Below are 144,179 nucleotides of genomic sequence, written 5' to 3'. Positions count from 1 at the left end.
TCTCGATTATGCAGTATCTAGCACTTTCACACACACCATAGGAATGGATAAAATTGATTTAAAAATCAATATTAGTGCTAGCAGAACTAACAAGTGACTTGTTTTTACCCATATGAACCTTATTCATGGGATCTCCAATCACAAAGGTTGGGTTTCCATCACTTGTTTGTTTGCAAGTGGCTTAAGTCCCATTCCCCTCGATGTTTCTAAAACATTTTTCTCCCTAGGGGTTTTGTCAGAGGATCCGCCAGATTCCGTTCTGACTTGACATAGTCAATAGAAATTGTTCCACTCTTTAACAACTGTTTCACCAAATTGTGTCTCAATTGTATATGTCTATTCTTTCCATTATAGCTTTTATTTTTAGCTATAGCTATTGACGATTGGCAATCACAATGCATTGATACAGATGGGGTTGGTTTCATTCCTAAAGGAATGTTTGCTAAGAAGTTTTTCAACCACTCAGCTTCACTACCAGCCATTTCTAGAGCAACAAACTCAGATTCCATTGTTGATCTTGCAATAATAGTTTGCCTGACTGATCTCCATGTAACTGCACCACCCCCAAGTGTAAATACATAACCACTAGTGGATTTTGTCTCATCTGAATTAGAGATCCAGTTAGCATCACTGTACCCTTCTAGCACAGCGGGGAATCCACTATATTCAATGGCATAATCCATTGTACCTCTCAAGTATTTCATGAGTCTCGCAAGTGTTTCCCAATGATCCTGACTAGGACATTGAGTGTATCTACTCAATCTACCTACTGCATAAGCAATATCTGGTCTAGAAAAGCTCATTAAATGCAATAAGCTCCCCATTATCTGGGCATACTGAGTTTGAGAAATAGATTCTCCTCTGTTCTTCTTTAATTTAGAGTTAGCATCATAAGGGGTTCTCACTGACTTAAAGTCATAGTAACCAAACTTCTTTAGAAGTTTCTCAGTGTATTTTTCTTGGGATAGTAATATACTATCTTCCTTCCTTATGATTTTAACTCCTAGAATCACACTTGCTTCACCCATGTCTTTCATCTCAAACTTAGATTCAAGAATCAATTTTGTTTTAAAAACTATATCATTGCATGTACCAAAAATTAGCATGTCATCCACATACAAACATATAATGACATATTCACCATTTTCAGATCTAGAATACACTCATTTATCAACATCATTGGTAGAAAAACCTTCACAAAGTAAAACATTATCAAGTTTTTCATGCCATTGTTTTGGTGCTTGTTTCAAACCATACAAAGATTTTAAAAGTTTGCATACTTTTTCCTTTTGACCTGGGACTACACAACCTTCAGGTTGAGTCATATAAATTTCCTCTTCTAATTCACCATTCAGAAAGGCTGTTTTAACATCCATTTGGTGAATTACTAACTTATGGATAGATGCTAAGGCTAGCAATACACGGATAGAGGAAATCCTAGTAACAGGTGCAAAAGTATCAAAGTAATCTATGTTATGTTTTTGAGTAAACCCTTTAGCTACTAATCTTGCCTTATATTTCTCTATGGATCCATCAGTATGGTACTTCTTCTTAAAGATCCACTTACAACCAATGGGTTTTGCTCCTTTAGGCAGATCTACTAAGGTCCACGTATTATTTTTCTTAATTGAATCAAGCTCAATTTTAATGGCCTTATCCCAATGTTTAGCATCAGGAGCACTAATAGCTTCTACAAAACTTATTGGATCATTCTCAACTAGATAAGTATAAAAGTCATCTCCAAAAGATGTTTCCTTTCTCTGTCTTTTACTTCTTCTAATATCCTCACTCAAGGTATCACTAGCACTATCTAAAGGTTGTTCAGATGTACCACTACTCTTTAGAGGAAAGATGTGTTCAAAGAACTCAGCGTTTTTCGTCTCTACTATAGTGTTACGTTCAATTATATCACTGTTAAGAACTAGAAACCTATAGGCAGCACTATGTTCTGCATATCCTAAGAACATACAATCAGATGTTTAGAGCCTATTTTCCTTTCCTTAGGATCAGGTAACATTACTTTAGCTAAACACCCCCACACTCTTAGGTATTTCAAATTAGGTTGATAACCTTTCCACAACTCATAGGGTGTTTTACCAGTTTTCCTATGTGGTATCCTATTTTGCAAAAAACACGCAGTAAGCAGAGATTCACCCCATAAATTATCAGGAGCATCAGAACTAATAAGCATGGCATTCATCATTTCTTTAAGAGTCCTATTTTTCCTTTCAGCTACTCCATTAGACTCAGGTGAATATGGTGGGGTTACTTCATGAATAATACCTTCTTTTACACAATAGTCATTAAATAAAACATATTCACCACCTCTATCTGATCTAATTCTCTTAATTTTCTTATTAAGTTGATTTTCTACTTCCGCTTTATAAGTTAAAAACATGTCAAAAGCTTCATCCTTATGTTTAATTAAATACACTTTGGTGTATCTAGAAAAATCATCTATAAAGGTTACAAAATAATTTTTACCACCTCTAGACATGGTTTGTTTTAAATCAGCAAGGTCGGTATGAATTAAACCAAGAATTTTAGTTTGACGTTCTACAGAGTGACATGTTTTCTTCGTTATTTTAGATTCTACGCATACATCACATTTACTACTTTGTTTGTCATGCATGTTGATTAATCCTAGTCGTTGCAATTTTATAACATACGAAGAATTCACATGTCCTAATCTAGCATGCCATATATCATACAAGTCAACAATATAAGCAGAAGATTTAGATTCATTCATAATTTCATAAATGTTTAATACAAAAAGGCCTTGATCACAATATCCCTTCCCACAAAAACATTGTTTTTTGTCATAACAATCTTGTCAGATTCAAATGACACTTTAACCCCAACTTTGCTTAGTAATGCCACAGAGACCAAATTAACTCTAATTGATGGCACATGTAGCACATCATTCAAAGTTAGAGTTTTACCAGATGTGAGCTTTAGAAGAACTTTTCCTTTTCCTAGGACAAAAGTTGTCCTGGAGTCACCGAGATATACTTGTTCTTCTCCATCCCCCACACTTGTGTAGGAGGTGAACACATTTCTGTTTGCACAGATGTGTCTGGTAGCCCCAGAGTCTACCACCCATTTGCTCACATTTGTCACAAGGTTTACTTGTGAAATGACTGCCACAATAGTATCTTCCCCTTCGGCTAGATTTGCCTTAGGAGGATAGTCGTTTTTAGCCCTATGTCTGCACTGAGGTGCATGATGGCCTGGCTTTCCACAGACAAAGCAATTACCTTTTTTCTTGAAAGTGGGGTTAGTTCCACTGGGACGAGAGAATTTGTTATTAGGTTTCTTTTTGTGATCAAATTTTTTCTCGTACCTTTTTGGAGCTGGTTTGTCTTCTATCACGTTTGCTTTGGCAGACAAAGCTTTGGCCTTTGCAGCAGCGCACTCCTTCCTGTTTGTGTCTTCAATGATGATGTGGGTGATCAAATCTGATAGAGACATCTGTTTCTGTCTGTGCTTCAGTTGTTGTTTGTAATCCGTCCAAGACTGCGGAAGCTTTTCGATCAAGAGTTCGGACACGAATTCATCTGGCAATTTTATGCTTTCAGTTTTGATATCTTCAATCAGCTTGTGATATTCGTTTATTTGGATTTTGATGTCTTTGCCTTCGATCATCTCCCAGCGGTAGTAGTTTGCAATTACGAACCTTTGTCTGACGATGTCTTCGGCAGTATATTTGAGGATAAGAGAATCCCAAATGTCTTTCGCATTCTTATAAGAAGCATAAACATCAAACAGATTGTTAGATAACACACTCAGTAAAGTGTGACGGCATACCTTATTTGCATGGATCCAGTCGTCAACTTGTTTCGCAGCCGTGGTTGAGTCGGGTTTGGCAGTTGTAAGTGCATGAGCAACTCCGTACATGTCCAATAGGGTGGACACGCGTTCTTGCCAACGTCGGAAGTTCTGACCGGTGAAGACTTCAATTTTGGAGACGTCCGGAAAAGGTTTCGCAAAAATGGTTTGTGTTGCGGAAGCAACATTTGATGTTCCCGTAGCGGTGTTGTTGTTGTTGTTCGGATTTTCAGCCATAAGTCCTTACGATTGTAGTAAATTAGGCTTTAAAACGAACAAAAAGATTTCCCTGAGGCGTGAGTAATCACTGTCCGTAAGGACTTATCCGCGGTGTATTGCGTAAGTCCCCCAGGATACAACAGGAACTCCCCGGTAATTTCCGAGGATCAGAACTAGCAAGTTTCTCTTTAAAAGAGTAAACCAAATAGAACCCAAAAATATTATGATATTAAAATAAAGAGGAGAGAGAAAGTGAAAAGTGGAAATTGGGGAAAGAAGAAGGTGGTGAGCGGAGGAAGAAGATGAAGTAGTGAGAGTTGCGTTTTCTGAAGAGTGGAACCCTTGTTTATATAGGGAAACAGGTAACAGCCCCAAACGGCCACTACCCACGTTCCAGTAGCCATTGGTGGCGCGATTTCAGGTTCCAACGGCACCACTTCTTCAACCTCCGAAAATCCAGCAAAGCAGGGGCGGAACGACTTCTCCACTGCAGCAACGATTCCGAAAGACCAGGTGAAGCAGAACGTGCACTTGCAACGGTAACATTTCAGTTTTGGATTTCGCAACAAAAATCTCAATGCGTTTGATTTTAGGGTTTTCTCGCATGCCCTGTTTTTATTTGCAATACCGGAGCTTCGTTTTACAACACTTTATTCATGTGTCAAGACTCTTTTCCCAGCATCTTCACTATTAAGACGATTCTAAGATGCTTCGAACTTGTTTCTGGTCTGAAAATAAACTTCAATAAATCAAAGTTGGCAGGAGTAAGTGTCGATAGGTATTCCCTGAAAACCTATGCGAAAACTTTAAATTGCAATACCTTGTGGATCCCTTTTAAGTACTTGGGACTAGAAGTAGGAGGTAACCCAAGGAAGAAACAACTTTGGGAGCCTATTGTTTTTTTTTTATCGACAAAAAACAAATAAAATAATATGAGATATTTCAGGATACCTCAACCCTTATACAGGTAAGTGACTGAGATACTCATCTTCAAACAACCTGGCAACAATTGGATAACCAACAGGACAAACTCAGTAGACTGGACCTACCTATCTCCTAGATACTTTGATTGGCCCATTTTGTACCTATTCAACCTCATTCGTGCCCCACATTTTGAAAATCTCTTCCATTCCCATCTTCTAACACTTTTTCTCTTGTAAACACACAACATCTGCCTATTCTTTCTAAATCAATTCACGTAGATACTTCTTTTTATTGTGTTAGAATATATGGCCTTAAACGAGAGGGGAGTGAATTGTTTAAGAGAGGTTTTTGAAAACTTTTCGAGATTTAACAAAATTCTTTGTGGGAATCCAGAACAAGAATCAAGTTAGCCAAGAATATAAGCAATGAAACAGCAAAGCAAAAGAAAAACAATCGGTTGTTTCTTCGAAACAATCGATTGTTTACACCAGTAAAGCTTAAAACAGAATTTAAATGAGTTTAGAGTAAGAGAGAGATACACCAACAATTTACTCTTAAGCCAAGAGCTATCCTTAGAAAATCATTGGGTAATCCACTAAGTAATCAAACCAGATTACAACACACAAACCACCAAAGTAGTGACCTTGAACCCTTCAAGAAACACACTCTCTTTGACAAACACACCAAGAGTATTGATCTTAACAACCTCAAGAGCACACAACACTCCTTGGCAACACAACACCAGAAATACAGTAGGTTGAGAAGGGATTACACTTGTTCACAGTACAAACTGAAATTAATACAACTGCAATCCTATTTCACTCTCTTTGAAAAAACCAAAGATGTGAATGTTCAAATCGTAGAATCAACTTCTTCACAACTACAAAACTCGAATTTGTTTCTTTTTTTTTGTTTGAAAACATAAACAAACCATTTATATTTTCCAAAGATTGGTCAAAGCAACTAATGAAGGAGCGTATTCGTTGAAAATCATTTAAGGCACATTCAACAACCAAAACAGAATTCTGTTAGGATTTTCAAAGAAACAATCGGTTAAAACCACGAAACAACCGATTGTTTGGTTTGACAGTTAAGTCAACCAAACTAAAACAGTTTTCAACCTTTTCAAAACTCCTAAGAGTAAAACAACACGTTGTTTTTCACTTAGTTGGAAAAACACTTTATCTTCTAAAAGGTTTTAAATGACATCAGTTTTAGATTCAACAAAGAAGTGGATCACATTCTATTCTACCCAGATCCCTCCCAAAACACAGCAGCAACACCAGCCTTGCATCAAACATCTTGGATTTGGATTCTTCAAAGCACTTGATCACTCTTGATCAACATATTGTCCCCCCCTACGCCTCTTATATTCATACTAAAGATCTTCATCATCGGAAAAGTTGTTCTCCACCCTGCTTGTGCTTCCCCTCTTAAAAGCTAAATTATCTCTTAATTCCATAGCATGTAACCGGCCTATAACGATGTCCTTTTCTCCCGAAAAAGAGAAACCCAACTCCTTTCCAATAGTCTAGATTCTCAGAGCCTCAGAATGCTCGTTATTCAACTAGAACAATCTATTATAGTTATCAATCGCACTGTCAGATAAGCAATTGGTAAAACTTTGAATGTCTAACCTTGCACCTCGTTGTTCAGATGGAAAATTCTTTAGTTGAAGGACCACTGATGATGATCTCCTCCTCAACACAACTGAACTGAGCGATCCTCCACCTCCAGCGTCGCCTGCGCCACCGTTTGCCCCCTCCGCCATGCTCCCTGGGCTTGAAAACGTCGTTGCTTCAACGCCCTAGCCCTTGACCACGTGGTGATCATGGGCGTTTCTTCCACAACTACTGGTGGGGACTCCGCGCTGGACCCTCCTTTCCTCCTCTTCTTCGACGAGCCAACGTTGTCCAACTCCTTATGAGTTCGATATTTGTCCTTAGGGACAAATTATTAATTCTGACTTAGTACACTTGTTGTAAAAGATTCATCAAGTTTTTGGTGTCAAGCTTGAGGGTATGGGGAATTTGTAGGTTAATTTCTTCAACCATCTCATTTGCCAAAGCAAGATTCTGATGGAAAATTTTTAGACGATGACCATTAACTTTAAATGTCTTGTTGACCTCTATATTTCCACAACACCATGAGGATGGATACGAGTAACAAGAAAAGATCCAATCCAAAGTGAACGAAGCTTTTCATGCATGAGTTTCGGTCTAGAATTAAACATTAATACTTTCTAACCTACAACAAACTTTCTTAATAAAGAAATGATCATGAAAATGTTTAGTCTTTTCTTTATAAAACTTAGAGTTTTTGTAGGCCTTTAGATGAATCTCATTCAATTCTTGTGGCTGAAGTTTTCTTTGTTCTTCTACTTGGTCATAATCATCCAAGTTACATGCTTTGGTTGCCAATATGTCCTATGTTCAATCTCTAGAGGCAGGTGACATGCCTTACCAAAGACAACTCTAAAGGGAGACATCCCAAAAGGTGGTTTGTAAATAGTCCTATGAGCCTAAAGAGCGTCATCTAGACAATGACTCTAATCTTTCCTATTAAGCTTTACCAATTTCTCCAAAAAAAAATTGTTTCTTTGTTGGAGATTTCAGCCTACCCATTGATTTGGAGATTTTTTTTTGTCCACAAAGAATAAAGTAAATTAAAGGGACATTTAGGTGTCTCAACCTTGTACAAAATTACCAAATATATAGCCTAAGGAGCATGTAACAGAAAAAGAAAAGTACAAGCTAGATAAAGTTGCATGTTAAGACCCTATATAACCATCTAACACAGCCTAAGCTTCTAAACTGGACTTGGAAAAAACAACAACAGATCAAACCTCAAAAAACAGATGAATCCCAAACACTCTTTCTCAACATATCATCATAATATTCAACCCCATATCTCCAAAACATGCTGATAAGATGAATTGCAATCTGTTATGTGCACGAACACTTGCTTGCTCCAACAAAACATGCTCACCAAATGCTCACCAACAATGCTCTTGATATAACCATAGATCTTGTCATACAAGACAAATTCTTCTATTTCTTTAGTGACAACATCCGATCTAGGCCTAAGACCCAAATTTGCCCTTGCTTTTCCTAGCTCCAGAAGTACTTCATGATCCTCCATCCAGCCCACCAAACCCATTTTACTGCCCAATTCTGCTAAATGATGATCTCTCCCTGCCTCAAGAAACCGCACAAGACCAGCACCTATAGAATTGGCCACTTCCCCTGCACAAAAGCATTCTACCACCACGCATCTACACCAAACCTCTTCTAGCCTTCTACTGCAAATAACCCTGCTATAAACCTGCTTCAGCTGCTACTGACCCTGGTATACTCAAAATTGCTCCAAACATCCCTACCCATTGATCTGGGGATGGTAAGATCTGGAAACTCTATATGTCACTCTCATACTTCTTGAGTAGAGTGAGTAGAGTGTCTATAGACCGATTACATAATAAGTTACCTAATCACTGTTGATTTTGGCTTAATCCCAAGTCCCACATCGGTGGGTTCATTGTTTGGGAAGGAAGTTTGAGGGTTATAAATTAAACTCTCCTCCTTCACTGTTATATATCCCAATTTGTAATATCTTCTCTCACAATAATAAAAGTGAGATGTTTTTGCTGTTCTCGGAGATTAGGCTAAACAGGCCGAACTCCGTTAACAATTTTCGGGTGTGTTTTTTCCTCTTTATCTCTTTTATTATTCTGCTTTATTTATTCAATATTATTTGTCGGGTAGCTCTGTTAGGGTATTGATTTAGTGGGAAAATTACCCGTTTTTCCCAACAAGTGGTATCAAGAGCCGAAGGTTCGCCTTGGGTTGTTTGAAATTATTTGTAATATTGAATATTATATTTTGAGTTTGTAATGGCAAATCAAGAAGAAGAAGCGAAGAATGTATCCAGAGTGTCGGGCTCCTCGTCATCATGGTCGAGGTTCCCGGTGTCCACTTTGAAATTGGCGGTGGAAATATTTGATGGCACTGGACATTTTGGCATGTGGCAAGGAGAGGTCTTGGACTCTCTTTTTCAACAGGGTCTTGATATTGCTAGTGAAGGAGAGAAACCAAAAGAGGTAGAGGAGAAAGACTAGAGTATCATCAACCGGTTAGCATGCGGAACTATTCGATCCTGCCTATCCAGAGAGCAAAAGTACGCTGTAAAAAACGAGACTTCTGCACACAAACTGTGGAAGGCATTGGAGGACAAGTTTCTGAAGAAGAGTGGTCAGAACAAGCTCCTGATGAAGAAAAGGTTGTTCCGATTTGACTACCAACAAGGTACTACTATGAATGCACACATCACTATGTTTAATCAATTAGTAGCAGACCTGTTGAATTTAGATGTGAAGTTTGAGGATGAGGATTTGGCTTTGATGTTGTTATCATCTCTTCCTGATGAATTTGAACATTTGGAGACTACGCTCCTTCACGGGAAGGAGAATGTGCCGTTAGATGCTGTTTGTTCTGCTTTATATAGTCATGAATTGAGAAAGCAGGATAAGATGAAAACCAAATCAACGACATCAGAAGAAGCATTGGTGGCAAGAGGTCGTCAGCAAAGCCAAACAAAGGAAAGAAGAGGGATGTCTAAGTCTAAAGGTCGAGCAGTTGCCAAAGATGAGTGTGCTTTCTGTCATGAGAAAGGACACTGGAAGAAAGACTGTCCAAAACTGCAGAAGAAAGAGAAGGCTCCACAAGATACAAATGTTGCAGAATGCAAAAGTGATGTGGAATCAGATATCTCTTTAATTGTCTCGCTTTCAGCATCACCGTATCCAGATGAGTAGATATTGGATTCAGGTTGTACCTATCATATGTGTCCCATTCGGGATTGGTTCTTTGAATTTCAAGAACTTGATGGCGGGGTTGTTTACATGGGTAATGATAATCCATGTACGACAACTGGGATAGGTTCAATCAAGCTGCGGAATCATGATGGATCCACCAGAATTTTGCGAGATGTACGGTACATGCCAAAGTTGAAGAAGAATCTCATCTCATTGGGGGCTTTAGAATCTAAAGGCCTAGTCGTGACGATGCGAGATGGAATTCTTAAAGTAACTTCAGGAGCACTGGTGATGTTGAAAGGCGTGAGGAAGAACAATTTGTATTACTATCAAGGTAGTACAGTGGTGGGGACAGTAGCGGTAGCAACTTCTAGCTCTAAGAAGGATGCTGAGGCAACGAAGTTGTGGCATATGAGGTTGGGACATGCTGGAGAGAAATCCTTGCAAATTCTTACCAAGCAGGGATTGTTGAAAGGTACGAAGGCTTGCAAACTTGAATTTTGTGAGCATTGTGTTCTGGGAAAACAACGAAGAGTGAAGTTTGGCACTGCAATTCACAATACCAAGGGTATTCTGGATTATGTGCATTCAGATGTGTGGGGACCTGCCAAGACTCCGTCAATCGGAGGTAGGCATTATTTTTTGTGGATGATTTTTCCAGGAGAGTTTGGGTGTTTACTATGAAGAACAAAAATGATGTGCTTGAAATTTTCCTTAAGTGGAAAGCTAAAGTTGAAAACCAGACAAGATTAAGGTTCTCCGAACAGACAATGGAGGAGAATACAAGAGTGATCCGTTCCTGAAGGTATGCCAAGATTGTGGCATAGTTCGGCACTTCACTGTTAGAAAAACACCACAGCAGAATGGGGTGTCAGAGCGTATAAACAAGACACTTGTGGAGAAAGTTCGTTGTATGTTGTCTAATGCTGAGTTAGGCAGAGAGTTTTGGGCTGAGGCTGTGACATACGCTCAACATCTTGTCAATCGTTTGCCATCATCTGCTATAGATGGCAAAACCCCGTTAGAGGTATGGTTTGGAAAACCTGCAACTAATTATGATTCTTTGCATGTTTTTGGTTCTATTGCATATTATCATGTGATTGAATCAAAGTTGGATCCACGGGCAAAGAAGGCTCTTTTCATGGGCTTTAGTCCTGGAGTGAAGGGATACCGTTTGTGGTGTCTAGAGGCAAAGAAGACGATTATCAGCAGGGATGTTACCTTTGATGAATCTGCCATGTTAAAGAAGGTAAATCCAGAAGGAGCTGATAGTACTCCGCAACAGGTGGAGTGTGCCCGGAAGCAGGTGGAGTTTGAGCCGACAGTGGTGATCCCAACACGAAATACCACAAGTGACTCTCCTATGGTAGAAGAAGAGCCAGATGAGGAAGAGGTTCCTACCCAAGAATCTCAACAACAATCAGCGCCAATTGCAGTTAGAAGACAGAGACGAGATATTCAGAAGCCTGCTCGTTTCATGGATATGGTTGCCTATGCACTTCCAGTTATTGATGACATTCCATCCACTTACCCAGAAGCCATTCTGAGTTCAGAGAGTGGTAATTGGGCAGGTGCGATGGAAGAGGAGATGCAGTCTTTGAAGAAGAACAAGATGTGGAAGTTGGCACAATTACCAAAAGGTAAGAAGGCAATTGGGTGCAAATGGGTATTTGCAAACAAAGAATAATTTTCTAATAAAGAAGATGTTCGCTACAAGGCAAGGTGGTTACAAGGGCCAAGTTTGAACGTTGTTTAGACTTGGTTAATATTTTGCACATTTGAAGTTGGCGCCCGGAGGTGCAAATTTGAAGCACTGTAAAGTTTGTTTTTGTTATGTTTTGAGAAGATTTGTTTAGGTGGGACTTGAAATTAAGCCAAGGTGGAGATTTGTTGATTTTGGCTTAATCCCAAGTCCCACATCGGTGGGTTCATTGTTTGGGAAGGAGGTTTGAGGGTTATAAATTAAACTCTCCTCCTTCACTGTTATATATCCCAATTTGTAATATCTTCTCTCATAATAATAAAAGTGAGCTGTTTTTGCTGTGCTCGGAGATTAGGCTAAACAGGCCGAACTCCGTTAACAATTTTCGGGTGTGTTTTTTCCTCTTTATCTCTTTTATTATTCCGCTTTATTTATTCAATATTATTTATTGGGTAACTCTGTTAGGATTTTGTTTTAGTGGGAAAATTACCCGTTTTTCCCAACAATCACTAACAATGGCTTGAGGTACTCCAAATCAACAAAAGATGAACATTATTAGTCCTTGTGGCTAGCTTCCACCCACTTGGAGACATAGTAATATATTAATTGTTGTTGGATTAAATAGAGTTAATTGTTGCTTGTTAGTTAGCTTAACTGCAAAATCATATAAATAGGAATTGAAATTATAAAACATAGCATAGAAAATATTTTTAACATTCAATCTTCCTTCCATAATATATGTGCGGATCCAATATTGGTTTTCCGTTTCAATAATATTCGTGTGTCGTTTTCACACCTAGATCTTTCTTTTGCTTTTCTTCTCTCGTTCCCTCTTTTTTCTTTCTGTTGCCTAAAAATACTTTAGACTCTCACGTTATACAATCATTTCTATCATTACACGATCGCCTTTGTCTCTTAGACGTTTGTGCTATATGTTCAGCAAAATTAGGGTGTTAACGATTTTTACTATGGTAATGATTCCGGCAACAAAAACAACTCCAAGAACCACCTAAACAAATGATTTCCAAACACCTTATTCGGAAGAAGATATCTCTGTCCACCACCGCAAACAACACTGCCAAGAATTGAAGACACGATGATGGTGCTGACAGAGCATAACACAATGAAGACGAGCAATGTCACGGGATTGCACAACAGAGAGATAGAAGAGAAATTTAAATGTTAAGAAAATTAATTAGATTCAAAATTTCAAATCTGTGAGTCTTCAAATATTAAAAAAGTACATGTAACGAGTTGTCTAGGACTCTATTCCCTTATGTATGGGACGTGTCACTTTTTTTTTTATAGAGACGTAATAAAGGTGTCACTGCAGTTCTTCAAATTGTGTATCATTTTCTTCTATATTATCTTTTTTTTTTTTTTTGCGTGAGAGAAATGACACGCAAATGTATGCTGAGTGACTGATTCTCTTTTCCTTCTTCAATTACTTTAGAGTACGTTTAAGTAATCTTTTATAAAGAAAACAAATCTATAAATAAAAAACAACTTATAAAATTTAATTTTAAAAGACTAATATAATAACACTTCTATATAAATATAAAAACTAGTGTATATAAAATCCATATCAAAATAGTATTATTTATTTTTAAAATATTTTTTAACCACACTCATCAGAGATGCGGTAATTGTATTAAACTTTCCCACACAATTATATAGATTATTCAAACACGAGAAAACTTGTACACATGGCGACACTTAAAGAGAAACTCAATTGGAATTTCCACAATGAAGCACGCAAAGTTCTTCCAGGAACCATTATTAATTACGGACCAAAATTAAATTTCCTAGAGTTTGAACATAAAAAAAAAGTCCTATACGTGTGTTTCGAACAGTAGAAAGTCTGTGGTCAACGTCAACACCCCTTGTTCTCCGTTTGCAGACACACGGTAACAAACAACCTTGCATTTTGTAAGTTGCAAATGTTGTTTCCTCAGTTTTTCATACACAAATCCTCTATTTAAACACCTTATATTCTTCCAATTCTTTCATCCCAAAAACTACTCAATATCATTAGACACTGTTATTTATTTTCATATGCGTATATTAATTACATAGTTGTGTGCAGTTAAGTTACGTACGTGTTCTAAAACTCAGATATGGAGGCAAAACAACACAAACTCACCTTGGAAATTACACTTATGTCGGGAGAAAATATAAGTGTAGATCGAAATTCAATAGCGGAGAAGGCATACGTTGTTGTTCGTGCCGAGTCTCTGAACTGCTGTACGACTAAAATGGTGAATGGAGATGATGGAATGCATGCATGGAATGAAAAAATGTTGTTAGAGGTTCCTTCATATGCAAGGTCTGTTACCTTTGAGGTCCAAAGCAAGAAATTCAAAGGAGTTCGCCCTGTTGGGGTAGCAAGGATTGCTCTTTCAGATTTACTTATCGACAAAAACGATAATGTTTTGTCCGAAAGTGTGTCTCAAATGTTTTGTTACGGTTTGAGGAATTGGGAAGGTCGACGTAATGGGATTATTCATTTCTCAGTAAGGGTGATGAATAACTTGTCTTCAGAAACAAAACAAGAGAAAGACATAAAGATGATGAAGTTTAGAGAAATTGAGAATGGAGTTATAGGGTTTCATGTCAATCATAAGAAACCAAGAAATGTTGTCATTGGCATTCCTTGTTAAGGTTTTTTTCTTATGGAGGTAGAGTTCTCCTTCAATTCCCCTCACCCTTTCTCTTTTCTTTGAGTTTATGTTCAAAAGAAGAATGGTTATTGAAATTAAATATCTTGTTTGATTGTAACTTATATAGAATATCAGTCTCTACTATAAAATAGCATATTTCTCTTCCCTAATTTTGTTTAAGTATTCAAATATTATACTTTTCTCATATCTTATTTTGATGGCATGTTCAAAGTTTTGATAGGACTATGGTGAATTTGACCAAATAAAAATTTCAAAATATTTAAGATAAGCTTGAATTAACGCCACTTATCCATAAAACAAACTAACCTTAATAAGTTAGAGCGTCTGATAAAAAAAAAGTTAAAGCGTAGGATGGAAAAAAAATACGTACATTTATAATTAAAACATAATTTAGCATGCATATGTTGAATATTATATGAATATATATATATATATATATCATATTATGGGTGGTGGCCTGATAAACCCAACAAATACTAGAGGGTCTAGGGTCTAGAGGGTCTAGGGTCTAGAGGGTCTAGGGTCTAGAGGGTCTAGGGACTAGAGGGTCTAGGGACTAGAGGGTCTAGGGTCTAGAGGGCCTAGGGACTAGAGGGTCTAGGGCCTAGAGGGTCTAGGGACTAGAGGGTCTAGGATCAGAGGGTCAAGGATCTAGAAGGTCTAGGATCTATAGGGTCTTGGGTATAGAGGGTCTAGGGTATAGAGGGTCTAGGGACTAGAGGGTCTAGGTTCTAGAGGGTCTAGGTTCTAGAGGGTCTAGGATCTAGAGGGTCTAGGATCTAGAGGGTCTAGGGCCTAGAGGGTCTAGGGCCTAGAGGCTCTAGGGCCTAGAGGGTCTAGGGACTAGAGGGTCTAGGGACTAGAGGGTCTAGGATCTAGAGGGTCTAGGGTCTAGAGGGTCTAGGGTCTAGAGGGTCTAGGGTCTACGGGGTCTAGCGGGTCTAGGGGGTCTAGGGTCTACGGGGTCTAGAGGGTCTAGGGAATAGATGGTCTAGGGATTAGAGGGTCTAGGGTCTAGAGGGTCTAGGGTCTACGGGGTCTAGGGTCTACGGGGTCTAGGGTCTACGGGGTCTAGAGGGTCTAGGGGGTCTAGAGGGTCAAGCATCTAGAGGGTCTAGGGTCTAGAGGGTCTAGGGACTAGAGGGTCTAGAGGGCCTAGGGACTAGAGGGTCTAGGGACTAGAGGGTCTAGAGTCTAGAGGGTCTAGGGTCTACGGGGTCTACGGGGTCTAGGGTCTACAGGGTCTACAGGGTCTAGGGTCCAGGGTCTAGGATCTAGAGGGTCTAGGGACTAGAGGGTCTAGGGTCTAGAGGGTCTAGGATCTAAAGGGTCTAGAGGGTCTAGGATCTAGAGGTCTAGGGACTAGAGGGTCTAGGGACAAGATGGTCTAGGGTCTAGAGGGTCTAGAGGGTCTAGGGACTAGAGGGTCTAGGGTCTAGAGGGTCTGGGATCTAGAGGGTCTAGGGACTAGAGGGTCTAGGGACTAGAGGGTCTAGGGACTAGAGGGTCTAGGGTCTAGGGACTAGAGGGTCTAGGGACTAGAGGGTCTAGGGTCTAGAGGATCTAGGGTCTAGAGGATCTAGGGTCTAGAGGGTCTAGGGACTAGAGGGTCTAGGGTCTAGAGGGTCTAGGGACTAGAGGGTCTAGGGTCTAGAGGGTCTAGGATCTAGAGGGTCTAGGGACTAGATGGTCTAGGGTCTAGAGGGTCTAGGGTATAGAGGGTTTAGGGTCTAGAGGGTCTAGGGTCTACGGGGTCTAGGGTCTACGGGGTCTAGGGTCTACATGGTCTAGAGGGTCCAGGGTCCAGGGTCGAGGATTTAGAGGGTCTAGGGACTAGAGGGTCTAGGGTCTAGGGCCCAGAGGGTCTAGGATCTAGAGGGTCTAGAGGGTCTATAGGGTCTAGGGTCTAGAGGGTCTAGGGACTAGAGGGTCTAGGATCTAGAGGGTCTAGGGACTAGAGGGTCTAGGATCTAGAGGGTCTAGAGGGTTTAGGATCTAGAGGGTCTAGGGTCTAGGGTCTAGGGTCTAGGGACTAGAGGGTCTAGGGTCTAGGGACTAGAGGGTCTAGGGTCTAGAGGGTCTAGGGTCTAGAGGGTCTCGGGACTAGGGGGTCTAGGGTCTAGAGGGTCTAGGATCTAGAGGGTCTAGGGTCTAGAGGGTCTACGGTCTAGAGGGTCTAGGGTCTAGAGGATCTAGAGGGTCTAGGGACTAGAGGGTCTAGGGACTAGAGGGTCTAGGGACTGGAGGGTCTAGGGACTAGAGGGTCTAGGGTCTAGGGTGTCTAGGGACTAGAGGGTCTAGGGTCTAGAGTGTCTAGGATCTAGAGGGTTTAGGGACTAGAGGGTCTAGGGTCTAGAGGGTCTAGGGTCTAGGGTCTACGGGGTCTAGGGTCTACAGGGTCTATAGGGTCTAGGGTCCAGGGTCTAGGGTCCAGGGTCCAGGATTTAGAGGGTCTAGGGTCTAGGGACTAGAGGGTCTAGAGGGTCTAGAGGGTCTAGGGTCTAGAGGGTCTAGGGACTAGAGGGTCTAGGGTCTAGGGACTAGAGGGTCTAGGGACTAGAGGGTCTAGGGTCTAGAGGGTCTAGGAACTAGAGGGTCTAGGGTCTAGAGGGTCTAGGATCTAGAGGGTCTAGAGGGTCTAGGGACTAGAGGGTCTAGGGTCTAGAGGGTCTACGGTCTAGAGGGTCTAGGGACTAGAGTGTCTAGGGTCTAGAGGGTCTAGGGACTAGAGGGTCTAGGGTCTAGAGGGTCTAGGGACTAGAGGGTCTAGGGTCTAGAGGGTCTAGGGTCTAGAGGGTCTCGGGACTAGGGGGTCTAGGGTCTAGAGGGTCTAGGATCTAGAGGGTCTAGGGTCTAGAGGGTCTACGGTCTAGAGGGTCTAGGGTCTAGAGGATCTAGAGGGTCTAGGGACTAGAGGGTCTAGGGACTAGAGGGTCTAGGGACTGGAGGGTCTAGGGACTAGAGGGTCTAGGGTCTAGGGTGTCTAGGGACTAGAGGGTCTAGGGTCTAGAGTGTCTAGGATCTAGAGGGTTTAGGGACTAGAGGGTCTAGGGTCTAGAGGGTCTAGGGTCTAGGGTCTACGGGGTCTAGGGTCTACAGGGTCTATAGGGTCTAGGGTCCAGGGTCTAGGGTCCAGGGTCCAGGATTTAGAGGGTCTAGGGTCTAGGGACTAGAGGGTCTAGAGGGTCTAGAGGGTCTAGGGTCTAGAGGGTCTAGGGACTAGAGGGTCTAGGGTCTAGGGACTAGAGGGTCTAGGGACTAGAGGGTCTAGGGTCTAGAGGGTCTAGGAACTAGAGGGTCTAGGGTCTAGAGGGTCTAGGATCTAGAGGGTCTAGAGGGTCTAGGGACTAGAGGGTCTAGGGCCTAGAGGGTCTACGGTCTAGAGGGTCTAGGGACTAGAGTGTCTAGGGTCTAGAGGGTCTAGGGACTAGAGGGTCTAGGGTCTAGAGGGTCTAGGGACTAGAGGGTCTAGGGACTAGAGGGTCTAGGGCCTAGAGGGTCTAGGTACTAGAGGGTCTAGGTACTAGAGGGTCTAGGGACTAGAGGGTCTAGGGACTTGAGGGTCTAGAGTCTAGAGGGTCTAGGGTCTACGGGGTCTAGGGTCTACAGAGTCTAGAGGGTCTAGGGTCCAGGGTCTAGGATCTAGAGGGTCTAGGGACTAGAGGGTCTAGGGTCTAGGGCCTAGAGGGTCTAGGAACTAGAGGGTCTAGGGTCTAGAGGGTCTAGGATCTAGAGGGTCTAGGGACTAGAGGGTAGGGTCTAGAGGGTCTACGGTCTAGAGGGTCTAGGGACTAGAGGGTCTAGGGTCTAGAGGGTCTAGGGACTAGAGGGTCTAGGGTCCAGAGGGTCTAGGGACTAGAGGGTCTAGGGCCTAGAGGGTCTAGGGCCTAGAGGGTCTAGGGCCTAGAGGGTCTAGGTACTAGAGGGTCTAGGTACTAGAGGGTCTAGGGACTAGAGGGTCTAGGGACTTGAGGGTCTAGAGTCTAGAGGGTCTAGGGTCTACAGAGTCTAGAGGGTCTAGGGTCCAGGGTTTAGGATCTAGAGGGTCTAGGGACTAGAGGGTCTAGGGTCTAGGGTCTAGGGTCTAGAGGGTCTAGGGTCTAGAGGGTCTAGGGACTAGAGGGTCTAGGGACTAGAGGGTCTACGATCTAGAGGGTCTAGGGACTAGAGGGTCTAGGATTTAGAGGGTCTAGGATCTACACGGTCTAGGGTCTAGGGTCTAAAGGGTCTAGGGACTGGGTCAAGGGACTAGAGGGTCTAGGGTCTAGAGGGTCTAGGGTCTAGAGGGTCTAGGATCTAGAGGGTCTAGGATCTAGAGGGTCTAGGGACTAGAGGGTCTAGGTACTAGAGGGTCTAGGTACTAATTTATGCAATTTCATTTTGGGTCTTTATTGCGCTGAAAAAAATTCACACAAGCACTTTCGTATGTTGTTTGCACCCAGGCAAGGAGGCACGTCCATAAACGAATCACAGATAGAAGATACGGGGAAAAAAAGCAAGGTAGTTTTCTTTTCGAAAAACTGGTTTTGTTCACTCTCGGTCTAGGACTTATTACGCCTTTCTCCTTGGGTATTTTGGACTGCAATTTTTTTCAGACATTCGTCACTGTGTCTATTGAGTTTTGGCTGAGGTTTGAGCCCCAGATTCGTCCCACAAGATTGGCAATAAATTTTTTATTCGTCACTAGCAGGGCTGAAAGGAAAGTTCATTTGTGTGTGAAACTGTTTGATTTTTTTGGTGGGTGAATACTCATCCGTTTGACCTCAAATTTGTCGCGTTTTGTCCCAAATTTAGTGGAGATTCTTGGGTGGAATTTCAGGAAAAAAAATATTATGGGAAAAGTTTTCAGAAATTTTGTGCAAACCAATGCTATCCTCTACCGAAACTTGTGAAATTCCGACCTAATTTCTGCAATTTAATTCTGGTTCCGTATTGCGCTGCAAAAAATTCACACAAGCACTTTCGTATGTTGTTTGCACCCAGGCAAGGAGGCACGTCCATAAACGAATCACTAAAAGAAGATACGGGGAAGAAAAGCCTGGACGTTTTCTTTTCGGAAAATCGGTTTTGTTCACTCTCGGTCTGGGACTTACTACGCCTTACTCCTTGGGTATTTTGGACTGAAATTTTTACCAGACATTTGTCACTGTGTCTATTGAGTTTTGGCTGAGGTTTGAGCCCCAGATTCGTCCCACAAGATTGGTAATAAGTTTTTTATTCATCACTGCCAGGGCTGAAAGATAAGTTCGTTTTTGTGTGAAACTGTTCGATTTTTTTCGTCGGTGAATACTCATCAGTTTGACCTGAAATTTGTCGCGTTTTGTCCCAAATTCAGTGGAGATTCTTGGGTGGAATTTCAGGAAAAAACTATTCCGGGAGAATTTTTCAGAAATTTTGTGCAAACCAAGGCTATCCTCTACCGAAACTTGTGAAATTTCGGCCTAATTTCTGCAATTTCATTCTGGGTCCATATTGTGCTGAAAAAAATTCACACAAGCATTTTCGTATGTTGTTTACACCCAGGCAAGGAGGCACGTCCATAAACGAATCACTAAAAGAAGATACGGGGAAGAAAAGCCAAGACGTTTTCTTTTCGGAAAATCGGTTTTGTTCACTCTCGGTCTGGGACTTATTACGCCTTACTCCTTGGGTATTTTGGCCTAAACTTTTTACCAGACATTCGTCACTGTGTCTATTGAGTTTTGGCTGAGGTTTGAGCCCCAGATTCGTCCCACAAGATTGGCAATAAATTTTTTATTCGTCACTGCCAGAGCTGAAAGATAGGTTCGTTTGTGTGTGAAACTGTTTGATTTTTTTCGTGTGTGAATACTCATCCATTTGACCTGAAATTTGTCGTGTTTTGTCCCAAATTCAGTGGAGATTCTTGGGTGGAATTTCAGGAAAAAACTATTCTGGGAGAATTTTTCAGAAATTTTTTGCAAACCAAGGCTATCCTCTACCGAAACTTGTGAAATTTCGGCCTAATTTGTGCAATTTCATTCTGGGTCCGTATTGCGCTGAAAAAAATTCACACAAGCACTTTCGTATGTTGTTTGCACCCAGGCAAGGAGGCATGTCCATAAACAAATCACTAAAAGAAGATACGGGGAAGAAAAGCCTGGACGTTTTCTTTTCGGAAAATCGGTTTTGTTCACTCTCGGTCTGGGACTTACTACACCTTACTCCTTGGGTATTTTGGACTGAAATTTTTACCAGACATTCGTCACTGTGTCTATTGAGTTTTGGCTGAGGTTTGAGCCCCAGATTCGTCCCACAAGATTGGCAATAAATTTTTTATTCGTCACTGCCAGGGCTGAAAGATAGGTTCCTTTTTGTGTGAAACTGTTTGATTTTTTTCGTGTGTGAATACTCGTCCGTTTGACCTGAAACTTGTCACGTTTTGCCCCAAATTCAGTGGAGATTCTTGGGTGGAATTTCAGGAAAAACCTATTCCAAGAGAATTTTTCAGAAATTTTGTGCAAACCAATGCTATCCTCTACCGAAACATATGAAATTTAAGCCTAATTTCTTCAATTTCATTCTGGGTCCGTATTGCGCTGAAAAAAATTCACACAAGCACTTTCGTATGTTGTTTGCACCCAGGCAAGGAGGCACGTCCATAAACTAATCACTAAAAGAAGATACGGGAAAGAAAAGCCTGGACGTTTTCTTTTCGGAAAATCGGTTTTGTTCACTCTCGGTCTGGGACTTACTACGCCTTACTCTATGGGTATTTTGGACTGAAATTTTTACCAGACATTCGTCACAGTGTCTATTGAGTTTTGGCTGAGGTTTGAGCCCCAGATTCGTCCCACAAGATTGGCAATAAATTTTTTATTCGTCACGGCCAAGGCTGATAGAAAGGTTCGTTTGTGTGTGAAACTGTTTGATTTTTTTCGTGTGTGAATACTCATCCGTTTGACCTGAAATTTTTCGCGTTTTGTCCCAAATTCAGTGGAGATTCTTGGGTGGAATTTCAGTAAAAAACTATTCTGGGAGAATTTTTTAGAAATTTTGTGCAAACCAAGGCTATCCTCTACCGAAACTTGTGAAATTTCTGCAATTTCATTCTGAGTCCGTATTGCGCTGAAAAAAATTCACGCGAGCACTTTCGTATGTTGTTCGCACCCAGGCAAGGAGGCACGTCCATAAACGAATCACAAAAAGAAGATACGGGGAAGAAAAGCCTGGACGTTTTCTTTTCGGAAAATCGGTTTTGTTCACTCTCGGTCTGGGACTTACTACGCCTTAGTCCTTGGGTATTTTGCACTGAAATTTTTATCAGACATTTGTCGCTGTGTCTATTGAGTTTTGGCTGAGGTTTGAGCCCCAGATTGGTCCCACAAGATTGGCAATAAATTTTTTATTCGTCACTGCCAGGGCTGAAAGGAAGGTTCGTTTGTGTGTGAAACTGTTTGATTTTTTTCGTGGGTGAATACTCATCCGTTTGACATGCAATTTGTCGCGTTTTGTCCCAAATTCAGTGGAGATTCTTGGGTGGAATTTCAGGAAAAACTATTCTGGGAGAATTTTTTCAGAAATTTTGTGCAAACCAAGGCTATCCTCTACCGAAACTTGTGAAATTTCGGTCTAATTTCTGCAATTTAATTCTGGGTCCGTATTGCGCTGAAAAAAACTTCACACAATCACTTTCTTATGTTGTTTGCACCCAGGCAAGGAGGCACGTCCATAAACGAATCACAAAAAGAAGATACGGGGAAGAAAAGCCAGGACGTTTTCTTTTCGGAAAATCGGTTTTGTTCACTCTCTGTCTAGGACTTACTACGCCTTACTCCTTAGGTATTTTAGACTGAAATTTTTATCAGACATTCGTCACTGTGTCTATTGAGTTTTGGCTGAGGTTTGAGCCCCATATTCGTCCCACAAGATTGGCAATAAAGTTTTTATTCGTCACTGGCAGGGCTGAAAGGAAGGTTCGTTTGTGTGTGAAAGTGTTTAATTTTTTTCGTGTGTGAATACTCATCCGTTTGACCTGAAATTTGTCGCGTTTTGTCCCAAATTCAGTGGAGATTCTTGGGTGGAATTTCAGGAAAAAATATTTCTGGAGAATTTTTCAGAAATTTTGGGCAAATCAAGGCTATCCTATACCGAAACTTGTGAAATTCAAACCTAATTTCTGCAATTTCATTCTAGGTCCGTATTGCGCTGAAAAAAATTCACACAATCACTTTCCTATGTTGTTTGCACCCATGCAAGGAGGCACGTCCATAAACGAATCACTAAAAGAAGATACGAGGAACAAAAGCCTGGACGTTTTATTTTCGGAAAATCGGTTTTGTTCACTCTCGATCTGGGACTTACTACGCCTTACTCCTTGGGTATTTTGGACTGCAATTTTTATCAGACATTCATCACTGTGTCTATTGAGTTTTGGCTGAGGTTTGAGCCCCTGATTCGTCCCACAAGATTGGCAATAAATTTTTTATTCGTCACTGGCAGGGCTGAAAGATAGGTTCGTTTGTGTGTGAAACAGTTTGATTTTTTTCGTGTGTGAATACTCATTCGTTTGACCTGAAATTTGTCACGTTTTGTCCGAAATTCAGTGGAGATTCTTGGGTGAAATTTCAGGAAAAAACTATTCCAAGAGAATTTTTCAGAAATTTTGTGCAAACCAAGGCTATCCTCTACTGAAACTTGTGATATTTCGGCCTAATTTCTGCAATTTCATTCTGGGTCCGTATTGCGCGGAAAAAAATTCACACAAGTACTTTCGTATGTTGTTTGCACCCAGGCAAGGAGGCACGTCCATAAACGAATCACTAAAAGAAGATACGGGGAAGAAAAGCATGGACGTTTTCTTTTCGAAAAATCGGTTTTGTTCACTCTCGGTCTGGGACTTACTACGCCTTACTCCTTGGGTATTTTTGACTGAAATTTTTACCAGACATTCGTCACTGTATATATTGAGTTTTGGCTGAGGTTTGAGCTCCATATTCGTCCCACAAGATTGGCAATAAATTTTTTATTCGTCACTGCCAGGGCTGCAAGATAGGTTCGTTTGTGTGTGAAACTGTTTGATTTTTTTCGTCTGTGAATACTCATCCGTTTAACCTGAAATTTTTCGCGTTTTGTCCCAAATTCAGTGGAGATTCTTGGGTAGAATTTCAGGAAAAAACTATTCCGGGAGAATTTTTCAGAAATTTTGTGCAAACCAAGGCTATCCTCTACCGAAACTTGTGAAATTTCGGCCTAATTTCTGCAATTTCATACTGGGTCCGTATTGCGCTGAAAAAAATTCACACAAGCATTTTCCTACGTTGTTTGCACCCAGGCAAGTAGCCACGTCCATAAACAAATCACAAAAAGATGATACGGGGAACAAAAGCCAGGACGTTTTCTTTTCGGAAAATCGATTTTTTTCACTCTCGGTCTGGGACTTATTACACCTTACTCCTTGGGTATTTTGGTCTAAAATTTTTACCAGACATTCGTCACTGTGTCTATTGAGTTTTGGCTGAGGTTTGAGCCCCAGATTCGTCCCACAAGATTGGCAATAAATTTTTTATTCGTCACTGCCAGAGCTGAAAGATAGGTTCGTTTGTGTGTGAAACTGTTTGATTTTTTTCGTGTGTGAATACTCATCCGTTTGACCTTAATTTTGTCGCGTTTTGTCCCAAATTCAGTGGAGATTCTTGGGTGGAATTTCTTGAAAAAACTATTCCGGGAGAATTTTTCAGAAATTTTGTGCAAACCAAGGCTATCCTCTACCGAAACTTATGAAATTTCGGCCTAATTTCTGCAATTTCATTCTGGGTCCGTATTGCGCTGAAAAAATGCACATAAGCATTTTCGTATGTTGTTTGCACCCAGGCAAGGAGGCACGTCCATAAACAAATCACAAAAAGATGATACGGAGAACAAAAGCCAGGACGTTTTCTTTTCGGAAAATCAGTTTTGTTCACTCTCGGTCTGGGACTTATTACTCCTTACTCCTTGGGTATTTTGGTCTAAAAATTTTACCAGACATTCGTCACTGTGTCTATTGAGTTTTGGCTGAGGTTTGAGCCACAGATTCGTCCCACAATATTGGCAATAAATTTTTTATTCGTCACTGCCAGGGCTGAAAGATAGGTTCGTTTTTGTGTGAAACTGTTTGATTTTTATCATGGGTGAATACTCATCCGTTTGACTTGAAATTTGTCGCGTTTTGTCCCAAATGCAGTGGAGATTCTTGGGTGGAATTTCAGGAAAAACTATTCCGGGAGAATTTTTCATAAATTTTGTGCAAACCAAGGCTATCCTCTACCGAAACTTGTGAAATTTCAGCCTAATTTCTGCAATTTCATTCTGGGTCCGTATTGCGCTGAAAAAAATTCACACCAGCACTTTCGTATGATGTTTGCACCTAGGCAAGGAGGCACGTCCATAAACGAATCACTAAAAGAAGATACGGGGAAGAAAAGCCTGGACGTTTTCTTTTCGGAAAATCGGTTTTGTTCACTCTCGGTCTGGGACTTACTACGCCTTACTCCTTGGGTATTCTGGACTGAAATTTTTACCAGACATTCGTCACTGTGTCTATTGAGTTTTGGCTGAGGTTTGAGCTCCAGATTCGTCCCACAAGATTGGCAATAAATTTTTTATTCGTCACTGCCAGGGCTGATAGGAAGGTTCGTTTTTGTGTGAAACTGTTTGATTTTTTTCGTGGGTGAATACTCATCCGTTTGACCTAAAATTTGTCGCGTTTTGTCCCAAATTCAGTGGAGATTGATGGGTGGTATAGGATAGGATCGAAATGGCTCTAATACCATGTTACAAAGTGGACTTTAAACATAACTCAACCCCATAAAACCGGCTCAATGAGTTGAGGATTTCACCCACTTGTATACAATGAATTTTCTTTATCTCTAGTCGATGTGGGATCTCCAACATGTTGTATGGTTAGAACATGTTTTAAAAAATATACTTTTTAAAATAAAATTAACTAAGTTTTAAGTTTCATAAATTAGAGTGTTTTTAATTAATTTTTTATTTAAAAATTGTTTTATTGAATATCTAAAAAATATTCAATTGAGTTTTTTTTTAAATTTTTTCTATTAACGAGACTGAGGTAACTATTATTTTGCCTTGTCATCTAATCATTTGTTTTCATGTGAAAAAAAAATACTTATTTAAATTTTAAGTTAAAATGTAAGTATTATTTCAATTATGTTCTTATTAAACATTTTTATTCTATTGAATTTAAAAAAAAATATTTTTTAATTAAATTGACACCTATTGATATGATATAATTTGATTTTGCAATTTCAAGCAGAATATAAACTTGAACAATACAAAAAATAAAGATATAAAATCATAATTATCTTTATTAAATATTATTATTTAGTGTCACATGGTTGATTTGATTCTTTTATATTTAATTTTGTAAAATAAAACTGTATCTCTTTCTACAAATAACTAGGATTCCAAATTTTTTTTCTTTTGATCGTCCAAATTTATATTATTACAATTTAAACTACAAAATCAAATTATCACAAATGATAAATACTCAATTAAAAAATAAAAAAATTATATATTTACTATAACTAAAATTTAACAGAAAATTAATTAAAAATATTCAAACAAAAATTATAAAAGACTTAAAACTTAATTAAATTAATTTTCTTATTTTTCATGTAGAAAAGTGTAAACAATCATACAAAATAAACGTAAAACGTCAGAAACTTGATTGAAATATGTAAATCCTCAGTCAAACAAAATTTTAATAAATTAAAAAATACAAATTTATAAGACGTGTAAAATTAAGTCTAAAATTATCATATATAATTTTCTTAAAGTCAAACTCCTCGAAAAAATTCTTAGGGAAGACCAAAATGTGAGACAAACAATATATTTGGGTGATTGGAGCGAGTCCTGAAGATAAATTTATTAATTTTTTTGAATTTTTATCGATTTTTTTTTTTAATGATATGAATAATTTTTTTCATTAGCATTAAATAAATAAAATTAAATGAGATAGTGTTCCAACTTTTATAAAAAAAAAGTTATAAAGTGTAGTATCTGTTAATTTCAAAGTTTCTTGGTAAATTATGAAAGTTTTCAAAAAAAACACTACTTGATCAGTTAATTTGCACCAAAGAAGAATAAAATATATAAGAAAACTAGGCATATCTTTTAAAACATGCCACAATTAAGTATCTTCCTCCCTGCATACTATTGAAACTGTAAAAGGATGATATGAATAATACTTCCAGTGAGAGAATTCATTTAAAAAAGAAAAGCATCTTATTCATCCTTCTCTCTCTCTCTTTGTGCTGATCAAAATCTGATCCTAAAGTGTGTAACCGTCACACAAGTGTCAAACATGCGACTTGGGTTTTGAATGACTCATCCGAGATCCTGATTTCTAGGTAATTGAATGGTTTCGACCTAAAAGTTTCTTGGTAAATTATGAGTAATTGTCCTGTACTAATTCATTTCTGTTTGACATATGATGAACTAGTTTACTAGTTTATGAACTATTCTTTTCCTCCAAACTAAGCTAAAAAGTCTCGTACACGACAGAACAAAATAAACTCTCACCTAATGTTCATTGAAATTAATGTTTTATTTAATTAGCTTTATTAGTGGATCCAATGTATGAAACAAATAACGGCTCTCTGAGGTTGCCACATAATTTGTTCGTAGTTACTTAGCTCTTTAATTTGCAAATACGTTCCCAGTGGTTTTTGACGTGAGTGAAGTTTTCTAACACGTAAAGCAAGTTTTGAGCTGAATATTATATGTTCTGCAGTGTCCTTTGGAGTTCCTTATAATTCGTATTGAAAAGTCCGTGGTCAACGTCAACACCCCTTGTTCTCCGTTTGCAGACACACCACACGGTAACAAACAGCCTTGCACTTTGTAAGTTGCAAATGTTGTTTCCTCAGTTTTTCATACACAAATCCTCTATTTAAACACCTTATATTCTTCCAATTCTTTCATCCCAAACACTACTCAATATCATTACACACTGTTAGTTATTTTCATATACGTATATTAATTACATAGTTGTGTGCAGTTAAGTCACGTACGTGCTCTAAAACTCAGATATGGCGGCAAAACAACACAAACTCACCTTGGAGATTACACTTATGTCGGGAGAAAATATAAGTGTAGATCGAAATTCAATAGCGGAGAAGGCATATGTTGTTGTTCGTGCCGAGTCTCTGAACTGTTGCACGACTAAAATGGTGAATGGAGATGATGGAATGCATGCATGGAATGAAAAAATATTGTTAGAGGTTCCTTCATATGCAAGGTCTGTTACCTTTGAGGTCCAAAGCAAGAAATTCAAAGGAGTTCGCCCTGTTGGGGTAGCAAGGATTGCTCTTTCAGATTTACTTATCGACAAAAACGATAATGTTTTGTCCGAAAGTGTGTCTCAAATGTTTTGTTACGGTTTGAGGAATTGGGAAGGTCGACGTAATGGGATTATTCATTTCTCAGTAAGGGTGATGAATAACTTGTCTTCAGAAACAAAACAAGAGAAAGACATAAAGATGATGAAATTTAGAGAAATTGAGAATGGAGTTATAGGGTTTCATGTCAATCCTAGGAAACCAAGAAATGTTGTCATTGGCATTCCTTGTTAAGGTTTTTTCTTATGGAGGTAGAGTTCTCCTTCAATTCCCCTCACCCTTTCTCTTTTCTTTGAGTTTATGTTCAAAAGAAGAATGGTTATTGAAATTAAATATCTTGTTTGATTGTAACTTATCTATGAATATCAGTCTCTACTATAAAATAGCTTATTTCTCTTCCCTAATTTTGCTAAAGTATTCAAATATTATACTTTTCTCATCTCTTATTTTGATGGCATGTACAAAGTTTTGATAGGACTATGGTGAATTTGACCTAATAATAATTTCAAAATATTTAAAATAAGATTGGATTAACACCACTTATCCATAAAACAAACTAACCTTATTAAGTTAAAGCGTCTGATAAAAAAATAGTTAAAGCGTAGGATGGAAAAAAATATACGTACATTTATAATTAAAACATATTTTATATCATGCAAATGTTGAGATACTTATGAATATAAATATAATACCACAATAGAGTTGTTGATCAAGATTCTGAACTACTAAGAATAATTTATTTAAAAACAATAAATATTAATAACAAATAATATATGAGTATGTATAATTTTTATACAAATAGATTTGATAGTAAGGATGTAAAAAATATGATTCAATATATTTAGTTGTAATTTAAAAAAAAATAGCACTTGCAACCATCAATCCTCATTTTCACTCTCATCATATATAAAAAATATTAATTATTAAGAAGTTGTATTGTTAAAATATGTTTTAAAAATATACTTTTTAGAATTAAGGTTAATTAAGTTTTAAGTTTCATAAATTAGAATATTTTTAATTAACTTTCTATTAAAAAAATTTATTGAATATCTAAAAAAGTTATATTTTTCAATTGACTATTTTTTTTTTAATTTTTCTATCATGCATTGTCATCTAGTTATGTGTTTTCATATGGAAAATAGAAAAATGACTTAATTAAATATTAAATTTCTCATAAATTTAAGTAGTATTTCAATTGATTTCTCTTTAAATATTTTTATTCTATTGAGTCTTTAAATTTTTATATTTTTTAATTGAATTCTCACATAGATATGATAGTTTGATTTTACCATTTCAAGCAATACAAACTTGACATTACAAAAAATAAATATATAAAATCATAATTATCTTTATTAAATATTATTATTTAGTGTCACATGGTTGATTTGATTCTTTCATATTTAATTTGTAAAATAAAACTATATCTCTTTCTAGAAATAACTAGGATTCCAAAATTTTATTTCTTTTTATCGTCCAAATTTATAATATTACAATTTAAACTACAAACTCAAACTATCCTCAATTAAAAAATAAAAATTGTATACATTTACTATAACTAAAATTTTATACATTTCCTGATTTCTATGTAATTGAATGGTTTCGACGTAAAAGTTTCTTGGTAAATTATGAGTAATTGTCCTGTAATAATTCATTTCTATTTGACATATGATGAACTAGTTGACTAGTTTATGAACAATTCTTTTCCTCCGAACTAAGCTAAAAAGTCTCGTACACGACAGAACAAAATAAAATTAATGTTTTATTTAATTTGTGGATCCAATGTATGAAACAAATAAAGGCTCTCTGTTGTTGCCACATAATTTGTTCGTAGTTACTTAGCTCTTTAATTTGCAAATACGTTGCTAGTGGTTTTTGACGTGAGTGAAGTTTTCTAACACGTAAAGCAAGTTTTGAGCTGAATATTATATGTTCTGCAGTTTCCTATGGAATTCCTTATCATTCGTATTGATTTCTCAGGTTGGTGTACCACACTTGCCTTATTTATTCATCTATGACTATATAAAAAAAATTGTATAAAATATGTGGAAGTTTTTTTTAATTAATTTACATCTAAACATATGATCCTAGATAATTTTTTATTGCTGATAAAAAAAATGGAATATCTTAATAAATTATTTCAGTTTGCTCTTTATTGCTTGACTTTTACCGTTTCATGGTGAAGTTCATTGGGAAGATTTCTAGAAGCTTATGGTAATATCATTAATTAGCAAACCTCGTTTTTTCGTGTTCACATATAGCGTAATCTTGCGTGTGATAATTTTGAAATAACAAAAGTTATAAAAAGTTGTATTAGAGGATGAAAGTATCAAAATACATCCTCATTACTATTATCCAAAGATAAACAATTCACAAGGAATAAAACACTATACGTCAATAACCTTGTAGGATAAGTGGCTACTATTGATTCGAAGATTAAATAAGTTGCTTATAATTATTATTTTTATCAGCACTTGTCAACGGTTATTGATGAGATATATATAATCAACTTTCTTTGGGAAAAATCTTGATTGAAAGCGTCATGGTTGGAACCATTCATGAAGTAAAAAAGGGATGTGCAGAGCTGTATGTTGTATGTGTTAAGTGTGTTTGTTTATGTGTTTGTATCATGTTTGTGAATGTGTGTAATCTTTAATCTTGGTTGTTGTTTTTTGATTTGATAGATTTCTTGTTCAGTGGTACTATGGATATTAGTATATTATAAAATTGTTGATACAATTTATATATTATATGTTATTTGACTACAAAATAATGGGCACATCAACCATCACAAATTACTAATGTTAGAGGGAAGAAGTTAAGAAAAAAGAATTAAAAAATAAGGAAAAGCTATAAAGGAACGAAAAATAAGAAAACAAATTGAGAATATCATTATTAACTTAAATATATATATATATATATATATATATATATATATATATCACATTCTTACAGAGAACAAATTTTTAATCATATACTATTAAGAAAATATTAATTATCAAATTATACAAGAGAATAAGAAATATCTCTTTTTCTTATCATTTTTTATATATAATTTTCTTATATCATAGTCTGATACTCGTACAAGACTTCACTGTCGAGCAAATTCAGCAATTGGCAAATGATATTTACTCGCTCAACAAAAGTGACATTTTTGTTAGCTCTGCAGGTAAAAGTGACATTTTTGTTAGCTCTGCAGGTAAAAGTGTTACGTTTGTTAGCTCTGCATGTTTGTTTGCTCATAACTCGTCTATTAATTATGCTTTTACGAAACCATGGATTTTGGATAGCGGAACAACCAATCACGGTAAATCCTCACAATTTTTCACACACACTTCATCATCATTTATTCCAAATGTTAATCTGTCTATCGGCTCAACTGCGCTCATCTCATCTACAGATACAATTAAATTCATTGACAAAATCACTCTCAAAGATGTTATTTGTGTTCCTTCTTTTAATTTAAATCTCATGTTCATTACTAAGATAATCAGTTCACGAAATTGTTGTGTCGTTTTTACTCCACATGTCCACATGGTTGCGTTTGCAGGACTTGACTACGGGGAGATGATTGACTCGGTAAACAATACGCAGACTTATACTACATTTTCCCTCTTCCAAACCACGTATCTCAAATTTCGACCGACCCTGATTTATGGCACAAGCACTTCGAACATCCTTCTCCGGCATGTCTACAACTTGCATCTTCCTTACTACCTATCAGTAAAAATCTCATTCTCATTCATAATAATTGTAGTATTTGTCCCAAATCTAAAGAGACAAGGCTACCATTTCCTTTAAGCACAATAAAATCTCATTCTCTATTTAATCTATTGCATTGTGACATTTGGGGTCCTGGTAAAATCCCAACTGTAAAACTTTTTTTGTCGATGACTATACTAGATGTACTTGGTTATTTCTTATGAATAACAAGTCTGAAACCCAACATCTCTTAGAATCATTCATTATTTTTGCACATAATCAACTTCAGACATCTATTAAAACCATCCGCGTTGGATTGAAATTTATTTCTATGTATAATTTTTTTCTCAAAAAAGTATTGAATGTCAACACACTTGTGTCACTCCTCAACAAAATGGAGTAGTAGAACGCAAATAGCACGAGCTCTCCTATTTCAGTCCCATTTACCATTAGAATTTTGGGGAATGCGTTTTAACCACCACATATATCATTAATAGCTTGCCAACACCTTTACTAAAAAAATATTTGAGATCACCCACCTTCACTTTCTCACTTAAAATCTTGTTGGTTGCCTTGTTTCACCTGAACAAAAAAATTGATTCACGCGCTCGACAGTGCATCTTCCTTGGTTATCCTCTCAATAAAAAAGCATACAAATTATTTGATATAGATGCAGACACTTTTTTTACAAGTTGAGATGTCATCTTCCATGAAAGTGTTTTTCCATTCTGCCAACAGTCCTAGATGCAATCCTTACCTCCATTACAAGGTATTTTATTTTATCCACTATTAACATTGACTTACCCATACCTGTCCAAAGATCAACCTTTTTCTTCTACTTGTCACAATGCACTTGAACCTCCAGCAAACCAACATTTTTCTCCTACTTGTCATAATGTACCTGAACCTCAACAAACCAACATTCTTCTCCTACTTGTCACAATGCACCTGAAGCTCCAGCTTCTTCTCCCACGCCAGTTGTTACAAAAGAATAGGAAAATCAATTTTGGATGTTTAAATAATGTTCAAAGACTTTTTTTTTCTAAAAACGACAAAAAAAACTAAGGAAAGAAGAACAATGAAAATAAATTTAGAAGAAAGGTTCAAAAATCTTTTAAGATGCATTTATTATTAAATTAATTTTTTATTATATATGATACTTTACGATCAAATGAATGACCGTGTAAAAGTATTTTAAAGCATGTATTCATATAAACATATCACCAAAAGAGAAAAGATAGAGGCTGAAATTGCTGGATTCCACCATGGGATAACCTTATTTCCCATTATTTTATGAACTAATTTTTAATTTTTAAAATTAAGTTAGACTTAAATTAAAAATCTAAGTTGGTATTAAAGTAGTATTATTATCAAATTATTTTTTATATTATTTATACATAAGTTTAATAATAAGAAAATGGAATCAATCATCTCTTTACAAACTAGATTTTGGCGATGAGTTTTTTCTCAATAATTATTATTAAAAATAATATATTTTACTAATATATTTTTTCCTCAAATAAAAAAAGAAAACTTATACATACTCATAATATATTGATAAAAATTGTCATGAAATGCATTAGAAAAAAAAAACGTGTTTCCTGGTTTCGGTTGTCCGAAAATTACTACTCAATAAACAACATTAATTGTTTTGTTATTTCAGATCAGATACGAGGAAACTTGTTCCCAAAGGTTGATGCAATCTCCAAGGAAAACACCATAAATACCCAATCATACCAACCAAACAGCGTATAGATAACGTATTCTATGGAGTAATCCTTCAATATATAGTCAAAGTCAAAAAGTCCACACGTTATAGAAAAACACATAAATCCCAAACAAGTAAATAATTTTCCACCAAATTTCTATAAAATATACAAAAGTAGTGTAATTTTCATTTAAATTTATGAAAATGAACAAAAAAAATTCAAAATTGTTAATGTAGCACAATTTTGATTAGAATTCTAATTTTAAAGTGAAGTAGTGTTTGACCTTTTAGTATATTTTGATTAAAGCATAAGTCGTACACCTAAATTACAATTCTTTTGTTTATGGTTCGATTTAAATTTTATGATTGTTACATAAATAAGCTTTCACATCCTTCAGACATGGGTTTGAAAATCAAGTAGATGAATTGGTAAAATAATGAGTTTATTCCATAAAGAAGAAAAAAAAGTTTATTCTTTAATTAGAAGACATTGATGATAAATGGAAATGGTCGATTGGATGGAGAAATGGAGTTGCCTCTCTTGATTGGTTCCTAAAATGGGGCAAACTTTTTTTTTATTCGACGATAAATATAAGGAGAAGATTTCAATAAAATACTCTTATACAATTAAAAAGTTATCTTCATTAAAATATTTAGTAGCAAAACTTTGATAACAACTCTGATACATTTACATACATATATAGAGAAAATAAATATTTTAACAACCTTTTAACAACTTTCATATTTGAATTCATATTTTTATTTTAATTAAATGAATTAAAACAAATAAAATTTTAATTTTTCAACAGCAGAAATAATTTTTTTTTTATAATTATTGAAATTTTATATTTTTTTAAAAAAATATTTGCCTTATGCAGGTTGGCCCGCGGGCTTTTTATGCGAGGCAGACCAATGAAATGATCTCACACTCCATGCGCGGGCGGCAACCCGACTCGCATTTTGCACTCCAAACGCAATGTGGGCCTATGCGGAACGGGTCAGCCCGCACTGCCACCCCTAAGAATATGCGGACTGATTTTTCTAGCTCACCTCGCATAAGGATTGACCTACGGACGTACGGGCTAGCCTGCATAAGAAATACTTTTCTTAAAAATTATTAAAAAAATAATTTTAAATAAATTTTTTGAATAAATTTAATTTTTGTTTTATTTAAATGCATTAGATAAATGGTCTCACAATATTATTCTCATGACACATGCGTAATAAGATGTGAGTAAAAATTTTGAAATGTGAAATGAGACTGCATTAAGAAAATATGGAGGTGCTGATAGAAATTTTTAAATTTTAAGTTATGCGTGTCAGCGCGCCCCGTGGGCTGCGTGTTATGCGGGGCGGACCTAAGCGGGTCAACAGGTTGGAATAGGCAATCTGTCCGTGCCCGTTTTGCCATCCTTATTGGATATCTCACATCGACTTGAGATAAGGATAATTTATAGTATGTGGGGGTAATCATCACCTTACAAGTCAAATTATGAGGTTAAGTTAGGCTAAAACTCACTTCTTAATATGTGGTATTAGATTTTATCATTACAATATTTATTGAGTCTATCGTGTCACCCACTATCAGACAACTATCAAACCATTCTTAAATATATAGTTCACACGTAAGAGATGTTCATGCCTCGGCGTAAATGAGTGTGTTAGAGATCCTATATTAACTAAGGATAAGGACAATTTAAAGTATATAAGTAAGGACAATTTCCACCTTACATGTTAGAGATCTCATATCAACTAAAGATAAGGTCAATTCATAGTATATAATTGGAAGCAAACCTCATCTTAAAAGTCAGTTTCGTAAGGTTGAGTTAGGCTTAAACTCCACTTCTTAAGATGGTATCAAAGTCATTTACTCTATCTTAACAAGAGTTTGTTGGGTATATCGTACATCCTGCTATCGAGCCACTATCAAAACACCCATAAATTTAAAGTCCTACGCGCAAGTTGACAATTTCGACGTGTGGGAGTGTGTTGGAAATCACACTTCCAAATCCTAATACTACTAAAATTGTTATGAGTGAGGAATTAACCTAAACTTATTTGATGAATTATAATATTTGTTATTTATTTGTTTATTTTGTTGGTGAGGTGTGCCTACGTCCAAAAACAAAAATTCCTTGAATATTGGTGAAGAAGTTGTGAAAAGTGAGGTTGAATATAGTAATATATTGTGACAAAATGTTCACATTATTTTGTGGAAATTTCGTATTGTACGTCAACCTCCATGTTTTAGTCAAATAAAATGTTGATTTTAGACTGCACGCTTCATGTAAACTTTAAGATTCAAAACAATAAAGTCTTATGAAGCGGGTGGCATATGTATTAATTTAGAAGGAGAAGGAAATTTATTGAATTATTAATTTAAACTAAAAAATTTAAAAGACGATAAAAAAAGTATAGTAAGTCAATTATTTTCAGGACAGCAATTCTTATGTTTTATTCTTCTTTTTCTTTTAAAATCTTCTAGTTCTCTTTGAAATTTTCAAACCTATAATACGCACTACAAGAAAAAAAGTTTTAGTGGAGGTTATTTAGCGGAGGTTAACATAACCTTAGGAATTGATTTAATTAATGGAGGTTTTTTTCTAAAACTTCAACAAAATAACGGAGGTTTTTTTCTAAAACCTCAACAAAATAACGGAGGTTTTTTAACCTTATTTAAATTCCAAAGGTTTATTCTAAAACCTCGGCAAAATGACGGAGGTTTTTTTAACCTTCATTAATTTCCAAAGGTTTATTTTAAAATCTCCATAAAATAACTGAGGTTTTTTTAACCTTCGTTAATTTCCATAGGTTTATTTCAAAACCTCTGCAAAATAACAGAGGTTTTTTAACCTTAGTTAATTTTCAAAGGTTTACTTTAAAACCTCTACAAAATAATTGAGGTTTTTTAACTTTTGTTAAGTTTCATTAATTTATTTTAAAATCTCATCAAAATAATGGAGTTTTTTAAATTTTCATTAAGTTTGAAATGTTTATTGTAAAACATCAATAAAATATTTTAAATTTTCTCAAATTTCAATGAATAAATATAATTAAATTTTTTAAAAAAAAATAATTTAAAAAATAATTTTAATATATTTGATAACTAAATTCTTAAAGTTTTTGAAAGTGTAAGTTTAAACATATAAATTTTTAAAAAAATATTCTTAATTTTAAATATTTATTTAATTAAAATTAATTAATTTTTATTTATTTTATATAAATATTTTTAATAAAAAAAGAAAAATTATCTTTTTTTAAACTTTTCCAAAGATGTATTTTCAAACCTCGGGAAAATACTCACACTTTTTCTAACTTTTGACTAAAAAGTTCATTATTGTTCTCCTCTTCCACAGTAGAGCTATTCTCCTCTTCCATGGTAGAACTACTTCTCATCCTCTACCATAGAGCTTCTCTTCCTCCACCACGGACCTGATTCTCCTCCTCCACCACGAACCTGATTCTCCTCCTCCACCACGAACCTGTTAGCTATTTTAGTTTGTTAGCTATTTTTAATAAGTCAATAAACAGTCCTAACATATAGGACTGACTAGGTCCAAGTAGTTGCTTATTTTACGCTTCATTTGTTACCATTTCAGTTTGTACAGGCCTATAAAGCCATGCTTCTATTATTGAATAAATCATGTATTCTCTTCATAGCTTTCTCTGTGCTTTCATATATTTAGATTAACAATTGGTATCAGAGCCATTTCGAGCCTATCCTAGCGAGTGTTTGTGTTGGGCCTATCGTGCCACCCGCTATCGGACCGCTATCGGACCACCCAAAATATATAGTCCCACGCACGAGTTGGCAGTCTCGGCGTGAGGGGGGTGTGTTGGAGATCCCACATCGACTAGAGATTAGAGCCTTTCATTGTATATAAGTGGGTGCAAACCTCAACCCTATGAGCCGGTTTTATGGGGTTGAGTTAGGCTTAAAGTCCACTTCGTAATATGGTATCAGAGCTCCGCAAGGGGCCTGACCAAAAGTGAGTGAAGAGCCTGATCAAAAGTGAGTGAAGAGAGCATCTAGCTTCAGAGTACAACCTCATGACTACCTCAGAAAAATTTGTTCAACCAGCCATTCCACGGTTTGACGGGCACTATGATTTCTGGTCTATGACTATGGAAAATTTTCTACACAGCAAGGAACTGTGGCAGCTTGTGGAAGATGGAATACCTACGCTTGGTACTACACCCACTGAGGCACAACGGCGGACCGCATCCGAGGCACAACTAAAAGATCTAAAGGTGAAAAATTTCTTGTTTCAAGCTATTGATCGAGAAATTCTTGAAACCATATTGGACAAAAGCAAGTCACAGGCAATCTGGAAATCTATGCAGCAGAAGTATCAAGGTTCGACAAGGGTTAAACGCGCTCAACTCCAAGCTCTTCGACGTGAGTTTGTGCTACTAGCAATGAAGGATGGGGAAAAGGTTGATAGCTACCTCGGACGTACACTCAGTATCGTTAACAAAATGAAATCCAATGGTGAAGTAATGGATTCCAGCACAGTGGTTAGCAAGATACTCAGATCTTTAACTGCAAACTTTAACTATGTCGTGTGTTCTATTGAGGAGTCCAATGACCTGAACCACCTGAGTCTTGATGAACTCCATGGCAGTCTACTTGTTCATGAACAACGCATGCAGAATTCTCAAACCGAGGAACAAGTTCTGAAAGTCACGTATGATGATAGCACATGAAAAAATCGTGGTCGTGGTCGCGGCTATCGTGGACGTGGAAGAGGAGGTCGTGGAAGACAGTATTTCAACAAGGCACTCATTGAATGTTTTCAATGCCATAAGTTGGGCCATTTTAAATCCGAATGCCCTGCTATTACAAAACAAGCTCATTATACAACGTTTGAAGAGGTACCCGAAGGTGAAGATGAGATTCTGTTGGTAGCATATGAAGAAGATACCCACCCGATCCAAATGGAGAATTGGTTCCTTGATTCTGGGTGCAGTAATCATATGACGGGAAATAAGCTCTGGTTTACAGAAATACATGAAGAAGGACTCCACAAGACTGTCAAACTTGGTAACGATACTACACTGGAGGTAGCTGCCAAAGGTAACATTCGGGTTCAGATTAATAATACTGCTCATGTTATTTCATATGTTTATTACGTTCCGAAACTCAAAACAAATCTTTTAAGTTTAGGACAACTTCAAGAAAAAGGACTTACCGTTCTAATTCAACATGGGGTCTGCAAATTATAACATCCGGACCGTGGCCTGGTGTTTCATACTACCATGCAAGGGAACCGCATGTTCTATTTATCAGCAACGATGTGTTCTCAAAATTCTCAGTGTTTCCAAGCAGAAGATATCTCTGAAAAAGACACACAACTATGGCATAGACGATTTGGTCATCTCAATTTCAGAGGACTCAATACACTTGCACAGAAGCAACTGGTGATTGGGCTACCCTCATTGAAAACTTCCACAACTATATGCACCACATGTCTGGTTGGCAAACAACACCGTGAAACCATACCCAAGCTAAGCTCTTGGCGTGCATCAACTAAGTTACAGCTAGTCCATGCTGATGTCTGTGGTCCTATCTCACCTATCTCCAATAGCCGAAAAAGGTATATACTGAGTTTTGTTGATGATTATTCCCGTAAGACATGGGTTTATTTTTTACATGAGAAATCTGAAGCCTTCACAACATTCAAGAATTTCAAAACATGTGTTGAAAAGGAAGTTGGAACTTCTATTATTTGCTTGAGAACTGATAGAGGAGGAGAATTCACATCCAAGGAGTTTACCGATTTTTGTATTCATCATGGTATCTCCAGGCAACTGACAGCAGCTTACACTCCTCAACAGAATGAAATTTCAGAGCGCAAGAACCGTACTATCATGAATGCAGTCCGAGCAGTGCTTCATGAAAAACAAGTCCCCAAATCCTTTTGGCCTGAAGCAGTGAGATGGTGTGTTCATGTTCAAAACCGCAGTCCAACTACTGCAGTAAGTCATGGCACTCCAGAAGAGGTATGGAGTGGAGTAAAGCCTCGTGTTGATTACTTTCGAATATTTGGATGTATTGCACATGTTCATATTCCAGATCAAAGAAGACGCAAGTTAGATGACAAGAGTCACACATGTGTTCTCTTGGGAGTGAGTGATGAAACTAAAGCTTACAAGCTTTTTGATCCAATGACAAAGACGGTCATTGTGAGCAGAGATGTCATATTTGAAGAAGACAAAGGGTGGAATTGGCACGCGAGTGAAGCCGAGAGCTCACGTTCTACACCTGATTTAAAAAGCCAAAGTGAAGAAGAAGGGAACGACAACACTGTTGTTCACGAAGCAGCTAGAGGTAGCAACCTTGACTCAGAACCGCAGGAACCAGTTTCTGATCCTGCATCTTACCCTATTGAAGGGAGGGTCTCAAGAATTCGAAGACAACCTGCATGGCTGGCAGATTATGAAACCAATCTACTTGCAGAAGAAGACAACTTGCTAGCAATGCTAACAACAAGCCATGACGATCCGCAAACTTTTGAGGAAGCTAATAAGAGTCAGAAATGGAAGGAGGCCATGGACATGGAGATGAAAGCCATAGAAAGAAACAATACGTGGGAACTTGTTGACCCACCTGAAGATGTGATACCCATAGGTGTAAAATGGGTCTTCAAAACCAAACTCAATGAAAGAGGACACGTAGAGAAGTATAAAGCCCGCTTAGTTGCAAAAGGGTATGCTCAGAAATATGGAATCAACTACACTGAAGTTTTTGCTCCAGTTGCTAGACTTGACACAGTGAGAGTGTTGCTAGCAGTAGCTGCTCATCATGCATGGGACGTGTTTCAGCTTGATGTAAAAAGTGCCTTCTTGCATGGTGAAATTCAAGAAAATATCTATGTTCATCAACCTGCTGGGTTTCTCAAAGAAGGTAGAGAAGGCCAAGTATACAAGCTAAAGAAAGCTCTCTACGGGCTCAAACAAGCTCCACGAGCCTGGTACAGTAAGATTGAAGCTTATTTTGCCAGAGAACAGTTTGCACGATGCACCAGTGAACACACCTTGTTCACAAAACAGGTTAGAGGCGATATTTTAATAGTAAGCTTGTATGTGGATGATCTCATCTTTACTGGGAGTTGCAGAGCTATATGCGAAGAATTTAAACACTCAATGCAGTTGGAGTTTGACATGACTGATCTTGGCAAAATGAGACACTTCCTGGGCATAGAAGTCATACAAAATGAAGCTGGTATTTTTATCTGCCAAAGAAGATATGCACGTGAGATTCTAGCTCGGTTTGATATGTTACATAGCAACTCTGTGCGAAATCCCATGGTTCCAGGAACTGCTTTATCTAAGGATGATGAAGGAATTCCTGTAGACGCTACAAGGTTTAAACAAGCAATTGGCAGCCTCATGTACTTGACAGTCACACGTCCAGACTTAATGTTTTGTGTCAGTTTAATTAGTAGATATATGGCCAACCCCAAAGAGTCCCATTGGGCAGCAACAAAACGTGTTCTCAGGTATCTACAAGGCATTATTGAACATGGTCTCTTCTATCAAAAGGGACAGCAGAAAATAAGCTTTTCTGCCTATAGTGACAGCAACTATGCAGGAGACTCAGATGATAGGAGAAACACTACTGGATTAGTATTTATGTTTGGAACTGCTGCTGTATCTTGGGCTTCAAAAAAACAGCCTGTGGTAAGCTTATCAACCACTGAAGCTGAATACATTGTTGCAGCATATTGTGCATGCCAATGTATTTGGGTCAAACGAATTATAGAGCATCTTGGAATAGAAGCAAACGGAGCTACAAAAATTTTCTGTGATAATAGTTCTACCATACAATTGTCCAAGAATTCAGTTTTTCATGGCAGGAATAAGCATATAGCAGTAAGATTCCATTTTCTCAGAGACTTAGTTAATGATCAAACTATCACACTGAAATACTGCAATACAAATGAGCAAGTGGCTGACATTATGACGAAAGCTTTAAAGATTGAACAATTTGAAAAACTGAGACGTTTGCTTGGAGTATTTGTAGTTCATGAGATAAGCTCAAGAGCTTAAGGGAGGGATTGTTAGCTATTTTAGTTTGTTAGCTATTTTTAATAAGTCAATAAACAGTCCTAACTTATAGGACTGACTAGGTCTAAGTAGTTGCTTATTTTACGCTTCATTTGTTACCATTTCAGTTTGTACAGGCCTATAAAGCCATGCTTCTATTATTGAATAAATCATGTATTCTCTTCATAGCTTTCTTTGTGCTTTCATATATTTAAATTAACAGAACCTGCTTCTGCTACTCCACCAAGGACCTGCTTCTGCTGCTCCACCACGGTAATTGGTTTCTTCTTCCTTTTCTCAGTACATATTTGATAAGTGTCTAATTTCAGTAATATTTCATATTAAAATATAGGCACTTATGAGGATTTATTGCTAATTTACATATAAAATAATCCCTAATTTATGAATTTATACCTTCTTACATTTTTTATGATCTTTATTTGAATAAGAGTATTTTATTCCCAAATTTGGTGTTAATTGCAGATTTCTAAGGAAGATTGGAGATTTGGATTAAAGATGAATGATTTGAGCTAAAAAGATAAAGATAGAAGGTCCCAGAATGGAAAAAGATGCAAAGAAAGATTGGGCCTTTTTTATGTGTTTTATCATTTAGCCCATTAGCGCAACACAATAAACAATCTAACCCTAGAAAACTAGGATAAATAGAGGGCTAGAGGCTCAACCTTAGGGTGCCAGATTGAGAGGAAAACACCATAGAGTGAGTTGTAACCCAATTGGGAGAATGGAAAGTGATAGAAGTATGCGTGGCTAATTCTACCCTTTGGGATTGAGAGTAATATGCTCAAACTCTTATGTATTGAGGTGATATTTTATATATTAATATTCAGTTCTTGATTGATTATTGGTATTGTTGTTTTACTTTTAATTTTCCGTGACAAATTGAGAATCTTAAATCTGACCGGGAGGTATTTTTAGGGTTTAGACCTAAACAACAATACTTAACATATTTGAGTGCTAGGAATAGACTTGAAATGTTAATTGCTATTAAACGTCTGAGCTTCGTTCTAAGTTGTTCTTATAATTATGCGAGGGATCGATAGTTAGGGGACATTCTTAAGGATTTTATATGCGAGGAATCGATATAAATGATTTTTATACGGGCATCAATTTCAATCAAAGAACTTAATATTGACATGCTAATCAAAATACTTGAGAGTGAGAGAGATGAAACTAATCCTTATTTTTCCACTTGAAACAACTAATTCTTTGTTTGTTTTCTTATTGATCAGTGCCAACACAATTAATTCAAAACTCTTTTAATTGTTCTGTTTTTATATTTAGCGATTATTGTACTCGATAATTCACTGTTCCTTGTGGGATCGATATCCGTCCTTAGGGACAATTATTACTTTTGACAAACGCGGTGCACTTGCCGTAAAAAGTCATCAATATTCTCTCTCTCACGCCCCTATACGCTCCACCACCATTGTTCTCTCCGGCGAACGCAACACCACCGTCATCACCATCGATTTTGCTCTTTTTTTCAGTTTCCATTGTCAACACAAGTATCCTTTCTCTGTTTCCATTGTCAATTTCTTCAGTTGACATTGATTTTAAAAAACATTAGGGTTGGGTGTGCCTCAAGGAGCGTGTGGACCAATTGATTAGCCACGCACTGTCATTTGTGGTGCTGTCATCCACATGCTACCTTCTTGTTGTTAGAACCACTTGGCAAAACCTTTGTCTTACTTGCCGGACTCTTTTGTCTTCATTTCTAACCTCATTTTATTGTTCCAATGTACCTTTGTGTTGGAACACATGCTCTCACATGCTCTCTCATGATTTTAGGGTTTCTTTTCTCTGTTTTTTGGTTTGTGCAAGGATCCCTGGATGATGTAGTTCTGGTGATGCTGAAGCATGGAAGGGGACTTTGTTCTCAGACACTCATATAAACTAGACGAACTCCTAAAGAATTTACTCTAAAATAAATTTTATTTACAAATTAAAACTGGTATATTTTTAAGTGAAAGATTTAAAAGTACATTGATTTTATTAAATGCAAAAGTTGAAAGTAAGAAAATTAAATACAGATTGATGGTGAAAAAGATCACCCTGGTGTGCCAAAGACACATTAGTGATTTTGAATGGTTTTTGTTTGGATGTTGATTTGTGCATAATGCAAGTTGTATGCTCTTTCATTTGTTTCAGTGACTTTGGATTTGATCCTCTTGGTCTTGGTGAAGTACCAGAGAATCTTGAGAGGTTCAAAGAGTCAGAACTCATTCACTGCAGATGGGCCATGCTTGTTGTGTGTCTCTTTTGAAATAAGAGTTTTGCTTTCTCTTTTGTAAGATTCTAGCATAAACATGCATTTAGTCCTTTATAAGTGTTCATTATCCTAAATGTTTTACAAGTAGTTCACTCAAGTGACAGTGTATATAACTAAATGAAATACATGTTTATTTAATTACAATATATGCATAATAATAAGTTTGTGGATTCTTATAATTACTTATTAAAAATTGGATTTTAAGTTTAAAAATTGTAGGCTTAGAAATAACACATTTATCTATTAGGAGTGTGCATCAGAAATTCTTATGAACATTTTTATTCTTTTCTGTTATCCCAATATTTAGAAGAAGAAAACAGAACTTTAGTATGCTGAAATCTCTTATATTTTGGGAGTTCGTATAGTTTATATAAGTGTATTTTTCTTCAATTATTTTGTATTTTTCTCTATTTTGTCTCAGGAGCGTGAGCCCACCATTGTGTTGTATGTTGAACTGTTAGGAAACCAGAAAAAAATTTCACAAGAAATTGAAAGACAGCACAGAATAGTACACAATTTCCAGAGCATGTATCTTCTCAGAGAAAATTCTCTGTCCATCTTAAGGCTCTATACAATTTACAATTCCCCCTTTTACCTATTACTTCCCTTCTTTTATGATATTCCAACCCCCTGAATATTCCTTCTAACTGACATCACAAACTGACAGTTTTTTAATAACAAACATAACCAACTGAGAGCTCATCCTACACGTCTAGCAGACTCTTCGTTTGCCTTACTCTCATTTCTCCTAGTGTAAACCTTCTACATCTTGGGCCTATCTGTGTCCTGCCAAATAACCGGCACATCACCTGAGTCATGGGCTGTATCAGAACCGTGTTTAATTCTGTCTATTTACTGTTCTCTGTTTGTTGTGCACCTGGTTATAACAACATATAAAATCTGGTTGTTTATTCTAAAAATGCTGAAGATATAGATTGTCTATCATCGCTATTACTTTCGCAAAACTGAATTCATATTTTGCAGATTGTTTCCTAACTGGTACTATTAGCAACCAATCATATCATACATTCTTATTTTTCTTTCCTAAGTGGACTCATGCTGTACTGAAACAAGACCTAATGTTGATGACAGAAAGCATGGCATTTCATACCTCGTTTTCAAACTTTTTTCTGTCTTTCTGCTTGCTATTTGTTTCTACATGCATTTGAAGTTCCGACCAGATTTTCATATTTTTCAGATTTTACTTTGCTATCACTGCAACTATTAGTTTCCCTGTGTTGTTTGATACATCTTTCTTTTGTTCTTGATTTTACCTGACTTCCCCTTTTAGTTACTAACTAACTTTTTGTTTTTATCAGTGGAATTATATAAAATCAAGGCAAGTAATTTAAAGATTACTATCATACACATATTTGACTTTTAGAAAGAATATTTTAATAATCTATATCTTAAATGTATTTTAAAAATAACAGTCTTGTAATTTGAGATTTGAACTTTCTCAATCTTACATAATTAACTTGTAACGCAAGATTTACAGCTCATTTACATATTCTATTTAGACATATCATTAGTCAACAACCATGGGATGAACTACCATTCTTGAGGCTACAATTAAGACAACTTTAGAGACCACAACTAAGATGAGCTAGGAGTGACTTTTAATTAAGGTGGGTTTCCAACATAAAGTTATAACTTGATAAATTTTTCCTAAAAGACAAGTGGGTGTATGTTACTAAATCCTGTAAGGATTTCCGAATATACACCGTCTTAAATTTTTAGAAAGAATATTTTAGCTAGTTTCATCTTGGGTATATTTCTGGAAAATTGAAGTTATAACTTAAAAGTACTTCTGAAAAGCAAGTTGGTATACAATAGCATATCCTAATTATTTATGGTGTTATTGTTATATAACCAAATTGTGTTTTTAACATTTAAAGAATTTGTTGGTTCTTTATAAATAGAGATTCACATAAAACGAGACTGGTTTGTTGACTGAAGTAGCAGTAACTATAGTTTACGGTTGAATAATGAACTGCTTGGTACATATAATCTTATTCCTATTTTATTTATATACTGAACAATTTATGAATTTGATTTGTTTGTTATATATTTTTCTCAAGCAGCTTGTGAACAATTTATGAATCAAATCAAGTATATTTGATTTGATTTGTATGTGAAATTATTTTTGCAGGAAGAAATTTATACAAAAATACAAAGTCATGCAACTTTAAACCCCACCCTCTTAACAAAATCAAGTACAAAACCTATCATCTGAACTCTGGGTCCTATGTGTAGACTTGTGCTGAGCCAGCTAGCTAACTTGGGTAGTCCCATCATATATGTAACCTCTTTTTTTTTTTTCTTTTTTTTCAGCAAAGCTAGTTTAAATTGTTAAAGATTCTTTGTCCAGGTGATAGAATCATTCTTGGATCAAGTTGTTTTCTTTCTACAAAGCTCCTCCATTTAGGACCAAAATGGTTTGTAATGATTAAGGTGACATTTAAATATTTTTAAACTAGAAAAATAATTAAATCTATTATTAAGTAACACTTGAACATTCAACACCCAATATCGATAAGATGTTCTTTTATGGCTGGTCCACTACAACTACACTACTCACAGAGAATCATATTCACTCCACAAATCACGTGAACTTCATATTCACTCCACAAATTTCAAATAATAATGAAAATTTTCATTTTTATTAAATAATAATAAGAAGAATATTGAATATGAATTTTCTCATAAACCTTATATTTTACGGAGGTTTTAAAATTCATGGTATTTTACGGAGGTTCTAAAACCTGTGGTATTTTACGAAGGTTTTGAAACCTGTGGTATTTTACGGAGGTTTTGAAACCCATGGTATTTTACGGAGGTTTTGAAACCCATGGTATTTTACGGAGGTTCTTAAACTCATGGTATTTAACAAGAGTTTTGAAAGGCTTTTCCTGAGGTTTAAAAAAACCCTAGAGAATACATTCCCCAGAGATGGTTTAGCGGGGGAAACTACAACCTTGGGTAAATGACTTAATGGAGGTTTTAACCCTAGATAATGTAAAAATAAACCCTCATTAAAACCATTTTTTCTTGTAGTGACGTTTAATTTTGTTTGAAATTTTCAAATTTTTCTTTTATCAAAAACTTGTATCCTACGATTTAGGATTAATATGAAAATCTAAAGATTCTATTATAAAATATAAACTAAAATATGTTGTCAATAAAAACATAGGTGGAAATTCATCTCTAACTATTTTATTTTGATTTTTTTCAAAATTTGATGAAATAGTTAAAAATAGAAAATAGCAGTAGATAAAATACAAAACAAAACAGAAATATAATTTATGGTCCGTTTGTTTTCGTAAACAAATTTGCAAAGACCGACACAAGCAAAAGATGACATAAAAAAACACAATAATCAATAAATAAAAAATAGTTAAAAATAAAAAATGAGATCAATTTTCTACGATTATCTTTGTTCACATAATTGCAAAGATTTAAAAAGAATAAGATCAATCGATTATTACGAATCTCATAATCGATTATATAATAAAATAATAGATATAATTAATTATGTAAATACATAGTCGATTATATATAAATATGTTATTATATATATATATATATATATATATATATATATATATATATATATATATTATTGTACCGATCAGTTCTCGGGCGTCGTTTGACCACTAGAGATGATGGGACCACGTGAGTTGGGTCTCACGAGCGGCGTGGGCCGATGTCTCGCAAAACACGTGCGCCAAGGTATCGAAGAGTGGTCAGACATCGACCACCAGGATGTGCTGTGTTGATGTGTCCTCGGTCGCGTAGAGAGGTCGGACATCGGTGACTCGAACAGCAGAGCTGGGACACGAGAGGGGATCCCAAACCACCCACCAGTTATCAGTTAGAGAGAAGCCTATGTCATGAGAGTCCATGTGTGTGGTATGGATGACGCGTTCAAGCGTGACACGAGTAAAGAACCACTGGAAAAGATACGACCTGTAAGGGTCACGTTCCAGTGGTGAAGTTGCACGCATGGCACGTGAGCAGCTAGGGCACTCCCAGGACGGGTGACCCCGGAGATCAGGTGCACGAGTTGACACCCAGGTGGTCATCCCGTCAGAGGTTACACTCTAGTTAGGGAGTCTTACGCGCTAGGTTGCCCTAAGAGTGGGTAATAGCGGTGCTAGGGCACACCCTCATAAATCCTAATTTGGGTAGCGTAAACAGTGGAAACCCTATACTATATAAAGGGTAGTAATAAACCTAACAAGGTACGTTATTCACTTGTGCAGCTTCACACACACAGTTTACACAGAGCTTTACGCTTAATAGTTTTGGTGTTTCCTGACCCTAAGATTGACTTGAGCGTCGGAGAGCAAACGGCCTCTAGGGCGCCCTTTGTCTTTGTGATTTCAGGTCTTAGATCGAAAGAAAAGCACGAACGAAGGCACAGAGAATCGGGCGTGGGAGTATCATGAGACGTACGAAGGCAATCGAGTCAACCGGCAGGAATAATTATATTTTTATATGATTAATTTTTATTATTAATTTATTAATATTTATGTTTTTATAATGAAATAAATATAATTAATAAAATAGTATAATAAAATATAAATTATTATTAAAATAATAATATATTAATGAAAATAAATAATAATAATAAATTTAAAAAATAATTATAATGTAAGATAATTATAAACATTAAATAACATAAATAAAACTAAAAATAGTAATCACACTAATAAAATTAAAATCTTAAATAATAATAATAATAAAATTATAATTTATTATTTAATTGAAATTAATTTATAATATCATTTTATAAATTTATTAAATCAATCAAATCACTTCCAAACTTTTCACTCACTTTCTACTCTTTTTCTTCTAATTTAAAGAATCTCACTTTTCACTCTCTTTCCCTTCCTTCTCTTTTGGGCTATTGGCTTCACTTCTCAGCATGTAGACAACTTATGGGAAATGACATCAAGATCAATTCCCAGTATATTGGTAGCCTTCCATGCAAACAAAATCTTATTTCTCCTTAATGTCGCAATCAACCCATTTACCAATTCTTCGGGCATGCTTCCTCCAACATTGTACACTACTTCTTGTCCTCCCCGAGCTGGATAGATGTTGTTTCTTCTCTCAACTCCATTCTTTCTTCATCATTTATTCTTGGATCTAAATCCACAATTGCCACCACGTTTCTTCTCTCATCCCTCCTTCTTCGTACTCTTGGTTCTTGAACCATCTTCAAACCTGTCACATAACATTCTCATGCAACTCTTTGATCAACATATATAGTCGATATCTCCCCCTTATCCGTTGGAAATTTCATAGCCAAGTGTGGTGTCGACACTATGGCTTCAATGAGGATCTTCCCAACAAAGCTATACAAAGTACATGCATCAACCATCAAGTATTTGATCTTAATTGCTTTTGTTGCACTGCCTCTTCCAAATATTGTTTGTAAATTAATATACCCATTTGTATCAACTCTTTCACCCAAGAACCTGATTATTTGTTCTTGTTATGGTATCATATCTTCTTCCCTCGGATTCAACTTGCGAAAATTTTCCCAAAACAAAATATCAAAAAAACTTCTCTGGTCCACCAGAGTCTTCATAACAGCATACTCTGTTATCTCTACCATTATCACCATCAGATCATCTTGTTTAGGATCAATATCTTGAAAATCCTCATCAGTAAAAAACATTGGTGGCATACTTCTCTTCTTGAAGGCATTATTTACAGTTCTAGCATTCCTTAAATGTTTATTTCTTGCAGATGAAGATACTCCTCCTCCAACAAAACCTCCAGAAACAGTATTAATAAAACCTCAAACACGTCTTCTTAAACTTCGCTCACAGCTTCTCCTCTGTTGAGGATTGTGATAACTTCTCTCGTCTCGTCTCTCCACCCTTCATTCTCTTCTTTCGTCCCTCCTTTCAACCTTCTTGTCGTCCCTCCTTTCGAATTGTTCTTCTCTTCTACCAACATACCCCTACCTCTCGGCTCTGGACTTTGTCTATTCCTTATTGCTCCATCTCTTATAAAGCGTCTCAATTGTGCAGCTTGAACCAACTCTTCAATTCGATCTTTTAAAGCTACACATGCTTTTGTATGGTGGCCATGTTTTTTATGATATGGACAATGTTTACTTTGATCAACTCTCTCTAGCGTTCTTGCTTTCTTGGTCGTGGAATTATCTCTATAGCCATTCTTTCTTGTAATATTCGTGTTTTGTTGGTGCTCAATGGTGTATACTATGGAAATTTTTGTCCACAAGGTTCTTCTCATGCCCTTCTATATTGATGTTCTCCTTCCTTCTCATTCGGCTTCTTTTCAATTCCTCCATCCACCCTCACTTGATTTTCAAAATCCCTCAACTCCTCCATTTGCATAAACTTTGTTGTACGTTTCCTCAACTCATAAAGATTTGTTCCCAGTTTTTTGCAGTTATTGTCGGCAAGGGCCCCCGACCTTCATATGATGCATAGTAATCTCCGAACTTAGATTACGAATACTTAGCGCCACCTTTCCAAAGCGCTCCATGAATAGCCTCAATGATTCTCCCTTTTTCTACCTTATATTTACCAAAGCAATTGATGTTAAATGATGTGGTCGGCTTGTGGCAAGCTCCAAACTTTTGAACTAGTGTATCAAAGCAGTTAATAGATAATGGCGGTAACCGAGTAAACCAACTTAAGGCTGCTCCTTTCAAGGTTGTTGGAAACACTCGGCACAAAATGACATCATTCCATGTATACAAACTTATCTGTGTTGTATAAACTGTTATATGCTCATTAGGATCCGTACTTCGATCATATTTTTCCATGGTTACATTCTTCCAACTTTTAGGTAGTGGAGTTTCTATAATGACTTCAGAAAATGATGTATTCTTATAGACGTCCTGACAAACATGCCAGAGGTTTCTGTTAATTTTCTTCTTGTAACTTCACAACTTTCTTCATTATATGTACTCTGATGGATATGTGCTCTTGGTTGAACAGTTTCAAATGATATGTTTAAAACTATTTCTTCATTTAACTTTCTCCTAATATACGCATCCTCCACTCTCAACATGCTCTACTCCTCTTCATTACTCTTCTTTAGCGTTACAAACTCTTCTTGCAATTGCATTAACATAGCCATCAACATGACATTCTAATTATCTCCTTGTTCCCTTGGTTGATCTCCTCTTCTACTCGTCATTCCTCACCTTTTTTAGCTAACTTGCTTCTTGGCTCCGTGGTGGGTGCCAAAATGTTCTTACAAGGCCTTAAAACAATTAACTTCGTCTCCTCTGGACTTCTCGGCTTCACAATCTATTGACTCGGGCTTGGGCTTTCGACTACACTGTCCACTGATTTGGGATTGGGCTTGGATGTAGGTTATGGATTCTCACTTGTTGGACTGGATCAACTTGGACTGGATCAACTTGGACTCTCGCCTTCTGGACTCAAGGTCACTTCTCGAACAGGTGTGTACCTGCAAAGAGCTCTAATAACAAAATCATAATCAATTTTGATTGATTATCAGATAAAATTCACTTTGTTTAACTCTTGAGTTGATCACCTATTTATAGTACTCACTTATTGGACTTTAGACCCAATTAGGTTTTTACTCTTCGTATCTTACATTTATTAAATATATTGTACATATTTGGACCCATTTAATGGATTTTACTACAGTATTTTATTATTTTATTATTTAATTATTTATTTATTGTTGGTCTTTCAACCTTTCGGTCATTCAACCTAGATAGGACCCAGATAGGACAGTAATATTATAATAAATTCAATTACTAGAGTAAAATTGGGAACAAATTAAATAACATAATATTCATACTTTTTCATTGAAATTCATAAAGCACAATGTCAATCCTCGAGGTACATATTGCAATGGCAAAATTGAATTGTAGTACACCCACTCTGACTCATATTTGGGAATTTGCAGAAGTCTAGATGCTTTGATATACAAGGCTTTCTTACATCCAGAACGATCTAGAACTCTGCCAAACTTCTTTGCTCTGGATAGTCATCACTAAAGTAGAGTGGCATCGCACTTTTTGGCAACCAAAGTGAATAGTGTAGCTTAAAAACACGAACACAACTTACTCAGAAAGTTGGAAGACTAAACAGACTGTCTTAACAAAACAAAGAGTTAAAAACTGAGTTTAACTCATATGTATTTACAATTTCTGGTCAGTAATAACACCTAACAGCTAACAGTCAGTGCTTCCGTATGTATCTACCTGTTTACCTCTTTCTGTTCCAAAACTTATAATAAAGCTTCTTCTTAAAGTTCAAGTTATATTGAATATCAATTTTACACCTCTACCCAACTACAACCAGGAATTTTCTCCAACCCTTTCTGTTTCATGGCTACCCTAATGTTATTGGCATCCTTCCAAGAAGCACAGGTGGAAAAAACATTAGCAGTGAGCACATAGTTAGCTCCCAACTCAGACTCCAGTTTAGACAGAAAATCAACATCCAAGCTAGGAACCCACCCGTGATTCCTGCAAGCCGCCAAAAAACTCCTCAAGATAACATCATTGGGTTCCATAGGCATGCCCTTGATGATATCATAAGCCTCTTGAATCAAGCCAGATCTTCCTAGCAAGTCAACCATGCATCCATAGTGCTCAACACTCGGTTTTATGCCATACATTCTCACCATCCGATCAAAATACCTTCTCGCCTCACAAACGAGTCCCATGTGGCTGCAGGCCGAGAGAATCACAGCAAAAGCCAAACTATCCGGTTCCAGCCCCATATCCTCCATATGGTTAAACAAAGAGATAACATCTTTTTGTCGCCCATGATCCGCAAGAACCGACATCATGACAGTGCAAGACTGCAAATTCTTGTCACCCATTGAATTGAAGACGACAACAGCCTCGTCAATTCTTCCACACTTAGCATACATGTCAAACAAAGCTGTTCCCAATGCAACATTCATTTCCAAGTGACTCCTTATAACGTAGGAATGAATGGACTCGCCAGCACTGACATCAAGCATTTTAGTACAAGCAGAAAGCAAGCTCACCAAAGTGACAGAGTTTGGTTTTTCATTCGTTAGCCCCATCTGATGAAAGACACGAAAAGCATCCAAGGGGGAGTTGCAAGCAACGTAAGCAGCAATCATGGAGCTCCAGGTCACAACATCTTTATCAGTAATTTCTTCAAACACCTTGCGCGCGGACCTTAGAGCATGGCAATCAGCATACATGTTCAAAAGGGCATTGCCCACATAGCGATCGGAGCGGAATCCAGTCTTGAAGATGAGAGAATGGAGGGTCCCACCGAGGGGGATGCAGGAAGAGCGAGCGCATGCTTTGAGGAGAAAAGGGTAGGTGAAGCAGTCCGGGTTAAGGGGAGAGGTTTGGAGGAGGCGGAAGAGAGAGAAGGAGTAGTGAGGGTTGGGGGTGGAGGCGAAGGCTCTGATGAGGGTGTTCCAGGCGAAGAGGGGTGGGAGGGTGGGGAGGGAGTGGAAGAAAGTGGTGGCAAAAGGGAGGGAGATGGTGGAGGCTGATAAGAGGAGTTGGGAGATGAAAAAAGGGTGGTGGTTGAGGGAGGTTTTGAGGAAGAGGGAGTGGAGTTGGAGGAGATGAGAAAGGGTTTTGGATCGGTGGATGAGGGTAATGGCGCCCTCAGATACCCGCACTCTCATCTGTTTCAGATTCCTACACCACCACTTTCAACATTGCACCACTTTCACCATTGCAATCTAAGGCTCTGTTACTTTGAAGCAATGGATTTGCAGATATGGATATATGTGAAGGAAAACATAAAAAGCATAATAATTGAAGAATTGTGACTGTCATATTTCTCCATATAATTCAAAAGATACAAAAAAAAAAACGTTTAAAATCAATTAAAATGAGAACAGATAAATATAATATAATATTCACTATATAATTGATTATGTGGTGAATATTATATTATATCTATAAATATTATATATTACATTTTCTTATCATAAATAAATATTGTTAATTATATAATATAATTTAATAAAAAATATATAAATTTTCTTATTGTTATTATCGTTAAAATAATAATAAAATTAAAAAATAATAATAAGATAATTATAAATATAAAATAACATAAATAATAAAGAACAATAATAAAATTAAAAATAGTAATAATAATAAAATTTAAAAAAAAATAGTAATAAAATTATATTTTATTATTTAATTGAAATTAATTTATATATTGTTTCTGATTCTCTTATGACTGAAGAGCTTATGTTAATTCTTGTAATTTAAATTTCTATTTTTGATAAATATCATGAGACATTAAATTACATGCAAATGAAGTTATGTTGACGTGAGTATAATATTGTTTTCTAAAAATAATATGTGAAAGTTTTTAATCAATTTGATATATCTTGGGGATAAAATAAAAAAAGGGAGGTGCATTAATTATAAAATTCTAAATTAAGAGAAAAAATCCATGAGGCAACGAGAATTTTGTGGAAGTAGAGAGTATAAGGGCTTCCTATTTTATATAGGGAAATATTTCCCAAAAATAGATTTTTTCTCACAAGAGCTTTTTTTCTCCCCTAATTTAGAAGTTAATAACTAATGCACATCCTTTTTCCTTTCTATCCCCACAATATACCAAACTGAATTGCAAACTTTCTCATATTATTCTCAAAAAACAACATCATACTCCCTTTAGGAGGTATCATTTTGATGCAATTCAATGTCGCATGGCGTTTGTTAACCATGGAAACACAAATAGAAGAGATCAAGACCGCACACTCATTGAGAATCCCCAGAAGCTCTTCCATCAAAAGAGAATCAGAAATCTTTGACAATTTACAATACACAAGCCTGAAGGACATAATTTGTAACTCACCATCAAGTTTGTATGAGGGAAATGACTTCGATTCAACCATTGCTATCAGAAACGAGTTGGTCAAACGTGCAGCTTCGGTTTATCTGCAATCTACAGCGTTGTTGGTGACCAGAAATCAAAACTGTTTTGTCTCTTTCTGGGAAAGGCTCAAGAACAAGACACGATTGAGGCTTTCAGCTCCAAACCCATTCAGGGCTTGTCTTTGGCCAATTTGTCAATTTCTCAATCAGGTGGTGGGCAATATTTGTTCGTTTTCGTGACATGAAATAAGTATTTTAGGTCAATATCATCCTCCTTTTAAGCTTTCATCTATATAATATAACTTCTTTCCTTTTTGTAATTTGTATATAAATATATATATATATCTAGCACACTTGTGAGACATATTCAAGCTTTTTAGTTGTAATTTCTCTTTCTTTTCACCTAGATTGCTTTAAAGCTAAATTTTTTACCAGCAAATTCATGTCTATTTTTCTTCTTTACAAAGAACGAGGAACTAAATTAAAAAATAAATATATTTATTCCTTGCATGTCTTTCATAACTATTGAAACCTTCACGTTTCCACTATCTCCGACCATTTCTCCACCATCGCTCGCCATGTTTCCACCGTTGTGCACCACCGCATCTCCACAAATTGCAGAAAAAAAGAAAGTATAAAAGAGGAACACGAAGGTTGAGTTATTTTACTTTTACATGTTTTAGGAGTGTCCTTCTTTCGAGCATAGTAATATTACATTATATTGCATAATGAAACTTCACACACGTTCTTGCTCTTACTTTTAGGCATACTATTATTATATTACCCCTTTTTTCACATTTAACTTCACACACCTTCATCTTCTTCTAAGTATATTATTATTTTTTTAATTTTTTTTATAAACTTCACACTTTTAATCACAGTAGATACCTTTTTATGAAAAATATTATTATTATTACTATTATTATTATTATATTGTGTTTGATTTCTTTTAAGTATATTATATTGTATTTTTTTCTTTAGTTTTAATCACATTGTTTTATTTGAAACACGAACATGAAATTGTGTTCCTATCTTTTAATTTGAATCAGCTTTTTTAACGCAAATTAAACCCTTACTTAAGTCACAATATTAAAAAGATAAATTAAACTCCAATTTAGAAAAATAATAATTAAATCTTAATAATAATCACAAAACTCTATCTTTTATATTAATATTAAAAATAATATATTAAATTTTGAATAGCATAATAAGTTAATATTATTTAAAAAATATGTAATATTTTATACTATAAATATTTTTTATTTGAGGCAATTTTAGTTTCTTTATGTTATAGAAAAATAAAATGAATATAACTAATCAAACTATAGAGCAAGAAAATAAAATAAACCTCTTCGCAAATATGTTTCAAATTTAAGAAAAGCTTTCATCGGTGGAAATAATATGATCAAGTTTGTGTGATTTTCTATTCAATTGATCTTATAGTAAAAGCTTATTTTTTTAAAATCTATTAGAGGAAGAGTTAAAATTTGTGTTAGATAAAAAGTTCAACAAATCAATTGTTTGATTTTGATTGTGTTTAAACAACAAAGTATAAAACATTATTTTATAAGTATTAGGTCTCGTTAGATGCAAGTGTCTTATTTAGCCTGATATGTGTAAACATACTTCTCTTCGTCTGATATGCTTTTGCTTGAAGAGATGCAAACATGTATACTTCATCTAATAAGTTTTTGCTTGAATAGACAAAAAGCATATTTAGACTGGCATACGCAAATCTTAAACATTTCATGGTAGGAAAATTCTAACATCCATAATTTCGTTTAAGTGTTAAAAATGACTAAGTATAAAGCATTGTCATACTTCTTTTATAAGAATATAATATACATTATGCAACAAATTATGTAAGACGCAAGTGTTTTGTCTAACAAACGATATAACACTATGTTTGATAAGCATATGATATGTTCAAACAATGCACTTGAAATTAAGTTAACCTTGTACCACACAAACACACACACATATATATGCATGTATGCTCATTATATGTTGTAGGGGATGTCTCTTACTTTCGTCTACCAAGAAAATATGTTCAAACACAAGTCACATTAATGATTTTTTTGGATGAAGAGCTAAAGTTATTTGTCTTCAACAACTCTTTGACGCTAGCATTATGATCTTTAAAAATACTATATGCTTTGTACAACTATATTTAAACAAAATGAAGTAAAGACGCATTATCCAAAAAGCGATAAGTACATCCAAGTATTGGGTTGTTACATAAAAAATGAAAAGAGCAATTAATGTTGCATGGAGTGTTCATTTCAAACAAGCTCATATCAAATGCAAGAAAAATATTCAAGTAAATTGAAACTTCCCAACAACCAAAAAAGGATTTGCAACGGTTATAAACTCCAATTCCTATTTAAAGTCATTCACCAAAAAAAAAAAAAAAAGAGTACGTTACATAGTGCTAAAACACCATCCATATTTTGTGTGCTCCTAAAAGCTTCATAGAGAACATTATTGTTAGAATGTGTGACCAAAACAAGAGGAGGTGAATTGTTTTCACAAGATTTCGCAAAGATTAGAAGTAGAGTGAGAAGTTCTGATAAATTTGATTTTCCGTTCAATTGGATAAAATTTGTTCTCAAAACAACTAATTTTTATACCAGAAAACAAGGAAGAAATTGCAAAGCAATGTATAAGAGTAGGGAGAGTAGGGAAAGAGAGATTCACACACAAAGGTTTATATTGGTTCACTCTTAACCAAGAACTACATCCAGTCCTCATCTAACCATTGAGAATTCACTATGCAATCAAAACTAGATTACAAAACACACTAAGAATATTGATCTTGAACCCCTCAAGAACACAACACTTCTTAGCCAAAACCACACCAAGAATGTTGATCTTCAACCCCTCAAGAACACACAACACTCTTGATAAAAAAAACACAGTGTACAAAAACCCTTTCTGAAAGTGACTTCCACACAATTACAGTATTCAAAGAAGGAAATAGAATACACTTGAGATTTTCAAAGCAGTAGAACAAAGAATAGAAAACCATGATCCTAGTTCACACACAAGCAATGATCCAAAAGCTCTTGATCTTCTCTTGAAAACGTTTTTAATAAACTTTCTTTCTTGTTCTTTTCAAATGATCACAAATCAGTCTTTATATATACTCAAAGAAGTGGTTGGAACTGTTAGATCATTAATAAAAAGCAGTTAGAAACATTTAAAAATAGTTTCGAATTTATAACAAAATTCTGTTAGAAAACAACTTATTGATTTATTTTTCTATTAAGGATTTCACATAAAAACAACCAGTTGTTTTAACGAAATAGCTGATTGTTTTTGCCTTACAAAAAAAAAACAAAAGAAAGAAAAGCTTTTTCAAAACCTTTGAAAAACACTATGTACCGATCAACCAGTTGTTTCGACAAATCAACTGGATAAAAAAACTAGTTGTAGTCACAAGACCTTGAACAACGACTTTTCAACTAATTGAAAGCTCGAAACAACTGACTAAAAATTCACAGCTTTTGAGAAAACACTTCCTTTAAAAGAGTAAAGAGTTAAGTGAGCTTGAATCAATATTAGATGTCAATTGACAATTCAAAAACTACTAACATCACACACAAACACAACAATAGATTTTTCAAGTCTTCAAAGCAGATTTGAAAGCATCAAAGCACCTTGTTCAATAATATCCTTCTATTTGATGAAGACAAATTCCTAGTTGTTTGTGTTGTAGACTTTAAACTTAAGAGATCCTGCAAAACATAAAATATACCATGCAATCTACACATTGCAAGTATAGAAGGATAGCCAAACAAATTTATAAACCAATTTCATAGTTTCTGCATAGCCAACCATTGTAGCAGAAAACCAGAAACTTTAAAATTGTTTTAAAGTGCAGAGTGCAGCAGCAAAATTTTAAAGCTTACAATCAAAGCAAACTAGATAAATTATCCCTCTATTTGTCTTCACAAATAGACAAAGAGAAGTCCAAATTCCTTTCATAAAAACAAAAAAACTGGAAAATGCATTATGCTTTTGTTCATACCTTTACAAAGAGAATCCCAATAGATTCAACCAAAAGAATATTTTGAGATGTTCATTTGGTCATATGAGACACTTACATAAGTTGATAAGTGGAGGCACACATAGTTTCTTTATTCTTGAAGTTTTTTCCCTTGAGCAGTCATTCTTCGAACCCAAGGTGATTCTTGGCTGCCAAGGATCCCTGCAAGAAAAGGTTAAGAAGCAAGATTTGGTCTCCTTATGAATGTGTGGATCCAATGATATTAGTAGGAATCCATTTTAAAAGACCTTTAGGAACAACAAACCTTCTTACTCGACAGAATTTAGCCGAATTTAGGAAGATCTCCTAAAGTGACTCAAGAACAAGTAGAGTGTTAACTTTGTTAGCATTTAATTACTCATTCAAAAGTGAAAAATACATGGAGAAAAGGGTCTTATTTATAGTTAGAGAGGCAGACCAAGGAGGAAAGAATCAATAGAAAAATTTAAATTTGAATTCCTTTTATTCTAAGCACATGAAGTGGATTAAGTGACACTTGTCCACTCATGCATTCCACATTTGAGCATACACTCTAAAGCAAGAAGTATGGATGCACTTCTAACCCTAACTTGGACATCTTAGGGTTTCTCTTGGGCTTGTGTGAGCCCAATTGAACCCTAATAAGACTTCTCTAAACTTAATCTAACCTTACTCTACTCAAGGCCCATATATAAGTCCAAAAAACCTACACTACTTGGCCCAAATACAAGGCCCAAATGTCCTACATTACTTGGCTCAATACAAGGTCCAACATATCCTACCTACAAATTATTACATGCTAAGGTTTGATCCATGATGATAATAGTTTAGGCCTATTGATGTTAATCGAGGTCCAATCTTTTTGAGTCCTTCGAACCATAACCCTAGTTGTTGTCTTCTGGATTAGAGCTCTTCATTCATCTACTTTGTGTGTTATCATACCCTAGAATTGACCTCTTCAAAGATGATCTTTGGTCCAATAAGGATGACAATGTTGTACCTCACACACCTGTGGAAGATCTTGCATTTCTTCTAGCACGTTTTTTCTAAATCCTACATAAAATCCTTTTTCATGCTTTTGTTAATTTTGTATCTATTTGTTCATCTCCAATTCTTCTTTTCTCCTTTTTCTCAACCAAAATCACCACACCTATCAACATATACATCCTCAAACCAAAACTTTCATCCATCCGAAAGAAGAAAAACACATAAATGGTGGTGACATTGTGTTCTTTGGAAGATTGGTTGGGGCCAATGGAGTCTATCTTGGAATAAAGGTAGGATTTTTGTGGGTTTAGGTTATTGTGGTTGGCTTGATTTTTTTTGTGAACCGCTTTGTCGGTTTCTTTTGATTTTGTTTTGGTGGAGTTAGTAATTTTTCTTTTCTTGTGATGAACCTATAGAGAAACATTCACAAACACAATGGATGCCACCATAATGAACATGTATGCCACCCAAATGGGTTTGGGTAATTACCCCAACTACCTTTATTCGACACCACCACAACATTGAAGACCTTTTTCCTGCCATTTGAGTACAACTCTCTCCTTCAAAAACTCGTTGTCTTGGAATCCGACAACAACATTCTCCCACAACAACTTTGTTTTTGTTCCCAAAAAATGTTCCAGAGATTCCATCTACGACAATGATTTCTATTTCGATTCCTACCCTCAAAAGAAAACTAATTCTTTCTCCTTCATCTATTGTATAGTTTTGTAAAAAAAATTGGATAATGAGTGAACACAACTGTGAAGACATAAAAATATTGTAATATAATTCAAAATTTGGCTCAAAATTTGAAATGTGAATCAATGTGAGGTGCAAATGTTGTTTTTTTTTCATCCGCAGAGTCTTCAACAACATTATGTTAAACACCGTTCCAAAAAGCACAAACTCCTATAGATATTGTGAAATAAAAATCAACTTTAAATATCAGTTTTACACTATTTTGGCAACCTCAAAAGAACCTATGGTTTGAGACAAAGACACCATGTTTAGGTCTGCTAAGAAAAAATTTAAATTTCAAGTCGATTCTGCAAAAGGTATATCTTACCTTTACAAAAAGAAAAGGAAGAAAAGGTGCACACACTTGGTGGTTTGCTCCATGAGTGACTTGTCCTTCTCATAATGTGCCACATGTCGTTTCCACAATGAGTCATATCGTGTTTTTCTTTTATACTTCTAGTAAATTTTGTTTTTATTTTTTTTTCCTGGAAATTTCCAATGTTGATACGTGACAAAAGTTTCCCTAAACTCCATTTGTATTATTTATAGATATATTAAAAAAAATAATAAAAAATGCTATTTTATTTTCTCTAAAAGTGATATCTCTATTTTTTTTATTTATCCATATATTTTGATCATCAAAGCTGGAAGATTTTAAGTTGAAACAACTTCTTTAAATATGAAAATATTATTTTTTGTTGTTGAAATCTTTGAAAGAATGATCCAATTAAGTTATGATATATACTAATATATTCATAAAATTTGAGAAAACAATTATACTACTAAATTATAATATAGAATCAATCTTCATTGAACGGTACAAGAAAAATTGAAAAAGAATGCTTATGTGTGGTAAAATAGGTCAGTTTGATCCATTTTGGTCCTATATTGATATGCCAAAAGTGGGACAGAGTGGTTTGTCCCATCAAGGTTATACAAAATAAAATTTGTAACTCGTCTCGCCATAGAGTGGGTTGGTGAGATGTCCCGACACATTTTAATTTTTTTTTTGAATTTTTTGTTTGTTTTGGATCTATTTATTTGGTTGTAGTCATTAATATAACTTTTGGACATAAAAATACGAGAAAAAACAATAAAATTGAATCAGACTTTAATATTCTAATCAAAGAAGATTTAATGCCTAACAAAACAAAATAAATATCAACAACATTTCAATGAATCAAATGATGTATACAAAAATTAATGTAACTAAAGTTTTATATAAAATATTGACTACGACTAATTTTAATTAAAAAAACATGTGTTAAAAATAAAGAAAGATGAATAGACGAGCTGTCTCGATCTGTTTTTGATTGGGTTAGCGAGTTAAGTAGACCAAGTCAATAAGATTCTTTTGAACCCTGACTTTTATATAATAATTATGCTATTAATTCATAATAAATTAAGTATTAATTATAATTATTATTTTTTAATATTATTACTATTTTTTTAAACGATAAATATGTTTTTATAAAAGCTTATATTATTTATAAGAAATATAACTAGTCAAATCGACACGTGTGTGGCTGTACATAATTTTTTTTTGTACTTATAACTTGACTAAAATCATGTATGATAATAATAATCAATATAAAACTAAGAATTTACAAAATAAAAGTATTTTGAATATAAAGGAAGCGCATACATTGTCGAGGAGGAAATATACTAGAAGAACGTTACAATTCATAAATATATTAAAAGAAAAGAAACTAAATTGTATAACCAGAAACCGGAATATCTAATTAGGGTTCTGAGGCTGAGAACCCTGGATTGCTCGAAGTGTTGTGCTACGTTCCTCTCTCTGGCGTTAGGGTTTCGAGTGCTCTTGTTCTCTCTAGAAGCAGGTATATTCAAAATCTTCGGTTTCACACATCCACCTTATATGCCACTCCTTCTGCATCGTGTCGCACTGGTAGCGTTTTCAAGATTTTAATTTATCAATCTATTCCTTTGGTTGCAGTCAAAGTATGGCTTTATTTGATCAAGATGCAGATTTGTTATAATTTTTCAAAATTATTTTAAATATACATTTTAATTGATATTTGCGTTGCAGTTGATGTTTGACATCTTTATTGGAATTTCTTTTTCCAAATTTTGCCGAATAATTGTTGTGCGTTTTGGTCGCACTTTCGGTGATATATTGACCTTGTCGAATTTGAAAGCAGTTTCAATTTGGCTGTAATAATATTTCGTTGTGACAAGTAATAGGTTTGCAAGTAAGTGGGTTTGTGCAAGTAAGTGGGTTTGTGTCAAAATCTTCGGTTTCACACATCCACCTTATATGCCACTCCTTCTGCATCGTGTCGCACTGGTAGCGTTTTCAAGATTTTAATTTATCAATCTATTCCTTTGGTTGCAGTCAAAGTATGGCTTTATTTGATCAAGATGCAGATTTGTTATAATTTTTCAAAATTATTTTAAATATACATTTTAATTGATATTTGCGTTGCAGTTGATGTTTGACATCTTTATTGGAATTTCTTTTTCCAAATTTTGCCGAATAATTGTTGTGCGTTTTGGTCGCACTTTCGGTGATATATTGACCTTGTCGAATTTGAAAGCAGTTTCAATTTGGCTGTAATAATATTTCGTTGTGACAAGTAATAGGTTTGCAAGTAAGTGGGTTTGTGGAGGTGTCATATTATTGCTTTAATTTAACTTTTTTTTTACGAGAAGGGGAATAAGGGAGGGATGATTGTCAGATACTAACAAACGGATGTATATTTTGCACTGGTTATTTATGTATTCAATTAAAATTTTGTATTGGTTTCAGGTGTTTTGTGATATTTTGTGAAATGGGTGAGACTGGAAAACGATATTATTCACAGAGAGACTATGATGGGGACAGGAAAAATCAAAAGAGACGTGTGAATGACAGAGATGACAGGGGTAATGATGAATTGATTGTCTATAGGATACTCTGCCCTGATGAAGTTATTGGGAGTGTTATTGGGAAGAACGGGAAAGTGATAAATTCAATTAGGCAAGAAACCAGAGCAAAAGTCAAGGTCGTGGATCCATTTCCTGGTGCCAAGGACCGGGTTATAACGATCTACTGCTATGTTAAGGAGAAGGAAGAAGTTGAGATTAACGATGAGTTCACTTCTAAAGAACCATTATGTGCTGCTCAAGATGCTCTTCTCAAGGTTCATGTTGCCATTGTCAATTCCATTACAGCTCTTGGAGATCCTGAGAAGAAACGGAAGGATAGAGATGAATGTCAAATTCTTGTTCCATCAAGCCAGTCTGCAAATATCATTGGTAAGGCAGGGGCTACCATTAAAAAGCTGAGAAGTAAAACAAGGGCAAATATCAAGGTTACTGCCAAGGATACAGCAGACCCGTTACACTCATGTGCTATGGATTTTGATAATTTTCTCTCGGTTAGTATATTCAATATTATGAAACTTACCTTTGAATGATTTCTTGCTTAGGTTCATAAAATCATTTCACTGAATGCTAGCATCTAATCCTCCACCCAATGGCACTTGCCAATTCTAATGTTTTATTTCACTAATTAATGGAATGGTTGGCATAGAAGTCTTTTTACAGCTTATCTTTCGGAATTGTAAACATTTACAATGATCATGTTTCTGATTGGGTACTATGCATTTTGGTTTTCTAATACTACTCTCGATATGTCATATGCAATGTGCAATTTCATATGAATGTCTAACACTTGTAACATTTATGACAACCATTTTTCATGGTAGTCTAATAGCAAAACTAGTGACAAGACAACTTTGTCAATAGTCACTTAATAACAAATTTACAACACTTTTGTTTTGAAGTGTTTTGCTTGGTTTTTAGGAACTTCCAGTTGTTATACTAGATTCCATCCTGAATACTTCTTAGAATATATTGTCTGCTTGTTCTTGAGAGATATCCTTTGTCTAAAAGAGGTGAAGGAATGATCTATGACTCTTTAGACTGTGATCTGTAAGTAAATTTGATACCCCAAACCGGTGTATTAGACAGAGAAGGTTAAAGTTTGCATCTCTTTTTTTGTTCCTAAAATCTTCTAATCTTTTGACAGTTAGCATAGTTATTGTTATAGAAATAAGGAGCTGATTCTATACAATCAAGAATATTGTTATAATTATGGAAATAAGGAGTTGGTCCTATATAATCAAGAATATCTAGATTATATGTGCATTATTAGAAACTTTATATTATTCCTGTATCATATCTTTGGATATCAAATCTCCTCTACTTATTGTTCTGATTCCTTTTTTTTTCAATATGAATAAAGCACTTGTGCTGTCTCAGAAACACATGGCTTTAGCTCAATGTTTCTCTTTTTCCTAGAGTTTAACATGGTACTGGAGTCTTTTTCAAAACTGTGTTGGCACAGTAGACCCACTGTCTGGAAGATTTTTTTTTGCAAACCTTTCTCCCAAGCTCGCTTTCACTGTTTCAGTGTCATCTTTTTTTTATTTTTAATTTTTCATCCAGTTTCCCCAAAAAAAAAGTGTCTTCCAATACTACATAAACCTCTAGAACAAATTCTGTCATATTTTCTAACCATATTATTAGTATTGAGAAGATGGACTAGTCTAACTATTCCACTTGGGCTTCTGAAATCGAGTTATGGTTTAGTAGGTTGTGCTACAAAACCTATCTCACGACCATTGCTGAATCTGTTCCTGGATAACATTGTGAACAATAGATAAAGAGTGATGCTCAACTTTTTAGTGTTATTAAATCCAGTATTCACAACTCACTCAAACCCGTTTTCTGTCCCCATAAGACATGTGCATCAATTTGCTATATTGTCGTTGTGGAGCAGCACAACTGCTAGCTGCTACAGGAATTCACAACATTGTGGTTTTGTGTCACATCAATAGTGGTCAAAACTGCAGTGACAGATGAAATGTGGCAATAGTGACCAGACTGTGGAGGATAATACTGTTATTCCTTGTCTTTACCTTTGCACTTCAGTACATTAGCCAATCCCTGATAGCCCATACATATTATGGCCATGCTTAGCTCATTTTTGCCTGACCCACTGCTTTTCCAGCCAAGCCCATTCATAAACAAGCTCACCAATTTGTAGCTTCCTGTCCAACACCTTTCTTTCTCTATTTCTATCTTTTTTCTTGTGTTTTCTTTCCTTTAGTCATTTTATCTTCTATAGTAGATTATGCCCTGTTTTTAAATAAATCCTTCTTGTGTCTTGTCTCCCTGTGATTTTAAATATAGTAGATTGTGTTTTTTTATGCTAGTCAAGAATCCAATGATACAAAATAAGAAATAAACTAAAACTCAACTGTGTGCTGATCCATGTTAAAAAAGAATTGTGAATGATAGTAATGGTGGATGAAGCTTAAGTTACTGATGAAAAATTTATGATAAATATTTCAATGACCTCTGTCATTGAAGGATAACCTTTATATCAGGGAGCTTTCCCTAAGGTATATACCCTATTCATTAACAATGAGGAAAATAATGAAAAAGAAGATTTCCTGTAATTTAAGAAGAATCCAATTTATTTCTTTGTTAATCTACCGTTGGAGAACTTCATCATACCCATATTCTGTTATGTATTAATGTATTGTGGAAATTCAATATTACTTTGGGTAGCTAATGGATGCACCTTGTGCACCTATTTTTGGTGGACCATCAGAAGAAGCCAACCGAATGTATAGTTGTGGAATGAATAACCAATGTGATGCTGGAGTCCTTGATTTTACTTAATAATTGTACATCAAATTAGATGATTATATCAATTTGAATGTAAATTACTTTTATTTTTCGTCTAGTTTGTTAGAAAAATTTGTAATTTCTGTATGCTTTATGATATTTTATCATACTTTTACTCGACTTTTTTTTTCATTCAACAAGACAATTTTTTTTGTAGTAAACTACCTTATTATGTTGTTGGTTTCTCTGTGAGTAGATCAGTGGTGAATCAGAAGCAGTTAAAAGAGCACTATTTGCAGTTTCCTCTATTATGTACAAGTTTGGTCCAAAGGAGGACATCTCTCTTGACACAACTGTACCAGAAGCCCCACCTAGTATTCTTATTCCCTCTGATGTTCCAATTTATCCTCCTGGTGGACTATATCCACCTTCAGACCCTATTGTCACACCTAGAGCAGTTCCTCCAATTATGGGTGCAACTAATGTTCAAGATCTGCATGGTTATGCTGATGCTGCCAATACGTGGCCTCTATACTCTTCTGCCCTTCCAGTTGTTTCTGGCTCTGGTGCTTCGCTGTCTGAGGAGTTGATTGTTAGAATTTTGTGCCCTTCTGACAAGATTGGGCGTGTCATTGGGAAGGGAGGTAGTACAATTAAAAGTATGAGGCAGGCTAGCGGTGCTCATATTGAGGTTGATGACTCCAAGGCTAATTATGACGAGTGTTTAATCATTATAAGTACAACAGAGGTACACTATCTTGCCTTGATACATTTTTTTTCTGTAACATAAATTTACTTTTCCAATTGAGGTTGATGACTCCAAGGCTAATTATGACGAGTGTTTAATCATTATAACTACAACATAGGTTCACTATCTTACCTTGATACATTTTTTCCTGTAACATAAATTTACTTTTCCGGTAATTGTTGGAGGTATTACATTTGATGGAGTTCATAATGTATATAATCAAAATGTTCAATGAAAGTGAGTTTTTGTATAGCTTAGATATTTTGATTCTGGAAATATTAATCAAAATGCTAGAGTGCTTTGGATTGAAAAATAAGCAAAGAATGCATGTTGCTGTTCAACTGGGGAAACATTGACATTTGCTATTTAAGAAGGAATTTTAATTTGAGTTATTGATGGAGTGCATAATGTATATAATCAAAATGTTCAATAAAAGTGAGTTTTTGTATAGCTTAGATATTTTGATTCTGGAAATATTAATCAAAATGCTAGAGTGCTTTGGATTGAAAAACTTTTTCTGAGTGAAAAATAAGCAAAGAATGCATGTTGCTGTTCAACTGGGGAAACATTGACATTTACTATTTAAGAAGGAATTTTAATTTGAGTTATTTATATATATATATATATATATATATATACATATCCTAATTTTATACAAGACTAAAAAGTGGAAAAATCAATTAAACTTTCATATTAAATAATTTTCATTTCATACTCTGAAGTTTCCATCTAGGATTATATTATATGTTTAATGTACAGCCAGTTGAGGTGTACAAGTAAATAATTTAGGTATCCTAATTTTTGTTTGAATGAAATATTTTCTAGTTGTTGAATTTCAATTAAACTCTAGGGAAAGGAGAAACATGAGTTTCCAGGACGGTATATTACTTTATTTCTTTTGAGAAAAAGGAATCAATACAATAAATAGGAGACATTTGTTATCCTTTAATAACAAATGTATGATATGTGAATAAATAAAAAAATTCCTAATATTAATATTAATTATAGATATTTTTTATTATATGATCAACACCTTATTTCTATATTTCTAGCAATTTTCCTGATTATATAGGATCTGCTTCTTATTTATATAATTATAGCAGTATTTGTTCTCTCGTTTTCTATTCTTTGCATATAATTATCCTTTTCCATATCATAGTGCCTATATATATGTTCTTACATTTGTATTATAAAATGGAAAATGATCATGCGGCTATGTATTTTGTAGTCACCAAGTGATCTAAAGTCAATGGCAGTTGAAGCTGTTCTGCTGATGCAAGGGAAAATAAATGATGAAGATGATACCACTGTTTCAATGCGCCTTCTAGTTCCATCAAAGGTGATAGGTTGTATTATTGGTAAAAGTGGCTCAATCATAAATGAAATTCGGAAGAGAACTAGGGCTGATGTTCGAATCTCTAAAGGTGATAAACCAAAATGTGCTGATGTGAATGACGAACTTGTTGAGGTTTGACTTTTTCACTTGTTTTAAAATTATATTTATTTGGCATTATTTGGCATGAAAGATTTTTATGGGTGTGTTTGTACAAGTTTTCAATTGTCGTTTGAACTCCAACCTTTTCAAATTTCCTACATCTCTTTTTCTAGTGCAGTGTGAAATGGATGTTCAAAACATTGAAACAAACATACACTTTATGTGATGTATGATTCTTTAACAACAAAAATCATTGTAGAGAAAAAAAATAAAAATTGAAATGTATATGACCACTGGCAAATGCAGCATTTTTTTAATTTTAATAAAAGCTCATTAATAACATTGATAGCACTTTTTTCATATTTTTTTCCTTTGATGTTTTTTGGGGATTTAGGTGGGTGGCTCTGTTGATTGTGTAAGAGATGCACTGATCCAGATTGTATTAAGACTCAGAGATGATGTGTTGAGAGAAAGGGATACTAGCCATAATCCTTCTATTGGTATGGGTGCTGAATCCTTGTACTCAGGTAGTACGGGTTTTTCATTGCCATCTGTGCTTCCTTCAGTTCCTCCTGTTGCTGCTCCATTGGTTTATGATCAGAGGGCTGAAAGTGGAGCTGGCCTGGGCATGCTTTCTTCAAGCAGCCTTTATGGATATGGATCTTTGTCGGTATGTCACATTTTTTAAGGCCATATTGTCATAATATATTGTGATAATTTTTGCAGGAATGTCATGATTTAGTTTTAGTTTCTCTTTTTCTTATACAAAATGCTAATAAAAAGCTTTCAATCTTTCTTTTCTTTTATCTTTTTGTTATGTATCCATTCCAGTTTTAGTTTCAAAATGTGTCTCTAATACTTTTTCTTTGGTTTAATTATATGCAATAGATGGGAGAAAATGGCTACAGCTCTATATCCTCGTATGCCAACAAGCTATATGGAGGGTTAGTGTACATTTATATAACAATTTGTGAATACTTGCCAACTGATTTAGTGTTGTTTTGGATTGGAATTTGCAGAATTGATTTTGGTAAATCTGGGTCTGTAGTGTTGGGAAACATTTCCAATGCAATGTAAATGCAACTCTCACTCACTGAAACCATGGTTTGAGAATGAGATGATTCCATTAGACACTCCCTAACTTGATATTTGTTTAGCATATGGAATTGAGAATGAAAAGTTGTATTTGTACCCTCTAAAAATTTAATTGTGGGTTTGGACCTAATCAATATGCACTTAACCTCCTATATTGCTTTTCTCAACTATATTAAATTGGTTGAACTTATGTTTTTGTGCTCTTATTGTGCACAGTTTACCTCCCCCATCAACTCTGGATATGTTGATTCCTGCCAATGCTGTCGGTAAAGTACTGGGTAAAGGAGGGGCAAATATAGCCAATATCAGGAAGGTTGGTTTACACATTCTGAATTTATTATTTTTTATGTTATTGCAGGGGTTATTAATTTTTTATTTTGAAATTTATCTTAAAGTTAATTCGGGGTTTGGTTCTTGCTGCTATGTCTCTCACTGTGCTTTCCAGTTGTGATGAACTGTGTTAATAAAAATTCCGTGTAATGTTGGAGTGAGTAAAGTGGTTCAATTAGAAGATATCCAATCAGTGGGATGATTCGAATCATTTTGCTGAACATTTGGTTGTTGATTGGTCCATGTAATTTCTTGATTGCTCACTTGCATTTGTTCTATTTACTTCAGTTACTTGTTGGAAGTAAGAGACATCTAATGTTTTTTCACATAAACTGATTTGTCTTGAGCGCAAATAATTTGAGATGAAACTAATTAGAAAAATAAGTAGGTTAAGGGCTTAACTAGTTTCAGTTTTTCACTGCTCCCATATATAATTTTGTCAGATGTCATATAATGGAGTCATTCCATTCAACTTAATTTATGAGATATTTTCTTTTGATTGTGCTTTTTTATCTACGAGTATACAAAAAAAGTTATATATATATACTTGATCTGTTTGATGTTAATGACTAGATTAGTTGGCGTAACCAAAGTATATTCAACTCTGTTTGTGATTCAATGGCAATTTGTTCATTCTCCCATAAATTAATGCAAATTTTGCTTCATTTGATACCTATATAATGCTTTCTTTTGCATCAGATTTCGGGAGCAACAGTTGAGATATCGGACTCTAAATATGGCCGTGGTGATCGTATTGCTCTTATATCTGGCACACCTGAACAAAAACGTGCTGCTGAAAACTTGATCCAGGCGTTTATAATGGCAATCTGAATTATTGAAGTTCTTTCTTGGGGTATTGAAGGTGAAAAGTTTATTTCTTGAAGTATCTCCTTGTTCCTGTCCTTAGTTATGTTAGGTTGGTTCTGGAGAGACAATGTTCTCTAGGTTTGTTCAGCTTGACTCCTGCTTCTCCCCCAACAGTGGCTAACAAGTTCGTGCTGGAGGATCCATTGCTGGGTTTTGTATGTAGGAATTATAGTTCCTTTCCTTTTTTTCCTCTTAATCTGCTCTCATCTGGGTTTTATCGTAGAAATCTAGGATCACTCTGTCCTTTCATGATGTTTGTCTTGGACTAGTGTGAAGTCATCGCTATCTCCATAAATTATTCATTATTCAGTGGAACCATAAAGCGGTGTTTATTATGTTTCTGATGGCTCACACCATCTTGTTCTCCTTTTCTGAAAATATCTTCCCTATTGGTGCAAAATGAGATGCTGACTCTCTAGCTATCCGTGCTTTCTCGTATCCTTGGTTACCCAAGTAATTTATCCAGAAGGGGGGAAGTTGCTTCATGAACTCCAATAATTTCAGAAAACCCTGGACCACTTTCTTCCCCCTAATTCTAATTCCATATCTTGTAATTCTGTCATGCATGAGGACATTTACAGCTAGATATAACCGTCTTACTTCACACCATACATGATTCATTATATATGTACAGAAATGCTAGAAGCCAAATTTTGTGGTTAAAAACAATCATTAAGACTCAAGATAAATAGAAATTAGGAAGATACGGCTTGTTCCTCCTTCTCATAAAGAAAACATAAGACATCAAAGAACAATGAAAAGCATCGTGAGCTTGAGATGGTTTAATTGACTCCTGGCACTGTTTTGATCCTACAATCATCACTGAATGTGAAAGATTTCTAGCAACACTAGTCATACATGTTATCTGAATCCTCTGGATTTTATTTCAAAACTTTTACATTCTGTTCGTTTTTATTCTGCCTTGTGATGGACCCCTTCAAGAAAATATTTACTAAAAATTGTCTGCAGAGATATTTGATCCCCTGCACTGGAGGCAAAGTTTGCTCATATGGAGCTCAGTTTGTCAGTTGTGACATCTAATAGTTGCTGCCTGTCAGATTTTAATGTAGTAAACCCTCTCTTCCAATATGATGCAGAGTTGTTTCATTCAGTCTAAATTCTGCGAGGGTGATTAATCCCATTCTGACTTATTTGGTTTCCTGCTTACAGCATATGATATATAGTATTCCAACACAATTTGATTTTTTAGTTAAGGTGACTTGGGTAAAATCCTGCTCTAAAATTTGTGGTTTCATCCGACCCAAGTAAAATTTAATTTGTGGACAAATCTGTTATGTCTAATTTATAGTATGCAACAAGATTGGATAATATATTTCAGAATCATTCCTTATTTCATCCGTACTGTGCCATCTTGTGTGACCTTGTCTCGTCCAGATTACTTGTGGCCTCATTTCAACATCAGCGTGCTCAAAGTACGACGAACCTCTTTCTAGGATATGCAATTAATTAACTTGATAATGTCAAACCTTAGCGTTTCCTCCAAATTTGAAGTTCAAACTCTCGTCGCTACAATCATCTCCGCATAATTATGCTCGTTAATTTTTTCAATCGTTAAAAGGATATACTATACATGTGAACTAATTCTCCCGTTTTTCTTGCTAGCTGTAATTTTCCGAACAGTTAGATCTCATTCTTATCCTGTACGAACACTTTCTATTCTTTTTCCGCACAAGCTTTGAACTATTCCGCTAGTTTCTTATCAATAAAGATGCCTGGTTTAATCTGAGTTGGGTAAATTTCATGTGCACTCAGACATTTTATCTTGGAGGTATAGTTTGACATTATGATTTATTGGTGGCCAGTACGTTTTGGAAGGTAGTATTAGAAATCTACTTGTTAATTGTGTTGAATTAATACTTGTTAATTATGATTACTCTGTTTATAAAGCTGCTGATATGGTGCACCTTTAGTAGCTTAAGCAAATGTCCATTATATATACGCAGCATAGCTTTACCACATTTGTTTCAAATGTCCATTCTTGTATATAGTTTGATTAGTTGGATTTCACTCACTAAATAGTAAATGTTAAACGCAACAATCCTTTTGATTTTTACTTTTATATTATTCCAAATCGTTTCTAATAAATTAAACTGGACGTTTCCTCACATTCTTTTACATAGTTTGTTACATTGACTTTCGAATTAACCAAAAATCAAATTGAAATCTTTGCATTCTATATTTTTTGCAATATTCCATGAAATTTAGCATGTTATTTATGTTGTCACTGCGTATTGCTTGAAAAGTAATTATTATCATATTACAATGTTAATTCTTTGAATATTTGAACTGGTGGCGTTTGTGCGACTATAATTTGTTGCAATTTTCTTTTCTTTCAAAATTGAGATTATTCTACCACGAGTTTCCTAAACCCTTCGTGGCTGTTATTACTCATCGTGATGAAGCGGCCACCCTGCTGCGTTAACAAATTCGAGTTTAAACATTAACAAGAGATATTAGTCTGTGAAGGATAAACATGGAAGTTAAATGGTGTGGGTGTCAGGGATAAAAGGCGTTTGCAACTGGCGAAATTTGCAGTGGGAAATGCTTTGCATAGCATTCTGGAATTGAGTTTTTGGTAATTAATTTTGAATGTTTTAAATATCTGTGAAATTGCTTAAAAATTAAATTCCTACAAGTCAGTACTATAATATTAATAACAACATTTATCAGTGTATATGTTTTATATTTTATATTTTATATTTTATTTTATTTTTAATTATATTTTAAAATTAAAAAAATAAAATAAAATATCTAAATACTAGAAATAGCCGTAGATAAAGTTCAACAATCTAATAATATGCTAAGAATAATTTATATCTTTCAAAAGCACTATATTATAAATTAATTTTTTAATAATTATCTGAGTTATTTATAATTGTATAGTGCCGGACTGTAGAATTCCAACTTAGGAAGCAACTGCAGGTTGTCAGGTGTGTGACTTAGGTACGTATACGCAACCTGAGCCATGGAGATTGAGCTATACAATTAAAAAACGAATACAGTAGAAAGATAGTTGATGATTTATTTTTGCTTATCTGTTTAATAAAATAAGTAGGGTGTTTTATATTTGTTTATCTAATTTTAAAAGTGGTTTTTTTATTATGGACGATGGCTACATTTTCTGTTGGAGTTAAAAGTTTCTCTATGAAGAAGAAAGGTAATTATATATTAAAGCATTAACAAAACTGAGCAGCATGTGGGCAAAGGCTCGATCACCCTGCAAGCAAACCGATTCCAAGGATTGTCCTTGAGGTGATATAATTTGGGTGGTTATCAATGAAATTGCAGGAATATTTGTATATACAATAAATTGTGGGAGTAAAAAAACCAAAGGAAAGTACTGTTACATATAATTAACCTCGGGCCAGTGTATTCTGGTACATATAATTCCTGAAGAAAGATTGTTGATATTTACCCCATAAGCTAGAAGAAAAGTGAAAGAGGCAGAATTATTTTTCCATCTCGTGGAAGAAACCTTGAAAACACATTGTAAAAAAACCCAATGATAAATTGTGACAAGCCATGAACTCGCTAGGGACACGCTCATCCATACCCAATCTATATACAAGCAGATCAACAACTCTTATCCCAAACAATCTTGAGTGAGCCAGTATTACCACACTACATGTACTTATGATCACCTTATTTTTTGGATCAGGAAACCCAAAAAAATCCTCTCAACTTTCGAGCTTAGATATTAGGCAAATTCTGCCTGCACCCTATCAATTCTACCATGCACCCAATCGGAAATGATAAAAATGTCCCTTCAAAATGAAAAAAATTAACCTTAAATAAAAGAATGTTGTAAATAAAAATTACTTTTAGAATCTTTTATTTGAAAAGATTTCGGATTTCAATCTCTGGAACGTATTTTTGAATTTTGGAAATTTTTATTCGGAATGCAGTTTCAATTTTGTATTCCGAATTTTTTTGTTTGGAATGTATTTTTTAGTTTTGAATTAAATTTATTATTCTAGATTTTCAAATTCGGAATATGGGTAATTTTGGAAATTTAAAAAAATGATAGGGTATAGGTTAGAATTGATATGGTGTAGGAAGAAATTGTTTAGATATTAATCTCAAAAAATTGGATGCGGTCTGATGAAAAATGTTTGATGACACATTCATGGAAATCACGTTGCAATGGTTCAGTTGAGTTCTTAGAGTAATTACATATTTTTTTCATACTCTCTCTTAGATGTTTGTGGAACAATCCACAATTAACAAAGTGAATCTTTCAAGAATCACTATCATTTTTTGTGTTAAGCAATAAAAGAAGAAGACAATATCAGAGTGTGTGTTCATCATTCAAATGAGGAGATGTTTGTGGAGGCCTTTCTTAAAGGACTTTGAGCCAACCTTTTTAATGAATCACTCATTTAGAAGAATGGCAGTTCGATGACCAAAATCAAAAGTAGGGACTCATCCCACATCGAGCTTGAAGAAGTAATAAGATGCAAAAAGGTCAAAAGAAAAATGACTTTTTAACTACAAAAGCATAAGGAGGGCAACCACGAGTTAAGGTCGAAAAGAGAAGATAACCATCGGTTGGGGAGAACGAGGGTGGGGTTCACTACGACTTTCCTACCTTTTTTTCTTAAGTTAAGGATTAGAGGGAGTCACCTTAGCATCATTAGTCACAACTATAACTTTGTTCGACCTTCCACTTATGCATGCATCATGAGCATTTTTCAACGTCTTCATTTTCTTGAAGTTGCGATTCATCTCTTTATGAGATATAACATACATAAAACTTTGAGTCAATGTCAACAAGTAGTGCAAATATAAGTTACAAAAGGGATATACGGATATAGGCTTTCACATTCATGACTTGGTATTCAAGTTATAGGAGAATAGTCGTGTCAAAAATAGTTTCCAATTTTTCACAACTCTCATGCTCAGTTGCATTCAAATCTTTCGATTTCTAGCACTTTGAACGTGAGAGTTTTGGGTTTAGAGGGGAAAGTCCTTTAACATATTACGATTGTTAGGGAAAGTTCAGATCTTTATGAAATAACCTTTGAAACATTTATAGAGTGATTGAAAGAGGGAAAAAAGACCCACCTACTTATACTGTTTAATGACGTCCATAATTGTTAGGATGATTTTTTAAACTTGAAAAAGTAAAAGAATATATTGGGTGTTGGTATAATACTGAAGTGTGTACACAATGTGCTAAATGCTTGGAAAAATGCTCAACTATTTGGATGAAATTCCACGGGGACAACATTCATCACAATTAGCATATCTTTCTAAAAAAAGAATAAAGGCAACCTAAAGCCCAATTTTATGAAGATAATGTCATGAAAAAGAAAAATTTGCCTTCAGTCTCATCACCCTCATTCTTACAAATGGGTTTATCCGATTCACTAGCCTAAATCCTTACATCTTTCTCATCAGTCTTACTAAGGACTTGGAGTTTCTGAAGAGTTTTAAGCTTTTTTATATAGGTATAACTAGAGGTTTTCCTCAATAACTTCATTTTAGTCCATGGATATGACATATCATAACCCATGAGAACACTAAAGTGATATCTTAAACCTAGAAAAACAAAATAAAAAAGAAAAAACTTTTTACAAAATAATATACCAAACCTATAAAAACACTAGCGATAGTTAGAAAGGTAATATCTCAATGCCATCAAAATAAAACAGTATAAGTAGGTGGGGGCTCATTAGCGTCGCAGCTAGAGAAGACATTGACGGAGGCTTGGTCGCTAGAGCAAGAGCCACAACGATGGGAGGAGATGCCGCCGGCGACGATGCGGGGATTACGGCCTTAGGGAACGCCACCACTTGACACGTCAGATTTCTCAATTCCACCTCCCTCTGTCACATAAGCAACACTTGACGCCATAAGATGCGACTTAACATAAATGACCAATTTGTATACATTTTAAAAACACATAGGGACCAAATTGATTTTTTTAGAAACTACTGTACTAAATTGAATATTGATCCTAAATGTAGGGACGAATAAGGTAATTATATCTACCAGTAAAATTCATCCATTTCTTGGACGACGTATACAACGCTATCAACTCCCGAGTATGTAACTTGTTTGGGAGCTGATCAAGAACACAAAAAATCTCTTTATCTCGCAGAGTCATTGAAGACCTTGGTCAGGAAACAATTTTTGTTTGAGTTTTGGTCCAATGAAAAGGAAACTGTGTTCTCCTTTCGTCATCATAAAAATAAGGTCAGCCGTCCGGCTCCACAAAAATTTTGAAATATTTTTTTTTGAAGTTTTTATACGACATGGTATAAGATGCAAATCAGATACTCCCTTGTCGACTTCACAAGGATAGCCAACTCATGGGAGTACTCGGACGAGAGTTATAATAGAATAAAAACGATTGAGGGATGGGAAATGATGTGAAAACATCACACAAAACCCTAAAGGCTTGCAAGGCCACCCACGAGTTAGGATGCAACTGGGTTGGCGTCACATTAAGGATCTGAAGGACCCCCATGGTAAAGTCATCGAAGGGAAGGGTAACATGTAAGTCAGTAAAAAATGTGTTATAGACAAAAAAAGAAGTCACGGGGTGCGCCTTCCTGACCATTGCACACTTAATCGGTGTAACCGCAAATATCGACCAACAACACGTTTGTGGGTGAATCCAATTGTAAAAAGGATACTTCAGACAAAAATTTTGTCATTTGGACGCCTGAAACAGTTAGCGATATCCAAGACACGTTGATCGACCCACTTGTAGCTCAGACCGTCTGACCTAGGGTGGGCCGAGTGGTCCGAGCAACTCGTGTTTCCCACACTGCCATATGCGGTGCGGGTAGGCTCAGATCACTCAACATTTACTATATTTACAGAAGAGTCGGTGGAAGAAGACATTACTAACCTTGATGAATACAAAAACACAGCTAGTAAACTCGACACTCGGATCACACTAAGTAAACATTGTCACAATATTGAAGGCATAAACCCTACTTCGCTCAAATGAGGTCCTTTTTATAGGAAACCAAAGAGGAGATAGAGTACGCTCGGATCCGTTAGATCCATATTCTTTCAAGGGCTTTTGTCATTCAGCATATGAAACAACACGAAATCTTAACCGTTAGATCTCTTTGATTAAATAGTGGTCACCAAATGACGACTTTATTTTAAAAAGCAAACGTCACATCTTTGCTAAGCATTTAATGCTTCAAGCTGTCACATCCCACCTCGAGAACTCCAATGGTTATTTTTGACTCTTTAGAAATTAATTTCTTCGAGCCTGGGGGCAAATGTATCGGTCGGTAGTGGACGAGCAAGTCTTGACCTTGGTGACCGACCGACCGAGTCAGAGAACATCTTAAGGGACGCAGTAAATGATAGTTATACTGGTATTGAATGAATCATAATATCCCAAAATATACGGGAAATATCTCTGCCAAACCAGTTGAAACCGATTAACTGAAAGATGCACATCCCTATTAATAAGTGATTGTGGTACATGTCAATTAATAACTAATGTTCGACCCATCACGACTAGGACGCATAAACCAATGTTATAAACAAAACCATCTGTGGAGGAATATGGTACGTTTTTTCCATTAACCAGAATACACCCTTAACAAGAATACTTATTTGAGTATCGAAATACCTTTTACAGGTCATCCAACTTCCACCGAGCATAACTTAAGCATTTAAAGGAGTATTGAAGGAGCTAATTGATTTTGTACGTCCATTTACAAATATTATCTATACTCCTTTGCCTATAAAGACACAATATATAATATTCATTATCTATGATTTAGGTGTAGGGCTAAAAGATAAATTTCTTGCAATATTTTTAATTGATGAAAACTAAAAATAAATAAATAAAAGTAAAGCGTAGTCACAATTGATGGTGGAGTATTATTTATATAAAGCGAATCAAGGTGGTGTATTATTTATTTCAGTGAAACAAATAAAATATTCCAAGATAAGGATGTGATGTGACTAATCCATACGTGGGAATTCGAAACTCTCTCTCTGTTTGTCTTCCAAAGTTGGGCGAAAGCGACATCTTTCTCTTTCCATCTTTGTTTTCTCAAAATGAAAATACTCTTTGCTTTTTTATTTATACCAATTAAAAAATATTTTCTTTTATTCACTTTTTATTTATTTTTCATAATATATTATTACCTTTTCTTATTATATTCTTTGTTCATATAATAATTTTAAAATAACTTTTACATGGATTTATTATGTTGAAATGAAAATGAATAAATTAATATTTACAACTATTTCATCATGATAAAACATATTATATTTTTTTATTATTTTTCTTGTTGAATCCATGATGTACATTGATGCTTTAAATGTTCTTTTCAAATATGTTAATATGAATTTGGTTGCTACGTCTTCTTTCGTTAATAAAGTTGTTAAGTTTTGGTGTTTGTCAGTCCCAACCCTTGTACAAATTTTCTTGGTTAATGATAAGTTTATTTCTGTAAATTGCCTTTTGCACGATGAACGTTTTAGGTTTGCAGGTGTTTATAGTGCTAACAAATACTTGGTTAGACGACTATTATGGAGGAATCTTAGTTTTCTCACAGGGTCTTGGTGTATTTTGGGTGATTTTAATGTTATTCTCTCGACTGACAATTGCAAAGGGGGTTTCTCCTAATTAGGTTTCTTGTACTGAATTTCTTGATTGGATTAATAATAATGATCTTACTTGTATGTCTTTCTCTAGACCTAGTTATACTTGGTGTAATGAAAGGATAGGGTTACACAAAATTGATAGAAAATTGGATAGAGCTTTATCTAATGGATCATGTATGAATGAATGAGATTCTTGTAATTATCAGGTTCCTTTTAAAAAAATGTCTGATCATTCCCCTATTCTTGCTAGTAAGTGGTTACAGAAGGTTAGCAATTTTTGCGGCTTCAAGATAGTTCGTGTATGAAGCTTATTCATGATTCTTGGGTTAATTTGGTTGTTGGTTGTCTTAATTTTATTTTGCAACATAAGTTAAAAATATTGAAAATTGAGCTCCGAGGTTGGAATAATTCTTTTTTTTTTAATAATATTCATCATGTAGTGCTTTTTAAGCAGGTTTCTCTCCTTGATATTCAACAAAACTTATAGTTTATATGATACTGATGGCTTATCTGTCAAGAAAAGATAAGGAGGAGCTTGATCATGCTCTTCACTGTCAATACTTGTTTTGGAAAGAGAGCACCAAGATGCCCTGGTTTAAATATGGGGATAAAAATATTGTTTTTTTCATGTTGTGGTAAAGAGGCGAAATAATTCTAGTCGAATTCATAGACTAAGGATTGAAAATGAGGTTATTGAGGATCCTAAACTCATTGAGGATCATATATGGATTTTTATAAAACTCTTTATGCTGAGTCTATTTCTAATGATTAAGTTATAGGTAGTATGGAAGAGTTTATTGGTACTTATATCCCTGAAATGGTTTCCGTTGAGGAAAATACTATGTTGATTAAATGCCCGAATTATTTGGAGATTAAAAATTGCATTTTTAATCTTAATGGTAATACTGCTTCTGGTCTGGACGATTTCGGTGGTGTTTTCTTTCATTCTTGTTGGGACATTATTCAGATGTTTGCAAAGTTGTTCAACAGTTTTTTAAGAAAAACTGGGTTCTTCCTGGAATGAACAACAATGTGGTCTCTTTTATTGCTAAGATTCAGGGTGCTGATTTCATTAAAGATTACAAGTTAATTGTTGTAGCTAATTTCAAATTTAAGATTATTTCCAAAATACTGGTGGATAGGCTTGCAATAGTGGCTGTTAGAATCATTTCTCCTTATCAATATGAGTTTGTGCAGGGTAGACAAATTTAGGATTGTATTGGTGTTGCTTCTGAAGCTATTAACATGCTTTCTAAAAAGGCTAGGGGAGGTAATGTGGCTTATAAAGTTGTTATTCATAAAGCTTTTGACACTCTGAGTTGAAAGTTTTTATTGTTAGTTTTGACACGCTTTGGTTTTCATCCATATTTTTTCGGATGGATTAGTACAATTCTTCGTTCAGTTATGCTTTCTATCAAGATAAATGGTAGTTTGGTAGTTTTTTTCCCTTGTAGTAGAGGTGTGAGACAAGGTGATCCCTTATCTCCTTTACTTTTCTGTCTCGCAGAGGAGGTTCTAAGTAGATGTATTTCTAAGCTTGTGAATGATAAGAAGATTTTACATATGGCTAGTCCGTTAGGTTATATCACTCTCTCTCATATTTTATATGTTGATGACATTTTTGTTTTTTGTAGGGCAAATAATAAGTCTCTTAGAAATTTGAGTACTTTCCTTAAAACATGGTGATTTTTCGGGTCAAAATGTTAATAATTCTAAGAGTAGCTTTTTCACCATGGATAATTCTACAAGATTTGTTGCCAAAATTCAACGTCTTCTTTATTGTAGTCATGGTTGTTTACCCTTTAATTATTTAGGGGTGCCTATCTTTGTTGGTGCTCCAAAGTGTTGTTTTTCGCAACCTTTGGCGGATAAAGTCAAATTGAAGCTAACATTTTAGAAAGGAAAATCTCTTAGCATGATGGATAAGATTCAGTTGGTTAATATGGTCATTACTGGATTTCTAGCTTATAGTTTTAATATGTATAAATGGTCTGTTTCAATTCTTAAGCAAGTCGAGTAGTGGTGTAGAAATTTTATTTGGACGGATGATATTATGACAAAAGGCATAACTACAGTTAATTGGGCTAAGATTTTTTTCTCCTCTTGAGAATGGAGGTTTGAAAATTATTAATCTCCATCATGAAAATAATGCATATCTTCTTAAGCTTGTTTGGAATTTTGCTTATAGTAATAAGCCTTGGTCTCTTCTCCTTCTCCTGAAAACAAAGTTCTTAAATAAAAAAATATAAGCTTAGAATGATTTATAGATCTTCCTCTATTTGGTCTGGAATTAAGCAGTTTTATGAAACCATTCTTGATCATACTTATTGGACTGTTGCTACAGGTACTCTTATTAATTTTTGAAATGATAAATGGTGTTCTACTATTTGTTTATCAAACATTGCAAGGTTACAGTATCCCAATTTTGGATTAGTTGTGATTGGAATATTCCCTTGTCATTGCAACAGATGCCTCATCTTTTTACTAATATCATGATTAGGGAGGAACAAAATATTCCTAATTGGACTCTAGGTGAGTCTGGTCGTTTCACACTTAAACCGACTAGGACTTTTTTTCTTGGATCCAGGAATTCCTTGTGGTTGGGGTAAAATCATTTGGTCTTCATATATTCCTCCTTCCAAAACTCCAGTACTCTAAAAAGTTCTTCATTGACATCTTCCTACAAATAAGTATTTCAGAATAAAGGTTTACATATATGTTCTATGTGTTCCCGTTGTGAAAAGCAGGAAGAATCTATTTAACATTTATTTTTTGAATATTCTACTACTTTACATATTTGGAGTTGGGTTCAACAAATTTTTATTAATTTTCATTTCTCTAATAAGGATGACTTTCTTTCTTTTATTAAGAGTGATGGTAGTTCTTTGGTTAAATTGATTAAGCTTGTTGTGATCACTTTTTCTATTTGGATGATATGACATATGAGGAATTATGTTAGATTTTAGGATAAGATTGTTGTTTCTCGGGCTATTTTGGTTATTAAAGATTTCACATGTCTGGTAGGAAATTTGTTTATCACTTTAATGAAAAATGATATGTTGGACTTCAACGTGATTAAGTTTTTTGGTATTAATAGTCATAGTGGTAAAGTTCTTTGTCCTCTTCCTATTAGATGAGAGTTTCCTTCACCTAGTTGGGTTAAAAATAACACTGATGGTGCGGCTAGGGGTTATCTTGGTCTTGCTACTTGTGGAGGTATTTTCTGTGGGAGTATGAGGGAGTTTATTGGTGGTTTTTCTGCATTTATTGACGTTCAAACTGCTTTAGTTGTTGAGTTTTGTGGAGTTATATATGTTATGAAGGAAACTCAAAACACGAGTCTTACTAATATATGACTTGAATGTGATTTTGCCTTGGTTAGTGGTGCATTTACTGCTAGGACTAAGGTTCTGTGGATGCTTCGTAATTGGTGGACCACTTATTTTAATACCGTAGGAAAATAAGGTTTTGGATTACTCATATTTTCCGTGAAGAGAATGTGTGCGAATAAGCTGGCTAACTTATGATTTATTCATAGAGATTCATTTCATTGGTATAATACGCTTCCATCTAGTTTATTCTTAGAGTTCTTTATGAATAATTATAGACTATCTATATATCGTTTTTGTTAACATACGGGTTTTGGTTTAATCCCCCATATTTTTTTTTTGTATTTTCTTTCTTTTTCTTTTTTCTTTTAATAATTTTTTTTTCATATAATGGAATATGATTATTGTTATTTGGAGTGACAACCTAACTAAGATGTCAAGTTGTTACATATATGATGATTATTTTAAATAAAAAATTTTGTTTTTAAATGTCTAACATGTTATAAAGTTATCCAAGTGATAACGGAAATGGAAAGGGGTATTTAATATTATTTTTTTCATTTATATATGCAGTTATTTTTTTTTGTCTTAGTCTAATATTAGATCATTTGAGTAACATCGTGATCAATTTTAAGTTTAAAATGACACGTGGATGAGGTTGGAATAAGTAACTAATGTTGGACAACAACATTCTAATCTTGTGATTTCTTTTCGATTTCTATAATTTAATGTTTGTACAACGTAAAATAATATAAGTATTCTTTGTCAATAAGTTATTTTTATCTTGAGTAAAATAGGAAAAATACAAGAAAGATTGTTTTTAAAAATTTTAAAGTTTTTTTTTGCAAGTATCATCATCTTATGCTTTGTAGTTAGATTATATGTTTTGCATTTGGTAACACAAATTAATAAGAATTTTCATAATTTTTCGCTTTTTTTTAGCATAGACGAAATAACATGTAATATAAGAAATTAAAAGAATAATGATTACTTAATATTTTTATACCAGTGCATTTGTTGCCAGAAACTATTTACAAAGCTTTAAAGGTGTAGAAAAAATTTAGCTAAGTTTTAGCATTTGTAAGTAATAACTCCCATTTTTAAGACTTAAAATAAAAAACAAAAAGATAAACTCTACATCAATTCTCAAGTAAAATTGTATTATAAATGTAGGAAAAAAAAAATCTAAAAACCAAAGAAAGATCAACTATTTAACTTAGAACTATTTAACTTAGAAGAGGATTTCCTAATTGTTGTAGAGACTTAAAAAGTAAAAACAAATAAAAGAATAAAGTTGCAAACAAATTGATATATCAAAGAAAGTAAAGAAAATCTAGAAAAGGGCTAATTCTCCTTGCACCACATCAATCTGCACCCATATTTTTTCTTAAATCCCAAATAACCCTTGTCATCTTTTCTGGATTTTTATATTTGAAACCAAAAAAAACTTTTGAATTATAGTATTCGGAATAAATTACTGTTGTAGATTGTCATATCCAGAAAATACATCTCAATTTCAAATTTGTATATTCAGAATTGTATTATTTGTATTGCAGATATAAATATCTAGAAAAATAAGGATAAAATAAAAAATGATGTGGTATAGGAAGAATTGTCATAGAAAAGTTATAAAGCAAAGAAGGTGAGTTGAATAAGAAGTTTGGAGAGTCCCTGCGAAAAAAGTTCCAAAAGATGAAAATGAGAGGTCTGGTATATGGAGACAAAGGCAAAGCAAGAGACACTCAGATCGAAATGAAAGTTTAACAATTTTGATCTCTAATTTTTTATCTTATATTTTCAAAAAAAAAATAATTATTGTTTGGATTGAGGAGGAGATTTGTGAGGATTAGGGAGAATGTGTGAAGATAGGTGAAGTTGTTTGAATTGAGGGATGAAAGAGTGGATTTGTAAGAATGATTTATTGTAAGTTTACAAATTTATCATTATTATTAAAAAATATTTCAATAATGAATTATAATTTTTTTTGTGTAGATTTGAATTAATTAAATGTTTTTAATATATAATATTCATAATTATTTATATTTTTTAATAAAAAATTAAAAAATATAATAGAAAATATTTTTATGTTAAATTGAAATAAATTTATTAAATACATTAAAATTTATGAAAATAATATTTATTATTATATTCATTTGTTACTTTATATAACTATGTATATATAAAATATATATATATATATATTTGATATTATAATTTTTTTATTTATAATTTTATGTTGTTATTAATAGTATAATTAAATATTTTTGAAATTATAAATAATAAATGAATTTATGTAATATTTAATTTTGTATATTGTAATAAATGCATGCACAAGGATATTTAGGTAAAATACAATAATCCTACATAATCTCCACAAATCTCTTTATTTTGTGAAGAGTGAAAAAAATCATCCACCCTCTCCCCCATCCACTCTCCTATCCTCAAGACTCTTGAAAAACACAAAAAATACTCTTCTCTCCTTCCTCATGGAAACCAACACACACCCTGTAAGGTTCTATAGATGGTGTGTTCAAAATGGACTCTTCCTAAGTAGGACTTTAAAATAGAACTACTAATTAATATATTAAAAAATTACGTTTATTGGCAATTAATGTTGTGCTGATTCAAAGATAAATATTATAAAACAATTAATTGTCATTATAACTATTAATGCTCCAACATGAATGTATTAATGTATGTTAAATTTTAACTAATGTGCTAAAAACAAAGTTATAAAAAGTTAATGATTAGACTGAGAAAATTATCATATAAAAATGTTCAATCTTATCTAACTGATTTTTAATGTAGTTTATATCTAATTATATTTAATGATATGTTATAATGTCTAGTTAAATTAAGTTCTGCATCAAGAAGAATATGTAAAAAGTAATTTTTCAGGTTATTAACGACGACTTGAAATGACTTACTTCAAACACTCATCTTAAATGACGTGTGAGTGTCGGATACTCATATCGGATATCAACACTCGTACGACATTTGTAAGATACGTATCCGTCAATTGTCCAATTCAAAAAGTATTTGTTGAATTTCTGACAATTCTATTACGCTTTTAACACAATTTTAAAAAGAAAAAATACATTAATTTTCTACAAACTCAAACTTATAATATAAATTTTTTATTATGATTATAAAATTAAGAAACAAATCCTTTTGAACCAGTGGTAAAAAAACATCTTTCTGCTCCAAAAAATAATTAAGAACATACTTTTGTACATAAATCTTTATTATCAATTTATATAATTTATAATTATATAATATATAGATCCGTGTTCCCGTATCTTGCATTTTAAAAATTATACGTATGATCGTATAAGCGGCTAAGCTCATCATGCATATACTGAAATGTCTCTTCAACAAATTTCGTATTTTTTTTCAATCCTGGACGCAATATAAAAGGGACAAAGACATAAAAACATATTGGGTGAACATAGTTAGAACAGAATTGTACTTTCATATTAGATTTGCTAGAATCCGAGGAATTTGAGGAACCTTTGCATCTCACCAATGGCTGCAAAGACACAGGTGCAGTGTTTGCTACGAAGGGTTTTCAGGGGAAGCAGGAGTTTTGGGGTTTCCGCAGAAGTTAATGCTTCTTCCTCTTCTTCTCAGAGAATCATGGACAAGGAATATGAACACAGTGCTCACAAGTACGTTTCTCTTTCTTTTCGTCTTTCAATCCACCCCACATGTTGCTACTCTCGAAAGACAAGATTTTGGCTTTTGGGCTTGTCTTAGTTACTCTTCTTAACTTTAACTTTTAATCTGATGATATTATCCCACTTGGATCAGGTTAAACCAGCTTAGGATGAATGCATGTACAAGTTTTTGAATCGTTCATTAAAAAACGAAAAATATAAAACGAGTGTTAAGCTGAAAGTGTGATACAAAATGTGCTCTTTAATGTAATCATGTTGTTTATTCTGTTTTTTCATCAGCTAAGCATAAAATAGTACATGCAGAACACAATATTGCAGAAAAACTGAATTTGGGTATTTTTGAACTCTTTTATGTCCTGAGTTTCCTTAAAACATTATAAATTAGTAAACAGTCTCAGTCGGTCTGTTCTGAGTATTTTCACATATAGAAGGATGGTAGAAATTTGCTATTTCTTGGCTGTCAGCTTATCTGGTTGGTATTGAGCATAACTTCCTTTTGGGTGCTTGCTTAAGTGTCTTTAATTAATTGATTTTGGTGTAATATTGAAATGATAGTTCCTGTTTAAATTGCAGTTACCATCCACTTCCGATTGTATTTTCTAAAGCAAAGGGAACCTCTGTTTGGGATCCAGAGGGAAACAAATATCTAGATTTTCTAGCTGGTTATTCTGCTGTTAATCAGGTACAATTGACTGGATCTTGGTAATTCCCAATGCTCCAGATCTGAATTTTTCTTCAGAATGGTGCTGTAATGAATAATTATTCTTATATACATCTTTTTTGCTTCCTTTATGGAGTGAGTCTATTAACTCTGACCAGATCCCTTCTCCTGTTGCTATGCTACTACTTTTTCTTTTGTTATTCCTCTATTTTTGGGAAAATAATTAGTGTCGATTGTCTGATAATGTAAGTGCTTTTTATTTTCCCTTAGGGACACTGCCATCCTAAAATCCTGAAAGCATTACAAGAACAGGCAGAAAGGCTGACCGTGAGCTCTCGAGCCTTCTATAATGATCGTTTTCCACTCTTTGCAGAGTATGTGACAACCTTGTTTGGTTATGATATGGTACTTCCTATGAATACTGGCGCTGAAGGTGTGGAAACAGCTATGAAATTAGCACGAAAGTGGGGTTATGAAAAGAAAAGAATTCCCAAAGATGAGGTATAAATATGAGATCAGGCATGCTAATAGTTGTGATATCATGATACGTAACAATTTTGCAAAATTTAAGGATCCAACTGCTACATCTTTACTATATATGGGCCATCGGTAGTGATTCAATAATCATAATTATTTTTAATGATAAATTGTACTACAATCTTATAATTTACATGTTCTATGTACTGTAACAGTTTAGTAGTTCTCAAATGTAGTTACCATACCATTTGAGGCCATGTTGTAGGTTGTGTATCTTAAAATAGATAAACAGAGTTGCTTAATTCTCACAGCTGTGATTTTAATATGGAAAATACAATTATCTACGGATACATCACATTGAATCCAATACATGACAAATCAAATTACCTAGTGTAATATTTTTTTCCTCTTAGTAATACTTAGGCATCTGTTGATGTGAACTTTAACAGAAATTAAAGGAAAACATTCTAAGTATGACTGACATATTCTTACAATATTTTTTGCAAAGTAGATGCATGAGATTGTTACGGTATAAGGAGAAGGAAAAGTTAGTTATGATAGTTAGAATATTAATGAGTTAGTTAGATACTTGAGGTGTTTGTTGGATATAAATAGGGGAAGAAGGACAGGAGAAGGGAAGGATGTTCATTTTGTAGATTGAGCATTAGCTCTTTTAAAAAAGGATAGAAATCCTTTTGGAAGGGAAATCCTTGGAGGAGAGACTGTTCTCCTATTTCTATTCTATTCAACAAAAACACTTTGGGGCAGTTCATGGTTGGATTGCTAGGGTTGGAAAATTCTGAGGTGCAAGAAATTCATGTATTCCATTAGCTGTAATATGCATTCATGAGCATGGAGGGCGTGGCATTGCTTTGGTTCTGTCATTGGTGCTAAGATAGCCCAGATTCTGATTGGGAATCATTTTCTACAACTTTGATAAAAAGATTCAAAGATAACTATGGTAGCCACATCTTTGAAAGATTGGCTGCCATGAAACAAAAAGAGCAAATTGAGATAGAAACTTGCTGCAAAGAAATGGAAACTTCCACAGTGTTCTCGAAAGAGAAAAACACATTGCACAAGATATTGAATGAAGAGTATCCACATTTGACTAAGTAAGACAAAAACAACATGGCGTGAAGTGGATAAAGATGTGTTGAAGCGAAGGCCAGTTCTTGGATAAGAAAGGTGGAACTACCCACCTTTGATGGAAGCATAAGTTTGATGGTAATCCATTGCAATCCTTGAAATAAAAAAGTAGAAGTAAAAATGGTTCGATAATCAAGAATCACACCCTTTGTAGTGTAAAAGAAACCAAAAATGAAGCAAAATTAGCAAGAGAAACAAAGATTATGATTTGAAAGAGGTTGATGCACCAATAAAGAGAGTGAAGATCAGTTTCTTGAAAACCCAATTATAGAATTAATCAAAAGGGAAGTTGAAGGTGGGGACAACCAGGTATCATTCCTTTCAAAATTCAAATTAAAATTCTTTGTTGATCCTAGGTTCAATCATGAAGGTGGTTGGAACTTTAATGGTTTTGGAATCTTGGAATTTCAACTTGTTGGGTGAGCCTTTACCAACTTTGTTGCATTATGAATGATAACTTAGCAATTGACTCAATGAAAGGAAGGCTTAGAGGCAGTCACAGTGCTGTGACAGTGTGTTTCCATTCCTATTTGCGATGGTTTTAGGCTGAAAGATGAAGATCATGGTGATGAAAATGAACCATGGGATCTAGCTACCACAATTCCAACCTTTAGGACAAGGTTAAATTTTAGGAAGGGTGTATTGTAAGGGTACAAGGAGAAGGAGAAGTTAGTTAAGATAAATAGTTACTTGTGTTAATTATATATATACAGGGGAAGAAGGATAAGAGAATGACATGATGTTCATTTTATATATTGAGTATTAACTCCTTTTGAAAGGAGAAATCTTATGTGAAGGGGGAAACCCTTGGAGGAGAGAATGCTCTCCCATTTCTTGTCCTTTTCATTCTGTGCTATAAAAAACTTTCTTTTCTTTCTCTTTTCAATTCTTGGTTGCTAACAAAGATGTATAATTCTGTACAGCTAAACATATGGTATTCTTCCGGTACAAAGAGAAAATGTAGGAAATTTATTATGTCATCCTCTTTTCTGTTTAATATGATGTAGAAAGTTTAACAATTCATGTTTATTTTTCTACTTTTGTTGTGTGGTGATGAGGTCAGTAATTTACTATTCAATTTTAGAGCCTGAAAGATATTTTGCTGTAGTTGAGTGCAGCCATCTGCTATGCTATTTCCATTGCACTTTTTATGAGAATCTGTTCAATTGTTTTATCATATGAATATTTTTACTCATGGACATTTGTTTCAGGCTATTATTGTCTCATGTTGTGGCTGCTTCAATGGTCGTACACTTGGGGTCATATCTATGAGCTGTGATAATGAAGCTATCCGTGGTTTTGGTCCTTTATTGCCTGGCCATCTTAAAGTTGATTTTGGTGATGCTGATGCCCTTGAAAGAATTTTTAAAGGTTCTGCTCTGTTCTGTATACTTATTCCATCTCATTATTAGTTTGCTTTATCACGACAGATTTTTGAAGTTTATGATTTGAATTTTCTCTATGAACTGCAGAAAAAGGAGAACGCATAGCTGCATTTATTTTAGAACCTATCCAAGGTGAAGCTGGGGTAAGCTTTTTGAAAGTGCATATTTAATGAGCTTGGTAACGTCTTGATTGAATTGAGATGCTAAGGAAGTTGCTATATACCCCTATCTTTCTCTAATCTGTTTAGTGAATTAGTACATACAAAAAAGACATGATATGTTTTTCTTAGGGATATGTTTTGATTAATGACATTTGTTGTTTAACCGTTAAATTAAAATGATTTTAGTGTAGACCGTCTAACCAATGCTAGAGCGTCTAACACGAAAAAGATGATAGTATAGATAAGGTCGGATGACCCCAAGTCATCTCCCAAAAAATCCAATAGTAAATCCACTCAATCAGTGTACAAAATTTATTTGCAAGCAAAAGGTTAGAAATAACATTAAGGATAAAAGGGTTTGAGATTGTTATGCAGAAAATTAAGATAGACAATTATAAAACAATAATGAAAACAGATTGACTCTCAAGTTCATTCAGCCGTGAATTCTTCATTGATTTTCTTCACTCTTTCAATTTTCACATAGACCAGACCTTCAAACACAAACTACTATAGAGAATTTTAAGAATAGAACTTTATTGAATAGAAACCTCAACTCATTGCGAAATCACAAGAGAATCAATACAACGGAGTTTAGCCGTCCATGTGGAAGCAAAACGAAAGAATCACAAAGGAAAACTAAATCTAGGTCTAAGAGCGCTATTTGGCTATGAAACTCAATGCAAACATGATGCAAAGCGCCCCTTGTTCATCCTTCGAAGTTTCTTATAATCTTCTTTTCTTTGCACAATATTGGATTCAGGGTCTGCATCAAGATATTGTTTTGCAATTATCAATTTTTTTTCTCTGTTTTGAATTATCAAGTAGATATCTTCTTTCTTGATCAGTTTCAGATCTTGTTCTCGCTTCTCTTCCAAATACTTTGTTTCCAAACTCCGTTCAGATTTACTTAAACAATATCTTCGGAGGAGTTCAGATTTACTTAAACAATATCTTCGGAGGAGATTTGCTCTGTTTTTGGTGCATTTAACTTGGCATTTTTTTAATTTTAGAAATTTGAAAGAATATCCCTGTAAAAGATTTTATTTCAGTTCTGTTTCTGAGATATTGCAGATTTAGTTCTCTAACTTAGATTTTGTTTACCGTTTTGATTCAAAGAAGCAACTTAGACTTTCGTGTGATTCGGCCCAATCCCAGTGGTAGATGCTTCATTTAAATTGTCTGGTCAGGCTCTTCAATCAAACCGTCTAGTCAGATCGTCTGCTCTGTGAAATATTAGGCCGTCTACTACGACCAAAACACAAGATTATAAGAAATAAGAGTTAAGGCCAAAATAAATCCAATTAGATGAATCTCAATTAAAACAATAGATTTATTCATGATTACCGTCCAAGAATCTATGTTTAAAGCTTTAAAGTGTGTATGAAGTTATGCTCATCAAATACCCCCACACTTATCCTTTTGCACTCTTAGGCAAAACATTATGTAGACTCAAAACAAATCAAAGTAGCAAAGTACAAGCGAATGACAAATTCAGAGCAGATTCTAAATACGAATAATGGCTAGCATGATATAAGTTCAAGAAATCAGAGAATAAGACAAATGTGAATGGAAATTCCTATATTTTAATATTCTAGCAGGTAATCGAAACCAAAGGATGAATCAAAATTGACAACTTTCACTAGACACTCTCCAACTTAGCACACATGTAGACAAACACTACCATATGGTTAGTTAGTAGGACTCTAATATTCATAACAATTGAAAAACATGCAACCAGAGATCAAGAGGGCTTCAAACGGGATGTAATGGGGCCAAGGTAAATGTAGATAAAATGGGGGAAGAGGCTTAATGACGATGGTGAACAATGATGGCGGTGACAATTGGAAATGAGGTAGCAAAAACTGGTCCCTCAAGACCGGGAGCTTTGATACCAACTTGAACTATGCAAGAAAATAAAAGAATTATTTTATTGATAACAATCATACCAATAACATTCTTATCATCTCTATTTGTAATAATAAAAAAACTTTAAAATAAGGAAATAAAAATATGCTGAAATAGATAAGAAGATTCTAAAGATATTGATTTTTAGTTACTATGAGGATATATTTTTATCCTAATAATCTGCTATTTAGAACAATGAGCATGAGCTGAAAGCTCTGGTCTGGCCCATAGACCCATCAAGTTTGATATTTAATTTTCTTAAAAACACAGAGACACATGTACATATATGTTTTAAAAGCACAATTAACCATGTTAATTTTATAAGTCTTAACTTGTTAGTTAAGGCCTCCAATGAGATGAATTGAAATGATTGATACTTCTATATGTTAAATTACTTAATAACAATCGATAATTGAAACTTAATTTGTTAGCGTTCATTATTTAAGTTGTAATCCTATAGCATACTTGTATCCTTCAAACAACAAAATACAAAACTTGTAATATTTAAATTATAGTTCTTTTAATTTTAATTCTAATAAATTAATTTTAATATTTTACACATAATATGGAATATTTGTAAACAGGCTACCAATGGAAGAAGCCTTGTGAGTTTTCTATGTTGCGAGTGATTTTGCTTTCTTTTTGACTGTCCATAATACCTGCTGTTTTTTCTAACCTAATCTAATATTTTATTTTTCATTTTATTAATCTGTCAACTAGTTTTATTTTATGTATATATATGGTGTGATATGTTGTGAAAAATATGTACTTAGTATTGCTTGTTCAATTTCTTTGAATTTATGGAAAACTTCTCTGGTACCACCCTTGAATATCTCATCCTGTAGAATGGCTACAATATAACATCCTGAAGACTTTTTTTTATATTGTTTCTTCCCAAAGTATACTTCTCTACATTCTTTTAATGTGTGATATTTTGTTTTAAAGGTAATAATTCCTCCAGATGGTTATTTAAAAGCTGTTAGAGATCTTTGCTCCAAATATAACATCTTGATGATTGCTGATGAAATACAAACTGGGTTAGGAAGAACAGGGAAGATGCTGGCTTGTGAATGGGAAGAAGTTCGCCCAGATGTTGTGGTTAGTTTGAAATCAGCTTTACTTTGTGTCTACTTTATATCTGTAGATTCATTCCCAAAACAATGATATAAACATTATTTTGTCGTCATATGGTGAACAAAATCTATAGCCAACTCTTATTGGAAATTTGACTATCACCCTTTAATAATCTGGGTCCAGGAACTCCACCAATGGTTTCATAGCTGGTTCCAAGTACAGTAAGTTAGGTCCAGCAATGTCTTTGTAAGATTGCAGTAATGAATTATGGACTCAGCTTGAAATGGGCATGAAAATGACATATCTAATTTATTCCAATAGATACTATATTTCCTTTAACCATGTTATGTCATTCTTTGGAATGCTGTCTATTTTTGTTTGACTGATAAATCAGATAATATCATGTTTGGATTAGTTTCTCAATGATTTTAGTAAAAGAAATTACTTTATGACAATCTTTTGGATATATACTTTTAGTCAAAATCTATGTAGGGTTTCCTTCTATTTTGTATAAATATATATTGTTGAGATTTTCAAAATTCATAAAAGGTTGCATCCTTTCGTGTAAACGTGTAATGAAAAGATGTGACTCTTCACAAAGAGTTAAGAGATGTGACCTTTTACTAAGAGTCACAGATGTGACTTTTCACCAAGAGTCGCGAGATGCATATCTTTGAAAGTTTAAACCTCTTTACTAAAAGTCTTGAGAGGTATATAAATGAAATCAATCTTCATGCAGAAAAACAAAACAAAACAAAATGGTACAAAACTCACTAGATTATTTGTCTTCAGGTCATTTCCTTTATACTCTTACGTGTGGAGAAAAGTAAGGAAACTATTATTTTGTAAACTACCATTGATGATATGCTTGATTGTGGGTATGCAAACTATATCAAGGAACCACATTGTATACCGCAGGGTATTCATTAGGCACCATATTGCATATAATTTCTTTAGAGATTGGTGAGGGAAAATTGAACTTAATAGTGTTTGGATAGGGGTAATTCACTTATAGAGTAAGAATGAGAATATCTTGGATTTCTTGTCAACGTTTCTCATTTTCTATTTGCATCTCCAAATCTTCATTAATCATTTCTCTTAAGAGGGGATTTGCCAAGACATCTCTTTGCATATAATTTCTGTAGGGATTGATGGGGAAATCAAACATAAACACATGCCTTGGAGACGTATGCCTTCTCTCTTCTTTGTTGCAGAACCCTCACAACCAGTTATACAACAACATATATTTCATTAACATGGTTGAACTGTTGAAAGAAATTGTCATTGCATTTTGCTAGTAAGAAGTTGTATTAGCTGCATTCAACCCCCTTCCACTTGAAAGACCTGTACACTCAACTTTATATTTTATATCAAGAAATTCAAAGTGGAATTTTTTCTTTTTGCTGTCGCCTTTTCTGAGGTTGTATTTCCTTTTAATAGCACAATGCATGACTGTTTATAGCTGTCCTTTTACTTAGGTACTCGGTAAAGCACTGGGTGGAGGTGTTATACCAGTTAGTGCAGTTCTTGCAGACAAAGATGTGATGCTTTGTATACAACCTGGACAGCATGGAAGGTTTATTTTATTATAAATTTATAATTCATTGTAATTTGCTCCCTTTTGTAGTATTTCCTTGCCTATAGTTGTCAAACTTATGAGGTTATGCTGGACATATGTTTTCATCCTTGAAACCATTTTATCAGTCAGATCATGTAAAGAGACTGAACTGTCTCTTGTATAGGTACTTGGGATCATATAGTATATAGTTAACTTTATTTTGGATAGAGCAGCTTGAGCCTATTGAGATAAGTGGAGGCTCAGTCTTTTTGGATCCTTCAAGCCATAGCCCTAGTTATTAGTCCCTCTCCCTCTCAGGTCTTCCATCATTAGGGTTAATGTTTGTGGTGCCAACATAGTTGGAAATTGGAATGGCAAAAACAAAATGACGCCTTAGCATTCCCATTTGTATTGATTTTTTTTTTTTATGAAATTATTTGCAAATAAAACCATTTATATTTCTTGAAGACTAAACATTTGACTGAGACAAGAATTTATATTTGAGATATGCAGGAAAGTTCCTAGTCATATTACTAATTGTTCAATTGACTAACTACTACTATAAACCCCTCTGTCAATAGTTACTCCACTTACAAACTTACTATGATACTAATTGACCCTAGCTAACCAAGGTGAAAAGTATGTAGTAGCTTAAAAAAATAAGTTCTTCCAAGGTCCCATTGCATGAAGCATATTGATGTAATGCTCAATTCACCAAAATCCTTTTACACCATTAACAATAACAAAGTGATAAGTATCGAAGTACTTGGGGAACCTACAATCAAAGGCTAGTTAAAAATGGGGAGAAGGAAGCACTTGAATACTCCACCAAACATCCCATGGTACTTGATGCGGGACTTGGGCACCCCATAATATGCAAGTTCCTATCATAGCACCACCTGCAAGAGGCAACGTCTCAACAACTTTCCCTTTATGGCACTTCACTCAACTCCCTTATTGACAAGAACCCTCCACCAATTGGATAGGTAGTATTTTTCCAAACATTGGCAACCAATTCTAATACCAATTGATAAGTATCCAAACACTTGGGGGACGCACCTTCAAACACTTAAATACTCCACCAAGGATCCATAGTTACAAGCTATTAGCTTGATTTAAGAATGCTGGCTAAGCCAATTTCACCTTGCTGTCGAAGAATAGTTTCCATTCCTCCTTTGTCAAACAGAAACATGTGAATGCACCCATTCTCCTATAGTACTCTATTTTCAATAGTGTCTTAGAGCCTCTGTAATTGAGAGATCACATGGCGTTGTTGCAAATTGCACCACCGCGCATGGTTGTACTTGAGAATTATTAAGACCCTCCACCTTATTATAATTTTCTGAAGACACCCAAACCCAAAACCTTCGTTTCCACCTTAGTTTAGTTGTTAGCTCTTCCTTTGTCTTATATAGGTATACCAAAAAGTATACCTATCTTAGCATTATTTGCAAAACTATGATTTTTTTAATCTTAAGACTAGACTAAACAAGCAAAACAAACAACATCATATTTTAATACTGTTCATCCAAACACATGGGTTAGGTCCAATTCTCCCTTAAGCAAATTGCTTAATAGGTTTTAGTAACAATCAATTGATCGCAACTCGAGTACACAAATCATTGATGGTTATACAAGTACACAAAACACTCCTGATTCTACCTTTCTAATCTCCCCTTGAGATTAAGAACTCTCAAAAGAAAAAAACACTCTCAGATATAGCACAATTAAAACTCACAAGGTAAACTTCACAATGTAAAGAATTGCAAAGGCTATTGCTCACACCCACAAAGAACACTTTGATATTATCTCTTAGAAAAGCAAGAAAGAAGATTTTGTTTGATCAATTGTTGAAGCTGAGTACAGGGCAACACCATTTCTCATTTGTGAGCTTGTATGGGTCACACACAATTCCTCCAACAATTAGATTTTTTTGAGATTCAACAAATGAAGATGTATTGTGATGAAGAAACTGCTCTCTACATTGCTTCCAATCTAGTGTTCCATGAGAGGACTAAACACATAGAAATCGATAGTCATTTTATCCGTGAAAAGCTGTTGTCCAAAGAAATATGTATTGAGTTTGTCGGATCTAATGATCAACTTGCAGACGCGTTAACAAATCCTTGAGAGGACCTCAGATTGAAGTTATTTGTTCCATGCTTGGCACATACAATTTGTATGCTCTAGCTTGAGGGAGAGTGTTAGAATAGGCCATCTTATTAAATAGACTTGATTGAAAAAGCTACTATGACCAGTTTAGAGCATCACCTATCAATGCCATTCAAACTCAAGATAGCTTCTCCTCCTCATACAGCCACCAATAGGCATTGTTCTTCCAATCAAATAGTGGAATCATTTTCACAACACTACAACTCCATGATCAAAGCTGTCAAATAATGAAAACTTGAGAGTGGACGAAAAAAAATACCAATATTGATTATAATGAAGAAGAGATATAGAAATAAGGAACAAAATCAATAATGACTAATGAGAAATATTTGCTAAGATATTCCCTCTTTGGTTTAATCAAATCATATCTTTAATAGAACCCATAAGTTTAGCATATGTATCATGAGTTAAGCTTGTTACAAATGTCATCAATGCAGACCTCTTGAGAGAATTAGTGAGCATGACTACTATTTGGTTGTTGGTGTTGACAAAGTAAATAAAGCAAAGCTTTATGCATCAATTTGGTGCATGTGCATGTATAAAAAAGAGATACAATAATAAGGAATGACATCAATAACTAACAATGAGAAATATTCACCAAGATATTTCTCTATTTAATGTAATCGAAATCATGTTATATTTCAATATTTAATAGAATCAGATCATATCTTTAACACTGATACACCAACAAAACTGTATAATGTCCCTTGACATTTGAGAGATCCTGAACTCTTCCTAGTCATAATTTTTCCTCTCCAAGGCTGACTACTACTCTCAACCCCTCTATTTATGTAGGTAGATCATCAGCCACTTGACTCGTTCAATAACTCTAACTAACGAGTGCCTAACTGACCAAGGCCCTCAACTAATATAGATTTATCAATCGTTGTTTCACGGTACATTAATTGTGATGTGGCGTAGACTAGGTGGGCCAAGTGCTAATCTAATCAGTGGTGTTTGGATTGTGATGCTCTTAAGTAGGAGTTGAGCTTTGACTATCAACTTTAGCTTAGTGGTAAGCACTTGATCCCACAATTGGTATCAAAACCAAAGTCACAAGTTTGGTTCACAGTGGAGTAATTGTTGAATGAGAGATTGTTGCAGGTTACATTAGTTGTCGAGTGGTGTAAGCTAGGTGGACCAAGTTACAATTGAAGGATTCGATTTCTAGTAGAGCAATTGCAAAGGGGGAGATTGTTGTAGGGTACATCAATTGTCTTGTGATGTAGGCAAGGTGGTCCATGTCATAATATAATCATGTCGCTTAGTATGTGATGCTTTTAAGTAGAAAGAGTTGTGCTCTAACTATCAAATATAGTTTTTTACCTAGTGGTAAGGGTTCAATTAAAAAACAGTAATCCCTTAAAATACTCGGGGAAGACATCCTCTAGATTGACAAACTAATTCAGCAGCCCTCACTTTTCTAATTAAATAAACTGAGTTTTGCATGTTAGACCTTTCCATTGCAATATATGTTTTTAAGTTTTCAATCCTTGAGTACTCAAGAAATTTTTCTTTTAGTTTTGCATTTATTTCTTTTTATGTAATCAAAGAACAAATTCATTTATTGCAATAGTATTCAATGTTATTAAAATATGAAAACTAAAACTAATAATGCTGAAGCTTCCTTCTTCTCTGCTATTTTTCACAGCACCTTTGGCGGAAATCCATTGGCCAGTGCAGTTGCAATTGCTTCACTTGAAGTGATAAAAAATGAAAAACTAGTCGAGAGGTATCAAATGCTTTGCAAACTCATATTATCAATGTATACTTGTTATAATACAGACTTGAATAAAAAGTATTGACAAGCATATTTTTTTTCATTTCATCTAGCATCATCAGAATGTGAAATAAGAGCTTCAATAGTCAATACTAAGGCCTGGGTTCTGGTAGTTGAATAACTATATAGAATGCAATCTTGTTCTTATCTTGGGGTAAATTATTGATGATTGAGAATTTTTTTTCATGTTTCTTGTACTCTCTAGAAAATGTTACACATAAATCCAGTAAGTTTTAGAAGTTGAATAAATAACTTATCCATGTCTAAACTATCATTTTAAGTTATCCTGTGTTAGGGACTTCCATTCATCCAATATCTTGAATATTTGCACTTCTTAGAGTAAATGTTGTTGTTTCAGATCCTATTTTGCTCACCCTTCCTGAAAAAGTAACCACAAGTCTTTAGACCTGGCTCATTATTTGTATTTTCAGTGGTTTTTCTAATTTCACACCATTAATAGACCATGTTTAAAATTTCACGAGAACATGGTATTATTAAGTTTTTTTAAATCAAAAGTTACGTGAGCGTGCGAAAAAGAATGGTCATTGAAGGCACTATATACTGCAACAAGTTTTGAAGATCCCGAGGTAAAACTTATTTGCTTAGAAAATTTAAACGTAGGGAATTAATAATTCTTATGCTCTTTAACTTTCTACTCAGTCCCTCAAGTTACAGAGCTTATGCTTCATCAAATTATTTTCTAAATTTTTTTATTTGGCTTTTAATTTTTCATCATTGATTGTTTTTTTACCTGTGTTCAAACTTTAAACTTTCCAAGTTTCAGTAAATGCTTTATTAATTTGTTCTTTATTCTCTCTACCGCGAATTTTCCTTTGAGAAATTCATATATAAAATCTGCAATTGATGTATTACTATTGGACAGATCTGTCCAAATGGGAGAAAAGCTCATTGGTCAGCTTCTTGAGATTCAAGAGCAATACCCAGATTACGTGAAGGAGGTACGGGGAAGAGGATTATTCATTGGAGTGGAGCTCAACAGAAAAAAATTGTTCCCTGTATCGGTGTATGAGCTAAGTACAAAATTGAAGGAAAGAGCAGTGCTTGCGAAGCCAACACATGATACAATAATCCGCTTTACTCCCCCACTTTGCATAAGGTAAGTTATGAAAACAACATGCAATGTCTTTATACCAAGTTATCATTATAGTTTGGCAAATAGTTAAAGTACTACCTCTAGGGTTTTGTTAGTTGTGTTATTAGAATAATTATTGAAGTGAAGAGTGGAGTCCAGCGTATTCCAAATTTTATTGAAGCCAGACTGAGAAAATAAAGAAAAAAAGAACAATATATTTTGAGAACTTGAAAAGGTCTCTCTTAAGTACTCATATTTAGATACAACAAATTTGTGATACAATGATGATGAGTAAAAGACAAGTAATCTTAGGTTCATATTGGCACTACCCAAAACAACTTTTGAATAAAACTTACCCTATTCTGAACTTATTCTAACACTCTTCCTCAAGGTGGAGCATATAGATGTACCAAGCTTTAAACAAATAAATTCAGTTTGAGGTCCTCTCAACGATTTAGGCTATATGTCTGCAAGTTGATCATGGGATCTAACAAACTCTACCAATTTCTTTGGATAACTTTTCTCGAATGAAAAGACAATTGATCTCTGTTTTTGTCTGGGAAGCCATGGTGAGAATAACAATTTTATTGGATATGACCTATTCTTTTACAAAATGTAAATTGGGATGTCATCTACTACAAGGTCCTCCTCTAATACCACGACCCTCTTTTCCATGTGCAAATACCATGGCTGGAGAATCAACTGATTCTTGAAAATTTCTACTTTTAAGAGTTGGAACATGAAGTAGTTGTGTTGTTAAACTTTCCATGGTTAACAACAAATTGACCATTAGCAATAAAAGACATCTTATCATGATCTATTTGTTTAAGAGATGCTAGCTTATGGGAAGAATCATAGGGACGCTGAATGTTGCTTGCAAAGATAAGTCGAGCCTTCTTCCAAAAAGTTGTGCAAGTTTTGAAAGTTCTGAGGGTTCCCAAGATATTGGGTTCCTCCGATTGCCATAGTAGAGCACATAGTTTCCTCCGATTGCCATAGTAGTGCACATAGTTGAAAATCCAGCTTTTGTCATTGGGTAGAGTTTTCTGATGAGATCTCTCTTGCATTCTTTTCCAAGTGACCATGGAAACATTGACCAATAAACCAAAGTTCCACTGAGGTTTTCCAACATAAATAATGTTTTCCATTAAGTTTTTCAATGCAATGGAAGGAAAGCCTGAAAATATAGTTCACCATGGCCAATATTATCATTTCTCTTTGTACTGGGTATTTCCAAATTTTATCAAGCAGAACCAAGTTATCATCATTGTTTCAAGTTCCATTATTTCTTTATCATTCTTGGTTTGTTGTAAACCTGCAAGTAAATCTATGTATTCCATTGACCATATACCTAAAGTTAACCTTAGTATACCTTTTACAATGGAAACCACAAAACTTTATCCTTCGTAGATCCTAGAAGGCTTCAACTCGAATATCTTTGAAGATTTTTAAATTTCAAGCTACTCAAAGTAAGGTTTTGCACTTGCTGGAAGATTCCTTAAATATTTACAAGTCAAAATAAAAATTTGAATAAGTTTTATAAGAGGATTTTACTAATTAGTTTAGAAGAACTCAATTTCATTTTTTCTTATTTTTCTCTTAATTCTTATAGAGCAATTTGTTATCACTCTTGTTCTTCGGGAATTTCTTTTATAGGTTAGACCTTATGGGAATATTTAAGCAAAACCCAATTCATAATGTGTTAATATACTCATTTTAAAAGATTTTGGTTTACTGTGGAAATTTTAAGGCTGAAAATATTCTCTTGCTTTTGAGACATATCTTGCTTTTTACAACCTAAACCAACAGAAGCATATGCATTATTGTAGTAATGTGAAACATATCCATTGATAATTTATGTGATTTGGAATTTAGAGCAAAGATGTGACCAAAAGTAATGTAATATGGTTGCAGTGAGGATGAGATCAAACAAGGTTCCAAGGCCTGGGCTGATGTTCTGGGAATTGATCTTCCAAAGTTGCAGAAGGCTAAGCCAATAGAGACTGCTCCAGTTTCTGATAGTGCTTGTGATCGTTGTGGTAGAGTCATGTATGATTAATCAGATAAAGGAATATGGTTTTGCAGGTACCTTTAGTTCTCCTTGGATAAGAAATTATATCACAAATGCTATGCCTTAAGCATGAACCTCTAGAAACTACTTTCAAATATTCCATATATGCTTATATCATGAAATAAAGATGTCATAGTGTTGAATGGACCTCACCTCCTACAAGTTTCAAGTTAAATAAGGACAAAAAAAAATTAATTTAAATTTAGAAAAAGTATGAAACTTTCTACATATTAGTTTATTTTATTTTGTAAAAGTCTTTATGAAAAATTCATCCAAATTAATTGTTTAAGAACTAAATTAATTGTTTAAGAACTTGATATCTATAAGGCTCATATACTCTTCTTAAATGACGTGTCCATGTCGACACGGTATCAGACACGGACACTCGTATGACACGTATCGGTAAAGTGTCCAATTTAAAAAATATTTGTTGGATTTCTGACAATTCTAATATGGTTCTAGCACAATTTTAAAAAGGAAAAATACATTAATTTTTTAAAAATTTAAATTTATTGTACATTTTTTTATTATAATTATAAAAAGAAGTGTATATAAATCTTTATTGTCAATTTATATAATTCATAATTATATAATATAAAAATTTATGTCCCATGTCTTATATTTTAGAAATTATACGTATTTTTGTTTGTGTTTGTATTGTATTATAAATTATACGTATTTTTGTTTGTGTTTGTATTGTATTAGTGTATGTGTCGATATACTTCAATGATTCATTTGAGAGATAAAATATATGATTTTATTAAGCACCTTTACAAATGTTAAAATGGTCAATTTGAAAATTATGGGAGTGCAGTTAGAAATTATTGAGGTGGTACACAGAGAAAAAGTCTCCATCCATTTTATTTCCATCAATAGACCCATTAAATTTCAAATTCCAGAATTTTCCTTTATTCAGAAAATGAAATTCCTGAAATAGAATTGGAAAATCTAAAGTACAAATAATACAACCTGATAAAATCCAGACTACAAAATCTGGAATATATATTAAGAAAAATAATTTTAGAAAATAAAAATCTAGAAACATTCTAGAAAGTTGTACCAAAAGCTTAATATAAAAAAAATATTCTAAATGTTCTAGAAATCTGAAGATGTATTCCTTAATATCAAGTTTGAAATACGTTTTGACATGTATCTATTTAAAATCTAAACAGGACATTTGAATCATTATCCACAATATTATTTAGAAATTCCATGTCTAAGCAGTTTCCTAATTTAAGAAAACTCATTCAACTGTTAAGACCCTAATATATATATTATGATAATAAATACAATTAAGTTTTGCACTAATTAATCATTAAAACTTATCATACTTGTTTAAAGATAATAATTATCAATGGTTGAAACAGTATACATTTAATCAAACTTTATATATATCATAAATACATTTAAGTTTTGAACTAATTAATCATTAAAACTGTTATTACATACTTGTTTAAAGATAATAATTATCAATGGCTGAAATAGTATACGTTTAATCAACTTTATATATATATATATATATATATACATATATGTATATATATATATATATATACACACGTTTAATCAACTTTATTAATATTTACGTTAATTTTAAAATTATAATTGATTACAACTTTAATAGAATAGATTGTATTTTTTGTTTGTTTTAATTATAATAATAATGATAAGTAATTACAAAAAAAATACTAAATAATATATAAAACCATCTTACTTTTAATTTATTTCCACTATCTGTTTCTCATCTAAATCGTGTTTCTACTTTTATATATATATATATATATATATATATATTATTTCTCTTTTTTTTTCATTATCTTACTTTTTATCACTTAATCTAAACAAAGACTAAGATATTACACAAGATTAAATTAAAACAAAAATATGCGAGGTTTAAAATATAATTTATTTTATTTTAAAACACCTATAATTAAATAATTTATAACAATAAAGAAATGGCAATTTTATTCTTTACAATTTTTCCTAATACTTTTTATTTACTTCCCAAGCTATAATTGCTGACAATGTCAAAACCAACTCTACTTTCCTATCTATTTTCCAAAATTTATAATAAATTCAACAATAATAAACTCTACAAAATAAATTGTGTCAACAAGTTAAATTTAACATTTTTAAAAGATGTAATTATCTTTTATGGAGAACAGTGAAGCAATTAAAGAAAGTCAATTAGTATAATTTGATTTTATTATTTTGAATTAAAAGTAATTTTTTTGTTATATTAAAGCTATATAGTACGTATGAGGTATTAACCCATGAAGCAGCCAAAAATGGTGTGGGCCATAGTCAACAACATCATGGCTCACATTTCCATGAAACAGTTTTGTCTGATTGCTCACTTACCACGACAACAAATTCACAAGCACTGGTCAGAGTCACAGGTACTCTTCATTTTGTCACTATACAATTCCTTAATTATATGCCCTTTTATTTCTTTGCCTTTCTTATATACCTCGTGAATCCTTACGTTTTTCTCGTCACTTTTTCTTGTTCCTTTTTAGGTTCATCGTATCTCTAACCGGGTTAGCCAAAGCCAAAGGTTCTCCCTTCCAACATAGTACCTCATTTTAATTCCATGTTGTTTGCTTTCTTGTGTAACGTGAGTTTTTGTTTTTCTGATTGGTTATGAACGCGGTTTAACTTTGTTCCGCAGTCTTAATTTATTGTTACTTTCATTTTTGTGCTAACGTTTGCAATTCATTGTTTTGGGCTCTGTTTGAGGTTTAAGCAGTTTGAAAGTTTTGATCTTTAATCTACTGGTTTGTTTTTTTGTCACGGGTTTCTTCTGAATCTGATCCTGGCTCATTTGAGTGTAAAATAAAGTTATCTTTTTAGTCATCAGTATCAAATCAAATAAAACGGGATCCGTTTCCTCTAAAGTAAACACACAAATCATGAAACTGGAGTTTTGATGTGAAAATTTCAGAAGATTCTGCTTTCTCATTTGACATGGAATGATAACTCTTGACAAAAGACTACACTTCGATGGTGATTAATTGAAATATCATTGTGGAACACCAAAAGACTATGTTTTTCTGCTTTTATATCGTTTGAAATATTCGTATTTCGTACTTGCATGTCCGAATGCATTTGATATCATTTAATCACTATACTTCAAACTCACTTTCAGCATATCCTGCGGACTTCGTAAGTCAATCTTGTGAAAATGGAGATGATAACTAATGTTACCGAGTATGAAGCAATTGCAAAGGCAAAACTGCCAAAGATGGTTTATGACTACTATGCATCAGGGGCAGAGGATCAGTGGACTTTGAAAGAGAATCGAAATGCATTCGCAAGGATTCTGTAATCTTCTTATCTCAGGAACTTACTTTTCATCAAAATCTAAGTTGAACTTTCTTTGGATTACTAAAGATACTCATCAAGATTCCCGTGTTGTGAGATTGCAACTTTGCTTCCGTTAATTAATTTTCACCTTTTTTTCGTTCTGAAGCTCTGTTCTCAATATCTATTTGGTATCAAACAGGTTCCGGCCACGTATTCTTGTTGATGTAAGCAGTATAGACTTGACTGCAACTATATTGGGCTTCAAAGTTTCAATGCCTATCATGATTGCTCCGACAGCCATGCAGAAGATGGCTCATCCTGAAGGTATGTCATCAGACTCATCGCTGTTCTACATTAAGATATTGCCATTCCTTGTATTTTAAGGTTACAGTTTGAATTTATGAGCTTCATTTTACAAATTGAGTATGCAAAAGCAAATCTTCCTTTATTTCAAACTGGGTTTCGAGGCAACTTTAAGATAAAATTCACAGCAAACCCAACTGAAAATTAAACAAAAGTTTTTTTTGGTTTTGCTTTTTGAGTGGATGATGAAAGCTTCCCAAACGAAAACTAAACTGTCTTTGTTGTTGTTGCTGTTATATACAACTACATCACTCTCATAAAGGCAAAAACCACGGAATTTCGCATTCCATTGGCTTGAGGTGGAATGATTATAGTATGAGATGTAGAATGTCATCGTATGTGTACTTTAGTGTGCTATATAAGCACAAGGACGTAAATGGAGGATTTGAAAAAGGCTTTGGTTAATACATAGAGAATATAACATCGCCTTCTGAACAAAAACTGGTGTTATCGTTTCTTAAATAGGAATAGGATAGGACTACAATCTAATATGAAGCGAATGAACTTGAAAATATAAGTCAATTTCGTTTAACCATTTTGGGGAGAAAATTCCAGTAGGTTAAGTCTGTTCAATTGTTTTCTGAAATGTTTGCAATCAATTGAAGACGATCTCAAGAAAACTAGTGTTTTCAAATGGAACAGAAAAGAATTGGGAGCTTCTGGAATTTTTTTGAGTGTTTTAAAGTGGAGAATATTGCAAAATGCTCCAATCTTGACTCTTGTAGTTGGTATTTCTAGTATATACTACGAATTGTAAAATTCATCTGAATTATACATTAACCATGTTGATTTTTTTAATAGTTAAGTCCCTGATTCTTAATATATCTTAATAAATCATGCAACTTTTGTGCAGGAGAATTCGCTACTGCAAGAGCAGCATCAGCAGCTGACACAATCATGGTTTGGCTTTCACCATATTTCTCATGATGCACTATGGTTTTATTTGCAGACAAAAACTATATTATTTTGTTATAGTTTTATTATTTATTTGATTCTAATATGAAATTGTGTAGGCCTACTAACCTGCATTTGTTTGTTGTACTTACTTTCCAACAGATTAATTTTCATGATTTTTTGTCACAGACACTATCATCTTGGGCCACTTCCAGCGTTGAGGAGGTTGCTTCAACAGGTCCTGGCATTCGTTTTTTTCAGCTCTATGTGGGTTTCTATTTCCTCATTTCTTCCTTCTAAATTTCTCTTTTCTGTGATTAAAAGTCTCCCCGCTGAATAAAATAACATTTTCTTATGAAACATTTCCCAAGCAACTCAGTGTTAAACACTAAATCACTTTTATGAATTCTTAATATAATTTTTTGGTTGCACTTTTATCAATGCTTTAATGAGTTTGGCAAATTAAGGTTTGATTCCTGCATGCTGCCACGGGAATGTGTTTACTTGCATTTTGTTTGCCAAAAAAATCTTCATAATTTTGACAAATAATTCTTTGCCTTCCTCTATAATTTCCTCCACACAACAAAATATTATTCCCCTTGCTTCAGTTATGCTAGCACTAATGTATTATCTCATCTTATTTAAAAATCTCAAAAATCTTGTGAACACCTAATATGCTGCTGTTCTCTCTATCTCAGGTGTTTAAAGACAGAAATGTAGTTGCTCAGCTTGTGAGAAGAGCTGAAAGAGCTGGTTTCAAGGCAATTGCCCTTACTGTGGACACTCCAATTCTTGGTCGTAGGGAGGCTGACATCAAAAACAGGTTGGCAACCGTTTGGAAATTTGAAGGGGAACAGTCTCCTTAAAAATTACATGGTTTCATTATGGTTGGGTTGATATACTTCCTGATTTAAGATACATACTATTGGCTTGTTTGATGGGGTATTTTGTAGATTTACATTGCCAGCACACTTGGTATTGAAGAATTTTGAAGGATTGGATCTTGGAAAGCTGGACAAGGTGTGATTAACTTGCTATTTTCCATTATTTGAATGAATTTTGAAATCAGGTGTTTTTTTTTGCTGTTGGTCATCTTAATTGTTACTGTTGCTATTTGCTCCTTGGGATTACATTGCAGACTAGTGACTCTGGTCTTGCCTCTTACGTTGCTGGCCAAATTGATCGGTCACTCAATTGGAAGGTGATAGAGCATTTGCAGATGCAATTTCAGAATCTGTGACACTGAATATTAATTTTATGGTAAATCTTGTTTCAGGATATCAAATGGCTTCAAACAATCACTTCATTACCAATTTTAGTAAAGGGTGTACTTACTGCTGAAGATAGTAAGCCTGTCAAACAGATGCCCTAAGTTGCTTCATTGTCCATTTTTTCTTGTTAGGATTGCTTTCCCAATCTTCAATCTAATTCAATATCCTATGCTAATAATGTAGCAAGGATAGCCTTGAAAGCTGGTGCTTCTGGAATCATTGTTTCCAATCACGGAGCTCGCCAACTAGACTATGTCCCAGCAACTATTACGGCTTTGGAAGAGGTACTGTACTCTAATCGTTTATGGATTTCTTTTATTAATTGATGTCAGTAGAAATCTTGTTATGACTCCCAGATTGTCTAAATATTCCAGACCATCCAGTAGAAGTTATGTATCTTCTACTATCAATGTGGATAGTCTCACTAGAACATTTAATCTCTTAGCGTCTACGAAGATTAATACAGTTGCGATAAATCACCCAAGTGGTGTTTCAGCTAGGTAGTATAAAACATTGTTCACATGTCTTCTCTGTTAGTTTAAACGTGTTTTACAAAAGTTAGTTAGAATAGTTATGTTGTATAAATAGGAACTTGTATTGACAGGTATTATTAACTGAGAGTTGTTGATAGCTGTCGTTTTGCTGTCAAATTAAAATGATTCCAGCGTAGATCTATCTTATGCTAGAGAGAGACGAAAGTATAATTGTGGAAGGCTAAACAAAAGAATTACAAAAAAGAAAAAAACTAAGAAAACCTTATGAAAATCTTCCTTTTCTCCTTGAAGCTTGGGTCTTTTTATATGTTTTTTTGTTCCAAGGATCTTGGAAAATATTATGGTTTAGATTTTGCATAAGATTTTATTCTAATTCAGTTTATGAGATATTGTAGATTTTATTTTTTTCTTCTCCTCAGATTTTGTTTTCTGTTTTGATTCAAAGAAACAACTTGGGCTTTTGCATATTTGGCCCAGACCATTTACTCTAAAAACAAAAAATTAATAAAAATAATAGTTTAGGCCAAACAAACCCAATTATATGAATATTAATTAAAACAATGGATTTATTTATTATTATAATCCAATAATCTATGATTAAAGCTATTGAGTGTGAATAAATATATGTTCATCAGTTCTTGTTCAAATGAAATAACATAAAACTATGAGATTTGTGCGAGAGTTCACTAAGAGAGAAAGTCAAGTTGTAATTTCTATTCATAATGAATTTTGTTGTGGATGTAGATTGAAGTTTGTTAACACGTTGATTGAACCATGTTACTTCATTGTGTGATTCTTTATTGATCTTCTTACGTTTTTTCATTTATTATTTGTGGTAGTTGTGTTTGTAGTGAGTTTGTTTAGAGTTATTCTACAACAAATTGGTGTGGTGAACATGAATTCAATCATCACGACTTTTGCTAAGTATGGTGTTGAGATTCATGAATCATTTTTTATTCTGGCGCTTGAAAATGGGTGCTCTTCTGGTTTAACAAGGCCTCCTTGAAGCTCTAGAAGGTGAATCCAAGCTTGATGTAGTCGTGGCGAAGAAGGACAAGAAAACGGTGATAGAGAAGGCTAACGACATGATTGTGCCTTGGTGATGAGGATCATGCGTTCCCATTGTTATTGTTGTTTTGTTCTTTGCCTAAGAAGCATGATTTTTTCAAGGAAGCCTTATTGTATGAAAGAGAGACTCTCACTCTTGAAGAGGTTTAGGCCTTGAGCTTGAAGGAGTTGAAAGAGAAGTTTGACATTAATGTATCTAGTGTTGGAGAGGACCTTTTAGCAAGGTGAAGAGCGTCTACTAGTGAAAACAGAGGATGTAAAAGGAGGTCAAAGTTGAGGACGCGAAATGGTGAAAGGATACCATCTATGGTGTCTTGAGCCAGGATTCAAGAGATGTATCATCAGTTGGGACGTCGTCTTCAAGGAAAACTGAGATGACTCATAAGTCAAAAGTTTCAGAATGTGAGTTTGGGTGTAATCATGATGGTGAGAAGGAAAACATTGAGGTGGAGTCTTGGCATAATAGAAGCGTCGGGGTTTGTATAGAATCATGAGTTAAATGATTTGGTAGATGATAGACAACAATGTCTTGATGAAGATAAATGTATGATGATTACAATATTTCCAAAGATAGAACAAGGAGAACGATCAGGGCTCCGAAAAGGTACGGATTTGCAAACTTATTGCATATTCCTTAGTAGTTGCCAGTGAGGTTTTAGAAGATAAACCTTCTAGTGTATCCTTTGCACTTGCAAGTAAGGCGAAAACTCAATGGTTAGACATGAAGGATTATATTTATAAACTAAATATATCCTTGTATGGTTTGAAACAATCCCCAAGGCAACGAAACAAGCAGTTTGAACAATACATTTCAAGTATTGGTTTTGAACGGAGCAAGTATGACACTAGCGTCTATTTGAAGTTAGTATCAGAAGATCGTTTCATAGTATTGTTATATATTGATGACATTCTGATAGCAAGCAATAATAAACTTGAGGTTTAGAGCCAAGCTCACTGAAAGGATCACTTGGAAGAGTTTTAGTTTCTAGTGGAGCTGGACGATATGCCAAAGATAGGTGTTTGGACACTAGAAAATCTCTCACATGTTATGTGTTTAGTGCATGTGGTACTAGCACTGCAATCAACTGGAAGGTTGGTCTACAAAAGGTAATGACTTTGTCAACCACTGCAGCAAATATATTGCCATGATGGAAGCAGTGAAGGAAGCCTTATGACTATGGTGTCTAGCTATAGGGCTGAACATGCAAGACCAGGTTGTCATTGTTTACCCACAACAATGTTATCCAATTATCTAAGAATCAAGTCTACTATGCAAGAACAAAAATATTGACATCAAGTTGCATTTATAAGAGAGGAGATTACTCGAGGATCTGTGAAGGTGATGAAGGTTTCAACATCATAATCCCTTGATATGATTATGAAGGTTTTGCCAGGCAACAAGTTCTTCCATTGCTTGGATTTGTTCCAGATAATTGGCGATTAAGCCCGTAATGGGGTAGTGGTGATTTGTGAAGATTGGTTTAGTAAAAAATCTTGTTAAGGCTTGTACATTGTCTAACTACTCCAATAGATGTGTATCTTGTAGTATTAGTGTGGATAGTCTTAATAGAACGTCTAGTTTCTTGGTGTCTACAGGGATTAGTACGGTTTGGAAAGACCTGTAAGTGACATTTTAGTTTAGTTGTAGAAAGTGTTGTTCACGTGTCTTCTCTGCTAGTTTATGCATGTTTTACGACAATTAGTTATAGTAGTTATGTTTTTTAAATAAGAACCTGTATCGACCGTTATTGTTAAGTTAGAGTTGTTGTTCATCTGTAATAACTTAAAATTGTGAGAGTTGAGTGAGAGTTCACTGAAAGATAAACTTTGAGTTGTAATCTCTATTCATAGTGAATTTTGTTATGGACGTAGATAGAAGTTTGTTAATACTTCAATTGAACCACGTTACTATGTGTGTGATTCTTTTTTGATCTTCGTACTTTTACCTTCTACCTGTTTAATTTGTGGATTCTCTACTTGAGTTTCTTTAGAGCTATTCCACAACAATTGAAATATAAAGGTACCACTTTTAATGCTAGCATTCTCGGTGGTGTAACTTAAAGTCTTGCTCATTTTTTGTTGAATTTTACTAAATTGTGCATTTTGCGTTAAAACTTTAAAGCTGCTATATTTGAGTCATTTCAAAACTCCTTTTCATTGCCTGCTTCCTTGCTTGTCGACAGTGCATTTTCATTTTTTTTTCTTTTAAAATTTTGGTCCTCTCTCACTTTAACAAATTGGAAATATTGGTTGCTTTGACTTGAATAGGTAGTTATAGCTGCAGAAGGAAGAATTCCAGTGTTTCTGGATGGTGGAGTTCGCCGAGGAACAGATGTTTTTAAAGCACTAGCCCTTGGAGCAGCTGGTGTGTTTGTAAGTACACGAAAGTTTGATCACCATCATAGCAAATTAAACTGTTGAATGCTTAACTACAGTATATGTATACTTGTTTGAGTTACTCCAGCATATAAGGATCATAGTGGTGTAGTTCCTAAGTTCCACAAAGAAGCACATGATCCTGAACCTAGTAATTTCCTGAGGATTTGCCATAAATGTCAAAGAAACTTACTTTGATTAGAGGCTGATGATCTAAAAAAGTGTAGCTGTGTTGTTTAAATCTTTGGCTTTGATCTAAAATTTCAGATTGGTAGACCTGTGTTGTTTTCATTGGCTGCTGATGGAGAGGCTGGTGTGAGAAAAGTACTTCAAATGCTTCGTGATGAGTTTGAACTAACTATGGCACTAACCGGTTGCCGTTCACTCAAGGAGATAAGGCGTGACCATGTTATCACAGAGTGGGATCGCCCAAGAATCACTCCAAAGTTATGAGGTGGCAGAACCTCTATATTCTAAAATAGGAATTTCAGAATATCCTTTGATCTCATTTCATGCTTCAATGGAAAACTTTGTTGTTGCAATGAGCGATGCATTAGAAACTGCTACTTTTATTCATTGTACAGAACAAGTTTCTACCTGGGCTCATTTCATTGCACTTGGTGCTAGTATCTGGAAAACTGTAGAGACATGATCGCCAATAAAATGTACTTTTTTTCTCGGCAAAATCTCAAGTTTTGTGATATCATGTATCAGAAAAATTAGACTAGTTCTATTAAATTTATCATTAAACATTTTGTCTTATTTGATTAAGGTTCACAAGAAAAGGGTGGATCCTCCAAAAAAAGCTTCACAGACAAGAGAGATCAAGACATAAGATATGTCTCGGTTTAGGGCTGGTAGAGTTAAGGGAATAAGCCTAGCTGTGTGTTTGGAGAAGTTATTCAAGATCTTGAAGGTTTATTTACATGGAGAAAACTAAAAGTTAAGGTTGCAGAAGATATGATTTAGAATTTTTTTAGGTTTTTGGTACGTAGAATTGGGGTTTCTAGAATTCTTTTGGATGGGTTTTGTTTCAGCCAACTATGAGAAGGTTTAGGTACATTTGGTTTGAATTTAGGAGGTGATCTTGGGTGGTTCTTGGTGTTTGGCAAAAAAGTAGGTTGGTTCTTACATGAAACGTAACTTGATTCTTGATAGAATCTTGGTGGAATGTTGTATGAGTTTGGTTGGCTACATGATCTTTTATGGTTTATGAAAGAGGTGGAAGCAAGATCACAAGAATGTAATAACAAAATGGACAAGAATGGAAAAATGTAATTATAGAAATGAAAGAATGGAAAAGGCAAGGAAGATTGGTGGTTTACCTTGCTAAATTGTGGAGAACTTTTTTGAGTTATAAAGACCCTTAACTCTTAGGTTACTTTCTTGGATATGACAGACCAAGAAAGCAAAGAGTAAGATATGTTACTTAAAAAAATTCAACTAAGATAAAACTCTTATAGAAACTCATCAACTCAAATCTTATACTTCTCATTTATTGCACGTTTGTAATATTTTTTTTATTAATGGACGCTTTCTCCTAAGCAAATCCCAAATTGTACATTAGACCCTTTCAACCATATATACCTTCTTCAGTGGCATCGGCTAACACCATGTGCTTTATTATTGGTTGGAAAGTAGCTTTAAAATTAAGCAAAGAAATTGTGAACGCTTAGCTAGTCATGGATTGTCTAGCGTTCATGTCTACAACACAATTAAAATATGAGAATCCAGTCAAAATACATTTTGTTAAAGCATAAATAAGTCACTCATGATCAAACACAAAGTTATATATAAGTATCTAGACTAAGGACAACCTTGATTTTGATCACAACAAATAATACATTGAACGCTAAGAATAGTTAAATGTGTTTCATGCAACATTAATTCTATTTTCTCATTCACTCAACCTCCTTCATAGTTGATAGTACTTATCTTCTTCGGTAGCAAAATTTTTGCACCAAATTGTGGTAAAAATGCACATTGTACAAAACATTTAACTAAGCTAGAGTTGAATAACACTTGAGTAAGAAAAGTTAGTGAAGAGTGCAACTTTAGCTTGAGATCCAAGAGATCTTGATGTTGTCTTACCTTAGTGCAAATCATCTCGGCGACATATGGTGAAAACATTTTCTGCAAATACTTAATCTACAAGAATATACTTTATGTTTACATTAACTTTAAAAACTTCTGCATTTATCGTATGATGTTCATCAAGACTTTATCAGACAAAGTGGAAGGTCTACAAAGTGCTCTATTATATATCAAACGAAGCACTTGCACTTGTATGATATGTTTTTTTTCCTTCAGTGTTTGTTAGAAATTGTTGCATCATGATTCATGTTGTTGGTTTAAGCACTTAGTCAAAATCACAAGGTTGTTGTAATTTTGCTCTAACAATACATAAGTTCCAAAACTCTTATATAATTTCACTTGAATAATTGAATGCAAATTGATTTTAAGACAACTTTGAGTGTCGTGAGAGTGTTTTACTATTGTCTTGATTCTTATCTAGGAGAGTTTCTTCAATGATGGACCCTCATTCAAAGGTAATGTGTTCTTTTCTCTTTCCTTAATCCATTTTCACTTTTCTCTTGCAACTTATTTGTTTATACTTTGTCTGCTTTTGCAAGCAAATATATGGAGAAGATAAAGACGTATGATAAATCTAGCACCGAAGTTCCAATAGCAAACAAATCACACTTGCACCCATATACTTTTTGTTTTTGCTACTTCTATATCATGTTCCTTCTTTTCCTAACAATTTCACGCACTTCGTACTTTTACAATCCATTTTTTTTACTTTTTTTTTACTTTTATAAGCCCAATACGTTAATTGGGTTTCTGCGCATATAAGTCTCAATTTACCATCTCTTTCTCCTTCTTCCATATCTTACTTATTTTCACATTGCCAATTATCATAAGAGATAATCTTATTTGAGTGAGAAATGTTTATGAAATATTTTTTTAACTTTTACAAGAGAACTTTTACAATAAATTTAAGATGATTTGAGATTTAAAATGCATTTCATTCGCTCTATGGATGAAAATAGGATTTCCAAAGCTTAATGAGTGTTTAATGAGTTCGTTTAAGGAAATAGGGTTATTGTTTTGCAACCTAATTAAGAAAATTGCAAAAAAATTGGTGAGTTAATGTTTAATTTGGTAGATTTAACTTTTGTGATTCAAATGAGACATGATTTTATTGAATGTTACTTATTTAAAGAATCGGTTAATATATAGATTTAATTAAAATATCCAAAATCTTAAACAAAATAACAAGATTTTTTTTTGTGGTGCTTGAAATCTTTTGGTGGAAATTTAAATTTTAAGGATTAGATAATATTAATTAAGATTCAAAGGATAATAGAAGAACTAATCAGGGCTTATAAAATATCTCTCTCAATATAAACAAATTCAAGGTGAATTAATAAATGAGATGTTTATGCGAGTTGACATCTTCATTGAAGGATTTTCAAACTTTGATTGTGAAGATTGAGTGGTGATTCATCTGCATAAGTTTCTCTAACACTCAAGTTAGTAAAAGCTTAAAGAGATATAAAAGTATTTAAGTAAGTATATGAGATTGAATGTATATTCCATGTAGAAGAAAAAACATAGTATAATTAAAGTGTAACTAAACCATTAATTATTACTATAAAATGATATTAATAAGTCTTGTTTTAGGCATATGGCTTTTGACATGGCCTTGTTCATTTTTCAACGTATTAACCGAATTACTTTGATATGATTAATTAAGATAATCGAATGACTTCGATTCGATTAATGGTGATAACCGAATTACTTTGACCTGCTTGTCAAATTACTTTGATCTGAGCATTTTATGGTGTGTTTTTTTAATGATTAACCAAATTATTTGATTCGATTAGTTTAAATAACTAAATGACTTTGATCCAATTATTGGTGATAATCGAATTACTTTTATCCGAGCATTTTATGGTGTGTGTTTTTAATGTATTAACCAAATTATTTGATTGGATTAGTTTAGATAACCAAATGACTTTGATCCAATTATTGGTGATAATCGAATTACTTTGATCCCATAATAGATGTTAACCAAATTATTTTGTTCCGATTGTCAAATTACTTTTGATCTGAGTAGTTGAGTTTATCGAATAACTTTGATTCGATTATGATAATCAAATAACTTTGATTCGATTAATTGTGATAATTGAATAACTTTGATTCGATTGTGATAAAAGAATAAGTTTGATTTGTTTAATTATGATAATCGAATGACTTTGATTCAATTAACTATGAACTGGATAACTTTGATCCAATTAATTTTGTGATCATAACTTTAATTTGATTGTGATAATCAAAATAACTTTGATTCGATTAATTGTGATAATTGAATAAGTCTGGTTGGATTATGATAATCAAATAACTTTGATTCGATTAATTGTGATAACAAAATAATTTTAATCTGATTGTGATAATCAAATAACTTTAATTCGATTAATTGTGGTAATCGAATAATTTTGACCCGATTAGTTGTAAACCGAATAACTTTGAGCTGATTAATTGTGATAATTGAATAAATTTGATTTAATTAATTGTGATAACCAAATCACTTTGATTCAATTTTGTAATAACCAAATAACTTTGATTCAATTAATTGTGATTATCGAATAACTTTGATTTGATTGTGATAACTAAATAACTTGAATTCAATTAATTGTGATAATTGAATAACTTTGATTTGATTATGATAACTTGAATTGTGATAATTGAATAACTTTGATTTGATTATGATAATCAAATAACTTAGTTTTGATTAATTGTGATAAACGAATAACTTAGATTCAATTAATTGTGATAACAAGATAACTTTGATCTAGTTATATGTAAACTGAATAACTTTGATTCGATTAATTGAGATAATCAGATAACTTTGATCTGATTAACTGTGAGTTGAATAACTTCTTTTCAATTAATTTTGATAACCGAAAAAAATTGATTTGATTGTGATAACTAAATAACTTTGGTTCAATTAATTATGATAACTGAATAACTTTGATTCAATTGTGATAATCAAAATAACGTTGATTCAATTGATTGTGATAACAGAATAACTTTAATTTGATTGTGATAATTGAATAACCTTGATTTGATTAATTGTGATAACCAAATAACTTTGATCTAATTAACTTTGAAACGAATAACTTTGATTTGATGTAGTGAGCGTTTATTTTCAAACGATATCATATAACTTTGGATTTCTTTCATCCGATTTCATGGTCATTTATTTTCAAACGACCTTGGAAGAATTTGGATGTAATTTCTTAGATATGAAAAATAAAATTTTATTTCAAGTGCCTCATTAAAACCTTGCTTAGAAAAACCTTCCTTAGGGACAAAACTCGAGTTAAGGAAAAAGATTGCATAATTTCATTACAACAATTTGAATCAACTTGAGTATATCTTTAAGTTTGTACTATACCTTGTTAAGTGGTCAAAACACAAAGAAATTTTCCTTCGCTTTCCATTGTTGTGTACCTACGATTGTATGTTGGAGAGTGTCCGCATTCTTCTAGAAAAAAATTCAATGTGTGTCTTGAAGGTATTGATAAATGATGGGTCCATCTCAAGAGGTTAAAACTATACTCGAACTAGTGAAATATTCAATAAAGTGGTTATCAAACATTAAAATGATTACTCTATTTTCAATTTCTAAATAGTTTGGCTCAATTATTTCAAGTGAAAATTATATTCTAAATAATTTGGTTCTAGATAATACATCTAAAAATCAGATGAAGACATTTTTGGCTAAAAGAGTTCCTCTTCAACGAAGGGTGTGGGTAGACATGTATAATTTTCCATTAACTTGAGAGTGGAGACACTGCACAGTTCTTGATGCTTTTTGTGACAAGTTACTTATGGTTGCTTTATTAACCCACTCAAAGGACATGCATAATTGTGTTGGAGATCACTTACTAAGAAATTGTAAGTGTAATAATAATGCAGATAGTTGAAATATTGATACTATTTCACATACATGGTCTTACATGAAAGGGACAAAACTGTACCTGAGGGGCACAAAACACGGAAGACAAAAACCTTGCAAATAATAATAAAAATAAATAAATTATTATTATTATTATTCTTATAGAATGCGCATTTGTAGCAACTTGGGACACACATCTTTCCTTATCTGAATATGGTCGTCACAGTGCAAATTGCACTACATTATGATACATATTATTTTCATTCTGGATTCTATTTTAGAAAATATTAACAACAATAAATTAGTAATAAAATAATTCATATTCGTATACATTTTAAAAATTAAATATATATGAACTCAATTTTGATAGATATAAATGTAGTACGAAATAAATTTAGATTGATATAATATTTTCTAGACATGATTTTAGTAATATGAACTTTGAATCTAATAGAGTTTTATATTAAAATTCAAATTATACTTATTTTAATGGTAATAAAATCATTTATTAATTTAATATTTCAAAATAATATATTACATTATCAATTACACATTAAATTTATTTTAAATTTATATTAATAATCAATAATAAATATATATATATTACTAAAATTTGTTATCAATACTAGTAAGTTTAAATTTTCTTAAAAATATAATTATTCACTAATTTAATATTTAATATTTTATAATAAGATTAATTATGAGTATTAATATTTACAAATACGAATGTTACATATATTTTATAAGAGGCAGATTTTAATTTTGTATAATCTGGAATGGAGTTTATATAAATTTGATAAATTGTTATTAGAATAGATTATATATTTTAGGGTTTTGTGCGTTGTTTGGTTGACCTTTTAGAAGATAAGATAGATGTTAAATGTTTTTGAAAAGTGAAACTCACGGACGAAGTTTGTAAATTTGGAAAAGCGTGCGAGTGAGTTAATGTTTGGGAAACAAATTACTTTACTTGGAAACAGGAATCTTGAATTAAATATTTGGAGTCAACAATCTTGTGGACCGCAACCATTCACGGGGTAAGACATTGGATAACAACACTGGAACAGTGCAACAGTGGAACAGTGCAACTAAAAAAATTCAACACTTTTTGGAATTTAAAAAAATCGAACTTATACGTCACACTGCTGTAAAACCAGATTCTATTAATAGTTAACTAGTGTTTTGTTCCTTATTATAGCTATTTGTTTTGATATAATAATTATTTAAGTCTTTTTTTATTAATATTAACAAAATATTTAACTTTTTCTCATCAATGCAATTTTAAATAAGTTATTTATTATATCTCTTTTTTGTTTTTCCTCTTTATTTACGTTTAAACAATTTTCAATACATGATAAAAACAAAACTAAAGTTATAATTAAAAATATCTGTTTAAAAATGATAAATAAAAGGAATATTAAAATAATTAAAATTAAAGAGAAATATTCCGGAATATAAGATTGCAATTGTCCGAAAGACAAATTGCTATTAACTTTTGTTCTTCACATAAAAAAGTTGTATTCATATAGTCTAATTTCAAAATGTATTGTAAAAAAAATATGAGTACGAGATACTCGTTCATTTCCTCCATTTTTTTAAAAACCTAGCATATTCAATAGTGAGAAAATAATACTCCCTTAATTATCAATAATATATTTACACCACTTAAATTATTTAATTTTACGACTATGTTTGGAAAATTTTAAACTTTTATTATTTATTAAATATTTTTTGTATTGGTTTGATCTAACTATTTAGTCCTTTCTTGTTCATAGACACAATCATTTTTTTTTGGCTAAAACAAGTGTAACGTTGACTGCGAGATGGCATCATTGTCTGTGGATAAGAAAAGGGTCACATTAATTGACTCCTGATGCAATTCAATTTACATAATTTTGAAAGTTCCGTAGCATGGACCTAGGAATCTATGCCTCGCACTAACTTCTTTTTAATTATAAAAAAACATAAGTATGGTGTTTTCATATGAGAATAACTTTTTGTTTATCGAGATTATGACTATTTATAATGACATTTAAGTGTTATTCTTTTTATAATTTATACTTTTTCTGCAGAAATTTACAATCTAAAGAAAATAATTATATTCTTTTACTTTTTATATAAATATTTAAATATAATTTATTTTTATAATAATACCGTTTATAGTTTTTTATTGTTGTTTCAAAGATACAGATTACGCAATTGTAATCAAATTATAAGTGTTTGGTAAGTATTTATTGATTATTTGGATAATTGGTTTTGTTGGGGTTAACTCGAGATTTGGACCTTCTATGCAGAGATCAATTCAAATTCTAATATAAATCATAAACCTTATCTAGATTTTCCTATGTTTTGGTTTTGTGAATATTGGAGCATCGGTTTAAGGGATTTTTTTTATCTCCAAGTTTCACGTATGTTGTCTTTCTTTATTTTTGGAACATTTTTTTTTTTTTTCATATTGTGTGTCTCCACTTTCTCCTTATTTTACTTAAAAGGAGTTTGTGACCATGTAGATCAAATCTTTATTTCCTATAAATATGTGTATCTCAACTCCTTTAAAACGTACATTCACTTACTCTTTTTTTTTTTATCTTTTTATATCTTAAACTATTCGGTCTTACGAGCTTATTTGCTAATTTTATGTTATCACATGAGAAATTTTTATTGTATGCTAAAAATTTGCATGAAATACTGAGAATAAATTCTTAAATACAATACTTATCCATGTCTCAGGATTTTATTTTATGTTTCCTCTCAACCAACCTTTACTGTATAAGGATCGAGAGCATATAAATAGAAATTTAAATTATTCAGGTTTCATTTTAAAAGAATCATCATTTATCTAAAAATTTAATTTTCTTTTCTTTCGTCTTCTCTTTGAGATTTTGATCTTCTCGTTTATTGGTTTGACGATCAGAGTCTGTCATTGGATTCCTAGCAATGAACTCTACAAGTTTGCCCGATCAAAATTTCAGATAGAGTAAGTTCATTCTTGACTCCTTTTTCTTTGAGTTAGTTTTGATTTGGTTAGGTTTGTCTTTAGTTTAAGCTTGTATGTGATGTTTTTATCTTTAGAGATAGTCTTTATTAGCTCATGGTCCTAGTGGTATCGTTAGATATTTTATCAGGACTCTGTGGTGCCGGTTAGGCCACCATTGAGCTTTTGGTAGTTTGGAGTTCTTAGGGATCATCTGCTCAAGTTCAGGTAAGGGAAGCTAGTCTTATTCTTTTCAATAGAACCTTAGGTTAGACGGATGCAGGGCTGATGTGGTCACTAGTTCAAATTTTTGCTTGCAGAATTATCTTTTTTTAAAAAGTAAAGTAATATATTGACTGAAATGGTTGATTTTGAATATTTTATATTAATTTTAAGGTGAATAAGTTGTTGAAAGTGTTTGTGATTGAGAATTAAAAGTGTTTGAAAGATAATATAAATGAGTTGAACTATTTTTTAATATTTTGTTGAATTCCTTAAATGAGATGTTTATGAGAAGTGGTTGTTTTATTTTAGATGATGAATTATTTAGAGAGCATATATTTAGAACTTAGTTATGTGTTTAAGTGAATTTTAAGATATATTTGAATTGTTTAAAGTTAAAAATATGATGTGATTGAATGGTGGGTGTATTGATGTGTTAAATGATGTATGTAATGAGATGAAACTGTGATAAAGACAGTATTTTCAGGAAAGGAAATATCGTGTTGAAATTTTGTTAAGGTGTATTGATTTGTTAGCCCCGTAACGAGACATCCTGACTCTACTGATAGAATGGATTCACATAGATTAAGTTATTCAGTTGGTGAAAGTCGATGAAGGTTTATATGACTTTGTCTGCAGTTTGAAATATATAATATGGTCTTTCAGGTCATATGAATTTACCCTGTCATATGAGATGATGAGATGATGAAATATTGAGATGTTTATGTGCATGGTTGTGGATCCACAACTAGTAGTATGACAGGTGTATGTCTCAGAATTCTAATTTCAATATAGGAGTCTTCTGGAAGTAGAGTCAAGTGTGTGAGTATGTGAGTCAGTAGAAATCTGACATAAATAATGTGGATGATGAACGTGATAGACACATGATGAAATTGTGAAAATGTGTGAATATTGATGGTTTATGTTGATATTTAAAGTTTTATATTTGAAATTTTAAAAATAGCTAGCTTATCATGTGTTTTGTTTTCTTTAATCTGTGATAATTGTGTTAATTTACACAGGAGGAGATGATATTGCGGGTAATAGAGCTGAGCAATCAGAGGATGAGATGCTTTATCATGAATGTTTTGTTTTTTTAAAACTTTTGTGCATATATATTAAAATCCTTAAGAAGAGGGATATATTTTGATATACAAAATGAGAAAGTGATATATGTTTATATGTTAATTAGATATTGCATGCATAATATATTATTAAATATGTGTAAAAATAGGGATGTTACATACTTCATCAAATATTATAATATGATAAGAACATAGTAAGCAAGTCTTTAAAAAAAAAACAATTGTTAATATCAAATCCAAAATTCCATTACAAGTTCATAAAGATATGAACATTTATAATCTTGTTTTTCTAAATGTTTATATTGTCTTATGTGTAAATCATTATTTTTGTCAATCTTGATCGATTACGTGTAAAAATGGTGCATATATATTTGTTTTATGATTGTCCTCTGCAGTGATAATATCCCTGCAAAGCTCTTATTTTTTAAAAGAAAAAAGGGTATTATTTTATATGGAAAAGAAGGAAATTGTAGTAACCCACTTTTGTATAGCATACTGATATGGTGATTATTGAATGGTGCCCCTTAAGAGATCCTTTCAAGGAGGAAATAATGGGTCAAAGAAATTCTCCCACCATTTTCTCCCCTCTTTCTCTTTAATGAATACATTCCCTCTCTTTTGTAAAGTGGTTATGTTATGAGGCAAAGAACTTGTGATGAACCTTCTTATACATGGACCTAAATTTCTTAAAGGTCACAAACACCAACCCCACAACTTTGCACCAAGCTTTATGGAAATAATACAAACCTTTACCTCATTCCTCTACCACTAAGTGCCACTTTCTTCTCACTTTGCCTCTCTTCTTAGCTCTTATGAGGTCACTTTCTTGCCCTTTCAATTCTTCATGTGAAAACACTATTCTCTTATTCTTCTACCTTATCAACTAAACTATCAAAGATCAAAGGTTGCTCTCATTTTCTTTTTCGGATTTACCTAGCTAATATATGGAGTTAAAATCATGTCTTTTGCAACACGTTTTTGCTCTCATTAACAACTAAAAAACCAATTACAAGCTTTTAATGGAAACCCACTCCCTTAAACAATTAACAACATTAATATTCGTACATAAAACAAAGTTAAAAGAAGGTTTTATTATAAAGATGAATATTATCCCTTTTTTTAGAGAAAGATTTGTTAGAAATCCCACATCGACTAGAGATTAGAGTCTTTAATAATATATAAGTGGGTGCAAACCTCACCCCATTGAGCCGGTTTTATGGGGTTGAGTTAGGCTTAAAGTCCACTTTCGTAACATGGTATCAGAGCCATTTCGAGCCTATCCTAGTGAGTGTTTGTGTTGGGCCTATCGGGCCGCTATCGGACCACCCATAATATATAGTCCCACGCACGAGTTGGCAGTCTCGGCGTGAGGGGTGTGTGTTGGAGATCTCACATCGACTAGAGATTAGAGCCTTTAATAGTATATAAGTGGTGCAAACCTCACCCCATTGAGTCGGTTTTATGGGGTTGAGTTAGGCTTAAAGTCCACTTTGTAATAAGATTATCAATTTTTTACTTTGCCTTCTTTAACAAAGTTTGAAGAGATCAAGTGTAGCATTGCCTATCACTTTTGTGTAAAAAATTGTTGGCATTTGGAAAGAGTATTTAGTATAAATCAAGAAAAAAAAACTTATATATATAATTACATAGATTATTTTTCTTAATTTAATATTTTGATTAACTTGTTTAATTTTTCGTCTCCATAATGTAAAAGCAAACAATTTGTATAATCTAATTTGTCATCAATTTTTCTTCATAAAAAGTTTCAGATTACTTTTCTTAGTCTATGCCAATTAAATTAACATATTTAATTGTATTACATTTTACATTTTTCACAACTAATTTATTTTATATCATTAGTTCGCTAATAGACGTGTATATACGATATAAATATATTTATGACAATATGAGAATAAAAAATAAATATAAAATTAAAACACACTTAAAAGATTTTTAATGAATATCAGTTAATACCACGTCAATATGTAATCATCTTATTTAAAAAAATTAAATAATTTTTTTAAGTGACATTATATATATTTTCCTTTTCATTTCTTATTAAATATCTTGAAATCAACACGCAAAGTCACAAATAGCAAAATATGTCCATGTAAACAAAAGTGAAGAGAAGCCTAGTTAAAACTTTTTAAACTTATTTTCTATCATGATTCTCATATATATTTATTTATTTATATATATATATATAAATAAAATTAATTGTAACTACAGGAATATAAAACTTAATTATGTCTATTCAATCAACTAATTATGTTACATAATAACTAATTATTTCATATGATAATTGATATATAATTTTCTTAATAACTAATTAAGTCATATAATTACTAATAATATCATATGATAACTGATATATTCATTAATACTCCCCTCAAGTTGGAGAGTGCAAATCAAGAACTCTCAATCAAACTTGCTGCATAAAAATTCAAGCGCTTTTGTGAAGATGTTTGTCAATTACATCTTTGTAGAAACATAACATGGATGAATCTCACCTGCTTGAAGTTTTTTCCAAACTATGTGACAATCAATCTCAATGTGTTTTGTACGTTCCTGAAAAACTGGATTAGTTGCAATATGTTAAGTTGCTTGATTAACATAAAATAACGAAGCCAGTTTGTGCAATTCAACCTTCAAATCCTGAAATATATATCTCAACCAAGCCAATTCCAAACAAGTATTTGTCATTGCTTTGTATTATGTTTCTGCCGACGAACGTAATACATTCGTTTGTTTCTTCAATTCCCAAGAGATAAGTGATGATCCAAGAAAAACATAGACATCCTCCCCAATCTGAATCGCAATATGCATTCAAAGTTAAATTATTTTTAAATGGTAGAAAAAGACCTTGACTCGACGTCCCTTTAATATATCTAGCTTCACACCTGATAATCTTGGGTCTTGTAAAATATCCAAAGCATATTTTCTTTGAGCATATGACTTTTGAGCAACTTGATTTCCTGTAAATCATTACCATTCAATAGGATGTCATAATGAGAATAGCAGTAAACTTTTTACCTTGAGATTTAGTAAAAAGTGAGTAATCCGCCTTTGCTTGTATGTAACCAGTAGATTTAACAGTAGTTGCAAAAGTTGAGAACCAATTTCTTGATGCTTGTTGTAAACCATAAATAGATTTGTGAAGCCGACATACCAGATTCTCCCCTTGTCGGTGAAGACCAGGAAGTGGAGTCATATATACCTCTTCTTGTAATGTCCCATAAAGGAATGCATTGTGCACATCAAGTTTATGAGTATACCACTTGCAAAAAGTAGCAACAATTAATAAACAATGAAGAGTGGTGAGGAATGCATTGTAACGTCTCTTGCTCCCATGTAACACACACTCATCATAGTTAAATATCTATACCTATCATACTAACTTCACTATGTTTCCCCTACAACACACCTACCTCAATAAGAACCAACATATGACATGGTAAATCTCCATGACTTGCCAGATCAATTTTTTTTCACACCACAAACTAAGTCATAGGAATCTCTTCCTTCGACTCTCACCACTTAATAATTTTTCTCAATGTGATTTCAATAACAGGAAAGTCAAGATATCTCATTCAAGAATCCCAATACACAACTTAAAACATCTCAACATAGTATTTTCTTCTTGAAAATGAATATGTTTACATCATGTCACATATCATATTCAATCATTCCATCATAAAAAAATCCTCATCAATATATCCTTATGATCTAAACTAACATAGACCCATTATAGCTCTAAAAACACTACATGCAAAATCATTTCCCAAATGTGCATAATTTTTCAAAACTAATCCAAGAAAAAGATAGAGAGAAAATTACACTAAAATATTGTTTTATTAAATCTCTATTATATTATTAACTCATCCAACTATTAAATCTTGATTTTTTATGTAGATGAGACTAAAGTGATTTACTATTATTTCAATCATTATTATAAAGCATAACCAATCTATCACATTATAAATTTAAAAAAAAAACGAAGATATCTAACTAACTATTCCTAACATTAATTACAATTAGAGTTTTTCACTACCGCCCTTTAAAAAGCATTTTCTAATATGAATAGGAGAATTTATATTTAAATTAAACTTCAATAAAGTCATTATTATAAGGTATATTTTTTAATTAAATTTGTCATCCTGCTCTAATATTACAAAATAAGAAATTTAATTTTCTTTTCAGTTTTCTCGACGAAAACAAATCTATCAACGTTAACGGATCAGGATTTTAAACATGCTCTTAATTTACGGAACATCTTTGGCAGACTCAAATTAGGACGGCTGAAAGAGATTGAAACTGTTTTCTTTTTTCGTCCTATCAGCATGTCTAATCCCAATATAAAATATAATTTAATTTATATTTTAGTTTAATATCTTAATTTAATATTTTATTATTAATCAAAGTTGTCAAATGGATGATGTATTTAGATTACTATTTTTAAATATTATAGTTGTAATATTTATTTTTAAAACTATTATTATTAATATTATTATACTTTCATATTCTTATTTTTATATTACAAGTATGAATTCTCAATAAAAATGAGATTATTAGGATTTTCTTGAAACTATAATTCTTTTTTAAGGCTTTTCAATACTCTTAGTGTGAGTTTTTTGGTTGTCTTTTATTAAATAAACAGATTAATACTTTTTAATATTTTTTGTATCTAAACTGTTTATTTTAAAATTAAGTAAATTGTGTCTTTTTTTAAATAAATGACTTTTTAAATATTTTTGTTTAAAAAATAAAACAAAGTGATCCTCTATCACATATCTTATTCAAAACACATATATTAAAAACTTATTTTCAGTCTTCAATGTCTTGTTCGACTCAAATATGCTTCTTAACTGGATATATACAAAAATGTTTTTAATAACACTATTATTAAAATCACGTGTCTTGTTTTTTTTAAATCATAATAGTACAAATTATGTACCATAAAAAATAAAATACATTTTTATTTCAAAAACACCTTTTTTAAATTAAGAAAAACTGACCCATGTCACTGTTCAAAACTCATGTACTAAATACTTATTTTTAGTTTTCAATTCCTTATTACATTCACATGTACTTCTCAACCATGAAATAAGGAGTTTTTCATAATACTTTCATTAAAGTTAGGTACTTTTATTTTAAGAAAAAATATTGGTAACTATTATTTGTGTCAAATATACTTTTTAAATATAAACATTATGTGTTTTTAAGGGATACTAATCCACTAGCTTGTGGTACTAAAGTTAGTTATATAGGTTTATAAATTTGATACTTTATACGATTAATTAATATCCATGTAATTTTTAAGTTCAACATATTCGAGTATTTTTATTTTTTAATTTCTTACTCTTCCTAATCCTTATATAACGTAGTTTTTAACATAATACATACTAATAAAACCAATTGATTGAATTTTTTATTTTTTTAAATGAGAACAATGCACCAAATATATTTTTAATAACAATGACTTCTAATCATAGAAAACACAAACAGTAGCAATATTTAATAGGATAAATAAAAACTTAATATAAAAACTATAAAATGCTTAGGAAAAGAACCAATAGAGTTTTTAAAACAAATGTGACCGTAATAAAGACAAGAGAGAGTATTTCTTATTGAGTCAAACTTTAGACTGAATGAAATTCATCTTGATGTAAAATTTTCAAACTAAAAACATATCATAATTCAACTCTTGTGTGTAATATATTTAATTTAATGAGTTTTATAAAATCATTAATAGGTGTTATGGCAATCCCATTACTAATTAAGAAAACCCATATTAACAAGGAAATAAATACTAGCGAAAGAAAAAAAAATGCACTGACATTAATAAATATACAAAAATTTATAAAATAACATTTTTTTCTATTTATCTTCGTCATTATAACATATAATAAATGTTCAGTGACAGAGATATACATAAGAAAAACATTATTATACAAATTGTGATACAAATTATTCTCCAATTATGAATCATCATAAAAAGAGATAAACTTTTGCAGTAATTATTTTCATGTAACATATTACTGATTATGTGTAATTAAACGATAACATTTTATTTTACATATTATCATGAATTCATATTAAACTCTAAACATTTTTACTTCCGTTTCTTTTCGATTGATGGTTAAAAGTTTTTTATATTTTGAAAAAAAAAGTAAAAATAAATTTTCTCATTTCTCATTAAATGGTTAGCATAAAAAATTATATTCTGTCATTTATTTTATTAATAATCAAATCATATTGTTTATACTTTATTTCCGTGGTGTAGGTCAGGGTAGTAAAAAACTAAGGATATAATTAAAAATATAATTAATCTCCTTCAACAAAGATAAATAAATAAATATCAGTCTTTGAAATGAAAAAGTATTAATAAATATTATTGATTATATTAAAATATAAAAGTATAAAATTATTTAATATTATTTATTTAAAAAAGATAAATTAAAATTGTTAGTAAACTTTGTAAGAGTGAAGTTGGGGACTAACGGCCAAACCAGGGTCTCTCTTTATAAATTGAGTACCTCCGTTCTCATTCTCATCCCTCTCACTTTTTTCAGTATTTCTCTGTTATTCATAACTCTTTCTCTCTGTCATTCATAACTCTTTCTCTCTCTGTAATTCATAACTCTTTCTCTCTGTTCATAACCACCGTTTCCTATGGAAGGAGGAGTACCAGAGGCTGATGTCTCTGCCTTCAGAGAATGTATCTCCCTCTCATGGAAGAATCCCTACGTTCTTCGTCTCGCTTTCTCTGCAGGAATTGGTGGTCTTCTTTTCGGCTACGACACCGGTAATAAATCAGATCAATTCAAACATCGTTCACTCTTATTTCTACTATAATTTTAACATAATCAACTGCTTTTCTCGTAAGGTGGAGAATTAATCGTTGAAATTTGTTTAAAACAAGTGTCAATGTTTACTTCTGTGTATTTGGCTTATGATCGGTTGGTGTATGTTTTCACAGGGGTCATATCTGGTGCTCTTCTGTATATTAGGGATGATTTCAAAGCTGTTGATAGGAAGACTTGGCTCCAGGTAATTGAATGCATGATACTTATCACACCAAAGTCATAAAATTAAAATTAAAATTTTGTCTTTCATTCAATTAAAATCAACCTCTTCGGATTCTGTGTTTTAATTTAATGACCTCATCCATTTCTTCTCTGTTAACAATAACTAAAGTTGCACTAAAAAACAAACGCATATGGTTTTGTGCATTTATAATAAATTCATCCTTATCCGTGACAATTCCCATACATACATTTGATATTGTTTATAACAATATAATAATATTTTTAAATAAAAATTAAAATATTAGTTTATTAAAATGTGAGTATATGTTCTTATTGTAGAGAGTGTTAATATATGGCACTCTTCGAGGATACTGCTATCCATTAAGTGATTCTGGGTTTGGTTTGGAGAGAAGAGAGATGAGAGAGGGAAAAAGTTATTACAAAAAGAAAGGAAACTCATCATAATATAAGTTACACTTTTTTTTATATAAATTGTTTTAAGGTTTTTTCATTTAAATTAAAGATTTTTTATTATTTTTAATGAAGTTACAAATTAATTATCTATCATTTTTCTTTCAATTTTTCGTTTTAATATATATTTATGTATTATTAGATTTATATGTTAACATTTTTTTCTTTCTATTATGACTATTTCTCTCTGTTTATTTGCAAAAATATGTTACTTTGGAATTTAAAAATAACAAATAAAATAGAATAGTTTCTTTATTACAAAGTTGACTTTTGAGAAAGGTAAGAGGAAGTATCTAATAAACAACTAATACATATATTTACTTATTACTTTTCTTCAACAACAAAAATTATTTTATTTCATTTTTTACTTTATTTTTTCTACAAAATAGAATATCAGTTGACAACCCATTGTTTTAAAATTTGTTCATTTATTTTTTTCATTATCTTATTGTACTTCTCTTCAATTTTCAGTTTAAAGTTATAAATTTTATTTAGAATTTATTGTAAGGATTTGATGTATTACTTGAACTATTTTCTGATGTCTGATATGAATTTTGTTTGACCGTCGGTTTGGCGTATATTACTGTTTGTCTTCTTCTGCATTTATGCTCGTTCTTCACGAGAAAGCATTATAAACTTTTTAGTTCGTAATTAATTATGACATGTGACTCTCACTTTTTCTTTTTTTATTCTTAACTTACTATTGATATTACAAAATACGAGTTCCATATTTGTTTCAGTAGATTTGGAAAAAATTAGTGACACAAAACGATTGTAGTTTGATATTAATCAATTTATCTCATTTTTAAATATCTTCTGCTTTCATATTTTTTACAAAATATCTGTTTTTGTTTTTTCTCTTTTTTAGAGTTGAAAAAAAGTCCAATTTGGATTTAAATCCTTTTTTTTATATTTTTTCTAAAATTTGATGATTTATTAAGTAGTTTTTGTGATATTTTTACAATTCTTTTTTCTCATATATTTTTGAAAGTTATCTTTATATATGAAAAAATTGAGTAAAAATTATGAGGATTTATATATGAAAAAATTGAGTAAAATTATGAGGATTTGAAAGAGTGAATTCTGAGTAATTAGAAAAAAAAAGTAAAATGATTTATTTTGATTTGAGTATATTAGACTGAATTAGTGAAGTAAATTTATTAAAGTTTTTTAATGATGTGATTGTTATAAAAAATAAAAAATAATCTAAAAATTATTGTGTTTGCAATGAAAATAAAATTTTGATATTCATTTAAATAAAAAATTAAAATTATTAAAATATTCAAAATTTTAAATAAATACAAATTCTAGATATTAAATATTTTATTTAAATAAAATTTATAAAATATTAAAAATTATAAATAAATACACATTTTAAATTATTTAATATCTTCTTTAAATAAAAATCCAAATATAAAATTTATAAAATAATTAAAATCTTAAATAAATATAAATCTTAAAAATAAAAGTATTAAATATATAAAATATTTAAAATATTTAAAATCTTAAATAAATACCATTTTTAAATATTTAATGTTTTATTTAAATAAAAATTAAAATATATAAAATTCATAAAATAATCAAAATCTAAAATAAATAAAAAATCTTAAATTATTTAATGTCCTATTTAAATAAATATTTAAAATATTTAAAATTTAAATAAATACAAATATTAAATATTTAATATCCTATTTAAATAAAAATTTGAAGTATATAAAAATTTTAAAATATTTAAAATCATAAATAAATACAAATAAGTATTAAATAAATATAATTCTTAAATAATTATGATTTTATTTAAATAAAAATTTAAAATATAGAAATTTCTAAAATATTCAAAATTACTAAATAATCAATTATGTCACCCATATCCATGGTTACACTGATTATGGTAAAAAAAATGCAACACGGATTATGCTTACCGAAAAAAAAAAAACTTTGGGCCACGCACCACAACTGGATCCGTTTTCTTCCTCCACTGCTTTGCTGGTCAAATATTTCTTGCTCCTCCCTCCATGGCAACAGGTTTCTCACATGCAAAACTGCAAATCCAGAGTTGTGCAACATGTTGGAACAGTCTATACACAAAGCCCACTCACGTCAATTCCCTTTGCCCAACGTGAATTCCTTTCAAATTCCCTCACATGAGATAGGAAGTGAATAAGCCATTCTCCCTCAAATCCCTCATCTCCTCCCACTTGCTCACAATCACACTGAAACAAACAAGCATTACACTCCCACTTTCTTCCTTGTCTTCCTTGCCAACCGTGGAATCCTTAATCTAAACACAGTGTATAAGTTTTCCATTCATGAATTCCAGAAGATAATGATGTTCAACTTAAAAAAAAAAAATATTGAGGAAAAAAGCACATCCATATTTGTTTTTTAATTTGATTTCAATAATATCATCACTATTAAACAAAAGTAAAAAAAAATATGTGATTTAAAATCGAACTCTTTTACGAAGTCTCATTGCTGATTCGGCCTTTTGGCTAAGATCAAGTGAAGTCTCACTGCTGATAGCTTTATTCTTGAAGCGCATAAATTAATGATGTAAGTAAAATCTTAAGAGTGATTTTTTGTCTCATTTTCTTCCCTTTCATGGGACGAAGGTTAAATAAAAGGAATACATATATAAAAGAAGAAAAATGAGTTAGAGGGAAAAAGGGGGCTCGTGACTTTATTTTTCCCACTTTTGGAGAGAAGAGTTGAGATTCTTGAAAATATATTTTTACTTTAAATACCTTTACATACACGTACAATTCATTATTATTAATAATGGCATAATATTATTATTCACGATAATATCTTATTTTAAAAATATGTTTCTCTTATACAATATCTTAATTTTAAAATTAACTAATTTTTTAATTAACCGAAAAGTTAACTAATTTTGCCTGATTTCATAAACCATAGTGAGATAAATTTTTTGAACGGCTAAAATTAGTTTTGGTCAAAGGCTCCCATAGTTAATTATCATGGGTCATGACACAGCATTTTCCCTCCATTTTCTGGGTTTGAAGCACAAGTTCTTGAAATTATCATGGGATAAAGAACTAGCTAGTTGTACAAATTTGTGAAACCGTGCAGGGTGTTCTTTCAATGTTGAAATTTGAATTAAAAGCTTATCTTGATTGTGCAAATTAATTATTATGGCGGTATGTTCAAACAGTATCTTGATACTTGTAAAAATTCCAGGAAGCTATAGTGAGTACAGCAATTGCTGGTGCAATTGTAGGTGCTGCAGTTGGTGGATGGATGAACGATCGTTTCGGTAGAAGAAAATCAATCCTTTCAGCTGATACCCTCTTTTTGCTTGGGTCAGTTATTATGGCTTCTGCTACTAGCCCAGCTATTCTCATCGTGGGTCGAGTTTTTGTTGGCCTCGGTGTTGGAATGGCTTCAATGGCATCTCCTCTGTACATTTCTGAGAGTTCCCCCACCAGGGTTCGCGGAGCCCTTGTAGCTCTGAACAGTTTCCTCGTCACTGGTGGACAATTTCTTTCCTACCTCATCAACTTGGCTTTCACTAAGGTCAGCAAAATCTTCTTTTTCACTACTATTTTAATGCCATATTGCATAAAAGATACTATGCTACAAAAAATCTTATGGTACTGCAATGAAAAAATAAATCTTTGGTATAATATGACTTTTTAAATAATTCTTACAAAAATATAAATCTGTTTTAAATGGTGAAAACAAAACTTATTTTCACATATTATAAACGAAATTGCATTACGTTGTCTTAGTTGCATTATTATTCATGTTGTGTGTGGTTGATTTCTTTATGACATTGTTTTCCTGTAAACGTGATCAGAGAGTTTTGTTAATTTTCTACTCAGGCTCCGGGTACGTGGAGGTGGATGCTTGGAGTGGCTGCTGCACCTGCTATAATACAAGTGGTGTTAATGTTTACACTCCCAGAGTCACCACGTTGGCTGTTCCGAAAGGTTGGTTTAGTCATCGTTCTTACATTTTTTTAAGTCTATACTAAGTTTCTTTCTCTGTGATAATTGTATCTTTCTATGGGCTGATATGTCTTTTTACTATGTAACCTACAGGGAAGGGAAGAGGAAGCAAAAGCAATATTAAGGAAAATTTATCCACCTAATGAAGTGGAAGCTGAAATTCAAGCTTTGCGGGATTCAGTTGCTTTGGAACTGAAGGAAGTAGATTCTTCAGAAAAAATCAGCATAATCAAACTTTTGAAAACTAAATCTGTGAGGAGAGGTTTATGTGCAGGAATGGGACTTCAAATCTTCCAGCAGTTTACGGGTATCAACACTGTCATGTACTACAGTCCCACAATTGTTCAGTTGGCTGGTTTTGCATCCAACCAGACTGCACTTCTTCTGTCCCTGATCACTTCTGGCCTGAATGCATTTGGTTCAATCGTGAGCATATACTTCATTGACAAGACAGGGCGAAAGAAACTTGCTTTGTTGAGTTTGTGTGGCTGTGTTTTATCCTTGGCCCTTTTAACCGCCACTTTCCACCAGACTGAAACTCATTCTCCAATGATTAGTGCTATTGAGACCTCTTACTTCAACAACACCTGCCCTGGTTTTAGCAAAACTGTGAATCCTATTGAGTGGGACTGCATGAAGTGTCTAAAGGCAGAATGTGGCTTTTGTGCTTCCGGCTCTAACAAAGTAAGTCAAATGCTATAACAGTATATAAGTTGTTATAGTTATAGATCTAAATCTCAAATATATGTTGGTAGGGTCTAAATCTTATATATATATTTTAATTTTAGAGTTGCGATTGAAACCTGTCTCTACATACATACCTTTAATTTTCAATGAATCTTTCTATATATGCTTGTGTCTTACACTATGTCTATTGTATGTGCATGCAGCTCTTACCTGGGGCATGTTTGAGTGTTAATGATGCCACAAGGGGTATTTGTCTGAAAGATCATAGAGCATGGTACACAAAAGGGTGTCCTAGCAAAATGGGTTGGCTTGCTATAGTGGGACTTGCACTGTATATCATATTCTTCTCACCAGGGATGGGAACTGTTCCATGGGTTGTAAATTCAGAAATCTATCCTCTAAGGTACCGTGGAATATGTGGAGGAATTGCTTCTACAACATGTTGGGTTTCCAATCTCGTTGTTTCCCAGTCCTTTTTATCTTTGACCGTGGCTATTGGAACAGCATGGACATTCATGTTATTTGGATTTGTAGCCGTCATTGGAATTTTCTTCGTTCTCATTTTCGTGCCGGAAACCAAAGGAGTTCCAATGGAAGAAGTTGAGCAGATGCTGGAGGAAAGAGCTGTGCATCTTAAGTTTTGGCAGAAGAGCAGTGCTTTTCAGAAGAGTTGATTAATTAAGTTTTAATTAAAACACTTATTTAAAGAATAAGTTTTATGTCACATCACCTAACTCATATCCGTAAATGTGAGATTTAAAATGGTTTGTTTTAAGGTTAAATAGTGAAGAATTATCTGTATAGATATTTTCTAGCTTTTGTTAGTGGGGTTTTTTCCTAAGATATGATGTCGTTTTTCTTTTTCTGTTATTTTAGTTATTGTTTGACTAGTCTGTTTGTTAGAAATATTTATGAAATCCTAAAGGAAGAACAATGAATATATTGTTTTTGTTAATGATCAGTATTCAGTCATCAGCATTATGTTGTGGGATCTTTTTTTATGTTTCCTTGTGCAAAATTTCACTACGGCGTTCAATTCAGGTACTGACAAATTTTTCATTTTGCAGATGTCAATGAAAGTTCTAAATTTTGACATTTTGAGAATCAGGAAACATAGCAAATATTGAGTTAATGAGATTGATAAATAGGTAAAAAAATAATTATCTTATTCTATATAATGAAGTTGAACCAAAATGTTTAAATAAGATAACCAAGTGCATCATCTTTAAATTAGTAATAAGTTATCACATCTCAATCGTTGATTGTTATTAAAAAAAAATTGAATATCAAATATTAAAATTCATGTTTAAAACTACTTTGATAATTGACAAAGTCACTAGTACACTAGTTTTCTAGCTAATTATATTACCATAACTAGTAAATACATAGTCTATGAGAGATTTTTGTGTGTCTAAAGTGTCAATAAAATCTGAGTCAACAAATCTTTATACAGAAGTGTCTCTGGCATATCATCTAGATCCATCATAAATTAATACTCTTTCAAACAATCCTTTCATATAATAAAGAATCGACTTGAGAGTTTGTGATGATTATTTTACGACAAGTGCATTTGTGTTGTCAAGTAATAATTTTTCCTTAAGAACAGAAGATATCGAATCCATAAGGACAGTTGAATAATAAAGTATAAGATTCACTAAATAAAAAACAGAATAATAAAGTTTGTTGGAAGTTTGTTATGATTGCAATAATTAAAAAGAAAGTAAGTCAAAAATATCTTTTGATTGGTGTTATGCCCATATAAAAGTCATTTAAATCATATAAAATTATTAAGAGAGTTTTCTAAATATCGATTCATGTGTAACTTAGTCATCTCCATTCTTCCTTAGAAACCTGAAATTAATACCAAATTTGGAAATAAAATGTTCTTATTCCAATAAAGATCATAAAATATGTAAAAAGGTATAAATTCATAAATTATGGATTATTTTATATTTATTTTAGCAATTAATACTCATAAGTGTCTATATTTTAATATGAAATATTACTGAAATTAGACACTTATCATATGGTCACCTTCAAGTTGAAATTGATGTCAATGCCAATGGCAAAGCCAAAGCAGAAGTGAAAGTTAAAGCTCAAGCTAATGTGCAAGAAACCAATACTCAATTTGTCACTCTTTTGTATAGGAGATTCTAGGGGTGAACTTGGTTTAAAATATAAAGGTATTTCTAAGATTTCACTTTAAGATTTGTCTCTTAAATATGATATAAAATATATTTTTTATGAGTGACTCTTAGATAAGGTAGAAAATATATTTTCTTATAAGCGAGAATCTTGCATATTATCCTTTGAGGAAAATATACAAGAATAGCGGGTTGAGTTGTGTTTTAATTAATTTAAATATTTTTTGAAAATATATTTTGATTGTGAGTGTTAAGACAATAATGGTTTTGTTTGTTGAAGCTATCTGTCAGTAACTTTTGCATTTGATGAACTACAATATGCGCAAATTTATGACTTGAATGATTACCTTGAATAAAACATTTCCAATTTCCAAAAGCATGTTCTCACAATAGTTATCCTTCCAAGTTAATACAAAAAATAATTAAAGTATAAAATATAGAGATAAAAGGGAAGAGAAAATACACAAGATAATTTTTATACTAGTTCATCTGACCATGCATACTACATCTAGTTCTCAATCAACTAATTAAGTTCTACTAAGTAAACTATTGTTGCAAAATACAACTAGAGCATTATTTTGGAACATATCCATTATTGGCTAACCTCTTGAGTATTATTGACTCCAATCACTCTTGACTTAACTGAGTATTCTTGACTCCAACCATTCATCGCTTAATTGAGTATTCTTTACTCTAGCCATTTCTAACAACTAAGTATTCATGACTCTAGTCACTCCTAGTTTAACTGAGTATTCTTTGAACACCATCCATTCTTGGCTAAAAATCGAGTATTCTTTACCAAACAACCTCTCATGGCTAAGATAAGAAGGTTGCATTAGTGATCAAGGTTCACAGGTTTGCTTGCTATAGAGGTTGATCGTTTGGTAGCATATGTTAGATAAATGCTCTCTCTTCTAACTTACTAATTTGAACATGACCAATGTTCTTCTTTGAGGCTCTATAGTAGACACAACAAATTTTGCAGCATTTCAACACTATACAACGTAGTCTCTATCTTGTTCTCCTTGAGTTTCCTTATATAGGCTTTGAGAGAAGTGACTGTTGTGAATCTACTTTTGCTTGTTGAATCAGATCCAATTATTTTATGTGTTTCTTTGGTATGATGAACTTGTGTACCTAGAATGCATTAAATGCACTTCATATAACATTAAATGGTTTATTCTTCTTTGATGTAATTTTCCCAATAACTAGATCAAAGTTATTTTTCCTTAGGTAGTGTGTCATGGCTTGATTTTGATTACTTTTGCATAATTGTACGAGGTAAATAACCTTTATAGAGTAGTCAACGTTCACTGCTAGGAAATTGCACAAAAGAAGTAGCTTTAGCTTGAACTCCAAAAGATCTTTTTATGTTAACTTTAACTCATTCTTTCAACAAATCTTTATGACATTCGAACATTCCCTGCAACATAGAATAACCATAGTACTAGTTTAACTTTCTATGCATTTATCTTATATTTTAATGCATGTATGGTCTCATCTTATCAATACTTTATCAAATGTAAGAGAGACAAGGCAACAAAAATTTGTATCTTCTATCAAATCAAACACCGTCTTACATAATCTATTTTTTACACAAAATCATCATCTTAAAAACGAAGTAAGACCATATTTTACATCTAACTATTTTAACACCTAATAAATATTATAGAATGTTCGAATTTTACTTTAACACTTTGTTATATGAAAAATATTTGATTTAAATTTTTTTAATGAAAAGCTCACCCATAAATTTTATTGTAATGAATAAGACTAGGTTTAAGTGACTCAACCTAGTAAAAAAACTTCATTTTTTTTTAGGTAATTTATAACAAAAATATCTATACATTTATTTTACTTGATGTTTTAAGATTACAATTATTAAAATTTATTTATTTATGTTAAAAGATAAATTCAATGATTTTCTCTTTTTATATATTGATAGTAAAAATTTAGTTATAAATTTTAATTAATTATTAGGTAGTTGATAAAATAATAAATTTGGGTTTGATAAATTATATTAAATTTAATATTGGATATAAATTTTGTGGAAAGTGTGCACTTAATCAATTAGTATAATTACAAATATATAAGCTTCCAATTCATATAAGAATGAAAAAGTATTTTGTTAAGGAATATACTAAAATTAAAGTTAAAGTTACTAAATGTAAAATACAGGTTGAATATGAATATGTTTTCCTTGGTAAGTAGGAGATGAATATTGTATTTAAGCAATTTTTCCCCCCTACTAGTTATATAACCCACTAACATTTATAAATCATAAACTTGAGAATGAGAATGAATAACATACTCCAAGAAGTAATATGTAGATCATATATTTCTTTTATGTTTTGTTTTGATAGGCAAGAAAATAAAAAATAAAAAAAAGGAAAGTAACGTTATTTGAATTAACTTTTTTAGCTAATTTAATTAATATAAAAATACCATTATATTTGAAAAATTATTTGTAAAGTATTTTTTTTTAAATAATTTGATGTAAAAAATAATTAAAAAAATATAAATAGACTCAATTTTTTTAAATTAAAAAAAAATAAACTTTAATAAATAAAAAAGTTGTATTTCGAAATAATATGTATTAAAATAAATTACTTTCCAAAATACCAAAATATAAATTAATTATTTTTTATTTTTTATTTATTATAATAAATATTCATAAAATATTAAAAATAATTAATTATATTAAAAAATAATTATTACATAAAAAATAATTAATTATATTAAAACATAATTTAAATCAATTATATATAAATATGCATAAATATTATGTAAATATTAATAATCGAGTATATAGTAACTTTATTTTCGCAAATCATACATGTCCATAAATTTTTGTCTCTAAATCTATTAAAACTTGTTTATTAGACAGATAGGAAGGCATTTGTGTCTTTAAGTATTATTTCGTGTAAATTGTATCACTTTATATTAAATTATCAATTAACTAATTATGTTAGCTCTAAAATAAGAGAAGGATAAAATATAAAACAAATAAAGGAGAATTTTTCAGAAAATAAAGTTTCAAATTAGAAATAAATGAATAAATTTTAGCCTATTAATAGTTTATAATTTATGACAGGTTAAAAGAAAACAAGTGAGATTAATAATTAAGAAAGAAAAAAAAAAAGAGTGTGGTGTTAGTTTCATTTGAGGTTTGTTTCTTAACTGTTAAACCCTAGTGTCTTAGTGGCGCTGCTACATCAGACCCTCCCTGAGCTCCGCCTCCGCTTTCTCTCAAATCCCAATCTCGATTCCAATTTCATGGCTCTGCTTTCCAATTCCAAGCTTCTCCGATGGAGACCCGCTTTCCGATCAAACCCTTTCTCCACAGTCTCCACCGCCGAAGTTCTCTCCGAACCGGAACCCTCTCACGGGTCACCCCAACCTGAATCTCAACCCGTTCCCCCTATCGACAAGAATCTAGAACTCGTCATTTGCCGAATGATGGCGAACCGGGCCTGGACCACCCGCTTGCAGAACTCGATCCGCTCCCTCGTCCCGCGCTTCGATCCTTCCCTCGTCTACAATGTCCTCCATGGCGCCGCCTCGCCGGAACACGCGCTCCAGTTCTACCGCTGGGTTGAACGCGCAGGCCTCTTCGCCCACACCCCGGACACCACCCTCAAGATCGTCCAAATCCTCGGGCGCTACTCCAAACTCAACCACGCGCGCTGCATCCTCCTCGACAACACGCGCGCCCGCGAGGCCGCCACTGAGGACGCATTCGTATCCCTCATTGACAGCTACGGCCGCGCCGGGATCGTGCAGGAGTCGGTGAAGCTCTTCCAGAAAATGAAGGAGCTCGGCGTGGAACGAACCATTAAATCGTACGACGCGCTCTTCAAGGTCATTCTCCGTCGCGGACGCTACATGATGGCCAAGAGGTACTACAACGCGATGCTGCGGGAGGGCGTGGAGCCCACGCGCCATACGTATAATATTCTGCTTTGGGGTATGTTTTTGTCGTTGAGATTGGACACTGCTGTGAGGTTTTATGAGGAGATGAACAGTAGGGGTGTTTTGCCTGATGTTGTGACTTATAACACTTTGATTAATGGATATTTTCGGTTTAAGAAGGTGGAGGATGCTGAGAAGTTGTTTGTGGAGATGAAGGGGAGGGACATTGTCCCCAATGTGATTAGTTTTACCACCATGTTGAAAGGGTATGTTGCAGCGGGGCGGATTGATGATGCCATGAAGGTTTTTGAGGATATGAAGAACTGTGGGATTAAGCCGAATGCAGTCACGTTCTCCACCCTGTTGCCGGGGCTGTGTGATGCTGAGAAGACGGTGGAGGCGAGGGATGTTTTGAGGGAAATGGTGGAGAGGTACATTGCGCCGAAGGATAATTCTGTGTTTATGAAGCTGCTGAGTGTTCAGAGTAAGTCTGGGGATTTGGATGCGGCTGCAGATGTGCTGAAGGCGATGATTAGGCTGAGCATTCCCACTGAGGCTGGCCACTATGGTGTGTTGATTGAGAGTTTTTGCAAGGCTAATGAGCATGACAAGGCGGAGAAGTTGTTGGACAAGTTGATTGAGAAGGAAATCGTGTCGCGGCCGCAAAATGCCTTTGAAATGGAGGCCAGTTCTTATAATTTGATGATTGAGTATCTGTGTGATCATGGGCGGACTAGTAAGGCAGAAAGGTTCTTCCGTCAGTTATTGAAAAAGGGTGTGCAGGATTCGGTTGCTTTCAATAGTTTGATCCGGGGGCATTCAAAGGAAGGCAACCCCGATTCTGCCTTTGAGATTATAAAGATCATGGGAAGGAGAGCTGTTCCTAGAGATGCAGATTCTTACAGGTTGCTTATTGAGAGTTACTTGAGAAAGGGAGAGCCCGCTGATGCTAAAACAGCTTTGGATAGCATGCTTGAGAGTGGGCATCTTCCGGAATCCTCACTGTACAGGTTGGTTATGGAGAGTTTGTTTAATGATGGCAGGGTTCAAACTGCAAGCAGAGTAATGAAGAGTATGGTGGAGAAGGGGGTGAAGGAGCATATGGACTTGGTTTCTAAGATATTGGAGGCCCTTCTAATGAGAGGTCATGTGGAAGAAGCTTTGGGAAGAATTGATTTGCTTATGCATAATGGTTGTGAGCCTGATTTTGACCACCTTTTATCTATTCTTTGTGAGAAAGAAAAGACAATTGCTGCTCTCAAACTGTTAGATTTTGTTCTTGAGAGAGACTGTATCATAGATTTTTCACTATATGATAAGGTTTTGGATACTCTCTTGGCAGTAGGGAAAACCCTCAATGCGTATTCCATTTTATGTAAAATTCTGGAGAAAAGAGGATCAACAGATTGGAGAAGCCGTGAAGAGCTGATCAAGAGCCTTAATCATGAGGGGAACACTAAGCAAGCAGATGTTTTGTCGAGGATGTTCAAGGGAACAGATGGAGGTCGTGTTAATAGCGAAGGAAAGAGAAAAGTTACAGTAGCTACGTAATGTGTTCTCTCTTCTTTTTCTTGTGTTTTAGAGGTGAGAGGTATTATTACTCCTTTTGTTTTTGGTTGTAATAAGTTATCATATGAGGAATAGTATTTGAGAATTGTTCTTTATTTCAAATCGAAATTTTCAACTCCTGTGTTCTCACTGACCACATTCTTTGTTTTGGATCAGAGATTTGTTGTGACACTCATCGGTTTTTTCTTTTTCTTTTTTACTTTATTATTATACTTTTGTCATCAGTCTACACTTATCAATGTCTCCAATTATGTTCATTATATTCAACCCAATTCTTTGGATCTTTGAATTATCCCAATCCCAATATTTTCTTAACTTTAATAGATTTTTGAATCTTTGAATATCTCATTTATTTTTGTGTACAAATTCCTCTTTTGTGATGATGAATCCATCCCACTTCAAATCACTGCTGTCATCAGCCTATACAACTGAGTGCTGACAATGCAATCATCAGGCACCTAACATTACTCTTTAGCCTAAATCTTGTATTGTACTGGTAACTTGTGGAGTTTGCTTGTTATAACTGAGATTCTAATATCTGCTACATCATCCCAGAATCTATTTTGGCGGTTAATCCTATTTTTAGTCCTGCTTTCTACAACTACTGGACTTCTATTTTACAGGTTTTAAGAAAATGTGGGTGCAGAGGTAATCGCATTTTCTTTTTTTCTTTGTGTAAGGAATTTTATACGTATCTGTAAATTAGCAGGATGATATTTCATTAGACTTCCATTTGGTTTCTAATTTGTAACCTTTTTCAGCCCTTCTGATGTTTCGTACTATCTGGTTGGCTTACCCTTTCAGTTTTTCTGATGCATATTACTCATTTGACTTTTAATTTATTTTTATGTTACTGTTCAAACTTCTACCTGGAATGTTTTGCTACCAAGATTGGTTTGGCTTCCAAGTAAAGCTATAAACCTTGTTTTAACGAGGAAATCCTGGTCATAAGTAGTGTTCCATTAAAGACCAACGCGACAAAATTTGAGCATTCATTGGACAATCAAATAACATAGTCTACCTACCAGTTTCATTGAAGATCCTTTGAGAAATGATACTGAAAACATTCATCAGAAGAAGCTAGTGATTGCCACAAACACGAGGATGAAGCTTAGATTGGTGAAAGTTAGATCCATAACCAACTGGTTGAGATAAACAAACTCTGAAATTGAATGAGTAAGGATAGTCATAACTTGTGTAATAAGTACATAAGTGCAACTTCTTCCTAAAAGCAACTAGCATAGGTGGTACTTTGATTCATTATTTTGATGTGTTTTATATGCCATCCTTTACTTCGTATATTTATTGGACAATTTTTTCACAAAGACCGCCAATCGTATCGAGAATGACAAAAAAGGTATAATAATCAAAGGCGCTGGGCCTTGCAAACTCGCGCAAAGAGACAAACTTCAAAATCCAAGAAGCACATCACCTCTTCTACCTCTCTCGACCATGTTCTCAATGAGCTTCAAAGAAAGAAGGCCAATTAATCTATAAATGATATAAATGGGGGAATGTTGGTGTTCGGACCCCCACTTGCAATTTAAGAGTTGCAATTTCAGAGAAAAGAGACAAAGTTAAAATGTGGAAAACCTTTTTATCTTTTTTTATTTCTTGTTTTATGATAAGCATCGGTCAGACTAATGCAAGCTGGATTTTTTTTTTCTTAAATTAAACAGCAGTCATGTCAATGCAAAAATTTAATTTTGATTAATTCGATGCTATGTATAATAAAATAATATTTTCTTAGCAACTTCTAAACTCACAAACATTAATTTTCTTTTATTTTTATATTCTTGTTTGAGTTGGTTAAACCAACACTAAAACTTAAAGTAATATATAATATTAATGTCCACTTTTATATCTCAAAATCGAATGCAAGCTAATTTTTATTTTTAACACTCTGTAGGGTTAGCGTATTATGCACTTGATCGTGGTTAAACTTTCTAAATATTTTATTGTTTAGTTAGAGTCGAATAGGCCGATTCTAACCCATATAGCCAACATTATTTCCTCACACAGTTAGTCTGCTTTTTTTACAGTGAATCAACAACACTTTTAAGTATTTTACATCATATAGATAAAAAAAAAATACCTCTATTCTGACTTCGCTTGAATAATAATAAATTAAATTTTATAACAAACAAAACTTATTTTGAACGTTATTGTGATGAATACATTGATTTAGGATAAGGACAATCGATTTTAACCAACCTAAAGAAAAACTATGTGACATTGGCATGACTAAACTGGAGAGCATATGTTAATTAGGGTTTCAAGCTGGCTCCAGCTGCTACATGGTAACTAGAAGCATATCTATGAAATAAATTGAGTGCATTACTAGTGACCTCTGCAACATTTTGTGCCTTAACCTTTATAGTAGCTGTCCTTTTACTCATCCTTGTTCCAGGGAAGGATTGAACACAGTAGCTAGCATCTGTTAAGGCAGTGCTTACCCATGTCTCAACATTGCTTATATGCCACAAGAAGTTGTCATCTATGATGGTGCCTTTGTTCATCCTGCGGAGCTCTTTGATGGCTTGTCAAAGTTGGTCCACACTATCGTTGAGCTGCGTCACACAATCTTGCACAGTAAGGTACACTCTATCACTCTTAAACTCTTCAAGTTCCTTGGCCACTTTTAACAAGTAAACCCTAGTTTTTAGTGCCCTGAAGAGGCTCACCGAAAGGGCAAGATGGGCCAAGTGCTGAGGACCATCTATGGTGGAATTTGAAAATCTGGCTAGACAACGTATGCACAGATCAGGGTACCTGGTTCCATGGCAAGAGGACTCTATGTAAGCCATTGTTTGGTTTTGGTTTGGGGGTTTATGCAGAGCCAAAGATGGACCAACTGCAGCAACACATAAAAAGATAGAAAGGAAAGTGACTAGGAATGGCTGGTCGAGGTATGCTATATGAACTTTTAACCAGGTCATCTTGATTACGAGTTCTTCAATCTCAAACGTAGAATTTTGGTTGAGTGAAATGACAAAGGAAATGTTGTTGTTTATATAGAAAAGTGCTTTTTTGACATCATGGGGATGCACATGATCTTTTTCTTCTTTCTTCATATTAATTTACGTGCATTTAGTTGCACCAGCAATGAAGAACAGCAACAAGACTATAATATAATTTTATAACATGATTTGTATCACAAATCAGATTGGCATTATAAGCTGAACTATTATATTAGATATAGATAACTATGGATTTGTATTTTCAATTTTTTTATTAACATAAAGAACGTACGCAGGTCATGAATACTGTGA

General features: G+C 33.4%; 9 protein-coding genes and 1 pseudogene across 12 annotated transcripts; 8 read left to right on the top strand and 2 right to left on the bottom strand.

Moving 5' to 3' along the window:
• Positions 1–13,507: 13,507 nt before the first annotated feature.
• Positions 13,508–14,308, top strand: LOC137809717 (uncharacterized). The gene has a single exon (XM_068610808.2). It carries the CDS (start codon positions 13,601–13,603, stop codon positions 14,141–14,143), a length of 543 nt encoding a protein of 180 aa, XP_068466909.1. The 5' UTR covers positions 13,508–13,600; the 3' UTR covers positions 14,144–14,308.
• A 12,582-nt stretch (positions 14,309–26,890) lies between these two features.
• LOC137809397 (BON1-associated protein 2) lies at positions 26,891–27,876 on the top strand. The gene is made up of 2 exons (XM_068610516.2): positions 26,891–27,028; positions 27,186–27,876. The coding sequence occupies exon 2, from the start codon at positions 27,217–27,219 to the stop codon at positions 27,757–27,759; it is 543 nt and encodes a 180-aa protein (XP_068466617.1). The 5' UTR covers positions 26,891–27,028; positions 27,186–27,216; the 3' UTR covers positions 27,760–27,876.
• A 9,175-nt stretch (positions 27,877–37,051) lies between these two features.
• On the top strand, positions 37,052–37,639 carry LOC137809396 (uncharacterized). Its single transcript, XM_068610515.2, has one exon. It carries the CDS (start codon positions 37,052–37,054, stop codon positions 37,637–37,639), a length of 588 nt encoding a protein of 195 aa, XP_068466616.2.
• Positions 37,640–51,575: 13,936 nt separating this feature from the next.
• Positions 51,576–52,922, bottom strand: LOC137809395 (pentatricopeptide repeat-containing protein At5g43790). The gene has a single exon (XM_068610514.1). The coding sequence runs from the start codon at positions 52,920–52,922 to the stop codon at positions 51,576–51,578; it is 1,347 nt and encodes a 448-aa protein (XP_068466615.1).
• Positions 52,923–61,475: 8,553 nt separating this feature from the next.
• On the top strand, positions 61,476–70,344 carry LOC137811609 (RNA-binding KH domain-containing protein). Of its 2 annotated transcripts, XM_068613409.2 has the most exons (8): positions 61,476–61,731; positions 62,661–63,270; positions 65,787–66,278; positions 67,507–67,746; positions 68,108–68,383; positions 68,602–68,657; positions 69,025–69,121; positions 69,838–70,344. In XM_068613409.2, exons 2-8 carry the CDS (start codon positions 62,683–62,685, stop codon positions 69,967–69,969), a joined length of 1,881 nt encoding a protein of 626 aa, XP_068469510.1. In that variant the 5' UTR covers positions 61,476–61,731; positions 62,661–62,682; the 3' UTR covers positions 69,970–70,344. The 2 variants fall into 2 exon arrangements, with proteins under 2 accessions (XP_068469510.1, XP_090154786.1); XM_090298660.1 differs by lacking the exons at positions 61,476–61,731; positions 62,661–63,270; positions 65,787–66,278 and adding an exon at positions 66,332–66,396.
• A 14,960-nt stretch (positions 70,345–85,304) lies between these two features.
• DELTA-OAT (ornithine-delta-aminotransferase) lies at positions 85,305–101,250 on the top strand. The gene is made up of 10 exons (XM_068613408.2): positions 85,305–85,612; positions 86,195–86,303; positions 86,553–86,783; positions 89,120–89,279; positions 89,381–89,436; positions 92,305–92,457; positions 93,912–94,009; positions 97,815–97,895; positions 98,827–99,060; positions 100,951–101,250. Exons 1-10 carry the CDS (start codon positions 85,470–85,472, stop codon positions 101,093–101,095), a joined length of 1,410 nt encoding a protein of 469 aa, XP_068469509.1. The 5' UTR covers positions 85,305–85,469; the 3' UTR covers positions 101,096–101,250.
• A 2,142-nt stretch (positions 101,251–103,392) lies between these two features.
• On the top strand, positions 103,393–111,565 carry LOC137811607 (glycolate oxidase 1). Of its 3 annotated transcripts, XM_068613406.1 has the most exons (13): positions 103,393–103,506; positions 103,627–103,664; positions 104,256–104,431; positions 104,613–104,737; positions 105,630–105,676; positions 105,860–105,937; positions 106,369–106,493; positions 106,624–106,690; positions 106,809–106,871; positions 106,947–107,016; positions 107,125–107,225; positions 110,772–110,876; positions 111,147–111,565. In XM_068613406.1, the coding sequence occupies exons 3-13, from the start codon at positions 104,292–104,294 to the stop codon at positions 111,330–111,332; spliced, it is 1,107 nt and encodes a 368-aa protein (XP_068469507.1). In that variant the 5' UTR covers positions 103,393–103,506; positions 103,627–103,664; positions 104,256–104,291; the 3' UTR covers positions 111,333–111,565. The 3 variants fall into 3 exon arrangements, with proteins under 3 accessions (XP_068469507.1, XP_068469508.1, XP_090154785.1); XM_068613407.1 differs by lacking the exon at positions 103,393–103,506 and having other exon boundaries at positions 103,509–103,724; XM_090298659.1 differs by lacking the exons at positions 103,393–103,506; positions 103,627–103,664 and having other exon boundaries at positions 104,398–104,436; positions 104,614–104,737.
• Positions 111,566–127,615: 16,050 nt separating this feature from the next.
• On the top strand, positions 127,616–134,240 carry LOC137811606 (putative inositol transporter 2). Its single transcript, XM_068613405.2, has 6 exons — positions 127,616–127,933; positions 128,108–128,178; positions 131,826–132,161; positions 132,470–132,577; positions 132,689–133,279; positions 133,486–134,240. Exons 1-6 carry the CDS (start codon positions 127,801–127,803, stop codon positions 133,954–133,956), a joined length of 1,710 nt encoding a protein of 569 aa, XP_068469506.1. The 5' UTR covers positions 127,616–127,800; the 3' UTR covers positions 133,957–134,240.
• A 4,308-nt stretch (positions 134,241–138,548) lies between these two features.
• On the top strand, positions 138,549–141,043 carry LOC137811605 (Tetratricopeptide repeat (TPR)-like superfamily protein). Its single transcript, XM_068613404.1, has one exon. It carries the CDS (start codon positions 138,703–138,705, stop codon positions 140,887–140,889), a length of 2,187 nt encoding a protein of 728 aa, XP_068469505.1. The 5' UTR covers positions 138,549–138,702; the 3' UTR covers positions 140,890–141,043.
• Positions 141,044–143,017: 1,974 nt separating this feature from the next.
• LOC137809716 (pectinesterase inhibitor 9 pseudogene) lies at positions 143,018–143,878 on the bottom strand (annotated as a pseudogene).
• Positions 143,879–144,179: the final 301 nt, after the last annotated feature.

This window comes from Phaseolus vulgaris, chromosome 2, assembly GCF_051622355.1.
Source record: "Phaseolus vulgaris cultivar YP4 chromosome 2, ASM5162235v1, whole genome shotgun sequence".
In the NCBI taxonomy this organism is placed as follows: domain Eukaryota; kingdom Viridiplantae; phylum Streptophyta; class Magnoliopsida; order Fabales; family Fabaceae; genus Phaseolus; species Phaseolus vulgaris.
Note: the sequence above shows the minus strand (reverse complement) of the source record. Positions and strands in the feature narration are given on the sequence as shown.

What these genes read in the sequence shown, in the direction of transcription:
- LOC137809395 (XM_068610514.1), bottom strand. Translation starts at nt 52,922, where the DNA reads ATGAGAGTGCGGGTATCTGAGGGCGCCATTACCCTCATCCACCGATCC.
- LOC137809717 (XM_068610808.2), top strand. Translation starts at nt 13,601, where the DNA reads ATGGAGGCAAAACAACACAAACTCACCTTGGAAATTACACTTATGTCG.
- LOC137811605 (XM_068613404.1), top strand. Translation starts at nt 138,703, where the DNA reads ATGGCTCTGCTTTCCAATTCCAAGCTTCTCCGATGGAGACCCGCTTTC.
- LOC137811606 (XM_068613405.2), top strand. Translation starts at nt 127,801, where the DNA reads ATGGAAGGAGGAGTACCAGAGGCTGATGTCTCTGCCTTCAGAGAATGT. An exon ending in TCTTTTCGGCTACGACACCG is followed by an intron (nt 127,934 to 128,107) that starts GTAATAAATCAG and finishes ATGTTTTCACAG; the next exon opens with GGGTCATATCTGGTGCTCTT. An exon ending in CACGTTGGCTGTTCCGAAAG is followed by an intron (nt 132,578 to 132,688) that starts GTTGGTTTAGTC and finishes TGTAACCTACAG; the next exon opens with GGAAGGGAAGAGGAAGCAAA.
- LOC137811607 (XM_068613406.1), top strand. Translation starts at nt 104,292, where the DNA reads ATGGAGATGATAACTAATGTTACCGAGTATGAAGCAATTGCAAAGGCA. An exon ending in GAAGATGGCTCATCCTGAAG is followed by an intron (nt 104,738 to 105,629) that starts GTATGTCATCAG and finishes ACTTTTGTGCAG; the next exon opens with GAGAATTCGCTACTGCAAGA. An exon ending in GAGGCTGACATCAAAAACAG is followed by an intron (nt 106,494 to 106,623) that starts GTTGGCAACCGT and finishes GGTATTTTGTAG; the next exon opens with ATTTACATTGCCAGCACACT.
- DELTA-OAT (XM_068613408.2), top strand. Translation starts at nt 85,470, where the DNA reads ATGGCTGCAAAGACACAGGTGCAGTGTTTGCTACGAAGGGTTTTCAGG. An exon ending in GTTATTCTGCTGTTAATCAG is followed by an intron (nt 86,304 to 86,552) that starts GTACAATTGACT and finishes ATTTTCCCTTAG; the next exon opens with GGACACTGCCATCCTAAAAT. An exon ending in CAACCTGGACAGCATGGAAG is followed by an intron (nt 94,010 to 97,814) that starts GTTTATTTTATT and finishes TATTTTTCACAG; the next exon opens with CACCTTTGGCGGAAATCCAT.
- LOC137809397 (XM_068610516.2), top strand. Translation starts at nt 27,217, where the DNA reads ATGGCGGCAAAACAACACAAACTCACCTTGGAGATTACACTTATGTCG.
- LOC137809396 (XM_068610515.2), top strand. Translation starts at nt 37,052, where the DNA reads ATGACTATGGAAAATTTTCTACACAGCAAGGAACTGTGGCAGCTTGTG.
- LOC137811609 (XM_068613409.2), top strand. Translation starts at nt 62,683, where the DNA reads ATGGGTGAGACTGGAAAACGATATTATTCACAGAGAGACTATGATGGG. An exon ending in TCATTATAAGTACAACAGAG is followed by an intron (nt 66,279 to 67,506) that starts GTACACTATCTT and finishes TGTATTTTGTAG; the next exon opens with TCACCAAGTGATCTAAAGTC. An exon ending in TGAATGACGAACTTGTTGAG is followed by an intron (nt 67,747 to 68,107) that starts GTTTGACTTTTT and finishes TTGGGGATTTAG; the next exon opens with GTGGGTGGCTCTGTTGATTG.